Source organism: Pseudorca crassidens, chromosome 2, assembly GCF_039906515.1.
Source record: "Pseudorca crassidens isolate mPseCra1 chromosome 2, mPseCra1.hap1, whole genome shotgun sequence".
Classification (NCBI taxonomy): Eukaryota; Metazoa; Chordata; class Mammalia; order Artiodactyla; family Delphinidae; genus Pseudorca; species Pseudorca crassidens.
In genome coordinates this window covers 183,344,067-183,488,245 of record NC_090297.1, presented here as the reverse complement: position 1 = coordinate 183,488,245, position 144,179 = coordinate 183,344,067, and the positions used below count along the sequence as shown (strand labels likewise).

The 144,179-nt window shown below is 44.0% G+C and overlaps 1 protein-coding gene across 1 annotated transcript; it reads right to left on the bottom strand.

Moving 5' to 3' along the window:
* Positions 1-28,954: 28,954 nt before the first annotated feature.
* NR5A2 (nuclear receptor subfamily 5 group A member 2) lies at positions 28,955-141,353 on the bottom strand. The gene is made up of 6 exons (XM_067729839.1): positions 141,222-141,353; positions 139,558-139,699; positions 136,430-137,076; positions 82,675-82,794; positions 77,301-77,448; positions 28,955-32,022 (listed from the first exon to the last, which is right to left on the bottom strand). Exons 1-6 carry the CDS (start codon positions 141,324-141,326, stop codon positions 31,775-31,777), a joined length of 1,410 nt encoding a protein of 469 aa, XP_067585940.1. The 5' UTR covers positions 141,327-141,353; the 3' UTR covers positions 28,955-31,774.
* Positions 141,354-144,179: the final 2,826 nt, after the last annotated feature.

Here is a 144,179-nt window from a genome sequence, read left to right as displayed (position 1 = left end):
CCGTGTGGGGTCAGTGTCCGTCCTTGAAGCGATCGTGACCGTTCTGTGGTGCTGTGGCCAGGCCAGAGTCAAGGCTTACCCTTGGAACTGTAGGTGAAAGTCCAGCTCCCCAACCAGAAACATTCGATGGAGGGTGGAAGGAGCCTGGTGTCCAGAAGGAAAATAGGTCTCGTTACAAAGAGAAGGGGAAAGGGATGCCAGACAGGTGAAGAGAACAGGTGTGTGCCAGTGTGCTCGCGGCCGAGGAGGCTGTCATCTCCGCACCTACAGCTGATGTCCTGACTGGCCCCTGAGCACACCCCTGCCCCCCCATCAGACAACAACCCCCGGGCATCTGCTCCCCCATCAGACTGGCCCCCTGGCACTACATCCCCCGGCATCAGGCTACACACTGCTGTTCTGTGACATTCCTTCCCTACTATTTCCTAAGGCTGTTTCTTGTTTTAAGTAGTTCTTTATATATATAAACGTAAACAGTCACAGTAAAAAAATTCAAATAGAAAGTTATTATAAAATTCTCTAACCACCAGCCCCCAGTCCCTAAGGTGACCAAAATGGTAGAGGTCTGGAAAACGTCTCCATATATGCAAGTATCTACCATCTATCTATCCTTTTATGTTTTTTATTAACAAATTGTTTCATGTTATGTATATTGCTCTCCAACTTGCTTTTTCACTTAGTGATATTCGCAGCATCTTTTCCTGTTGGCGCACAAAGTTTCATTTAGTAGCTGCATAATATCCCGTTAAATGGAGGCACTGTAATTTACTTAACCATTTTCCTATTCATGGACGTTCATGTTCTATTCATGGTTGTATTTCACACAATTCCGTCATGATCATTGCTGTACACATAGTGTACTTTTCCAAGTATATCTGTAAGCTAATTCCCTAGAAGTGAACTTGTTCAAAGGCTATATGCGTTTTAACTTTGCGTAGATGTTAATAAGTTGACCTCCGAGAAGTCTGCATCAATTTCCATTCATACCCAGAGCACTTGAGAGTGTGTTTCCCGACACCCAGTCACCACTGGGGATCTAAATGTTTCATTTTAGTTAATCTGACCGGCAAAAAGGGTATATCCTTGTTTTTATTTGCAACTTAAAATTAGAAATGAAGTTGAGCATCTTTTAATATGTTTAGCCGTTCTCTATTTAACTTCTGTGAACTTAAATTCTGTTCTTTCTACCCTCATTAAGACGTTAACGGTTGGATTACTTCTGTTTTCCCCTTGAGAATTCATTTCTTCCTGGTTGTGGAATATGATATGTGTAGATTTATCACCCATTGAATCCCAGGATGTTAGAGCTGAAGAAACTCTTGAGCTGATGCCATGATCCATTTTCATTTCCAGATAAACAAACTGAGGTCTAGGGAAGCAAACAATTGTCTAAGATCTAAGACTGGGTCAGAATCACAACATGCGCTGTCTGAGATGTTACCTGGGTCTTTTATTCTGCTGTTGATGACAACGAGATGTCTATCTTGGACATTTAAACCACTCATTTTAATCTATGAGCATCCCAAAGAGTTTCTTTTGACTATTACCACAAACCAATGAGCCAGCTTCCCCATCCAGTGTTTCACGTAATGGTGTATTTTATCACAGTCCAGCGGTCCTGCAGGCTGGATGTCTGCGTGTTAAACTCCCCTGAGCGCAGCAGTAAAACGCCCTGCATGTCAGGGGCTGTAGCTCAGGGAGAGAGAGCTTCTAATGCTCGGTCAACACCAATGCAGGACAAATCAAGTGAGAAAAATCAATAGTCTCACTCCTGCCATTACTTACGGTTTTCACGGATTGTTTAATATAATGAAATAGCTACAGGAAAAAAAAAAGTCTAAAACTCCATATTATATTCTCATCTTCGTAGAGCTACCCCGAATTCCTCATGAAATTATCCTCATTTAATTTCAGTCTTGAAATTGGAATTTTATCTTCCTTACATTCCTTAGGGGACCCTTAGATAATTACTAAAATCTGAGTTTATCATTAGGGGAATTTAAAAATGAGAACTGACCTGTCACAGACTTTAATCCAAGACACCCTAAGTACATAGATGCTAGACTTCACTGTTTCCACTATATCACCTTGTTTTTTTCCCCCTACTAAGGGAAGACTTTTTTTTTTTTTTTTGCGGTATGCGGGCTTCCCACTGTTGTGGCTTCTCCCGTTGCGGAGCACAGGCTCCGGACGCGCAGGCTCAGCGGCCATGGCTCCCGGGCCCAGTCGCTCTGCGGCATGTGGGATCTTCCCGGACCGGGGCACGAACCCGTGTCCCCTGCCTCGGCAGGCGGACTCTCAACCACTGCGCCACCAGGGAAGCCCTAAGGGAAGACTTTTTATCATTTAGATACATCTAGGTCTTCTTTTCTTAAACTAAGATCTTTTTAAAAAATTAAAGAACTCATAAGTATGTTATAAAGTTATTGATATAATTTTCCAATTGATAGAAAAAACATAAGATTTTGAGGAAAATAATTGAACAAAGCAAAAATAATTGGCCATGTAATGCTTAAGTTGCATGTTACCAAGTAATCCACATTAGAAAGCAAAATAAAAGTGAGGTTCAAATATGGAAGAAAAAGTGTATATTTGGATTTTAAATACCGTAATTAATTGAAAATGCTTAATATGTGATCTCAGATTTTTTTCTTTTCCAGCCAAATGTGTACAGCTCAACTGCAGCTCAGCTGGGGACCTGTGCTGAGGGGCTGAGGGGTCTAAAGGCACTATTTCTGTTTTCTGAGTGAGTTGTTTTATTTTTTTCCCCTTTTCATTTCCAGGTTCTGGTCAGCTAGTTATTGGAACGCTGAACATTCTGTCCTGATACTTGAAAGTTCTTGACTTCTGTGTGGGCCAAGAGAGGCATAATGGGTACAGGGAAATTCTCCCAGCCCTGTTTTACTGACCTTCTCTCCAAGTACCTTCTTAAGAAATTGTGTTTAAATCAATGGAATTGTACCCTTGGTTTCAGCTAAATGCAATTGGGAACTAGTGTATTAATACTAATAAAAATGTTCTTGCTTTCAGAAGCTGACTTTCTGTGAAAGTCATGGCAAAAGTCAGATATTTTGTATACATATTCAAGGGAACGGATTTCTGATGAAAAAGCAGAAGCAGGGTTGGGTGAGGCAAGGGGACAGCAGCCCTCTCCTAGGATTCTTTCTGGACAGAGCAGCAGAGACGAAAGAGCTGGCCTGGGAACGGCAGTAATGAAGGATGCTTCCACCTAAGGAAGTACTTAAGAAAAGATTGTAGAAATGTTCCTCTTAGCTGTCCGCCCCCCCCCCCCAACAAAACCCAACACCCAGTGGCCAGGCTTATGGGAATACTGACAATTGAAACCTAACACTGACTGAAGACAATGGAGATACCCACAAATATCAGAAGCTCTGAACTTCAGATAATGAACAGTGGTAGATTCAGAGGGGAATTATTTACTGTCAGGTAAGTCAAGATAGAAGAGCTGTTTAGGTAGGAGGTCGGGGGAGCCTAAAAGGGGCTAATGGATGTGTGCTCCTCTCACTTCGACAAGCCTTTTTTTCCATCATTAAAGATGGAAGTACAGCAGAAGACTATCACTATTTAACTGGAAGTGTACACAAAAGTTTGTTCTAAAAAGATTTTTTAAAATTAATTAATTGGCTGCATTGGGTCTCCATTGCTGTGCTCTGGCTTTCTCTAGTTGCAGCGAGCGGGGGCTACTCTTCTTTGTGGTGCACAGGCTTCTCATTGTGGTGGCTTCTCTTGTTGTGCAGCATGGGCTGTAGGTGCATGGGCTTCAGTAGTTGTGGCACGTGGGCTCAGTAGTTGGGGTGCACGGGCTTATTTGCTCTGCGGCATGTGGGATCTTCCCGGACCAGGGCTTGAACCCGTGTCCCCTGCATTGGCCAGCGGATTCTTAACCACTGCACCATCAGGGAAGCCCTAAAAATATTTTTTGATCAATAATTACCCATTTAAAAAGTGCACCATTGACAGAGATTGGTTCAAGATGGCAGAGTAGAAGGACGTGCGCTCCCTCCCTCTTGAGAAAGCACCAGAATCACAACTAACAGCTGAACAGTCATTGACAGGAAGACACTGGAACTCACCAAAAAAGTTACCCCACATCCAAAGACAATGGAGAAGCCACAAGGAGGGGCGCAATCACAATAAAATCAAATCCCATAACCACTGGGTGGGTGACTCACAGACTGGAGAACACTTATACCACAGAAGTCCACCCACTGGAGTGAAGGTTCTGAGCCCCACGTCAGGCTTCCCAACCTGGGGGTCCGGCAACAGGAGGAGGAATTCCCATAGAATCAGACTTTGAAGGCTAGCAGGATTTGATTGCAGGACTTTGGCAGGATTGGGGGAAACAGAGACTACACTCTTGGAGGGCACACACAAAGTAGTGTGCACATCAAGACCCGGGGGGAGGAGCAGTGGCCCCATAGGAGACTGAGCCAGACCTACCTGCTAGTGTTGGAGGGTCTCCTGCAGAGGCAGGGGGTGGTTGTGGCTCATCAGGGGGAAAAAGACACCGGCAGCAGAAGTTCTGGGAAGTACTTCTTGGTGTGAGCCCTCCTGGAGTCCGCCATTAGCCCCACTAAAGGGGCTGTAGTTGCTGGGTTGCCTCAGGCCAAACAACCAGCAGGGAGGGAACCCAGCCCCACCCATCAGAAGACAAGTAGGTTAAAGTTTTACTGAGCTCCGCCCACCAGAGCAACACCCAGCTCTACCCACCACCAGTCCCTCCCATCAGGAAACTTGCACAGGCCTCTTAGATAGCCTCATCCACCAGAGGGCAGACAGCAGAAGCAAGAAGAACTATAATCCTGCAGCCTGTGGAACGAAAACCACATTCACAGAAAGACAGACAAAATGAAAAGGCAGAGGACTACATACCAGATGAAGGAACAAGATAAAACCCCAGAAAAACAGCTAAATGAAGTGGAGATAGGAAACCTTCCAGAAAAAGAATTCAGAATAATGATAGTGAAGATGACCCAGGACCTCAGAAAAAGAATGGAGGCAAAGATCAAGAAGTTGCAAGAAATGTTTAACAAAGATCTAGAAGAATTAAAGAATAAACACTTAGAAAAATTAAAGGACAAACAGAGATGAACAATACAATAACTGAAATGAAAAATGCACCAGAAAGAATCAATAACAGAATAACTGAGGCAGAAGAATGGATAAGTGACCTGGAAGACAGAATGGTGGAATTCACTGCTGCGGAAAAGAATAAAGAAAAAAGAATGAAAAGAAATGAAGACAGCCTAAGAGACCTCTTGGAAAACATTAAATGCATCAACATTTGCATTATAGGGGTCCCAGAAGGAGAAGAGAGAGAGAAAGACTCGAGAAAATATTTGAAGAGGTTATATTCGAAAATTTCCCTAACATGGGAAAGGAAATAGCCACCCAAGTCCAGGAAGCACAGAGAGTGTGAGGCAGGATAAACCCAAGGAGAAACACACCGAGACACATAGTAATCAAAGAGACAAGAATTAAAGACAAAGAAAAATTATTAAAAGCAACAAGGGAAAAATGACAAATAGCATACAAGGGAACTCCCATAAGGTTAATAGCTGATTTCTCAGCAGAAACACTACAAGCCAGAAGGGAGTGGTGCTATATATTTAAAGTAATGAAAGGGAAGAACCTGCAACGAAGATTACTTTACCTGGCAAGGATCTCATTCAGATTCAATGGAGAAATCAAAAGGTTTACCGACAAGCAAAAGCTAAGAGAACTCAGCACGACCAAGCCAGCTCTACAACAGATGCTAAAGGAACTTCTCTCGGTGGGAAACACAAGAGAAGAAAAGGACCTACCAAAACAAACCCAAAACAATTAAGAAAATGGTAATAGGAACATACATATCAATAATTACCTTAAACATGAATGGATTAGATGCTCCAACCAAAAGACAGAGGTTTACTGAATGGATACAAAAAGAAGACCCATATATATGCTGTCTACAAGAGACCTACTTCAGACTTAGGGACACACACAGAATGAAAGTGAGGGGGTGGAAAAAGATATTCCATGCAAATGGAAATCAAAAGAAAGCTAGAGTAGCAATACTCATATCAGATAAAATCACTTTAAAATAAAGAATGTTACAGGAGACAAGGAAGGACACTACATAATAATCAAGGGATCAATCCAAGAAGAAGATAGAACAATTATATATGCACCCAACATAGGAGCACCTCAATACATAAGGCAAATACTAACAGCTATAAGAGAGGAAATTGACAGTAACACAAAAATAGTGGGGAACTTTAACACCTCACTTACACCAAAGGACAGATCATCCAGACAGAAAATTAAAATTAATCCAGACAGAAAATTAACAGATCATCCAGACAAAAAATTAAACAGATCATCCAGACAGAAAATTTAAAACACAAGCTTTAAATGACACAATAGACCAGATAGATTTAATTGATATTTATAGGACATTCCATCCAAAAACAGCAGATTATACTTTCTTCTCAAGTGCACACGGAACAGTCTCCAGGAGAGATCATATCTTTGGTCACAAATCAAGGCTTGGTAAATTGAAGAAAGTTGAAATCGTACAAGCATCTTTTCTGACCACTACGCTATGAGATTAGAAATAAATTCCAGGGGAAATAACGTAAAAAACACAAACATATCGAGGCTAAACAGTACCCTACTAAATAACCAAGAGATCACTGAAGAAATCTAAGAGGAAATCAAAAAATACCTAGAGACAAATGACAATGAAAACATGAGGATCCAAAACCTATGGGATGCAGCAAAGCAGTTCTAAGAGGGAAGTTTATAGCAATACAAGCCTACCTCAAGAAACAAGAAAAATCTCAAATAAACAATCTAACCTTACACCTAAAGGAACTAGAGAAAGAAGAATAAACAAAACCCAAAGTCAGTAGAAGGAAAGAAATCATAAAGATCAGAGCAGAAATAAATGAAATAGAGACAAAGAAAACAACAGCAAAGATCAATAAAAAAAAAGCTGGCTCTTTAAGAAGATAAACAAAATTGATAAACCTTTAGTCAGACTCATCAAGAAAAAGAGGGAGAGAGCTCAAATCAATAAAATTAGAAATGAAAAAGGAGAAGTTACAACGGACACCGCAGAAATACAAAGCATCATAAGAGATTACTACAAACAACTCTATTCCAATAAAATGGACAACCTGGAAGAAATGGACAAATTCTTAGAAAGGTATAACCTTCCAAGGCTGAACCAGGAAGAAACAGAAAATATGAACAGACCAATCACAAGTAATGAAATTGAAACTGTGATTAAAAATCTTCCAACAAACAAAAGTCTAGGACCAGATGGCTTCACAGGTAAATTCCTTTTTTTAAAATTAATTAATTATTTATTTATTTTTGGCTCAGATCCCAGACCAGGGATTGAACCTGTGTCCCCTGCATTGGCAGGCAGATTCTTTTTTTTTTTTCCCCCCCGCCCCGGTACGCAGGTCCCTCACTGTTGTGACCTCTCCCGTTGCAGAGCGCAGGCTCAGCGGCCATGGCTCATGGGCCCAGCCGCTCTGCGGCATGTGGGATCCTCCCGGACCGGGGCACGAACCCGTGTCGCCTGCATTAGCAGGCGGACGCTCAACCACTGCGCCACCAGGGAAGCCCGGCAGGCAGATTCTTAACCACTGCACCACCAGGGAAGTCCCTTCACAGGTGAATTCTATCAAACATTTAGAGAAGAGCTGACACCCCTTCTTCTCAAACTCTTCCCAAAAACTGCAGAGGAAGGAACACTCCCAAACTCATTCTACGAGGCCACCATCACCCTGATACCAAAACCAGACAAAGATACTACAAAAAAAGAAAATTACAGACCAATATCACCAATTGATATAGATGCAAAAATCCTCAACAAAATACGAGTAAACAGAATCCAACAACACATTAAAAGGATCACACACACACACACACACACAAAAAGGATCACACACCATGATCAAGTGGGATTTATCCTAGGGATGCAAGGATTCTTCAATATATGCAAATCAATCAATGTGATACACCATATTAACAAATTGAAGAATAAAAACCATATGATCGGGCTTCCCTGGTGGCACAGTGGTTGAGAGTCTGCCTGCCAATGCAGGGGACACGGGTTCGTGCCCCGGTCTGGGAAGACCCCACATGCCGTGGGGTGGCTGGGCCCGTGAGCCATGGCTGCTGAGCCTGCGTGTCCAGAGCCTGTGCTCCGTAACGGAAGAGGCCACAACAGTGAGAGGCCCATGTACCGCAAAAATAAATCAATAAAAATAAATAAATAAATTAAAAACCCCATATGATCATCTCAATTGATGCAGAAAAAGCTTTTGCCAAATTTCAACACCATTTATGATAAAAACTCTCCAGAAAGTGGGCATAGAGGGAACCTACCTCAACATAATAAAAGCCATATATGACAAACCCACAGCAAACATCATTCTCAATGGTGAAAAACTAAAAGCATTTCCTGTAAGATCAGGAACAAGACAAGGATGTCCATTCTCACCACTATTATTCAATATAGTTTTGGAAGTCCTAGCCATGGCAATCAGAGAAGAAAAAGAAATAAAAGGAATACAAATTGGAAAAGAAGTAAAACGGTCACTATTTGCTGATGACAAGATACTATACATAGATAATCCTAAAGATGCCACTGGAAAACTACTAGAGCTCATCAATGAATTTGGTAATTTACATGATGCAAAATTAACACACAGAAATCTCTTGCATTCCTATACACTAACGACGAAAAATCTGAAAGAGATATTAAGGAAAAACTCCAATTCACCATAGCAACAAAAAGAAGAAAATACCTAGGAATAAACTTACCTAAGGAAGTAAAAGACCTGTACTCAGAAAACTATAAGACACTGATGAAAGAAATCAAAGATGACACAAACAGATGGAGAGATATACCATGTTCTTGGATTGGAAGGATCAATATTGTGAAAATGACTATTCTATCCAAAGCAATCTACAGATGCAATGCAATCCCTATCAAATTACCAATGGCATTTTTTACAGAACTAGAACAAAAAATCTTTAAATTTGTATGGAGACACAAAAGACCCCAAATAGCCAAAACAATCTTGAGAGAAATAAAAAGAAGCTGGTGGAATCAGCCTCCCTGACTTCAGACTATACTGCAGAGCTACAGTAATCACAACAATATGGTACTGGCACAAAAACAGAAATATAGATCAATGGAACAGGATACAAAACCCAGAGATAAACCCACACACCTATGGTCAACTAATCTATGACAAATGAGGCAAGGATATACAATGGAGAAAAGATAGTCTCTTCAATAAATGGTGCTGGGAAAACTGGACAGCTACATGTAAAAGAATGAAATTAGAACACTCCCTAACACCATACTCAAAAATAAACTCAAAATGGATTAAAGACCTAAATGTAAGACCAGGCACTATAAAACTCTCAGAGGAAAACATAGGAAGAAGACTCTTTCACATAAATCACAGCAAGATCTTTTTTGATCCACCTCCTAGAGTAATGGAAACAAAACCAAAAATAAACAAATGGTACCTAATGAAACTTAAAAGCTTTTGCACAGCAAAGGAAACTATAAACAAGATGAAAAGACAACCCTCATAATGGGAGAAAATATTTGCAAACGAATCAACGGACAAAGGATTAATCTCCAAAAACATATAAACAGCTCATGCATCTCAATATTTTAAAAAAAAAACGAACCCAGTTAATAAATGGGCAGAAGACCTAAATAGACATTTCTCCAAAGAAGACATGCAGATGGCCAAGAAGCACATGAAAAGCTGCTCAACATCACTAATTATTAGAGAAATGCAAATCAAAACTGCAGTGAGGTATCACCTCACACCAGTTAGAATGGGCATCATCAGAAAATCTACAAACAACAAAATGCTGGAGAGAGTGTGGAGAAAAGGGAACCCTCTTGCTCTCTCGGTGGGAATGTAAATTGATACAGCCACTATGGAGAACAGTATGCAGGTTCTTTAAAAAACTAAAAATAGAACTACCATATGACCCAGCAATCCCACTACTGGGCATATACCCAGAGAAAAACATAATTCAAAAAGACACATGCACCCCAATGCTCACTGCAGCACTGTTTACAGTAGCCAGGACATGGAAGCAACCTAAATGCCCATCGACAGATGAATGGATAAGGAAGATGTGGTACATACATATAATGGAATACTACTCAGCCATAAAAAGGAATGAAATTGGGTTATTTGTAGAGACATGGTTGGGCCTAGAGACTGTCATACAGAGTGAAGGAAGTCAGAAAGAGAAAAACAAATATCGTGTATTAACACGTATATGTGGAATCTAGAAAAATGGTACCGATGAACCGGTTTGCAGGGCAGAAATAGAGACACAGATGTGGAGAACAAACGTATGGACACCAAGGGGGGAAAGCTGGGGGTGGGGTGGGCGTGGTGGGATGAATTGGGAGGTTGGGATTGACATGTATACACTAATATGTATAAAATAGATAACTAATGAGAACCTGTTGTATAAAAAAATAAATAAAATAAAATTCAAAAAAAAAAAGTGCAGCATGGTAAAGTAAAAAAATCAGTGTGCTGCTGTGTGTTGCAAAGTGGAGATGGTGAGATCAGCCAGGCTGGGACTGACCAGTGGATGGCTCTGTGCAGCCCCAACCAGCATGGTGCGCACTGGTGGGAACGGTCAGGGACGGATCAAACAGGACAGTCAACAGTGATTTTGCATATTGTGTTTCTGATTTCAAAACTTATGCTCTTGACCACATGACTCTGTCTGTGTGCATGCGTGTGTGTCTGTGTGCACGTGTGTGTGTGTGTGTGTGTGTGTGTGTGTGAAGCTACTTTCAACTTTCACAGGAAGTTGAAAGAAGGGGAGTTTGTACACACCTTTCATCATCAAGAGAGTTAAAGAGGTTACATGTGAGAAGAGCCTTGAAGATGGATAGGCATTTAAAAAATTCTAAATTCTCATTATTGGTATAAAACAGTATTTTTTTCTTATAAAAATAATACATGCTCTCTGCAGAAAAAGTAGAGAATTCAATAATAAAAGGAAAGAAAGAAGGAAAAAAAAAACCCACCCAGGATTGTGCTACCAAGAGAGATGTCCTTTTAGCAACTCGGTGTATATCTTCTTTTTTAAATTGAGGCATAGTTGATTTACAAGGTAGCAACTTGGTGTATATCTTCTAAAACCTAATTTCCTTTTTCTAGGTAGACTGGTGGGTAGATGGATGGAGAAAGAGAGAAGAATAAGCATGTTTATTGGGGGGTACTAATGTATTGTTTTCACTTGTTGATTTTGTTTTTTTAGTCAATGTTATCTTAAGGAAGTAGGTCACAGATTTTGATGGGTGGAGAGGGCAGAGGTATCTTAGGCAGAGGAAAGCTTTAACAGGACCATGGCTCCAGAAAGGATTGTAGGGTGTGATTCAAGAGTAGATGGGAGATTTGAGGTGGTGTTTGGGCTGAGGGGAAGTTTAGAGCCAGATTGGTAACACATTAGACTATCAGACAAAAGAGTCGGGAATTTATTTGGTAGAAAAGGTGAAACCATTAAACTATTTTTGAATTTTCTAAAGCTTTGCTTTAGAAAGGTTAATTTAGGAATCAGAAACTGGATGGAGAGGAACACGACGAGATTAGAGAGTTAAGAGCTTGTTAGAGGACTGTACTCCAGGTGAGAGGAACCAGGGACAAAAATGAGGTGGGGACAGCAGGCAGAGAAACGAAGAGCTCCACAGAAGAGGAAGAATTAATAGAGTAACTGGGCATCTGACTCGTGTGTGTGGCGGGGAAGGGAAAAATCAAAGATGGATGAGGGCTACAAGTGATGGGCCATAAACCGTCCTGGGGAGGCTGAAGGAAGAGCTAACCCAGGAGTAAGATGATGAGATGTTGACTCTGGGGAATCAGTGAGACACCCAAGGTGGGGGCGTCTGTCGGGCCATCAGAGATGTGAGTGTATGTTGAAACAGCACACGACTCTCAGTTACTCATAAGAAGCTTCTGGAAGCCAAAGGTGGGCACCCTATTAAAACCTTTAGTCTGCATCTTCCATTTGTGTTGAGCTCCCTAAGAGGCTGCCTCTTGCAGAGGGTCAGTGCCGTCCACACAGTCCACTTGCCCCTAGTGAGCGTTGGTCATGCTTCCCTGAGCTCTGCATCCACACATGGTTCTGGACCATAAATGCTGGATCATCGTTTCATTCTGAGATCCTTTTCTTGGTTGATTAATTTTGATCTTCTTGAAAATAGTGGAGTGGCTGTATCCCAAGCGTGTATCTAAATGAGAAGGAAATGGCGTGTTTTCACCAAAAAGGGAGTTAGAAGAGTCACTCTGTCTGCTTCGAGAGCCAGGTGGTCCACATGTGGGGATGTTCAGGTCCACCTCTTCCTCCTCCTACTGTAACACACCTCAGCTGTTTATAGAGATGGTGTGAATCTTACCCAAGTCATTAAAAAGGTTTCATACTCTGAACCCGAGGCTCAGGGAACCATGTGAGATTTGAGAATGTATTGGTGCCAAGCCAGAAGATTATGTTAACTCTTTGAAGCCCTTTGAATCTGAATGAGCAGATGCCAGGCTGTAAAGTGGTTCCATGGGATCTTGGAGAGATGATTCTCAAGGCCTTGTTCTCAGGGATGCTGGCTGTGTGCAGTCCAGCTCAGGTTGGAGCCGTGAGTCTAGAGACCAGACTTAGACCTTCTACTGCTTCCTAAGACCCAGGCTTAGATCCCAAAGCTTGCTTGATTCTGTCCATTTCTAATTTCCTCATCGCCACTACTCTCTGATTCAACTCCATCCTCTTGACTATCCCAACAGCTTCACTGGCCTCATCCCAGTCAGCCCCTCCTCCACGCTGCCACCGGCATGGTCTTTCTAAAACGCTCCGAATATGACACTTACCTACGTAAAAACCTTTCAACACCTGCCCTGTTTATAGAGGTGAAAGCAAATTCCTCAGCTTACCGGAGCAAACCCTTGCACGCCCTGTCCTTAGTTACCTTTGCAGTCCTCTGCCACTGCCCACACTTGGGACTTCCACACTTTAACATGTACCCATTTCTCTGTTGGTAACGCCTTCTTCTTGGCCAGTCCATCTTCGTTCTCCAAAGACCAGTGTGTACGTCACTTCTGTGAATTATTCTGCTTCCTCGTTCCCTCGCTCTCTGCATGTTGGCTCAAAAACTGCCTCTCTCATCTGTGTCCCATTAGCTCTCTGTTCTCTTTATCATAAAGCACACTGTGGTGTGGTAGATGGTTAACTATTTACACGTCTTTTTCTCTGGCTGGGATATGGTTCCCCAAGGGCAGGACTGTATTATATGTGTCTCTTCACCTTCTCAGGAAACATAAAATAAGTATTGTTAAAAAAAATGGGGGGAGGGGTGTATTCTAAACCATAGCCTGATCCAACCTCAATCTTTAGTTTGGGGTTTGTTATTTATAAGGAAAATTGAATGGAAAGCGTAAGAGTTCTAACTGTTTAGCAGCAAACACACATATTTATCGCTCTCATCTTTTTATAATAAAACTGAGATTTTGTAGAATATTTAGAAAAGGGAATGTAATCGAATTTCCTTTTTCTCAACTTGCTAAGTCCAAAGCTTCCCCCTACCATTCCTTTTAACTTTATTCTTCAAAATATTATAAAATGTATCGGTATGCTTGCATATCTTATAAAACACAGTGTAGCAAAAGTGATTTCGTCTTTTCTCAGGGATTGAGAATGCTAGTGACATATGTCAAGAGCCTTTGAAATGTTTCTATATCTTGCTCTGGTAATCTCTAAAATCTAAGGAATCGACAGTAAATATAGGGAAAAGGTTTTTGTGGAAAAATGCCCTGTTTGAGCTGAGATCTCGTGGCCATCCCGGAGGTGTGCCCCACGGCTCTCCCTTCGAGAGAAAGGCTGCCGAGAGGAGGGTGGGTGGTCAGCGCACAGCCTCCAGCCGCTGGCCCTTCGGACGCAGCGTCACGTACACCCAGGGTTGCTTTCACCCCAGATGGCCACGACGTCCTCAGAGCTACACTGGGGTATAAGGCTCTTCTTCTTCTTTTTTTTTTTTTAAATTGAAGTATAGTTATTTTACAATGTTGTGTTAGTTTCTGCTGTACAGTAAAGTGATTCAGTTATACATATATACATTCTTTTTCATATTCTTTTCCATTATGGTTTATTACAGGATATTGAATGTAGTTCCCTGTGCTATACAGTAGGACCTTGTTATTTATCCATTCTCTAAAAGTTTGCATCTGCTAACCCCAAACTCCCAATCCATCCCTCTCCTGCCCCTCCCCCAACTCCTTGACAACCACAAGTCTGTTCTCTATGTCTGCGAGTCTGTTTCGTAGATAGGTTCATTTGTGTCACAGTTTAGATCCCACATTTAAGTGAGATCATATGATATTTGTCTTTCTCTTTCCGGCTTGCTTCACTCAGTATGACAATCTCTAGGTCCATCCATGTTGCTGCAAATGGCATTATTTCATTCTTTTTTATGGCTGAGTAATATTCCATTGTATATATGTACCACAGCTTCTTTATCCATTCATCTGTTGATGGACATGTAGGTTGCTTCCATGTCTTGGCTATTGTGAACAGTGCTGCAATGAACATTGGGGTGCGTGTATCTTTTTGAATTATAGTTTTGTCTGGATATATGCCCAGGAATGGGATTGCTGGATCATATGGTAATTCTATTTTTAGTTTTTTAAGGAACCTGCATACTGTTCTCTATAGTGTCTGAACCAGTTTACATTCCCACCTACAGTGTAGGAGGGTTCACTTTTCCCTTTTTGGTTTGATGATCTTCTTGTCCAACCCTTTCTTCCTCTGTCCTTTCACAAGTGTCAGAACTTTCTTTTACTCTGAAGGCTCCCTGCCCCTTCTCCCTTTATCCTTCACAGGAGTTTCCTGGCAAATCTCCTGCACTTCTGTTTCCATCTCGGTACCTGCTTCCGAGAGGGTCTGACCTTACTGAGTTGTAGAATGAGTAGGAGGGGTGCTTGGGGCAGAGGGGCAGAAGGGGCACATAATGTGAAATGAACTGGGAGGGGAGGCAGTGCTACACGTTCAAGGAAGGGTTTTGTGTGTTTGTTTACTTAATCCTCAAATCTTTATCTGTGCAACGATTTTTTTAAAATAAATTTATTTATTTATTATTGGCTGTGTTGGGTCTTCATTGCTGCATGTGGGCTTTCTCTAGTTGCTGCGAGTGGTGGCCCCTCTTCTTTGGAGTGTGCGGGCTTCTCATTGTGGTGGCTTCTCTTGTTGCAGAGCATGGGCTCTAGGCACGTGGGCTTCAGTAGTTGTGGTGCACGGGCTCAGTAGTTGTGGCTCGTGGGCTCTTGGCGCACGGACTTCAGTAGTTGCGGCACATGGGCTTCGTTGCTCCGCCGCATATGGGATCTTCCCGGACCAGGGATTGAACCCGTGTCCCCTGCATTGGCAGGTGGATTCTTAACCACTGCGCCACCAAGGACGTCCCTGTGCAAAGATTTGAATCAGAGAGGATGATCAAATTTGCATCTGAAAAGATTATTCTGGCGCCATGGTAACAAGGGGGCCGGTTCAGGAGGCTACTCCAATAACCTAAATGAGAGTTAGGGGTGGTCTGAGCTAGGGTGGTGATGAGATGAAGACAGAGGTGTATTTGAGGGATATTTAAGAAATAAGGAGACAAAGAAGAGGGAGGCATAAAAGCTACTGCGTTTGGGCTCATGTAACTCAAGGGATGGATGAGCCACACGTTGAACTTGGGACCCTTGCAGAACTGAGCGTAGAGGGAAGATCGAAGCCATCGGATTCGCATGGACTGGATGTGAGATGCTGAGGAAGACAGTCAAGTGAACGTTTGAGATTAGGGCCGGGACAGGTGAGAAAAATGTGTGCATGGGTGTGAGTGGTGCTGTGGGCGGGGATGCAGAAACTGGCAACCCTGGGACCAGAGTCTCTTCAGTGAAGGACGGGAGTGGCCGGGCTGTCAGTGGGGGACGGCAGCCCCCCTGCAAGGGGCGTGGGGCCGAGCTGGAGGATGGGTCATTTATGGTTTGACAGAAGCACAGATGAGCTATGAAGTGGAGGGGCAGGGGGACGTCCATCCTTTCTGCCAACACGGGTGTGCCTGGAAGTGTGGGAACCACACACACACACACAACCACATATGCGTGCGCGCGCGCACACACACACACACACACACACACACACATCAATACATTTATTTTAAGGGAGCCAGCAAGCCTGAAGTTAGTAGGGCAGGCTGGCATCTCAGGCAGGAGTTGATGTTAGAGCCTTGAGGCAGAATTTCTTCTTTTTCTGAGAAACCTCAGTTTTTGCTCTTTTAGGGCCTTTCAACTGATGGGATGAAGCCCACCCACATTTACTGAACATTTTCTCTTTACTTAAAACCAATGCTTGTAGCATGAACCCCATCTACAAAATAACTTCCCAGCAACACCTAGATCAGTGTTTGACTCAGTGACTGGGCTGTGTGGCCAAGGCAGGCTGACACATAAAACTACCCTCACAGGGACTGGGGATGTGGGAGGAGTGGGTCATGGCACCTCGAGGTTGCAACGCAGACCCGTGGGGGGAGGGAAGTACCTGCTGTGTTTGAAGACTCGGGGAGGGGGCTGGGTATGGACTGGCTACTCCAGAAGGCCTGGTGGCAGGTGTGAGATCGGTGGAGCCGCCAGGATGAAAGGGGCTGTACCAGAGGCTCCCGCGGCTCTGCAGGGACAAGTGTGACCAGCTCCGCTCCATCTTCACCCCTGCGGGTGAGCCCGGAGCCAGGCTGGCTCCTCTGGGATCCGGTCCGCCTTTGGGGAGCCTCCTCTGGAGGTAGGGAAGCAGCACGTCGGAGATGGGGGGGCGGTCACGTGATGCCCTGTCCCCGCCTCCGCCACGCCCACCTTGCTGGTCGCGCCGTTAGGCTGCACTCTTGTAACTCCGCGTTACTTATTTCCTGGAGCAGATGGCTGTGTCTTCCAGTGGCTTTCTAAGTTGTTTATTAACTATTGCCAGCTATGCTCTGACTCGGAAAGGACGCGTCTTTCGGGGGTGTGAGAGCAGGAGCTTCCACCTGTGGGAAAACAGGAGTAAAATCTGCCCATATTTTTGGTGGAATGAATATGTTTGGACTTACCTGGTGGCCCAGTGGGTGAGACTCTGTGCTCCCAATGCAGGGGGCCCGGGTTCCATCCCTGGTCGGGGAGCTAGATCCCACAGGCCGCAACTAAGAGTCCGCACGCCGCAACTAAAGATCCCACATGCCGCAATGAAGATTCCGTGTGCCGCAACTAAGACCCGGCGCAGCCAAAACGCATAAATAAATAATAAATGGAAAGAAAAGAATATGTGTATACTTTGCAAGCACCAACTTGCTTGGAAAGAGTGGCCATTTGCCCTGTCACTGCCCAAGAACTAAGTGTCACGGAGCCATGGAGAAGACATAGAAAAGCACTCCCCCGGAGCGATCTGTGCCTTCAGTTTTCCGCTCTGTAAAACGGGTGGAGAATAACTCCTGCCTGGATTTTTCCAGATGGTTATAAGAAGCGGATCTAGTCAACGGATAAAATTAATTCCCGAGGAGAGCTGTTGTTATTGCTGTAAGTGTGGCTACTTTTATTCTTATTCTCCTCATTTGCATAGACTGTAAATGCAATTTGGAATTTTAATGTGGCCTCAACACCAGGGAAAACGGTACATGTGGGACCCTGCTGGGTCTTTCCCAGTAAAAATTGCTTATCATTGATCTGCTCATGTCTGATTTCTTAATCAGCATGATGTTTAGTTAGACTCTCTCTCCTTGTGTGAGTCTCACCCTGCTGGGTTAAACCCCAGTGTGGCCAGGCTTTTTGACGGCAGGACCACACTGTGGTTTCTGAAGAAGCCTCCGGCCTCCTTGTCCTGAGGCTGCTTTGATGTTGCAGACAAATTGCCTCAGGGTATCCACAGCTTACCTGGCTTCTTTCCTCTGTTTATGAGGTGGGATTTGTCTCTCTTTCTTTTCCTGTGTGGGAGACAGATCTCAGTCTTGGAAATCAGAATTATTCACCCTCCTATACATACGTGCATCAGGCTGAAATTTCACAGGAATCCAAGTTATAACCAAGGCGCTAATGCGGTTTCATGGGGCACAGTTGTTCAGAGCTGCTGTTCAGAGCTCAGCGCTGATGGCAAACCCGGCGTGGCCATGGCCGTGGCCGTGGCCGCACTCACTCACACGCAGGGTAGCCACAGAGCAGAACGAAGGCAGGAGAAGAAGCTGGTGGTTGACGTCACTCTGGTTTTAATTTATCCATTTGGAAGTTGTGATTCTTAGATTATTTTGAATTTTACCCTCAGCCTTAGCGAGCAGATTAAAGTGTTTATCCTTCTTTAGAATAAACTTTTTTTCAAGCACTGGGTAGATGACTATCTTGCAGATCATTGTTGTGTTAATTATATCCCATCGCCTTTACTGTGTATACTACTCACGTTATCAAGTACACATAAACGGATTAAATATGTATGCATTTCATGTCCCAATAGAAAGAAGCTGCCTGGGTGTCAGTGATGCTCAGAGCACGTGCCCCGTCCTCCCCCGCATCCCATGGTCTCTTCAAGATGCGGACCCGGGTCTCCCCGCACAGTCTCCGCGAACACTCTTCAGCCCTTCTGGTTCCTTGGCCTGCCCTCCATCCTCCCTGTCTCCCTCCCCTGGGCACTCGAGTCCCATCACGCCGAACAACTTGCAAGTACACAGGGACTTAGGAGCTACCAGGGCTGTACCAGGGGGTCTCCACCAGCAACGTCGCTCCCCGCTGTGTCCTCTTCCTTATCTGTGTTTCAGGCGACCACTCACGGTTCTCATCACCCCCTTGTCCTGCCCCATTCACTCTTCCTCTGGCCTCCACAGAGCCTGGCCATCGGGGCACCCAGGGCAGCTGTCACTGCTTATTCAGGTGGTTTCTCCCTCATCAGACTGAGCGAGCCCTCACACCAGGGACCGGCTTCCACCTCTGAACCCCAGCATCTAATACACTTCCTGGCCCTTAGAGGGCACTCAGTAAATATTTCTTGAATAAGCGCTTTGTACCTGTTTCCTAAACTGGTTCTACAAAAGGCCATCTCCTAGTCAGTTTACTCTTAGCCTAGTTTCTTAGCTTGTAGGTCTTTGCTCCTTGAACTGTGGTCCAAGGACCAGGGTCACCTGGGAACTTGTTAGAAATGCAGAGTGTCAGCCCCTCCCCAGAACCACTAATCAAAATCTGCATTTTCATAAGATCTCCAGGTGATTGTGGGACCTTCACACTGCTTCAGATAGCTGCAAGTAAAGCGATCGCGTTTCTTTAAAAATAATTCTGTAATTCAGATTTTTAAACGCTTTTTTGAAATACAATTGTATTATTCTAAGCTAATTTGTAAAAAAAGTTTTTCCTAAAACCCTAGTATGCTAATTTCAGGAGTGATTTTTAATACAAAATAAAATTTCATTTACCTTTGATGTTATTGCAGATACAGGAAATTTCTTTTTTCATTTCTTTTTCTTTAACATCTTTACTGGAGTATAATTGCTTTACAATGGTGTGTTAGTTTCTGCTTCATAACAAAGTGAATCCGCTCTACATACACATATATCCCCATATCTCCTCCCTCCTGCGTCTCCTCCCATATTTTTAAATTTCTTTTAGAATTTTTATTTTATATTGGAGTATAGTTGATGTACAATGTTGTGTTAGTTTCAGGTGTACAGCGAAGTGATTCAGTTACACATACACATCTATCTATTCTTTTTCAGATTAGTTTCCCATTTAGGAAATTTCTGCTTGTCAAAAGGACCCCACGGATGAGTGAAGTGTAACTAACAAGCTATGCGTTTCTTCCTAGGAGGGGTTTTGGGCAGCCCTCTGGCTGGAAGAGGGGCCAATTTGTCTTGAAGTTGCATCTGTGTGACAACCCACCATGGCTTGGATTACATGTGACCAAGTTCACATTTGATTTTTCTAGAGAGGCATTTGTCCACATTTCATATAGGGCTGAGGAAATGTCAGTTGTCCATTACAGGGAATGGGTTAACTTCCTTGCCTCCTTTTCTGTGAACGTCCACAGCCAACCCATCAGCAGACCCTGCAGGCATCACCTTTGGAAGGTGCCCAGACCGCCCGCTGCGCCCTACATATCCCTCTGTCTCCCTTATCCTAGAACCCTCGTTATCGCAGCAGCCCCCAACTGTCCCCCCCCTTCTCTCCCACCACCCAGCCCCTGGTCTCCACCCAGTGCCGGATTGCGCCCCTCCGCCCACCGCCTCCGGGGGCTTCCCCTCCTGCCTCCCCCTGGCGGACCCTGCGTCCTCGCCCAGCCCTGCACCCTGCACCCTCTCGGGCTTTCTCCCCTCTGGCTTCCCAGCTCCCTTGTGCGCCACCCCTCCACACATGCCTGCGATGCTCCCGCCTCAGGGCAGGACACCCTTCCCGCCCTGGAAACCGGTCCAGACGGCTTGTTCCTTCTGTCCAAGGCGGCAGAGCCCTTCCCAGCCCATGTCTCCTGCCCCCTGCTGCCCCTTTCCATCTCCTGATGCGGTTTGATTGCATCTTGGCAACTGTCACCATCGCCCAATATGTACAGGTTTATGACCCTGCCTACTTTTGTCTCTTCCCACTATAGTTCAAACTCCATCAGTAGAATGTGTGTCCTGTTGTCCCCTGTGTCACCCTAGTGCCCAGAAGAGCCTGGCACAGAGCAATTGCTTCATCGGTATCGGGTGACTGGAGGGCTGAATGCAGTATGAAGGGCAGGCTCTGAGGGCGTCCCTGGTAAGGATTATGGGGGCCACGGCTCAAGTCCACTGTCGTTAATAAGATGTCACCTACAACGGACTGAACCCCAGACTTGCTAGTGAGCTGCCGTACTGTCGGATTAGAGATTTCTTTCCTCATCCGTGTTGGTGTAATTCTCGGAACGCCACAGTTAGCAGCCACGGAGGAGACAGAGCAGGAAGTTCTTAAATAATCACTACTGTTTATTCTCTATTAGGGTTACATCCTCTTTATTTATTCCCCTTCCCTCCCAATTTCCCTTCCTTTAAAAGAATTATTGATTGATTGATTGATTGATTGATTTTTTGCAGTACGCGGGCCTCTCACTGCTGTGGCCTCTCCCGTTGCGGAGCACAGGCTCCGGACGCGCAGGCTCAGCGGCCATGGCTCACGGGCCCAGCCGCTCCGCGGCATGGGATCTTCCCGGACCGGGGCATGAACCTGTGTCCCCTGCATCGGCAGGCGGACTCTCAACCACTGCGCCACCAGGGAAGCCCCAAAGTCATATATTTCTAGACTGTGAGTCCTGGCGGGCAGGAACGGTGTCTAACGCGTATATTAGGCATAAAGGAATATCTTCTGAATAAGGAAACATATATACATACATAAACCCTAAGACAAGCCCATGGGTCATTTTATATTGGATGTAACTAGTCAGAGGTACAATGCTTGAGGCGTGGCCCTTCCGTGGCTCGAGGATTTGGGGTTCTGGAACTTGACGGTGAGGAATGTGTAGCCAAGGAAGACTTTATATCATCACTTCTAAGACATACGTTTTCCCAACGAAACGTATTCCAAGTCAGGGTATGTCTTACAATGCCAGAAGCATGTTTCCTTTTCAGTGGTGTGTACAATCATGGCATCATCTCACAACTGACATGAAATGAATTGCTCTTAGATTTGAAGAAATAAGGTCTTTCTCACTTGGATTTTCAGATCAAAGAGTGGCCAAACAAAACATTCATCTAAGTAAGAACTCTGTTGTCTATGATGCAATGACTGCAAGGACTGATGAAGCTCAGAGCATCTGTATCTTAGGTGCTAAAGGTACGGATTGCTTTAACTTTCAAACAATATGAACATTCATGGTGAGTCAACTGACAATGAAAAGTCAAGCAGGTTTTCATGTTTGGACCATAATGGCTTTAAGAATTATTTTCTAAGTCATATCTCCTCTATCCTAGATAATCAAGAATCTATTGACATAGGGCTTCCCTGGTGGCGCAGTGGTTAAGAATCCGCCTGCCAATGCAGGGGATACGGGTTCAAGCCCTGGTCCGGGAAGATCTCCCATGCTGTGGAGCAACTAGGCCCGTGAGCCACAACTACTGAGCCTGCGCGTCTGGAGCCTGTGCTCCGCAACAAGAGAGGCCGCGATAGTGAGAGGCCCGCGCACCGCGATGAAGAGTGGCCCCCGCTCGCCGCAACTAGAGAAAGCCCTCGCACAGAAACGAAGACCCAACACAGCCATAAATAAATAAATAAATAAATATTTTTAAAAAAGAAAAAACTTCAAGAAAAAATAAAAAGAATCTATTGACATAGAAATTATCGGTGAAAGTACAATTTTAGATTATTAGGTTCTCTTTGAAAGCAGTTATAAGAAAGGTGAAGAGGAAGATTTTCATACAAATCAGGATCTTTCAAGGTGAAAGATCTGTTAACACTGCTTTTCAAATTATCTGTGTTTTCAAATATATGTTAAATTCCCAGAAAAGCCATTAAATATTTGATTCAATCCAAGAAGCATTTATCAAGCACCTATTCTGGGTAGGTGTGGAGTTGCGAGCAGCTCAGGCTGGGAACAGGAATGGGTCCCTGGCAGAGGGTCTGACCACTCACAGCTTCCTGGTGGAAGACACAGGGTGCGTTCAGCAGACTTTAATTCCTTTTTAATTCTTTAGCCCCATGTGATGGCACAGTACCCAACTGGGACATGCGTCTTTTGGGCTGGGAGGTTGTATTTTGCAGGCAATTCGTCAGAAAGGAAGTAGGGAGGGAGGAAGGGAAGGACAGGTCGTCGCCTTTGGGCATCTGGACCTGGACCGGGACCACCGCTGTCTTGAGCTCCTGACCACAGATGGGTAAACAGCCTATTCACATTCCTCTGATCAAGAAAAGTACGGGACCGAAATTGCCCACACAAGATGTAGAGCAAGGTCCAGCGAGCTGGGGACAAGGTCTTAGCCTGTGTGGGGAGCACAGTTACCCGATTTAAAGGTAGTTGGTGACACAGCGGGAAGGTGCGGCGGGCAGGGAGATGAACCCCTTCCCCGCTACCCTTCCCCCCACTTCCCTCCATCTCTGGGAGCCTGACGCTTTCTCTGGGGTGTCCCCAGATACACAAGTGGCAGGTGTGCAGCCCCATGTTTGCAAAGCCACTGCCATCGACACTTCTAACCAGGGGCTGAAGGGAGCCGGGACCCCCTTGTAGGCACCGAGGGGGTGACAGGAGCGACTTTCCATTCCTGCCCTCCTGAGAGACAGAAGGGAGGTCCCAGGCTTTCATTCGGCTCGGAGGGCTCGGAAGCAAACATAGATGATTAGCGACAAGTGTTTCACCAATGGATTACAAAATAAGCAGGCTTCGGGTTTCCCTATTCCTCCTAATGATCACGAATTGTGTTCACAATATAAAAACACTCGTGGCCCCGAGGTCCCCCGCAGTCCCCTCCCGTCCCCAAATCTGCTAGGTGGCTCTGTTGCACATCAGATTGTATTTGGGAAAGTTTCCCGCAGAGCTTGAAAAACAGGAACTTGGCACCTCTGTGGGTCGTAAATCAGAGCTGGATGGAAACCCCCTGCTTCGGACGCTCAGTGCCATGGAAGCTCTTACTGCCCTGCATGAAAATAAACGCAGGAAGTTCTGAGGGTGCTTCAGTGGAGCTAAAATAATTACACATGGGTAAGATCATTTGATGTCATTCCTTATTTGGCCACAGTTTTTCACAGAATGAGGTCATACAGTGACAGTTTTAATATCAGGAGAACAATGACACTTCTCATTGTTACCTGGCTGATCCCAGATTACAGGCTTTTTCTTTTGCAGGGGGGCGGCCACATCCCGTCTGCCCCCCACCCCCCTTTCATCCCTCTACGTTCTGAACTCGTCCTTCTGTCCTTCTGGGCTCTCATGTCTGTGACTCTCCCTTGGCACCTGGTTCCTACTTCTTGTTCCTCAGTACTCACCCGAGTTTCAGCCCTTCACGCCTTTGTGGATAGCACCCACATCTAAATATTGCACCTTCCACCAGCTTCTCTTTGGCCAGTAACATTCTAGGCACCAATGTAGCTGGAGAAGGTGGCTGCATTTTAGGGTTGAAAACAACCCAGCTCCTCGTTTGAGTTCCTTTACATTAAAACAAAACAAAGCAAAAGTGAACAAAGAGAAAATGAGCTTTTTCTCAAAAGCTGAAACCGCGGAGGCGTGCTGTTACTTTTGGGCTTTGTTATGCCACAGTGGTTTTTACAGATGTGAGATTATCACATGACCGGGGTGTGTGTTCTTGCCTTTTCTTGAGATGTATATAGATCTCAACTGAAGCTGGGCAAAGGGAGGGTTCGTCCCAAACAGTCAGGCAGCATGATGATGAAACAAGAAAAGCAGCTGCGGAGCGTAGCATCCACCTCTTCCTGTGTTGTTTTGCAGTTTCTGTACTGATCCGAGTGAAACACACGGCTCCGTGGGGAAATGGAGGTGGGTTAGCGTCCCGGCCTTGCCACCCAGCGGCTGGGCAACCTTAGGAAACCGCAGTGATTCAGCCGCGGTTTCCTCATCTGTGATGCGACAGGGATAAATAATGCCCACCTCCGAGGCTTGTGAGAATCAAAGGAGATGATCTGATTAAATGACGGCTCAGAATGGCGCAGGGCACAATTATGGTTCTCCGTCCTCGTCCTTTTCTCATCAGTGACACTGGGAGTGGGTGCGTGGGTGGGTGTAGGAGATGTGAGGCCTCCCCTGGGTACTTGCACACTTTCTTCTCCTTTAAGGGAGGTAGGAGGCTGGGTGAGCACCGGCTGGGCATCGCCCCGGGAACTTGGCCGCAATCCAGGCCACACAATAGTTGTAGGAACATTTGACACTGGAATAACACAAGGCCACACGGCAGGAACAGAGGGGAAGTAAAAACTGCTACGGCCACACCAGGGGCAGCGCGACACGTGTTTCCACGCTTATTTATAGAAGCCGCTCCACCTCAGTGGCAGAGAGCTTTTGACAGTCTTAATTTATTTCTGGGGAAAATCCTTGGGACAAGATCTTTTTCTTTTCTTTTTTTTACGTAGTGAGTACTTTAGTAAGTGGGTCGATGGCAAAGGTAGGTGAGCCGAAATGACAGGCACAAAATGTCTTTTCTTCGTAAACATTATTGCCTTGGATTCGTAGATAGGATGTTATGAAGAGTGAATGCAGATACGATGTTTCTTGAATGACTTTGTGATTAAATAAATAGGGAAACTACTAGTCGGACTGAAGTATGAGAAAATTAGGGGAGCTCTTAAAGTTACAACACGGTCAGGACCAACATTTGGGTGGTGATGATGGTGATACTTCCTGTCGAGAAGGTGTACAAATAAAGGTTTACAGCCCCTGATTCTTGTGTATGTAAGACTCAAAGAATTTGTATGTTGTGGATGTCGCCGAGGTCCCGGGCAATCGACACCTGTTTTAGACGCCAGTGGTTATAACCGATCACTCCCACGCTTGTTGGGACAAAGAATGTTTTTGTGTTTTGGGTGCCACTATTTAAAAAACTGTCTGTCACCGTTGCTTCTTTTGAGTCCTGAAGAAAAGGCTCAGTAATGAACACAGGTCCTGCAGGATGCCCGGTCTGTGCCTGCAGGGGGTTCAAAGCACGGGGTTTAGAATCAAACAGAATCATGTGAACCCTGCCCTACTACTTACTGACTATAAGACCCGGGCAAGTTACTTAACTTCGGTAAATGTCAGTCTCCTTGTCGTAAGATGGGGTTGGCTCGAGGATTCAATAGTATCATTTTTGTATATTACGGGAAATGCTAAGCTTTTGAAACAAAGAGACTCCAAAATACAGTGGCCTAAATAAGAGCAGTTAATTTCTCTCTCACCTGAGTCCACACCTTGGGTCCAGGCAGGGAAGGAGGTAAGAGCCAAAGTCCAAGGAAAGTGGCAAGTCTCTGACGCTGGAAAAGGGTGAGAAGTGGGATGATCGTTTCCGCCCACGTTCCACCACCATTGGCGCATCTTTGGCACATGATCACACCAGCTGCAAAGAAAGCTGGGAAATGTAGTCTTTCACTGGGGAGCCATGTGTCCAGGAAACCAGGAAGGATGGATTTTGGGGAGACAACTACCAAGTCTGTCACAGTATGTAGCTCACAATGCCTAGCACATAATAAATGCTTAAAGAGAGATGCTGTTATTTTCTTGAATCATTTCTAATATGTGTTCTTTGGATGCATTTCCTCAATGAGATCATTTCCTGGAACGTAGTAGACGCTCAGTATTTTTCAGGTGAGAAATACTGGATTAGTAAGCAAACTGTTTTTCTTTCAGTTAAGACGTTGCTGTGGATGGCGTGGGTTTCTCCAGTGCAACCTCTTTCCTTTTCTCTTTTTTTTTTAATAAATTTATTTATTTATTTTTGGCTGCGTTGGGTCTTTGTTGCTGCGCGCGGGCTTTCTCTAGTTGTAGCGAGTGGGGGCTACTCTTCGTTGCAGTGCACGGGCTTCTCATTGCGGTGGCTTCTCTTGTTGCAGAGCAGGGGCTCTAGGCACGCGGGCTTCAGTAGCTGTGGCACGTGGGCTCAGTAGTTGTGGTGCATGGGCTTCGTTGCTCCGCTGCATGTGGGATCTTCCCGGACCAGGGCTCTAACCCGTGTCCTCTGCATTGGCAGGTGGATTCTTAACCACTGCGCCACCAGGGAAGCCCCCAGTGCAACCTCTTTCATTTGCTCTCTGTTGTCAGCTGGCAGGGCGCGCTCTGAGGAAGGGCTGGGAAAGCAACCTTCCTGGGTCACCTCATCTGACCTCAGGGCATTGTGGCCCACAGAGGAGGTGTATGTGGGGAACCAGCACCTCCACCACCACAAGTTGCCTCTACTCTATGGCAGATGCTGGAGAAGCAGTTTTGAATGAATGAATAGAATTTTTCAAAAAGTCACCCTTGGAAGGATGCCTCCTGTCTCCCCTTGGCTTTGTCTCAGAGAAGTGGTCCTGGGGACAGTCTCAGCCCAGTGTCCCAGGGAGGCTGGGCTGGGGTCCACAAGACCTCTTGGGGCACCCAGGGTCCGCCCCATTCTGGCCTCAGCTCAGGAGGGGAGCGTGAAGGGCCCAGCAATCACCAGTCTACTGGCTTCTTGACCGTTTAGTGTCAAACTCACATCAGGGATACTCAGCGATTAGTCTAATTACACCCCTTCTGCCTCTTCCCCTCTTTCCTAGCAACAATTAAATATGCGACGTTTCACAGACTGGTTCTAAGCTTTTCTACAAACAAAACCACCATCACAGCCTGATCTCAGTCACTGAATTATTAATTCCTCACTTAACATAAAACAAATGCCTATGTGAAACAGTTAAAGTACTGCAGGAATATTTATTTTGAGTGACTAAACCATACACTTCCTGTTCAGCCTTAAGGAAAATTGGTCTTTATTATTCCAGGGAAATGTCAAGATCACTGAGTGTCGTAGCATTTTGACCTGTGTTATGGAGAACAAACTCTCCACATGGTTCTCATAAAAATATACATCAGAGATGGCTTCAAACCGAACGTCAAACTTAGTTAAAGGTACAAACCTCTTCAAAGTTTCTGTGAATATCGAATATAACAATCAAATGCACATCAGCGAGAACCTTTTTTTTTTTTTTTCTTCCCCCCCTCAGGGGCTGCTTCATGCTGATGGATTCAACAACTTTGTGAGAGTTAGAAATTCCAAGTTATGTGAGTGAGGTGTCTGCTCTTCAGAATCACCTCTGCTGGCTGTCGGGCTGGGCTTCAGAAAGACTCCCCCTCCACCAATTTTTTAACAAATGTATATAACCACTTATAAAAACATTAAAAAAAATTATGTTCTATGTCTTCCTTGACCTGTGTGATGATTACCTGGGTGTATACATATGTAAAAGTTTATCAAACTGTACACGTTTCTATATGTGAAGTTAGTTTCCAACTAAGTATGAATATATACATATTTTTTCATATGCCATTTTTTCATAAGTATGAATATATACATATTTTTTCATATGTCAGCAAGAATTTTTTTTTTAAAGTTCTTCCTAGTAAGAGGTTGACAAGGGAGATGTGTTTTGTGGGCCACTATTTAGTTGACTAAAAATCTTAACTCTGCAATCTACTAGACTCTAGGTATGGCATTTTGGATCTGATTCCTCGGTATCCTTTGTTGGGACCATAAGAAGAATCAGTGTCTGCCTGGCAAAGGCATGACACCTACTGCTGGTCTTGGCAGGGGGATCTCACATAACGTGTGGCCATAAATAAATAAATAGCTAAATAAATAAATAGAGAAGGCTAATGTCTAGAACAAAAAGATGTTAAATTTTAGGGTTAAACTCCAAAAAAATTTAAAGGCTTTTATCAATAATATCATTGATAACACTGATATCAAATATCAATAACTTAGTACCTGATGCCTGATTTTCCTTTCCTTTTGAAGCAAACCCCTCGTTTCGCGACAGCATATTGTCACGTTTAAGGCCGTGGGTCTTAGAGCCACACTTCCCACTGACTAGTGTATCACTTTGAACAAGAAGCTGTAAGAGCTGGATGATACCTCATGGAGCTGATCTGAGGATTAAGTGAGTTAACGAAACACCTGGCCACGTGACTAGGGCACAGTGAGCTCTACAAAGACAGATATCGTAAGAGATTTCTGCCAACAATTGTAACAGTTAATGATACAAATTGCTTTGTTTCATGTATGGAGAGGTGATGCACAGACTGAGTTCAATGCTTCAAGTATCCAACTAAGGACAGTGGACCACCTGAGAAAGCATCTAGAGAAGGAAAAGTATCTCTTCATGTGTAATTCTTTGGACTCCACTCCTAGTCGAGGATCTCAGTTACGTAGAAGCTTTAGAACCCAACAGAATGAGGACACCATAAAAACTTCTAAAAATGATCAGGCTGGGCATATCAACATTTATTGAAATACTGAAAAAAAATTCCATTTTGTTGAGAAATTCCTGGCAAGAACCAACAGGACAATTTGATTTCACTGATACAGTAAGTAATGTCAACAAGGAACCAACTTCACACTCTAAACATTGCATGGGTTCAGATCCAAGGGAGCAGCAGAAGATCTGTAAGACAAATATTCAGACATGACAGACTTTCTGTTTATAAACATAGACTAACGATAATAAACCAGGCCAAGCCCCAAACCTTCATATTTGAGCCTGCTTTTACTAATAAATCCTGTAGTTGATGAAGCAGTTGCTAAGTCAATGTCTGGTTGTAAGCCACTTAACGATGAACACTAGAGAAAATCTGCTCGCGCGCTTCGCATGGGCCACGGACGCCAAGCGGCTGGCATTCTAAAACCTGGACTTTTGGCATCAATGTATTTGTTTTTTACAATTTTTTTTGCAATGTTAAGGACCCTCCGAATAACCATGCCCCAAATCTCGAAATTGCTTCCACCCATGTTCTGTACCCATTGATGGAACCATTTCATTAAGTGTTGACACTCTTCCCCTCCAACCTGGTTTTTAACTGGGGAGAGCAAAGATGCCGCTGTTTTATTTACTGCTTTGGGTATGGACTCTATTTTCCCATTGTCCTCTGAGCCACGGAGATGACACGGGTGACCGAGCTTTGCACGCGGGGCTGTGGACGCCCGGCTTAGCTGATGGGTACCCTTCGCATGGACGCGTATTAGAGGTGATTAATAAAAATAATAAAATAATCCTCTTTGTACACACGGAAGTGATAACTAATATCTTTGGTATACAACTTACAACGCTTGGAAAGAAAAACCAGGTAAGACTCCACCCTTGTTAAATTTACTTGAAAACAGAGGAGGTTACAAGTCACATAATTTACAATAGATATTAAATAAACTACAGTAAGAATTATGAAGATTTACAGACATTTAATCAAGTGAATGATTTTAATTCATCAAGACCCCTCTCTGTCTCTGAACTATGTTCCGCTAACTTGACATGCTACAATGAACACATATATTTGGTTTCTTCAGTCTTGGCTATCTCAGACAAAGGCGAAACCAAGGAACAATAAATTAGCATCATAATTGTCTACAGTTGAAACTATGATATACAATATAAATAAACTATTCAAAAGCCAGAAACATTTATGAAAAAAATTAAGGGACTAGGAGATAACTTTCATTTTTTTTTTACAGTTTCTACAAGTGATTGTGCCGCCGATAATCTCAAAAAAAAATTAAAGTCTAAATGAGATTCCCGTTTTTGATTTTAGTGTCTCACGACATATAATAACTAAGTACTGTTAAAAATAATTACCAATCAGAAAAATAACATTAAGGTAATTACTGCTTTAGCTCTTTTGTCATATCACACGTTCCCCCCTCCCCCTAGAGGACCTAAAGAATGTAAACACTCTATTTTATTTGACTTTAAAGTATTAATACTTTATTTTAAACAAATGTTGATCCACATCTGCACAGCTACCTTTGAGAATTGTGAAGTAAGGCAAGACTACTGTATCTGTGGCATCGCCTGTGAATAATACTGACAGCATCGTTTGGAGAGTTTGTTTCGCAATTCTCTGTCCTCCAATTTGTTCAACAGCAGACTTTTAGACTTAGAAAGGTCAGTATCACTCTCTTCCCTTCCCTTTTGGGGAAGATCTGAATCACTTTACTATCTTTCCAGGCCATACGTAAAGATCACCGTTTCCTATCTGCGCTTAGGGGATGATCGATTGCAACGAGTCAATTTATCTGCGCATCCCTTCCTTTATTTCGCGTGGCTTAACATGCTTCCGTTTTGTTTTAAACTAGTTAGAACTGTGACTACTTGACATCCCAGCAAAATACATTTCATGGTGTATTTTTTAATGAGCTACAAACCTGGATGGTTAAAAAGGCTGATGTAGTCTAACAAGCCTTTCTGCTGGAAATTTTTATGAAATCCTACAATGCGAGAGCTAAAGCTTTCGAAGTTTGTACTCGTTGCCCTTAATATTAATTAATGCTTTAGGTAAGATCAGAAGAGGGATACTGCCTGCTTTTTTTCTTTTTTTTAACATGAACACATGACAAAACAAACCAGAACATAGTCAAAATGGCAAGCTAACATATTCATAGACTGTTCTTATTAGCTGTTTGCAGGTCTAAGACACAGACATTGAAGATTAGGCTTTTCATCATTTGGTGGAGCTACTAGTGGGTGTGGCTGAGCGCTAGTCCTTAGTACAGATTCCTCGATCACGGGACAGAGGATGCTACGTCCTGGATAGGAAGAGGGAAGGGGCTATGATCGGTGCAGCTGACGAACTCTTGAGAACGGTTTCAGTTCCGCTTTACCACGGAGGAATTCTGGAAGCTCAAATCCCCCGCTGCAAAAGCCTAATGGCTAACACAGATCGGTTCCTAGATTCCTTCACAGCGGAGATCAGTTTCACTATACAAGAACTGTTCTGTCCATTTTCATCCTGATGTGGTGTTGGGATCCACCCGTGAGTTCAATTCACTCCGTTCCAACGTCTTTTATGCGGAATTCTTTGGGGATGTGACGCCTTTGATTCACAGTCTGCAATACAAATACCCTGATTCATCACTTATTGGCTATGAAGTATTTATTATGCTTTATTAAATTCAATATCTTTAAACCAAGTGTTTCATTCGTGTTGCTTGGAGCCATTCAGAGTATTTTATTTTATTTTTTTCCCTTTCTTCCTGTTCTTCTTTCCCCCCACCAATCTCTTTGTGTTTTGGAAGCCGCGCTCCTAGGGGCTGTAACTAAGCCCGTTTTGCATGCAACATTTCAATCAGCAGGTTGTTGTAGGGGACGTCCCCGTTCAGGTGCTTGTAGTAGAGGTATTCCTCGGCCTGCACGCTCATGGCCCGGATCTCAGGTAGTCGGAGTAGCAGCTGCCCGAATTTCTCTGTTTGCTGCGGGTAGTTGCACATCGTATAGTCCAGCAGGGCAGCGTTAACTTGCTCCTGGACACCTTCGACCAGCTGGAAGTTCTCCAGGTTTTTGACATCTGGATTTAAAAAAAAAAAACAAAAAACCCCACAATAATTCGATGATGTTTTAATTCCTGTTCACCCCAGCAGCGTGTTCAGTTAAAGGAGGTATTTTCCTCCCGACATAAAGCAGACTTGCTACAATGCTCGATATTCAGTCAGCCCCACTCACCAAGCTTCCCGGGAAAACGATCACAAAAGAGCTTTAGAAGAATGTCTTGTTGAAATTCTGCCTACACCTCCAAATCAATTAGACACCAATGGATTCTGAGCAAGGTCAATTCTTTTCATATCTCACAAAAGGAAAGGTTTAAGGATTCCTAAAGCAGAGAGATCATAATATATTGCCAGCAAATGAGTCCCTCTAGGAAGACCTATCTTAACCCAGTATATGACACAATTCATAGAATTCTGTATTAATTTTTCTGACCCAAGGTGAAATCTGTGTCCAGGGTATGATGTAGTTAATTCTAATAAAAAGTGACAGGGTTCTTGTTTCTGTTTGACATTTTCTAAATGATTCTGAAAGCCTTTGACTTGTCTAGCCTATGCTAATGAACCATCTGTACACTCCAGTGACTGCCAGAGGAACAGTCGCTGCTGGGAACTCTCTAAAATATATGTCTCGCTGACTAATGATCTTTATCAAATGAAAGCCTTGTCCTTTAGGCAGAATTCAAGCCAGGATGGCCGGCACCCTCTAACCTGAATGTGGTTTCTAAAGTCTGATACTTCACTTTTTTTTTTCCTTCTGGACATGAGTCGCTCACACAGAGGAGACAGACGCAGGCAATCCACCCAGCCTAACTCCTGGAGATGCTCTGCCTTATAGGTCCTCATAAATGCTGGATAGGGGGAAACAGAGTCAAAAGACAGACCGACACCCACACACACACAGACAGTGAGCAAGGGAAAACGGTGGTGGTGGAATTTCTCTTGTGGAGTTCATTTATGTTAACTGTACAACTTTTACACAATGTGTATATAGAAACCTCTGGAAGAAAGGCATGGATATGTGTGTGTGTTTACAGACATCCATGCTAAGAAGGTACACAGATGCATCCACCCCTCCCCCCGCTTTATTTTCTAACTGGAGAAAAATAAATAAGAACGATTCTATAGAAAACCACATAATACTATGACTAAAAGGTTAAGTGTGCTAAACTCAGTTAAGAGTTCCCAAAATAACTCTTATCCGATATTTTCGTCTCTATGTGTTGTTAACCTTAGCCTGTATGTATGTGCGGGTCCACTTTGGTATCTCTAAATGCTGTTACAATAGGCTGCCTTACATTTGCTGTTGAAATGTGTCCAGGATGATTTCAGTGTTTACATTTTGAGCCGTAACTTTGCATGACACATGCTTCCCCCTTTCCGTCCCCAAATCTCTGGCCCAAATTAAAAACAGTGGGGAATTAGTACCGACATAGTGTGAGCATTCGGGATCACATCTATGTCAAAGTACGATGGGAGAATCAGAAATATTTGATTATTTATTAATGAGATGTACAAACAGACAAATGCTACGCTACGAGCTCACGCCTTCCCGTGGCATTGAAACTGACATTTAAATTGTTACCCACTGGACGGTGTACCCAGGTGGTACTTGACAGTTAATAAAGCAGTTTCCATCTATCTCATCTAAAATGTCTTAAAAGTTATTTTAAGTTATTTCAAATACTTAGAAATATTAGTTATATTTGGTTCAAAATTACAAAATGTAAACTGGAAGTACCTTGACTACGCTATACCTGGCCAGATGACGGAAAAATGCCATGCTCTTATACTTTCAGACGCTCACCCTCTGCTTACAGACATCAGTCCTTCCTAAAGCTTCCCAGCAGAGAACGGGTAATGCAAAAACAGTTCATCTGAATTCTGACCAACTTCTTAGCGTTGTTTCCCTTTACCCTCCACTCAACCTAAAGAAAACATTTAAACTTAAACATGAAACGTAAGGAAAAATTTAGTTTTCTCTTTTATTTACCATTAAGAAGTTGAAAAAAAAAAAAAACCCCAAACAAGCAACTTCCAGTGTTACAGTGATTTTAACACAGTCATAGGAAAACAATCGAAATGGAGCACACTATTTTATGCTACAATGAAAGATATTCTCACAGCAAGAAAAGCTAGCAATAGTCACAGAAGTTTATAGGGGAGGAATTTGCACGGAATGAAATGCAAGATAAACGAATAATAGTCTTTTCAGAAAGTTGTTTTTGAGACCTTCTTTTTTTGATAAATGTATTTTTTGAGAATGAGGTTCAACCTTCTGTGATAAACTATGGGATTCTGTTAAGAAAAACAAAAACAAAAACAGACAACTGCTAACAAACATAAAACAAAGGATGGATCACAAGTTCTGGTTTATTCACTTACTATTAGTACATATAATCATTAAAATCTTCAGATCAGCATTTGCTGGATAATTTCTGTGAATACTGGTCCAAACCGCCACCTTTCCCCCCAAAGTTTAAAAATACATGCAATTTTCCTTCTGAAAGAAAAGACTGTTTTTAATGTGTTTACCATTAAACACAAAAAAAGTTATGCTGCTAGCTGCCCCAAAGGCACTTACTAACTGAATGTCTATTTTGTTTTCCATGTCTGTAAAGGCAATTTGTAATTTAGTGGCAATGATTCTGATATGTAAGCTACAGGGTCCAAAAAAGAAAGAAACAGGGATTTCCCCGGTGGTGCAGTGGTTAAGACTCCGCCCTTCCACGGTAGGGGGCGTGGGTTCAATCCTTGGTCGGGGGCTAAGATCCCAGAAGCCACGCAGCACGGGCCCCCAGAAAAAGGAAGGAAAGAAAGAAAAAGATTTTGATTGAATTACTCTCATTCACCGACCAAGAAGTTCCTGGATCATTGCTCTGGCTTATCTCTTTCAGCTCCTGTCTCTCTCACTGCATCTTGCCCTCCTTTATTAATCGTCCATTTCCCTATGTACACTGCCAGCATCTTCGGGTGACATGTTATATATTATATGTTTTAGTCAAGGCTTCCCCAGGGATTTCTCCAATTAATGTTTGCTTTATATTAGTGGTGTATTTGTCCAAGGTTGATTGGTTATAAAATGACCTATTACATTAGCTGTTATGTATCTTACAGCTGTTACGTATCTTATAAGTCTATCTCCTCTCTTTTTCTAATTTGAGAGCAGCTTTCAAAAAGTGATTTATACAATAGACCTCTCCCTGAAATATTTTAAATGTAATAGTGTGTTCTGTTCAAAGAATCCTGTGGTGAATTCTTTTGTGAGCCCCTGGGTTCCTGAGTGTCTTTCATTTTCGGTCTGACAGGCAGACCTTGGTTTTTCCACTACGGGGAATGTAAATTGGTGTGGCCACTGTGGAAAACAGGATGGAGATTTCTCAAAAAACTAAAACTAGAACTATACTGCATGACCCAGAAATTCCACTCCTGGGTATATATTTGAAAAAAATGAAAACAATAATTTGAAAAGATACATACACCTCAATGTTCATAGCACATTATTTACAATGGCCAAAATATGGAAGCAACCTAAGCGCCCATCAATAGATGAATGGATAAAGAAAATGTGGTACATATATACAATGGAATATTACTCAGCCATAAAAAAGAATAAAATTCTGCTATTTGCAACAACGTGGATGGACGTGAAGGGTATTATGCTAAGTGAAACATGTCAGGCAGAGAAACACAAATACTGTAATGATATCACTTATATGTGGAATCTAAAAACTACAACAAACTAGTGAATATTAATATAACAAAAAAGAAACAGACTCACAGATACAGAGAACAAACTAGTGGTTTACTAGTGGGGAGAGGGAAGGGGGAGGGGCAGGATCGGGGCTGGGAATTAAGAGGTACAAACTCCTACGTACAAAATAAATAAGCTACAAGGATACATCGTACAACAGAAGGAATATAGCCAATATCTTATAATAACTATAAATGGAATATAACCTTTAAAAATTGTGAATTAAGGGCTTCCCTGGTGGCGCAGTGGTTGAGAGTCCGCCTGCCGATGCAGGGGACACGGGTTCATGCCCCGGTCCGGGAAGATCCCACATGCCGCGGAGCGGCTGGGCCCGTGAGCCATGGCCGCTGAGCCTGCGCGTCCGGCGCCTGTGCTCCGCACCGGGAGAGGCCACAACAGTGAAAGGCCCGCGTAACGCAAAAACAAAACAAAAACAAACAACAACCAAAAAAATTGTGAATTAAAAAAAAAAAAAAGCCAATGGAGAAGTTCCAAAACACAGATGCCACCACCTCTCGGAAGCCTTGGAATTTTCTCTTTCACGTAGCTCACTTGTATGTACTTTTTAGGAAGAGTCCAGAAATTTAAATGTGCTCCCACAATGCTCATAGAATTCCTTTTGATGCTACTCAATGCCCTTTCCTGAAAAACTAAACATAAAATACATTGAAAACCTTCACCATTTCCTCTGGGGTGCTCCCCTACCAACCAAGCCCTCCTCTAATGAATGGGTGCTGGCACGCTTGGGAGTCTTAGCTCATCCCTACCAGGAGTCCGTAACACAGGAAATTCGTGAATGAACTATTTCCACCCAGTTCTTCTGTGGTGCTTCATCCCAAAGTCTCCCGCGTTCGGCACACTGCGTTTTTCTTTGACGTTTATGTAAACTTCATCTTAATACAATTTAGAAACGCAAGTTAATGAACCCTATCATTACAGATTCTGAGTTGGAAACAGTATGTAAACAGACAGAGGCATCCAACCCTTTCTCCAGCGCCTTTAAATTTTGATGACTGGCAAAATCATTTTGAGCTTCTCCTCTAAGTATCAATCTCTTATCATCCATTCTACTTTATTCACTCAGGGACTAATTACCAACTTTTTATGTGAGGCAGCATTATGATAAGCTCACAGTGGGGTACTCAGATTTTTTTTCCATCCTTAGTGGAAAGTAAACCCTTAGGTCTTCTTGAATATATTACAGCTGGCTTTTCGGTCATTACGTGGCATTCAGGCTCTTTCTGAAGATGAAGATACTGATTTCTATCTCCCTGGTACCTGCCATGCGGCATGGGCTGTAAATCCTCCCGGTCAGCACACTCTTTTCAGAGACTGGTCCTTTGCTGAGCAAGGAGGCTGGGGGGCCGGGAGACTCAAATGGCCCAATAATATAATTATCTTTGTTCACTTTCCACACGTGGGGAAAAAAACCTCATCCTGTCCTTTCAAAGATACAAAAGTGGGGAAAAGAGGTACCATTCTGCACCCGGAGGACACTTCTTTCCCCTGTGGCTTTTGGAGGGGTGACATCTGTAAACTGGCTCACAATTTGTCCTCAGAAGACCCTTTCCTTTGATAGGACAGCAAAGGAGAAAGGAAATGAATTTTCTCTAAGGAATTCATTTTAAAATTATTTTTAAAGGGCTATATTTAAATAATTTGTATAAATCACTTTTCTTTTCTTTTTTTTTTTTTTGCGGTACGCGGGCCTCTCACTGTTGTGGCCTCTCCCGCTGCGGAGCACAGGCTCTGGACGCGCAGGCTCAGCGGCCATGGCTCATGGGCCCAGCTGCTCCGCGGCATGTGGGATCCTCCCGGACCGGGGCACGAACCCGTGTCCCCTGCATCGGCAGGCGGACTCTCGACCACTGCGCCACCAGGGAAGCCCTGTATAAATAATTTTGTAGGAACTTCCGGATAGCAACATGCTGGCTCTTTTCATATGAACCAAGTTCGCTTAATAGTGAGGGCTCTTTAGGGGTTGGAGATGGGCAGACAGGACACTTTTATGCAGATGCCTGAGATTAGATTCTACTCTGCTTCCAGTAAAACTTAAACTCAAGATTTTAAATTAATTACTGGTAAGTCCTTTACACAAATGTGTGTGTGTGTACATGTGTGCACACGTGTATGATTATGAGCCAAGAGCTGTGTTTAGCGACCAGAACATACAATTCAATGTCTTCATATATAAATTACTAACAAGAAAATGCAACTCTTCGACAGGAACTGTGTGTAAAAATGTGGACATACAGCATACGTAGTATTTCTGTATGTAGAAAGAAGCCCTTCCGACTGGCTGGTGCTTCCTAAGTTACAAAACATGCTACTCTGCTTCACTTATTCTTTCATACCTTATGTATACACCGTCTATGAATTCATTCATTCATTCGTTCATTCATTCATTCAAAGAGCCCTGTGCCAGGTGTGGAAGATAGAGGAATAAAAGACACAATCTCTGTGTCCAGTGCTTCAGAGACAAGAAGTGGGTGCCCTTGACACACACAGGATGGGCACCTAACCCAGAGCCTGGGGGCAAGAAGGGTTCTTGGGGGAAGTGACACCTGAGAGGTTTTGAGAAACGGGTGAGCTGAGCAACACGGGGAGGAAAAGGTGGCAGGAGACGGCGACCCCCACACCAAGCCTCTGTGACAGAAAACGGGGTCCTTGGAGCCCCGCAAAGCGGCTTACCTTCCATGGAGGAGAGCAGGGTGTGAAGTAAGGATGGACCCTAAGGTTTAGGACTGTGAAGGGCGAGAGTCTGCATTTTGTTCTGGAAGCCGTGCAGAGGCATTGCAACATCTTAAGAAGGAAGGATGCGGTCAGCTCTCTGAGTCAGAAAGAGCAGGTGTGTGGAGAGGCTCTCCCAGGAATACAGGTGACAAGCGCGGTGGCCATGGGGGTGGGGATGGACTCGAAAGGCAGCAAGATGGGTGACTCAACAGAGCTTGCTGGCCCTGGATTAATCGCGAGCAAAGGTCCTGGATGACACCAGGCAGGTGGTGGCCATCCCTCCAGCAGGAGTTGGAGCAGATTGGAGGGGCAGCCGTGGTTGAGTTTAAGGAGCATGTGGGACATTCCCTAGGGAGGTAGGGGAGACGGCTGGAGATACAGGTCTAGACGCAGCAGACAGGCAGGCCTGGTGTCCAGATCTGGGAGCCGTCAGCGGACAGGTGATAGATGAAACCCCCGGAGTCGGTGGGATCGTGTGGACAGAGAAGGGGTCAGTGGTGGGATTCTGGACACAGCCAACTCACCAAGGATTCTTTCTTGAGAAGGCATTACAGGTGTTATGACATTTAGACTCAGAGAGATTAAACAGCTTTTCCATGATCTCTAAGGTAAGGACACACCCAGAGAATGGGGGAGCGGCTGACATTTAGCAAGTGCTTGTCAACGTGCACAGGATTCTTTTTACGTATCTCATTTAATACTGTTAGAATCTTACAGGGAAGGTATGATTCTCATTTTCCAGGGAAAGAAACAGGCTGAGAGGGGTTCAGTGAGTCACACACGTCCTGAGCTGGAATTGGTGTCTCCCTCGAAACCCCTGGGCTCTGCCCCACGAGATCACAGAGGTGGGACCTGAGCCCCAAAGGGCTCGGGACATCCCAGTCCCAGAGCTTTCTCCCCACGTCACAGCCCACAAGTTCCTGCCACCTGCGGGGGTTGGAGAAAGGGGTGTGCTGGTTGGTCCAATAGTTCAGTTTCTAAAGGGTCTCATAATCCCTGAATGAAATTTTCAGAGAATTTGAATGAAATAACATACTCCTGACACTTACATTGACGTATTACACACCGTAATCGTCTTAATGCCACAGATCATGGTTAAAAATAGTCACAGCTGACACTGAGTAGAGTCCAGCGTCATAGGCGCCCTCCAGGGGGCCTTTTCTGGGCACGCCCGAGCCCAGCCCTTGCCACCGGGGCTGTGGAGGTGCTGGGACTACGAAGTAACTTTCTCCATTCTAACCTGCTTTATATTTAGAAAAGAGGGTTTCATCAATTTAAAAAGTCTGAAAGCCACTTGATTTTTGACAGGAATGGTGGTCTAATCTAGTTTCAAGCAAGTCACTCAGTCCCCTCTGAGCCAGTTTTTCCATCTGCAAAATGGGGAAATAATTCTTAGGATCGCTGAAGAGTAAAATGATACCTTAAATATGAATAAACTTTAAAAAGTGTACAAGCATTGTATACTCACGGGGCCTTATGTTTCTTATAATTTTACTGATAAAATTTGAAGATTTTGTTTGCTTCCAATACACACCTGGAAGGTAACCTTTCTACACAGCAATGTGATCGTTTTCCTGCCATAAAGTTGCATGGACAAAACAGAATCTCTGATGTTGCAGTTTTCCAAAATTAATGGAAGGTAGAGGGATTACTTGCAAGTTTATCCTATCCTCCATCACAAGGGGTATTCAGGAAAACATGGCCAAGGCTTAAGTTTCAGTTAAAGATATTCCACCGTGTTTTCTTAATTTTGAAGCCCAATTTCCCCAAACACATATGACACTCTGGACAAAAGGCTACTAATGCAGTGCCTCACATGGTTGCTGAAAAGTACAGGCTCAGGAAATACCATTGCATAAAGAATGTCACCCGCAGTGGGCCTGCCCTTTTGTCAGTTTTGCGTTCATAATATGTCACCCCCAAGGGGCAGTGGTTTTTCTCCCAAAGGAGAAGAACATTCCTCACTAATCAAATGTCGTGATTTCTAGTCCTGATTCTGTCTCCAACTGTGAGATCACGAGCATGTCACTCTTTGGGGCCTCAAGTTTCCTGGCCTGTGAAGGGCAAGGGCTGGACTTGACGATCTCTTGTCACCCAGCTCTGAGTCTACAACTGTGTGATTATGAGCCCAAATTTTGGAAGGAAGGTGCTGGATTGGTGTCGCCAACAAACAAGTAGGGACAAGCATCGCCCTGCACCCATCCCATCACCTGCGTTTTCACTCAACAGTCCGGATAGGACTTCAATTCTCCAAGATGGTTTTTGGCCTGAATTACAAATTATTTCAAACTGTTTAGTATGCAGCCATGATTTGACACACCGTGCCACAGGTAAATGGTACCTGAATTCATTTACGTCCTAGCAGCGCCCCCCTTTACAAGGATGGGTGTAGCTCTTGCATGGACTTGAGGACGAAGCTTGCAGAAGTTGCAAAGCTGCCTCTGGGTGCTGACACAGGTCAGGCACCCTTTCCGGAAGTCTACAGATTATAGATTGGATACAAACGGCGTCACTTAAATGCGTCGAACAAAACACTGTTCCGTGAGTTTACAGACATGTCCTTCTCAGGATAAGTCGGACATCCTTGCCCCAGTCTAACCCTGAGACCACATCTCTGCCGGGCTCCTCTCTGGACACAGCGGTCCTCTTGCTTGTTTCTGCCTCGGGACCTCACACTTGCTGTTCCTGCATTCGGGATGGTTCTTCCCGATCGTGTGGGGCTCTCTCCCTCACGTCACCCGAAACTCCGCTCACACATCAGCCCCTTGGAGAAGCCTCTGTGGAGAACCATTTCTAAAACAGCGCTGCCCCACTATCTGATCACTCTGGCTCCTGACTCTGCCTTAAAAATATATGCCACGTGTGCAAGACCTATGCGTGCCCCGTGTCTGTTCACAGACACACAGTTCACGGCAGCCAAAAGGTGGAAGCCACCCAAGTGCCCATTACTGGGTAAAGAGATAAACAAAATGTGGTCGCTACATACAATGGAATAGTGAGCAGCCTTGAGAAGGAGGGACGTTCTGATACAACGTGGACAACAAGGCTGACGTCGTGGATGAACCTTTAGGACATTATGTCAGGTGAAATACGCCAGTCACAACAAGACACACACTGTATGATTTCACTTATCTAAGGTACCCAGAGCAGTCAAATTCATGGAGACAGAAGCAGAAGGGCGCCTGCCAGGGCCTGGGGGGAGCGGGAAATGGGGGTAGTTTAATGGGTACAGAGTTTCAGTTTTGCAAAATGGAAAGAGTTTGGGAGATTGGTTGGACAACAACGTCAATGGACTTAATACCTCTGAACTGTACCCTTAAAAGCGGCGAAGGCGAGAAATTTTATGTTCTGTAGAGAACAGACTGGTGGTTGCCAGGGGGGAGGGGGTTGGGGGAGGGGTGGAGCGGGAGGTTGGGGTCAGCACATTGTAAGCTATTATATACAGGATGGATAAACAACAAGGTCCTACCATAGCACAGGGAACTACAGTCAGTGTCCTGGGATAAACCATAATGGACAAGAGTATGAAAAAGAATGTGTATATACATATAACTGTGTCGCTTTGCTGTACAGCAGAAACTAACACATCGTAGATCGACTATACTTCGATTAAAAAAAAAAGAAATTTTATGTTCAATTAAACATTGAATAATGTACTGTACGTGTAGGTTATTAAACATAATGTAACAGACACCTGAGAATCCACTGCTCTGCAGAACCAGATGGCCACCGACACCCTCCAGGTTACCTGTGTATTCCTTCCATGGACCAATTCCTGATGCTGTAGAGTGACCTCTATTCATTTTGTGTTTCCTCTTCCCTCTCATCCCTAAACTGTACGTTCTTACTGATGCTTGACTGACTTTACAGTATACGGTTATTTGTCTAATTGTTATACTTGCCTGTCATCCTCACAAGAAGGAAAGCTGTGGGACTTCTCTGGTGGTCCAGTGGGAAAGAATAATCCACCTTGCAATGCAGGGGACGCAGGTTCGATCCCTGGTCAGGGAACTAAGATCCCACATGCTGCGGGGTAACTAAGCCCACGTGCCACAACTACTGAGCACACGAGCCACAACTACTGAGCTCGTGTGTCTCAACTAGAGCCCGCATGCCACAACTACAGAGCCCACTTGCCCTGGAGCCTGCCCGCCACAACTAGAGAAGAGAAAACCCATGCGCCGCAACTAGAGAGAAGCCCGTGCGCTGCAGCGAAGGGCCCTCGTGCCTCAACGAAGATCCCACGTGCTGCAACTAAAATCCGACGCAGCCAAATAAATAAATAAAAATGAAGAAGGAAAGCTGTGAAGGTCGGGACTTGGTCTAATTTGCAGCTGAGCCCCAGCATCTAGGCCAGTGCACAGCACAGAGAAAACCCTCACTAAATATGTGAGGGATGAATGAAAGAACACACTTCTTGGTTAAATACTGCTTGGCCCTAAACCAAAATCTTTCTTTCCTTTTTCTTCTTCTTTTTTCTGGGGGCCTTTGACATGCCGTTATGCTTCCATATCAAATTCACGGCAGACTTTGTTTCCTGCAGAACTGTTTCATAATCGTAAACAAAAAGCACCAACTCCACCCTGTGCTGTGCTTTCTAAGGACACTGTCTCAGTGGGGATCCTGGCTGGGTGCTTTGCCCGCAGCGCCAAGGCAGCCGGCGTTTCTTGCCTCCTTTGCACCTTCTGCCTGTAGAACGTTTATTTCCTCCGCTGCGCCGTCCCCCCTCCCCGCGCACTCAAGGCCCCAGGCTCAAGGCTGCAGTTCTGCAGATCCAACCACTTCCTGGACACCCTGCCTGAATGGCTAGCGGGCATCACAAACCTGGGTGTGTAACACCACACGCTCCATTCCCTGGTTTCTGGGAGCCTGTCCCAGCTCCTAACTTTCCTGCACCGATTTTCAGACCAATGTCCCCCAGCCTTGGCACCGACATTCCGGCCTCCAGGAAGCCTCCCCCAAGCCCATCTCCGTTTGCCCATCACAGGGGGCGCTGGATGTCACCTGATTACCTGTCAACTGTGAAGACAGGGATCTCGACCTTGGGAACGGTCGCCCCTCCCCAGGCCTAGCACGGTGCCTGGACCAAGTCGAACCCCCTTCACGCTTGTTAAACGAGAATACATTTTCACATTAATTTACACACAACCATCTTCGCCTTGTTTGTGTCTGGAAGGCCTTCCTGAACCTACAGTCCCTGTTACCTGCCTCTCCTCCTAGACGGCATCCTCGTGGAAGCCCAGATGCCCAATATAGATCCTAGGAAACTTGCTACGTTGAATTTAGGTCCCATGAATATGAACCATATGCAGAGTAACTCCCTAGGAAGGACTGAACACCTTGCACGAGCCCAAGTCCCAGCTACTAGACCCTTAGGCAGTTTCAGAGTTCCTCACTTGGTTACATTCATAACCAATTTCAGCTATAACAGTAGAACACATTTTCTATCATTCCTCTCTAAACAATGAGGAATTTTTCACTCAAAATACTTTCACAATTCGATACAAAATTGAAGAAACTGAGTTCAATGTGTAGGAGAAGGAAGACCATCTGGTTTGTTTGATGTTGTGAAGTGGTAGGTAATCTGAAGATGTTGAGAAAAGTCTATCTGGGGGCTGTGTGCTATGTCAGGGACCAGCCGCTGACATACGACATTCATTATTTTCCTTCTCTCTATACATTTGCAATTTGTTTTGCAGAATTCCGAGGGATACAAATGAGGAAGGAAGGCTATACTACAGGGGTTTTAAGATCAAGAATCGAAACAGATTGTGAGTTTTATCAACCTCTACATGCCACTTGATACTGAAAGCCACATAAAAATGCATGGAGAATGAAAGGGAAAAAAAAAAAAAAAGGTCTCTGGCTGGGAATCGATGGAATATTTTGAACCAGGAAACAGAATTTAAAGGGGCACAGGATGAGACAATTTCCCGGTTTCCCCCTAAATTTCAAATAAAGCTGTCTGTCAAACAGACTTAATATGAAGGGCAAATACATACAATGTTTTGATAAAATAGGTAGCATTTCGAGTTGCAGCTGCCCTGGCCGGCCGGCCTTGGGAGCCTGGGTCCTTATCTTGTTATAAAGACCATCTGTCCCCTCAGAATAGGAAATGTCCACATGCATAAAAAGCTGTCCTTCTTCAGAGAAAAGCTCCGCACCACACTCTCGTCGTCACGTTCTAAAACAGTTTTTGAATCGTACGTTTGCATTTTTGATTTCCACTCAGGAAAAGTCTGCCGTCTTGACCAAGCTATCTTATTCTCTTCGAATAAGGTATGGGTTTCAGTTTGTTCGTAGGCAAGTCAGGCCTATGAATAAACCAACGTTATCATATGAAAGAGAATTAAACAGGCAGATGCAAGTGGGGATATATTAAGCCAAACTTAAGCTCCAGTTGTTGAATTTAGCCTGGCCTCCATGTCTGGTTTGCCTCAGGATAAATTCAGCTTTCCAGCTAATCGAATGAGGAAAACTGCCTCAGGTATGATAAAATTTACAAGAGAGGCTGTCCAACCGTTCTTGTTAAAAATATTAGCTTAAAGGCATTCTTATCGTCTTTGGGATGAAGACCGTATTTGCATTCAATGATTTGATTTCAAACTTTTACGAACTTGGATCCCATATTAGCTGAGCCAGTTAAAATATTATTCTGTGGCAGAGTGAGTGACAAACAGTCCAACTCAGTCCGACGTACTCAGCTTTGGTTAGTGTTGTACAACTTTCCTACGGACTCTGGGAGAGATTATTTCTAAGAGAAAAAAGAAAGGGTAACATTTGAGAATATAAATGTACATTTAGTAAACGAGGTATTGTATTTGCAATACACAGTGGACTTCAAACATCTTTCCACGTTAGAGCCATAGTCCGGAAGACAGAAGATGTACTCTTCTAGCTATTTCTACCCATACAATCAACACTCCTTCATAATTCAGCATTTGAAAGAAATCCTTTTTTTTTTTTTTTCCCTGCAGTACACGGGCCTCTCACTGTTGTGGCCTCTCCCGTTGCGGACCACAGGCTCTGGACGCGCAGGCTCAGCGGTCATGGCTCACGGGCCCAGCCGCACCGCGGCATGTGGGATCTTCCCGGACCGGGGCACGAACCCGCGTCCCCTGCATCAGCAGGCGGACTCTCAACCACTGCGCAACCAGGGAAGCCCAGAAATCCTTTTCTTTAAAGGGCTCTTGTTAGTCCACAGGCAGCAGCGCAACTGCATTGCCAGGGGCGGCTTGTTCTACACATAAGGCTGGTTCCAGCCCGTTTTCTCTGTCTTCCAGGCCTGGGAGGTGGCGAGGGATGGAAAGGGCCAGGGATGAGAAGGGCCGAGGGTCCGGGGGAGCGGGGGAGAGGGGGAGAAGAGGGAGAAGTTTCCTTCCAACTAAAGAGCGGGTGGAAATGTCAAAAAAAAAAAGGCATTCGACAATCTCCCCCAAATAACCAGTTTATACTGTATCGCTTGTATTACTCAGACCTCAGGGCCTGTAGCAGATTGGGCAGGAACCTCAAGGAATCTTCTCTGGTACCAAGGCCACCAGACGGTAGGACTGTCTGGTGCCAGAAAGACATAGATGTGTCTCCACCATCCAGCTGTGCTCCCGACCCGATTCCCTGGGTGATAGGGCCCCGGCGATATCACTGCTGTGACTTGGCTCTCTTACTTCCCCCGCCCAGTGGCAGCTGTGATTAGATATGAAAGAATCAAACACAACACCCGGTGCACCACTTCTCATCCCACTCATTTCAACAGAAACCAAGACGTGAATGTAACACAGGCATCATTTGAAACAGTAAGTCTTGGTTATTTTAAAAGAAGGAAACATATTACAGTTAAGTCGATACAAGAATGTGTAACAAGGTAAGGAATTTGGCCTCCCAAACGGCAAGAAATAGACTATGGGAAACTCCAGCACTGTCTGTGGTTGGTGCACGAATTAACACCCAGCTACTTGAGCTCTATGCAAGTTGCGTTTTATTTTTGATCCGAAGTTTAAAGAATGCCTTTCTGAGTCACAGTGTGAATATCTAACTCCGGGGAAATCAACTCTATCTGAAACCAGCAGCAGAATCAGAAATTCAAGGAATTAAAAGTACTGTTTATGTGTCATCTATTTTAAAATCCATTTTTTAACTGTTAAAGGCCTTTTGTAAGGGATTTTATGAAATATAGGCTTAGCGTGTCTTACAATTTCTGAGAATGAAACATGTGTTTAGTTCTTTGAACTTTTATCAAAGCCTTTTCATCTATTTTATCTCCCCTCCCCCAACACTCCTGGCACCAGCCTTCTGAGAAAGACACACCATGGATGAATGATAGGATTGGGTGGAAAACCTGTCAGAATTGGGAAGTTTTTAATGCTGCATCTGATGTTCCCAATCTTCTTTTCATTGTACCCCACTGTGATTAACTCTATTATTTTGGAAAAAGCATTGGGGTGAGATCACTAAAATTGCATTTCTTTAATTACATGTGAATTCGGCTTTCTGTTGCCAAGTTGAATTAGTGCGGTTTCTTATACGTCGCACGTTCTGTTTCCACTTGTACTAAAAAGTAACATCACAATCAGGAAAATGCTTGCAACTTCAGGCCCATACGAGAGCTGTTATTTGTATACGTCTGTTCTAAACATCCGAGGTTTTTTTGTTTGGCTTCTTCTTTTAGTTTGTAGTGTTAAAATAAAACTGCTCTTTAAGAGCTTGATACACTTGTTACTTATCGTTCCATCATTTTCCTCAGCTTATTAAAATTCCGCTCAATAAGATCAGAGGTTGAACGAAGGGGGGAAAAAAATCAAGACTTACTTTGCATCATTTGGCTGTAAAAAGAAAAGAGAGGTCTTTGGGGTGAGAACTAAGGGGGAAGGGAAACTGATTACCTAACAAGATCATTGAAACCAAATACTTGTCAATTTTTTGGACATAAGTGAATCATTCATCCAACTGCTTAGGGATATATATTTGTAGGTGAAAGACAGAAACTCCATCACCGATTGGTTTTGTATTTGTGTAACGATGTGGCAGAGAAAGTAACAGGAAAGATGAGACAGAACTTTTAAGAGCTCGAAACATTTTGCAAAGGAAGCTCTCCACACCCCACCTGCCTGCCTCGATGTGTCTGTGGGTTTTGCTAAGACAGGGATAGCGCTGATAATACAATACCTTATATTTGATCATATTTGTTCTGGAAAATATTGTGCTCAGTTCTAAGCCTGCAGAGCAAGGGAACGATGAATAGGTGGTGACCCTACCTTTCCGCACCCAGGTATCATGAATTTAAGAGTCGGCAGAGGTTGGCGCTCTTGGGGCTGTATTATGGCCACGCTTGACTATTTAGGGTAATTATTGATCCTTGCGTTTCCCCCGCTGGGAAAAGGGAAAAGAGGTGATTTTAAATCTCTGAACCTCTCACTGGCCAGCTGACCTTGGAACGAGGAACAGGTTCCAAGCCTCAGTTTCCTCATCTTTTAAATGTATTTTAACAGTCATTCCCACGAGGCAGGACGGTGCCCAGGCCGTAGAGTATCTTTAGTCATTTCATCCAGTGATATTTCCTTGGTGAGAAGTATCTCCAGCGCAGAGAAGGTTCTTCCTGACCCGAGGCATCCCCCAGAGCGGCTCTGGTAAGGGTCAGGGTCAGCGGTGGAGATGCTGAGCTGCCGACCTGCTCACTGTGCTAATTCCCACAGTCAGGGCGTCGCTCCCGTGGCCCCGAGGAGGAGCCCTGCGTGGTGTCTGCCGTGTCTCATGGACATTTCCTTAAGTATTCAGTACATGAGACAAAACACCAGATACTCTTCCCCTGTGCCTCGTGGGGGCCCAGTGAGTGGACCCACATCGAGTTCAAGGGCAGCTCCACACCACTCAGCGCCTCCGAGGTACAGCTGGTATTCATAACAGCTCTCATCTTGTGAAGCAGAGGATTGAAATAGCTGTTTAAGATTTGATTTTTGGATAATCTCCCGATTATCTGTTGTCCTTCAGCCTTCATTAACAGAGAAAATCGGGGATAATTTTTAAAATTCCAGAGTGACATTAGATCACAAACAGCAATCTGGGGGCTGATCTGACTGTGACCAAAGGCAACAATGACTCCAGAACCGGTGAGATTCTTCCAAGAGTGAACTGTGCTGTGGTTATTCTTTGGTTGTGAAGAAATAAGGAAGCTTCCCTTTCCTAAACTTTAAAGAAACACTTCTTCAAAGCATTAAACACATCTCAAAACAAACAAACAAACAAAAGATTCTTGAGATGCTGTCTTTCTCCCAGTCTATTGTGTAATAGTGAAAAAAGCAAAATCTTTTTCTGAGCTTTATTTTAAACTCTATGAATATGACATCTGTGGATAGAGATGTCTCTTTTTAAAAAGATATACAACTTAGATTGTATGAGGTGACCAGACCAACTGTTTACCGTCACTATTTCAAAGAAAACAAATCCCTCATCATCTAATCAAGAACAGTTCTTATTTCTCCGATTAAAACAAAAGTCATGGTGGAAAGGAAATCAGTTGGATGAATGGAAATACATATTATCCTGTAAGAGCCATCTGAGCATTTTCAGCTTGTAAGGTATGGACCTTGTATATTTATGGTGAATGGCCTATTAACTAATAATATCACCAAGAAACATTTCTGAGGTCTCTATCTATGCTCCCATTATCTCACTTAAAGCTAAGACAACCCAGTAGGTTGACGCTATTGTTGTTGTTTTTATTATTCCACTTTGGTGCTGGCTGGTGGCAGAACTGGGAACTGGATTAGAATCCGGGTCCATTGGATTTTCCAGTTTTGCCCTCCGTGCCTTTAATCATGCCCTGCGTTTGTTACCGGGAGACAAGGTCTTTGGTGGGAGTGGAGGTGAGGGAGAAAAAGTTCCTTCCACCCTCCTGAAGTACGGTTGAATGTTGGTCCCAGAGTTGCAGCATGGATATTGCTAAAGCCCCGTCTACAAAGGGGGTCCCCCTGGGAGGCTGGAAGTGCAGAACTGATGTGTCAGTGAAATGAAATCTTTTGAAACTTCTGAAAGAGCTTTCCAGCCGCTCAGGCAGGTGCCAGAAGAGTGGAGATGTGAGACTGGAGTCAACAGAAACCAGGCATCAGTGAAAAAACAAGGCAGCTTCCTGAGCACAGGTCCATCACTGTCTCTGGTAAGACGCTTCCAGAACGTTTGGTTGGGGTTCCCATAATCCCTTTATGATCACTTCCGAGTGGTGGGTTGCTGTGGGACCACCAGGAGAGGGTTCCCTCTGTCTCTTGAGTGTCACTCATTGTTCTGTGGACACTCATGGGGCCTGTGACCATTGCGATCAGTTGAACCAATGAAAGGTCAGCAGGTATCTCCCCTGTGGATGGACTAGAGGCGGTGAAGAGAGGTGCGTGGCCTCTGCCTTGGGACAAGCCTGTCCCTTCCCAAATATGTCAAGTGTGAGGACGGCCACTGGCGAGGGGGGAGTCTAGCTCAGGAAATCACACCATCTGTGAGGCCGGTCCTAGAACATTCCTGCACAAGCACTCCTGACCACGCTCACATGTTTGGCTTCTGGACGCTGAGACAGATTGCAAGGGTCCTACACTGAGGAGCTGGAAGAAGCAGGGCAGATGGGGACCCCTGTGATGGGAAGACCTCGTAATGGGGTGCAAATGGAAAAAATACTTGTGAAACATATAAAAATATCCAAATTATTTTTCTTAACCAATTTGCATAAAGGATGCACCAATTTAAGAATTCAACTGGATCACAGGATGATATTTATGCCAGTGCAATTCCAGAGAACTTTTTTCTTTTGCGGTACGCGGGCCTCTCACTGTTGTGGCCTCTCCCGTTGCAGAGCACAGGCTCCGGACGCGCAGGCTCAGCGGCCATGGCTCACGGGCCCAGCCGCTCCGCGGCATGTGGGATCTTCCCGGACCAGGTCACGAACCCGTGTCCCCTGCATCGGCAGGCGGACTCTCAACCACTGCACCCCCAGGGAAGCCCCCAGAGTACTTTTTTTGATATATGAACTTCCTTTATTTTTTCTTGATTAGAAAGAAAATTCAAATCGTATATGATTAGGGAATGAAATAAGTATAATCGTCCCTCTGCTTTAGTGTATATTTGGTTTTCTACTACTAATTGATCCATCCTCCCTCCCTCCCTTCCCTCCTTTTTCTTTCCCTCCTCTCTCGTCCTCACCTTGTTTATTTTCTCATACATTATCACCTCATTTTTACTGCATTCTCAATTCTTGCTTAAAATGTATTCTCTTTCACTGCACCTATTTTAAAAAAATTCAACACCCACCGCACATGTGGATGTCGGACCAGCAACGTCTCTGGCGGGGAGCCAGATGAGTTGATGGCTAATCTGCTGTCGTTCTGGATTTCCCCATTAATCTGACCCCACAGGGCTGAGGAAGCTGGGCTGGGAAGCCCCTCCCAGGCCCAATATCCTGCTCCGGGGTTTCCTGCCAGGGCCTATGCCTTCTGTCTGCGGCCGCCAGCAGCTCAGGGGCAGCCCCAGCATGTTTGGTGTTAGGGTTCATTCAGCGTGTCATGGAAAGGGTTCTTTTTAACTACGCGAAATACAGTACGTGGGAAGAGTGCATTTTGGCCACCAGACGACAGAATTATTAAAACAGAGCACGGATGTGACATGGAGAAAAGTGTTAGCTAAGTTCACAGGGTTTTGTAATGATGCCTGGTTGAAAACCGTCCACATGATATTCCATTTGACTGAGATCTCCAATTACAGTCAGGACAACCACCTCTAAAGCAGGTTAACAAACATACTGCACATAACTAACACGCAAAACCAAGAAAATAGCAAAAGAAATAAATGAGAGCAATAATATAAATAGAGATTGGCCGTGTATGAATTATCTGTACAGGTTTAATTGTTGGGGACATTGGCAAATAAAAAGGGTAACTTCGTGGATGTCACAGCCACCCGACTAGCCAGGGAAAGGAGCATCTATCTCTGAGGCCATCGTGCAGAAGGGGAGAGCCTGTCCGTTCTGTTGTCAGAATTTCAAAGGGAAAATTAAAACATTCTCACACAAAATCTGGTAGCATATAAACACAGAAGGAAAAAAAAAAAAAACCAAAAAACCCAGAAGTTGGGAATAATATGAAAGAAAATGGAATATTTGAAAACTTCATCATTGAGATATTCCTCCCTCCCTTCCCTGCCCCCCACTCCCAAACAAACAAACCCAGAGAAGTCAAACCACTTGTTCAGATTCATCCTTAAATGCTCCTTTGGGGAGGTTGATCTCCTGCTCAAGGTTTTTGCTTGTTGTTTGTTTAATGTTGAGTGACACTTCCAAAAGATATTTTTGTAGTTCCTTAAGACTCTTATACAAATGAAAAAATTATCCAGGTGCAAGTTTCTACCTTCTCGATAAATATATTATCTCTAAAGATAATTTTTATAATGGGGGTTTGGAGTTGGAGAATAGTAGTGAAATATGAAAAACCATTATACGGCAAGTCCTCCACATACAAACAAGTTCTGTTCTGAGAGCACGTTCGGAAGTCCGATTTGTTTGTAAGTCCAACAAAGTTAGCTTAGGTTCCCAACTAACACAGCTGGCTATATACTGCTGCTTTTACGTTTGCTTCTGGACATTCTAGGCTTGGAATAAAGATACCGTACTACTGCACTCTATACAGTACTGTACAGTAAAGTACACAAAAGCACAATCACTTGTAGAGGATGCACACACATGACAACGTACGTCAGACACGTGAACTAACTTACGTGACTGGACATGCGAACACACGTTCTCACCTTTGAAAGCTCACAACTTGAAGGTTCGTATGCAGGGGACTTACCGTATAGATCATTACTATCGGAAAGTAGTGAATGTGTGTGTGTCTGTGTGTGTGTGCATATTTCATTGTACATATATTTTGAGTTTGGGAATTTAGTAGGACTTATGATTGCACACAGCTCAGATGTGAGACTTCTTAGGAACTGCTTTGTAGATCTCCTCTTTCTTTTACCCAAATTGATGCCGAAATGCTAGAGAAGATCTGAGGCTTTGCCCGTCTCCCAGGCATGGACTGGTAGCCAAGATGCTCTCAAGGCAAATAAAGGTACTTGTTGCTCTGAAGTCCCAAGTCTCCCCCCACTCCCCAGTGTGCTCTGTAAGAGAGTTCAACTCATCCACGTGTCTGTCGGGCTTCCCGAGCTGATTAGACTCTGGCGATATCACTTTACAGGGACACGGTTTGCATCGTCCTCAGCCAGGTGGATGTGTAACTTTTGTACCTTTCACCTCAGCAGTGCTCACTTCCTGCTCAGAGAGTCAGTCTGGGGACACAGTAACCTGGAACGTCCTCCCGCTGCCCAGAGGACCTGAAGGGGACAGTTGCAAAACAGAACCCACAGGAGAAGCATCTTTATGTCCATCTGGGCAACAGCCCGCTTTTGTTTTGAAAGATGCTTAAGCTCTCCGTGCCTTCTGAGTGGCTTTCCCGGGCTCTCTCTACTCTTCTGTTTCAAATACAGCAGCATTTCTAAAATTCCCTACAACGGATGTGCCGAATCCCACCATTTTCCATTCAGCCTGGAAGAAACGGGTCACGTGGGCGCACCTTCCGCGGCTGGTACGCTGGGTCTCGCCGCGGCTCTTCGCTTGATGTACACGGTAATGAAAGCTCGCTATTGATTTTTCTGTAGCTGCTTGTAACTATTATAGTTGATACATCAATAGAAAAGGAAAGCACAATGTTTCATGGGAGGCAGAAAATCAGAGAATACATGATGCTCTGACAGTAAATCACGGCATAATCTTAGGAATTGATAGATTGTTCCTGCTAACTCGAAACCCATGGCTTTCCTGAAAAAGACCGTCCTATAATCGCCCAATACGTTCTAACAGACTAACTGCACAGGAAGGTGCTAAACGACACCAGGCCGTGTTTCATCTTCTCAAGAGGCCCTTCTTCCTCTGCAGGGCGAGTGAGTGGGGGTCACTTCAGCTGGGTGGTGCGCCGTCAGGAGGACCATTTTCCTTTCCCCCCTCCTCTTTCTAGAGCTGAAATGTCATAACCTTTGGGACACCATTAAACGCACCAACATTTGCATTATAGGGGTCCCAGAAGGAGAAGAGAGAGAGGAAGGGTCTGATAAAATATTTGAAGAGATTATAGTTGAAAACTTCCCTAACATGGGAAAGGAAACACTCACTCAAGTCCAGGAAGCGCAGAGAGTCCCATACAGCAGAAACCCAAGGAGGAACACGCTGAGACACATATTAATCAAACAAACAAAAATTAAAGACAAAGAAAAAATATTAAAAGCAACAAGGGAAAAGCAACAAATAACATACAAGGGAATCCCCATAAGGTTATCAGCTGATTTTTCAGCAGAAACTCTCTATATAGGCCAGAAGGGAATGGCACAATATATTTTAAGTGAGGAAAGGGAAAAACCTACAGCCAAGATTACTCTACCCAGCAAGGCTCTCATTCAGATTCGACAGAGAAATCAAAAGCTTTACAGACAAGCAAAAGCTAAGAGAATTCAGCACCACCAAACCAGCTTTACAACAAATGCTAAAGGAACTTCTCTAGGTGGAAAAGAGCTGAAATGTCAGAGACCCTAAGAAAGCTCAGAGGGTAGGTCATTTCTGAGGGCAGCAAACGACAGAGAGAAAATCACTAAGTACCACTATCTTCTTAACACCCAACAGTGTGAGAGCTGGGCACTGGTAATAAGAGTATTTTAGTTATTGGGTCAGAAAAGGTGCCTAAGCTGAAAGGACCTAAACTGTGGCAGTTTCTGCCTTCAAAAGGTACATGGGACTTCCTTGGTGGTGCAGTGGCTAAGAATCCACCTGCCAATGCAGGAGACACGAGTTCGAGCCCTGGTCCAGGAAGATCCCACATGCCACGGAGCAACTAAGCTTGTGAGCCACGACTACTGAGCCTGCGAGCCACAACTACTGAGCCCACGTGCCACAACTACTGAAGCCCGCATGCCACAACTAGTGAAGCCCGCACACCTAGAGGCTGTGCTCCACAATGAGAGGCCACTGCAAAGAAAAGTCCACACACTGCCAACTAGAGAAAGTCCGTGGGCACAACAACGAAGACATAACGCAGCCAAAAATAAATTAATTAATTAATAAAAATTTAAAACCACAAAAAGGTACATGGTATCCTGTGACTCATGGTGATGCTCTTATGTCATTAGAATCATGCTCAAAAAACGTTTGGGGCATCAACAATGCCTGCATTCTGTCTTTATCGAACCTTAAAAAAATCTTAATTACTAAGACCCCTATATTAACGTGCTATCTTACGACTTTTCTTTCCTCTTTGTCTCCAACCTCCCACCAGCTTCACTGAACATTATCCCACATTTAAATACACAGGGTTAACTCTACAACAATTACACCTATTCTGTACTCTTCCTGTTTAAGCCATTTTACAAGCATCTTGTAATTAGTCCATTAATTACTGGATCTCTGAGCACTGTTTGAAGCTCTCCACATTACATTATTAATGATTTAACAAGGAGCCATATATATATATATTTTTTTGCCGTACGCGGGCCTCTCACTGTTGTGGCCTCTCCTGTTGCAGAGCACAGGCTCCGGAGCGCAGGCTCAGCGGCCATGGCTCACAGGCCCAGCCGCTCCGCGGCATGTGGGATCTTCCCGGACCGGGGCACGAACCCGTGTCCCCTGCATCGGCAGGTGGACTCCCAACCACTGCACCTCCAGGGAAGCCCGGGAGCCATATTTTTAAGTGGTGCCGACTTACTGCTATAAACGCAGAGGCATGAAATATAAATGACACTAACATCCAGGATTGTTTTTGCCTCTCCATCAGATTGATGCTATAAAAACAAGCTAGTGATGGATAAACTGGTTTACTTATTAATTCTTTGAACGAGTAGCACACTTTCACATTAGCCCCACTAAGTATGTACCAAGGATGACAAAATACGGGTTAGGTTCTTAGCTTTTGCATTTGATTTTGGTCCCCTTTTATGTGTCTTTCTGGGGATAGAATGAATTGGGATAGAAAGAAAGAAAGCGTATGAGAGAGTCCTGCTTCAAATTGCTTGACATGTTTTTAATCAATGAATGTTTCATCCCTCCATCCAGCCATCCATTCATCCTTCCATCCCTCCATCCATCCCTCCACCCATTCCAGGCTGCTTGAACACCTATTATTTGCCAAGACTGGGGACTTCAGCAAGTGGTGCAAACCTTAGTACAAACAGATCATTGCAATTACTATGTGGAAGTCAGTAGGAAAATGTCGTGGGGAGTCAAGCAAGGATCTTGGAAGAAGATGGGCCCTAGGGGACGGACAGGAGTCGACAGGTGGAAGCAGAAGCTAAGTCACACAGACGGGGACCATCTCCTGCACGGTCGGCGCTGCACTATGCACCCTTGGGATGTAAAGCACCGCGGGACGGGCTCCCTACAGGTGAGGAGCTCATGGTGCGTGTGCTCCCAGCTCTGTGATGCACACACATGGCTGGCACATGGGGCTTTCTGAGTTTGCACCACGTCCTTGCTACAGTCAGCCTCAGGTGCCAGGGCCCTCTGCCCGCAAGCCCCTCCCTGGTAGAAAGGCCCCTCCTCCCTAATCTTATCCCCTCGAGTGCGCTCGCAGTGTGTTGAGGGGGATACGGGTGGATGTGAAAACACAGCTGAGGTGGCTGGGAAACAGCAGTGACTCAGTGGCTGATGGACTGACCTGACAGATCAGGATCAGAAGCAAGGAGGCTCTTGGCCTCGGCACCGGAAGTGTAATCCCTAGAGCGGGGTGTAGCCGTTGCCACGCAGGGTGGGAAGCAGCCTTGGTCGCACACCAGTTACCCAAACCCACTGTCATCCGTCGTGGTCACCCTTTTGAATACAGGGTGTGAATTTACAGCTCTAAGAAGTACGAACAAATAGACCCTGTCTACCAGCGTGCTGTGTACCAAGGATTGAACCAAGAGCTGGACACGAAACGATGAAGGAATCATCTCCACCCTTATGAGGCCAGAACATGCCCACAGGGTCCCCTTCACCTTTCCTTGTGCCTGGAGATCCATTTTTATTTTATTTTTATAGATAATTTGTTCAGCTAATGAAATGCATAAAAGGAAAGAGAAAATCACTCATGTAGAAATGGTAATTTTAATACATTTGAAGCTTATCAGGGAGGTTTTTATTTTCAAAACTTGTTTTTTGCTCAGACTTACAGTCTATGTATATCTTATTTTTTGCTTTTTTAAAATTTTACTTTTTTATTGAAGTATAGTTGATTTACAACGTGTTAGTTTCAGGTGTGTACGTATCTTATTTTTGATTCAGACCTCTTCTCTTCTGTATCAGTGTTTTCTCACTTTTTTCACTGTATTGTACTGTTTTCTCTCCCCATTTTCTAAAGTTTTTTTTTTTACGAACATGTGGTTATTAACTAATAATTACCAAACGTCTACTTTTTATAACCGATGAAAAACATAATACTGCCAGTCAGACACCCTACTCAGCATGAGATAACTCTTGGTATACTGACTCGCTATCATTAAGTAAAAACGAAAGAAATGTTGTGTTATTTAGCCTCGGCGATCTTCTTGTAGGTAAATGTACAATTTCTAAATGGAGGCTTAGAAGTACTGAAAATTCCTGGGGTGGTTTGGGTGGTCTGGGAGCCATGATTCTCAGAGATGGACAGGATGGGCATTGCTGCGTGCTTCTCCTGACAACAGGCACAGGACAGTTCTTTAATAAATCGTTCTCATTTGATGTTATTTAAGATATTTTTATTAGTAGAAAATGAGATCTTAACTATATCATAAGTTGCCTTAGATGTGCTCCAGTACCCAGAGATAAAGGATGACAGAAGGTTTCCGTGGTGCCTACAGATGGCCATTCCCACAGGCTGTTAAAATCACGGCTGTATTGTGTTAACACAAACAAGCAAACCCCACTGTCCTGTGTCTTCCTCCACAGAAGATTTCCTACGGTAGCCTCGGCTAAGCAATCCACAGCAACGGGATCCACTGAGGGAGACAGAACGCAAACCTACGCTTTTTCCGTATCTATATGTGGAGGGCTGTAGACGGCTCACATTCCCCTCAAAGAATTCTCCACATAACACTGCAGACCTCGTAGATGCAGTTCCTCGACTAAATTAGCAACTCAAGACATACTGTCAATACGTAGCAACCTTATTAATATTTAGAAATCTTGTATTTGGATTTCGAAGTCTTTAATATTTGGTCATCTTATAATTTTAATTTTATCTGTAGTTTTATTTCGCTTTTCCAATCTTTTTGTTTTGGCCGCATCGTGCGGCACGTGGGATCTTAGTTCCTGGACCAGGGATCGAACCTGTGCCCCCTGCAGTGGCAGTGTGGAGTCTTAACCACTGGACCGCCAGGCAAGTCTCCAGTTTTATTTTGTTTTTTATCACAGTGAGAGGTTATAGGTGTATAACTCTATATATGTCCATTTTTGAAGAAGACAGTCATATTTGGTAATATTTAGTAAAGTTTACAATCATTTATCCAGTATATTTGTCCCAAATATTTATTTATTTTGAAATCTCAGATCTCCAGGGCTCACATCTCCATCTGTATGGTAAACAGCATTCTTCTAGTACGTGAATTCTTCTTTGATGCTCAGGCCCTTCTTAGGGTCTCTTTCTTTACTTGTGGCATCAAGGCACCCAAGAACCTGCGAGGTGAGGACCTGGTGTGGTCAGACCTTCTAATTTTTCAGAAGGAACCTGACAGCTACATTTTATGTTGGTTCTCTTACTTAAAAAGTTGGATCATCTTCTTAAAAAAAAGGGTCCAAATTTTACTAATGGGCCACCAGTTTAAGACGTTGCCTAGGTTAATATTTTTCAGACCAGGGTTAGTGGACCATCTGCTTCAGACTTGCCTGAGAAGTTGTTAAGACACTGACATCACTCTGGAAATTCTGATTCGGTAGTTCTGGGCATACTAACCTATGCCCGAAGTGGTTCTAATGAGCAACAAAATTCAGCAATTACTGTTAAGGCCTAGAGTGCTTGAGGGGATTACATGCACACTCCTGGGCCCTGTCCTTGGGTTTTCCTATTTAGTAGGTCTGAGAAACCTGTGCTTTTCATAAGGACCCTGTGATGCTGACACGGGGGGGTCCACAGACAGTGGCCCAAGAGGCTCACGTCTGAACAACACAAACAGCAATTACACAAGTCCTGGGTATGGACACGTGTGAAACAGAGTGGGGCGTGGGGCGTGGGCCTGGGGTGAGCCGGGCTGGACGGTACCTTCCTCACCACGTGCTCGCTGATCCTACGGAACGTACTCAAGCTCAGTTTTCCTGTCTGTAGAATGAGCACATTTCACACTAGATCATAATTGTTGAAAGCATTACATGACATACCAATGTCTTGGGTAGCTCATGGCACATAGGAGTTTCTTAATAAATATTACTTGAATTACCATCTTCAGTGTAAGACTATTTTTAAAAAAATTTTATTGAAGTAGAGTTGATTTACAGTGTTGTGTTCATTTCTGCTGTACAGCAAAGTGATTCAGTTATACGTATACATAATTTATCTATGTATGGTCAGACAGTATAAGATTATTTTAAGTCATTGAGCCTGGGTACCATGTTTTATAATGCTATTTCAGATTACTGCAAATGCTACAGTAGAGACTGAAAAACACATTGATTAGTAGGAGACAGACATTTTTTCCCAAAGAGGAGGGTTGGGAAAGTCTGTCTCTCAGTGAGGGAGGAGGGGGTTTGTCTGAGCTTGAAAGACTGAGGGGACCTATAAATGGTATTTCAAGAAGTTGAGCAGAACAAGACAGTAAGATGCCCCACAGGGTCTAGGAACATCCAATTGTCCGGTTTGCTGGGAAACACGTGAGGAGGGAATAGAAAAGAGTGGGACGTAAACTGGGAAAGGCAGACTGGAGTCCCACTCCACAGGGCTTTACTACGAAATCCCGGCTGGACGTGTTATTCTGTGTGTGTGCGTGGCGGTAGCGGTGTAGGGATCGAAGGATGCCGGGCTCTTTGGAAAGAGAAGGGACCTGCTGGACTTCAGTTCAGAGTGCCCGTGAGTTCACACTTGGATACACCCTTCCTGCTTCAAACTCATCAACAACAGAAAAATATTCAGGGAGAGAAAAACGACACAGCTAGGCTCAAACACAATACCAATATCTCTGTCGGCAACAGAACAGAAATGCAGGGCAGTGGCCAAGGCTGAAAACGGTAGCTGGAGTCCAGCTTCTGGAGGGTGGTGAGGGCTGAAGTGCTGTGGTCAGGCCCAGAGGTCAGGGTGTGGCATGGGGCCAGGTGAGGGACTCCAAAAAAGAGAGACAGAGAAAGAAGAGAAACTAACTATTCCTGCTTTACTGCCTGAGCGGCGTATTCTGGAAAGCTGTGGGACTAGGAAAGGTAGCGGGGAAAACCTATCCCTGGGTGAACTGAGGCAGCTCATCCCCTGTCTCTGTGCCTGGATCTGACCCGCCTTCAGTGTTGCCACAGTACAGAGGCCCGATCACCGTTGTAAAACCTGGCTCCAAACTCGGGCTCTTGAAACTCTAGATGGAAGGAAATGGGGAAATGCCGAGTAAAGACCAGCACAAAGTGGGATAGAGACCAAGAGCCAGAGAAGAGAAAGAGGCAGAAACAATAACCACCAAAACTCTCACTCGAGACCAGTCTGCAAATCATACCGTGAAAAACCAAGAAGACACATATCGCTAAGGATGAAGCCAACAACAACAATGAAAACATCAATTCACTCCAGGAAGAACCGTTTCTGTGGAAGATCTGGATGAGAGTTTTAAAATTAGTTTGCATAGAGTGTTCAAGAGGTAAATAAAGGGATACTATTCATTAAAAAAATATGAAACCAACTGGCAAAAATTAAACACTAGTAGACACATACGAAAAATTCTTTAGAAATCTTTAAAATCAAAAATAATTATTCAAATAAAAATTAATTGATGGGATACTTGCTAGACTAGATATGGTTGAAGAGATAATGAAATGTTATTAATGCAAAAAAGCAGCACATTGAGACAATGGGGGGAAAAGGCATGAAAAAGAGAGACATAGGGACTTCCCTGGTGGCACAGTGGTTAAGAATCCGCCTGCCAATGCAGGGGACACGGATTTGATCCCTGGTCTGGGAAGATCCCACATGCTGCAGAGCAATTAAGCCCGTGTGCCACAACTACTGAGCCTGTGCTCTAGAGCCTGTGAGCCACAACTACTGAGCCCATGTGCCACAACTCCTGAAGCCTGCACGCTTACAGGCCGTGCTCCGCAACAAGAGAAACCACCGCAACGAGAAGCCCGCGTACCACAACGAAGAGTAGCCCCTGCACGCCGCAACTAGAGAAAGCCCGCGTGCGGCAACGAAGACCCAACACAACCAAGATAAATAAATAAATAAAATAAATAAGTTTTTTTAAAAAGAGAGAGAGACATAAAAGATAGAGTAATAGGAGTTAACAGAGAGATTTACAAAGAAGTAACATGTGAAAAGAGAATAATTTTCTTTCATCCAGTATCCTCTAGCTGGATACTGTACAAGTCGCTCCTCGGTATCTACAGGGATTGGTTCCATGCGCCCCACCCTCCGCCACGGATACCAAAATCCACAGATGCTCAAGTCCCATAATTGGCCCTCCACATCCACAGTTCTGCATCCACAGGTCCAACCAGCTGTGTATCATGCAGTACTGTATGTATTTATGGAAACAAATCCACGTGTATGTAAACCCACGTGGTTCAATCCCACGTTGTTCAAGGGTCAACTGTACTTAGACATCTTGGGGTGTAAGTGTAAGATGTCAGCAATAAAGAGAAAACCTTAAAAGTTCCCAGGGAGAAAAGGCAGCAGACCTCCAAAAGCCTTCTCCAGTGTTGAGAGATCTTGCCAACCTAAAGTTTTATATCCAACTAAACTATTCAAATGAGGCAAAATCTGAAACATTTTCATGCCTACAAAGACTAGGATGGTTTACCAGTAAACAGATCGAACTCCTGTATCACGATTGTGCTAGCGGTTATATCAATCTGCACATGTGATACAATTGCAGGGACCACACACAAACGGGTGTTTAGCTGGTGGAATAAGCGAACTGAATAACTGAATAAGCTCTACTTGGTCTGCACCAATGTCATTTCCTGGTTTCTACACTGAGTGTAGTTATGCAAGATACTGGCATTGGGTAAAGCAGATGTAGGGTATGTGGAATGCAGCATCCCGTAAAGCTATAATGTTCTCAAAATTAAATTTCAAAAGAGATGACAGACTGGATGGAAACAAAACATCAAAGTCTTACAACATGCTGCTTACAAGTTAGCCACCTAAACCCCAGTAACACAAGAAATCCTACCAAATCAACGGAACAGTCGACAGTAAAGAGATAGGGAAGAATATGTCAAGATTAATTTGTAAAAGCTAATAAAACACTCAACATCAGACAAAGCTGATTTTAAGACGAAAGCATTAAAAAAACGAGGAACATTATAGTAATATAAGAAATAACCCACCAAGAAGATACAACAAAGGTAACAAGAATAATATAAACAAATAGAACTTGGCACCTAACGGACCTGTATTTTTTTTAGTACCTGTGCCACATTTAGATAAATTAACTAATATCAAATTATAAAGGACGTCCTAACGTATTTCAGTGAATCAACAACAACATGCATAACCTCATCACGCAATCAGTTAGAATCCAAAAATGAAAAGCTAGTCAAAATGTACCCCTTTCTTTGGAAATTTCAAAACCCACTATTAAATAAATCACGGATTAAAAAAAACAGATCAGAATGGAGATCATGAAACACTTATAGCTCATAGGATTGTCCAGGTTGTGCACCACCCTAAGGGACACACTGACATAGACAATGGTGAGAACTGCGCCCCCTAGAGGTCGGCAGAGTCACCGCTGAGGCAGGACTGCATGTCCCAGAAAAGCTTGCCCCATCAGACCTGCTGCAGATTCAGCTATGGCCATGTCAAGCAGCAACTTTCTAACACTGAGTGCACTCATGCAGAATAACTGAAAGGCACGGCTGAAAACAGATTCACAGAATATTCAACTCAAGAAGCTAGAATGAGAAGAACAAACCTGAAACCCCACGTGGCAGTCCTGAGTCCCAGTAAAGAAAAGAAGACAAAATAAAAGAAAAACTAGATCCCTACCTCATACTATACGCAAAAATTAATTCTGGGTGTATTCAAAGATCTAAATGTGAAAATCAAGGTCTTAATATATTTGGAAAAATGCTAAAGGAGAATGAATTTTATGACCTCAAAGGTAGGGAAGGATTTCTTAAAAGAAGCTACAAAAAGCAAAAACCTTGTAGGAAAATATGAATGAACGTGGCTACTTCTGTGAAAGAAAAGATACATTAAAAGAGTGAAAGGAAAAGCCAAACTTATCTATGTATCTATGCATTTGTGTATATATCTATATCTATATCTACATCTATATCTAAGAGTGCCCTTCAAATCAGTAAGGAAAGGCATACATCCCAATAGGCAAAGGACACGAACAGGTACCTTCAGAGAGACATGTAAAAAGATTCCTAATCTCACTTGTAATCAGAACGACAGAAATTCAATCATAGTGTTGATGACGTGGAGAAATGGGAACTCTCAGTTTCTGTGGCTGGGAATGCAATTTGGTCCAGACGTTCTGAGGAACAATGTGGCAGTTTCTAGAACTGAAAAGGATTCCCAGCCGTATACGTCCAGGAAGACATGTAGAAAACTGTTCCCTTAGCGTGGTTTGTAAGAAATAGCCACCACCTGGAGAATGAATCAATAGATTGTGGTACATTAAATAACGAAATCTACGGCCCAGTGAAAATGATGATCCAGGCTCTGGATTTATTAAGGACTCCTGATCTGCAAGAATCAAAATAGGAATCTGGGAAACAACATGGAGTGAAAAGGGAAAATGAAGATGTTTCTTCATCCTGAAAGCCTCAATTCTTTTGAAAGATAAGTTTCTGCAGCTACCCCCTTGAGTGAGGAAGTTTCTTGAAGTTATAAATAGAAACGATACTGTTACAGTATTCATGCCACCAATCCTTTTTGATATGGGCTCTTCTGGACAAATGCCAGAACATGTGGCTATCCAATCTGCCCTGTAATTTCTTGCGGCAAGCAATAACGACAACTTTTTTTTTTAATTTTAAAAGAGACGGATAATTACTAAAACTCTATCCTGACTATGAGTATGAAGAAGGTACTAAAGATTTTTATGATGAAGACTTTAATTTCGGTTATTCTTAAAATACTTTAAAACCTGCACACATTCGTCTTTTCATCTCTATTTCCTACTCTCCCACGCTACTCAGCTCAGTCCTTTGATTCTGAAGCTAGCCGTGGTAGGAAAGGGAGAATCTGTTATGATCCAGGCTTAGAATATCCGATAAATTATAAGATTCTGTTTACCTTAAAGATTTGGAGGATAGGGATTTGGACACCAGATGCTTCTTCATATTAGAAAGAAAAGTCTGCGTAGAATCAGCAAGTCAGCATGTACCCTAAGTGCCCTGAAATTTCAGCAGTGCTTCTGACTTTGCATTGAGAAAACTCGCCATCCCATTCCTAAAACTGGTCAGTAGAAAGCAGCCCTGGGTGAAACCCCACGTGGCAGTCTTGAGCGGGTTGTTGGGGAGAGGGCTTGCTAGCCACGAAGATGGTAGGGCGGGTACTCCACCCTTTTTGTCGCAAGAAAGATGTGGAAGGATCAGATATCCTCCAGATTCCCGACTGGTCTATTTAGACAGGGTTATCACTATCCTAAATGACATTGGTATAGTGCCTTACGGTTTCCACACTTAATCACTGAGCACACTCGCTAAGTGAGTATTTTTTCTAACATGAAGTATATTTTCCAGGCTAAGTGCTAGAAACGCAGAAGGAAAAGAGGCCTGGCGTTCTATGCGCGGCATACAACACAATGACAACATACTGTGGTAGGTGGAGATTTCTGAAAGAAGCAACAGGAATTCAGAGGAAGAACTGTGGATCTGTCCGTGAAGTGAGAGAAAGAAGACTTGGCAGAGAAGGTGATTTTGATCCGAGATGTGAAGGGTGACCCACACACAAATACCCGACACCCCCTGATGTCCGTGTTTTACAGTCGAGGGAGCAGAAGCTCCAGGGGGACTCACATCGTGAGGGATGCTGCAGCCATCAGCTAGGGCTCCCCCCCACCCCTGCCCCAACCCATCCTGCTTCCAGGTGGGAGAACCCAGGACTCTGAACCAAAAATATTTTAAAACATGCGCAAGTTCATGTTTTCATTTTTCCCACTCCACTGAGTGTCTTGATTTCGAAGCCAGCAATACTCGGGGTGGGGGGGTATCTGATAATATTAGAATAACTATTAGTAATTGTTATTAATAAAGCATCCTATTATTTTAAAATATGGTCATTAAAGAACAAAGTTAATTTCTCTCAAAGGTTTTAGTTCTCAAATTTCAACACTTCCCTTGGAAGGAAGAAGTTACCCAGGATTTTCATTCCAAAAGAAATAGCTTTCTTTCTCAAAGTGAAATCTTCCATTTTGTATACTGGAAGCTGTGATTTCTATTTAGCCATTAGAATTAGAGATTAAGTGTTAATAAGTTTGAAAGAAGAATTTACAACCTTTTTAGGTAAAGTTAACTACAGAACACTGATAATTCTAGAAAATGGGAGGGAAACACTGAAGAATTTCCTGGGGAAAACATTCTCCAGGGAGCAGGTGGCAACCCAGCTATTCCACATTGCTACAATGTCATCATTATCGGGGCCCCAGCAGCCTACAAAGGGGACCGGCTGTTTACTGTGTGACTTTGGTCTGATTTGGGATGTACGGTAGATGAACTAAAAGGAACTGGCTTCAGCTCGCTTCCTCTGACATATTTCAAAATATCAAAGGTGATAATGGTACCTTGGGTTAGCAGATCAAAGATTTCAAACTATGTCTCGGTGCTGAATTAAGAGAGCAGTTTCCGCTGTCACACGGAAGATCTTTTTCATAGAATCTGTACACCAGAGGTTATATTCGGGGAAGAGGAATTTCCCAATAAGGGGCCTTCACTTATATGACTTTTGCTGAATGTCAATAGAGAGGCTTTGGATAATAATTATTGGTACCATGGGCCAGGTGTTGTGCTAAGTTCATAATAATGACTGCATTTAACCCCCACAATAGTGCTTTTAGGGAGAACGTTACTATTTCGATTTTACCGATGGGGAAACAGGAGAGCTAAGGTGCCTAGGTATCTGGATTCAAGCCTGCAGCCTTTCCCACCTTGGCAGTAATAAACTGGTTATGAACGCCTCCCCCTTCCCCTCTTCCAACGTCAGGACCCAAATCCTAAGACTTCCTTCCCAGTGGGTGTAGATGGAGAACAACAGGTCTGGGATTAGAAAACCTAGCTGGGGTCATAGGCTCTCAGACTCTGAGCTGTGTGGCCTTGGGTACGTCAGCCACAGTCTCTGAACCTAGCCACGTTCTAAAATGACTCTAACTTGTTATGTTATATGTAAATAGTACTTTCTAAATAAAAAAGTTCTACACGGTAGTAGCAAGCATTGGAGGGAAGAGGGAGGGGGAGTTGTTTAATGCGGCGGTCCCCAACCTTTCTGGCCCCGGGGACGGGTTTCGTGGAAGACAGTTTTTCCACGGATGCGGCGGGGTGGGTAGTTGGTGGTCCAGGCGGTAATGTGAGCGATGGGAAGGGCAGGTTAAGCTTCACTCGCTCGCGGCCGCTCACCTCCTGCTGTGTGTGTGGCCCGGTTCCTAAGAGGTTTGGTCCTCAGCCCAGGGGTTGAGGACCCTTGGTTCAATGGGAACAGAGTTTCAATTTAGGAAATGAAAGATATTCTAGAGACGGACGGCGGTGATGGTTACAAAACAACGCGAATGTACTTCATGCCGCTGAACCGAACACTCAAAAATGGTTCAAATGGTAGGTTTCATGTTACGTCTATTTTACCACAATTTAAAAAAAATTTAAAATGAGAAAAAAAAATCTGTACCTTAAAAAAAATCCTGCAGAGATGATAGTGATACTAATATAATCACTATTTTCTCTTAGGACAAAGAGTAGAGAGAAAGGGTTATTTCAGGTGTGCTATCGGTGCTTATATGTTACTGAGACAGGACAAAACTACAGACACCTTGAATGTGCTCATTCCCCTCTAGGGACTAGGCAGAACTGTCCAATTTGAGGTCAGTGTTGCCACTCTGGCCACACTCCTGCCTTTATGGATGGCTCCCCCACCCCCCACCCCACTGCCCCCGACCCCGGGGCAAAGCTGGGGGAATCTAAGTGTGATGAATGTGCCGGGTGCCTTCTTCCAAAGCCGGGACACCCAGGACCTGGCATGCGCTGCAGAGCCCCCCAGAATGTAATAAAAGGCAACGAGCATTCCTTGCTTTCCTGAGAAATTACTTGTATGCATTACAATGCTGACATTTTTAGATTTAGTGAAGAAATTTGGCCAAGAAATAGCTTGATCTAATTTTGAAATAATGCAACAGCGGTAATTCAGTCAGTATTGAAATCCACGGCTGTGCTCTTTTCCTGTGTGTGGAGTCCAAAACTTTCAGTTCAGACCTTGACCCTGTGGGACTACGCACGAGTCACTTGACCTCTGTTCAGCTCAATTTCCTCATCCAGGAGGGAGAAGTGGTTGGACTTGGCCACAGTGCGGGTTCTTTTCAGGGCTTGGGCCGAAGTTTCTGTGAAAAGTCCAGGTAGCTCAGGGTGTGGGGTGTGTGGGAGCAGTCCCGGAGGGGGCCCCCCAGCCGGCTTCCCAATTCCTCCTGCCTCTGATGGAGGTCAGATTCGGGCCATGGGAAGGTTGAGAAAGGCCTTTTCATTGACAAGACAGGACTGGTGAGACGGGCATGTGTGTGGCATATGCAGTGATTCAGAGGTGCATCAGGCAGTGCAGTCCTGCATGTGCCTTTTCTGGAAGGGTGTCTGCAGCGTCCAGGTGAAGTTCTGTACCACGTGGGGCGCTTCCTTCTCTTTGGAAAGACTGTGCTGCCCGCTCAGATACCACCGAGTGCAATGGTTTTGCATATAGTAGGCACTCAGTATGTTTTGTCATTGAATGCTTCAAAGCAATGAAAGGCCTTTATCTTTTATATTTGCTCTTGGTTCCTGGCTTGAATTGGTCTGTCTTAACCAAATATTACCCAGAACTCAAGACTGGATTTTATCAGTCAACTAGAAAGAAGGCATACGAATGACTTGGCCGTGAGTCACGGATTGGCTCCATTCTAGAATGACCCTGAGGCCTGGGGGGTCCGGAGCTAACTCGTATGCAGGACCTGAACTGACCACGTTAACCAGCTAACCTCTTCTGAGTCAAGGCTAGGACAGCCGCTTTACGTTATTATTATTCTTTTTTCTTTTTTCTTTTTGCGGTACGCGGGCCTCTCACTGCTGTGGCCTCTCACTGCTGTGGCCTCTCCCGTTGTGGAGCACAGGCTCCAGACACGCAGGCTCAGCGGCCATGGCTCACGGGCCCAGCCGCTCCGCGGCATGTGGGATCCTCCCGGACCAGGGCACGAACCCGCGTCCCCTGCATCGGCAGGCGGACTCTCAACCACTGCACCACCAGGGCAGCCCCCGCTTTACTTTCTGCTTTTGGCCGCGCGGCATGTGGGATCTTAGTTCCCTGACCAGGGATTGAACCCGCGCCCCCTGCATCGGAAGGGCAGAGTCTTAACCACTGGACCACTAGAGAAGTCCCTAAGACAGCCACTTTATTCTGGGATTTTAACAGAGCAGCTGGCAGTACTGAGGCAGGAAAAACATCAGGTAGTACATTCAGCATTCTCATTCACTCTCCTCGTAGGTTATTCCCAGTTTTCTAGGCCAATACAGCTCTGAAAAATCATCTCACTAAATAGCAGTAGTTAGCAAAATGACGATATTAGTATGAACAACTGAAAAATAATAAATATCTTCAGGTATAAGCTATTCAGAAATATGCCTAAATAAATGCTATTTGGGCAATTATATTCTTGTGCCAGCAGATAACAAATGATAATCACTTCTTCCATGGCTGTAAATACGTATCGATTCACTTCAAACTTAGAACTCCAAAATGAATGATATCTGGTCATTGCTAAACTGCTTTGCTCACTGAAAGAAAAAAAAAATCCACACAACACCTATTACACTGCATTTAATTAAGACAAGCATTAACTTTATGTGCCATTATTTGCTTCTGTGAAATCTCTATGGTGTAAATATTGAACGGCGGTATCCCTTGAATGCTAATCAATCCTTTCTGAATTTCAAATGATTACATAAATTTTAGGAAATGCTTATCTGCCAGCATTACCCTCTGCTACATATATATCAGCCAGGCATTAATATGGAGATCAGTGTGGTTATTTGACAAGTGTCTAGTGAGTGGCTTTCTAAATTAGAGTATCATATACGGAAAGGGAAAAACCGAGATTGAATGCTAATTCTAAGAAGAACCCAGGGAGCTCTCTTTCGCTTATCTGTTTCATGAGGAACAATTTAACCAATGCACCTGGGTAAAGATGTGAGGGGAATGTATCCATCACTAGACTTTGCAGGCCAGTTGGTGACAGCGTGTGTGCGTGTGTGCGTGCACGTGTGAGGGTTTGCACGGTGAAGTATAGAAAGGCTACAATAGAGCAAATCTTGTGACCAGCCTCAGGAAGGACAATTACCACATCACGGGAAGGTTGGTTTTTGCTGTTTTCATCTTTTATGCAGATACTTTGTAAGCAGCGTTTTATGACACGCGGACGGTTGTGCTTGTTTCAGAATGGAATTAATACAGTATTCAGATATACATGGTGATGCACAAATACAAATGTTTGCTAGCGTTCCAGCCTCAGAAGCTTTTCCAGCGCTTCTGGAGGGAGGCTGTGAGCTGAGGATGGGAATGGGCCCTCAAACGCGTCCTGGCTTGGCCGTGGATTTGCTCCACAGCGGTCCATACACTTTTCTGATTGACAAAGTGATCAGTTCATTTTGCTTTAGACACTGCAAACATAGTGTTTAATCACTGTGATCCAATCTGTCTGTTGGATTTGGAAACCTCTTTCATGAACTGGATTTAACATTGCAAAAAAGCAAAGGGGCATTCCAGTTTCCCTTTGCTCCTGTTTTCTTAGATTTGTGTTTTCTTCCCCCCACTGCCCCCGTCCACCACCCCTTCCAACTCAACAGGGGCACACAGTTCGATGGCAAAAAAACCCTCAGACCCAGCAAGTTGCTGGGCCTCTTCTGGAGAGGTGGGCAAAACCAGCAGCCTCTTCCGTAACCCCTGGCACTCCCTTCTCCAAAAGCGCTCGTCGCTATTTCCAGGCTAGTCTAGAGGTGCCAGGGGACGGAGCACGGTGTCTCTACTGTGTCCACGTGTGCACCCCTGCCAGGGATGCCCAGCTAGGGGAGGGCGGCTAGGGGAGGGCGGGACGCCCGGGCACAGCCAGGGCAGAACAACCAGACCACCCCACAACTCGCCAATCGTCAGGGGAGACTGAGAAAACTGCTTCCTCCCCCCAGGAGGCGGGGACTTACACTGATGCTGTGCTGACCTCTGGACTGGGATTGGCAATTGGAATGCAGTTTAGCAAAGAGGTTACACCCTCCTCTGCCGCCCTCCTCAGGGCTGCAAACACCCAGGGGCAAGGGAGGAAGCGGGTGTGCAAGGTGGGTGAAGTCTTCTCTTATTATAGGAGAGCACGCGCCATCTGTGCTGGTAGCTTCAAGGTGGCCTTTCTCATCCAGCAGCAAAAGAACCGAGTCCGCCCTTAAGGGGGCCAGGATTGAACTGCTATGGTCTCCAGGCCGGTAACACAGGAGCCTTTTGTGTGCGTACTTAAGGACGGAATGTTTGCTATTCCTGCAAGCCCTGTGGCCTCTGGTTAATGAGATGTGAGGGCAATAGCTGCTCTGCAATTCTTGGCCCGTTAGAAAGCCTTCACGTTTCAACTGAAATCTACAGGTATAAGTAATCTGGTCCTGACAGTGATGAGAGTTCGCTTATGTGACGGAAATTCTAAGCTCTGCACAGAGGCCCTGACTACATGCGGGTCACCTCCCTACTGGCATTTTGCTTGGCCTTCTGCTCTGTGGGGAGCTCTTTTAATGCGTCTTGGCCACGTTCTGACCTTGAAAGCCAGGAGGAGAAATGACATATGTAGGAAAAGAAAACAAAGATAGACCTATATTTAAAGCCCCAAGCAGAAGAATTACTGGACAAAATTCAAACAAGAAAAAAATACCTATCCTATCAAAAACTAAGCCCTTTGGAAAACCAATGACTGAAAATACATTTCCTTAACCCCAAAGACTACGAACTTACCATCCACATTCTCCAGCTAGAAAACACGGTGCACTTTTATTTACTATTAACAATGTCAACATCATATTGCAAGAGTCAGGGTGGACCCTTTAGCAAAGCGGAAGGTTGTACCTGAAGATAGAATTTACTAATTCTTCCCCTCCCCACCAAGGAGCTGCATGCCCTGAACCTCCCAGACACCTATGGTTCCTCTTTTTTCTATCTTAGGGTTTTTAATGCCGAAGACCACCAAAAGGGGAAGCAGACAATGACCGTGAAGTTATTTACTTTGGCTAATTTTCTCCTTTGAACATCAGAGTTCAAATAGATAGAAAGTAGACATACAAGTAATGAAAGCTTATGGTCATGCCGCTTTCCTAACGCCATAGTGAGTGGTCCAAAGAAAACGACGAACCTAAGAGGCGACAACAAAATCACAAGGAGGGACTCTCTGAGAGGGAGGTACCAAGACTCTAAGGCAAATGCTTTCAACAAGCTTGCTGAAATCCTGAACCCAGAGTTCATACAGACATACAAACACACACATGCAAACAACTCACATTTAGAAACCAAGGGAAGTAAAAAGCTTCACAATTATTTAGTATATTCAGTAAAAATTGGAAATTCATGTAAAGCAGTTCCCTGCTTTTACCCAGCAGAGGCTGGTTTTCTTTTTGGTCCATATTCCTCAGATGATGGTCCCAATTCCCTACATCATTCTGTCTGTAGAGATGGTGCCGTAGGATGTAGGGAGCTTTTTAAAAATATTGATTGATGAGCTCATATGTCCCTGAAGAGGACAGTGTGCTGTAGCAGAGAAAACACGGACTGGAATTTGGGGTTGTTAGTTCCAGACCTGGCTCTGAGCCTAAAATGTTGGGGGTAAATCACCTAGTTTTTTTTATTTCAAATGCAAAATGGAAGGGAGAGAGTAAATGATTTACCCACTTGAAGTATTTTATTATTAACACTACAGAAGAAAAGCCTTCCTGCTCCCTCCTTCTGCAGCTCACTTTGATATCTGACCTGCTGAGTGTCACAATTCCAACAGAATCTAAATACTGATCATCGGTCCTTAATTCCATTAATTATTTTATTCGCAAAGGGGAAGATTCTGTTTAGTCTCTACTTTCCTTATAAGAATTCCCTTCACAATGTGAACGCATATCCTTATTTTCTAAAATTAAAAGATGTCAAATTGTCTAATACGTTTTATAGCATCTATTTTCTAGTCTCCCTTTCTTCAAATTTTGTGCATTTTTTTAAATTAATTTTTCCAGTTCCCATTACTTTTTTTTTTTAACCTAGAAGTTGGAAGGAAAAGCTTTCTTTCACTTATGAATGCAATAAATACTTCTTAAAAACCTACTATGTGTCAGAGGGTAGGCCAGGAGCAGAATGCAAACTGGTAATAGAAATAATGTAATTTTGCAACATGGATGGACCTAGAGATTATCCTACTAAGTGAAGTTAAATCAGACAGAGAAAGACAAATATCATATGATATCACTTATATGTGGAATCTAAAAAAAAATGATACAAATGAACTTACTTAAAAAACAGAAAAAGACTCACGGACAGAGAAAACAAACTTATGGCTACCAACGGGGAAAGGGGTGGGGAGGGATAAATTAGGAGTTTGGGATTAACATATAAGCACTACTATATATAAAATAGGTAACCAGGAAGGACCTACTGTATAGCACAGGGAACTATACTCAATATCTTGTAATAACCTATAATGGACAAAAATCTAAAAAAGCATACACACACACACACACACACACACACACACACACACACACACACGAAACTGAATCACTTTGCTGTATACCTGAAACACTGTCAACCAACTATACTTCAATTAAAAAAAAAAGAAAACAGCTGTTAGAGAGTTCTTTGGAAAAACTAGTCTCCGAAACTAACCTGCACTTGGATAGGACTTTGCAGTTTAACCACTTCCCATTACACATCACAGCTACTTTGGTAAAGGCTTTGCTTTGAGTTTAAAACTAAGTAAATCTAACCGAATCACTCCGCTGTACACCTGAAACTAACACAACCCTGGAAATCAACTAACTATATTCCAATATAAAATAAACATTAAATAAAGTATCTGCTTAAAAAAAAAACTAAGGGCTTCCCTGGTGGCGCAGTGGTTGAGAGTCCGCCTGCCAATGCAGGGGACGCGGGTTCGTGCCCCGGTCCGGGAAGATCCCACATGCCGCGGAGCAGCTGGGCCCGTGAGCCATGGCCGCTGAGCCTGCGCGTCCGGAGCCTGTGCTCCACGATGGGAGAGGCCACAGCAGTGAGAGGCCCGCGTATCGCAAAAAAAAAAAAAAAAAAAAAAAAAACTAAGTAACTCTACTGATGCCTCTATTTTATCAGCAACATTTCCTACGTCCCTCCGGTGTACTGAGCAATGTGCTAGAAATCTGGGATGTAGAGAAACATAAAGGACAATTTCTAACCCCAATCTACATTTTACGCTGGGGAAATCCTCTCAAAGAGAATCCACAATCTCTTTAACTCAGCTGAGTATGAAAAAGTGCTTTCAGAAATACTGGCTGACCAGAGAAGAGAATAACTCACCACGAGTCAAGGGCACTCATCAGGGGAAACAGGATGCAATAGGCCTCTACTTTCTCCTGCCACCTGGGATCGAACAAGAGTCCGGCAGCGTCTAGCCACGGAGCCTCAAGGCTGAGAAAATCCCAAGCCGGAGTAACCTCTTAGCCGGCACATTCTGGTCACTTGCTGCCCTGAGCACTTAGGCCACATGCGTATTCCTGATGGGCTTGACCATGGAATGACATCATTCAGGAAGCTGCAGTTAAAGACCAGGTGACTGCTTCCCAGCTCTGCATTTGTTTTCAGGAGATACAGTGAATGGGAATTCTACTGGTCTTTGGAATGCATGCAATATTGACAGTATTTGGGGATCACCCACACACCTCTTCCTCTATGAGATTTATTTCTGCCCTGGTTGGTGACAGCATAGTTCATCAGTCACTTTGATTCCTTTTTAAAAGGTGGGAGTACAAACCAATAAATAAACAAAAATTTTATTTTGGCCTCTCTTGGGTCATCAATATTAACTGGCCAACTTAGAATTATCTCCACGGATGCAAAGTATCTCACAGTTAGGTGAGAAGAAGGGTCAGGGGGAGGGGGGAGTAATAGGATTTTAAGAAAACATTCCAACCAACAAAGACTGGGCCTCCAGAGTCTGCTATATCACACACAGAGGAATATCCTGGGAGATGGGCATTTTTCACTTTTTTCCCTTTTTTTTCAACCAGCTTACCCAATTGATGTCTGCTCACGGATACTATTTGAGGAGGAAAAAAATCAGGCAGCAGAGTGGAAGAATTTTGGTCAACTGTACTTTTTACTTTAGTCCTGTCATTAAGCTTTTCATGAAATCAGGACCCAGCTTCAGTGAAGGATGAATTTTGGAAGGAAGGTGGTTGGACCTCAACTAATCAGCTGCCGTTCCTATAGAGTTTCCTATTCTGGTTGAAGCACCCAGGACCCTGAGACGCATCCCAGCTGTTTCCTCCGAACCCCATCACATCCCATGGTCTGCACCCTGTAACGTGTCCACACCCCATCTCACTCCTGTCTCCAAGGGCGTTAAAGCCACTCGGAACACAGTTTCTAGTCCCTTTCCCACACGACTACCAGGAAGGCAAATCAACTTCAGCGACGCACTTCATCCCCCTTTAAAGAATCCTGCCGTCTGGCTAGATTTTTTGCAGGATGAAGACCGTGGTACCCAGTTTTGGTCACAGCCGTATCTCGGTGGCTGTTCACAGGAAGTGCTCAGTAACTGCGGAGTGTCTGTCACCTGCCTCTCCAGCACATCTGCCGTTTCCCTCAAGCCATACTGGTCTCCCAAGAGTCCCGAGACCTTGAACTCATCTTGACCTCTTGCCTCCGTGCTTTTGCCCCAGGCATCCATGAGGCTTAGGAGACTGTACCTGCACGCACTCACACCTACTGTCTCACCACGTCCATCAGGAAACCCTGCTTCACCTTTCACCAAGAGCACACGGTCTCTCCCCACACAGCCCCTGGCCTTGGATCAGTCCACAGAAGCCTCGTTTTCCTCCAGGATCCCAGAGGCTCAAGGCTGGGCTGGGATCAGAACACAGCAGGTTTCAGACTCAGGGGCACAGGCTCAGCTCTCGAGGGAGGTCCTGGTATGATTTCACTCCCATCACAGGTAAAACAGGCTTTTGGAGGCTGGCCTGGGTACCCAAAGGTTAATTATCCACATCCCTCAATGAAGTTCTTGTCCCCCAAAGATTGATTATTCATTGTTTCTATGGGGGAGAAAAGCTTTCCATTCACAAATTGGAAACTACCTGAACTTTACTGCCAGTTACTTTATTCTTGCTTCTTTAAAAATAAACTCTTTGGGCTTCCCTGGTGGCGAAGTGGTTGAGAGTCCGCCTGCCGATGCAGGGGACACGGGTTCGTGCCCCGGTCCGGGAAGATCCCACATGCTGCGGAGCGGCTGGGCCCGTGAGCCATGGCCGCTGGGCCTGCGCGTCCGGAGCCTGTGCTCCGCAACGGTAGAGGCCGCAACAGTGAGAGGCCCGCGTACCGCGAAAAAATAATAATAAAAAATAAACTCTTGGCCAAACCTGATTTACCTCTGATCGATCGGAAAGCCATGCTGTCCTTTCCTCCTTAAACAACAAACAGACATAGTTTTAAGGGACATTCAACTAGTTATTCCCTGGTGCCCAGGATCCTGAAACAGTTAACACCCTTATTAAACCAGAGAGTTCTGTGTGGTTGAGGTTCTGGTAAACACACGACCCAACTGTTCAGGAAGATGATCTGTGAGGTTCGAGTGCTCAGAGCACTTCAGGAACACCCCAACCCCATCCTGACTACCCATCCCTAGTGTTTGGCAGAGATATAATAATTTTGAAAAATAATGAAGGAACGATAAAAGGGGTGAAAGCTAAACACGGCTGATGGTTAATCTCTACATCTTCCAATGTCATGCAGTTCTTCAACTAATTTAAAATACCACTGAAGTGAGATGAATCTCTTTAAATATTTTATCAACAAGACGCTGTAAGATTTCTTACACACACATTACCACACTTTTCATTTAATTACTGATCAAATGTACGAGTTGAAAAGACGAAGATCTTGCCATAAACCAGAATAATTTGTGAGATGACAGCAAGCAGGCCTATGCTATCTTCCTCTTGATTTTTTAAAAAACTGTTCTTGAGTAAAACACGTAGACTTAGTTAAATCGAACTTTCCTATTTCTTGTGGTTAATACAGAAACCATACAGGACCCAGTGCTGGCATGGTAAACCTTTGAACACTACATCTATGAAATTCTGTTGTCTTTTTAAATTTTCAGTAACATTTCTTTTTGCTATATTTATCACATTTTCCAAAATATGAAAATGTTCCTTTCCTTTTAAATGTTGACTACATGTGAAAAATTAACTCTGGTTCTATTACTTCAAACTATCCCTTTATTAGCAACAGTTGTGCAGTGCTGTCAAGAGGCATTTTAAAATGAAAGTACCAAATTTGGAGTGTAGACACATCTGTTTTACTTTGCAGTATGTTTTATTGTTTTATTTCTAAGGATATGAATTCACAACTATCTTATAACTGAAGACTAAAGAAAAAACATATGTTGGTAAATCTGATTTCTGCATTTTTTTCATTCAGGGGGAGTTGCCCCCCTCAGCTGTCTGCCAATAAGTAATAAACGGACTTGGCAAAGAAGTTTATTTAAGTTGGCTTTATTAAGCCAACAAAATACAGAAATCAAGTATGGGACAGGCAGAAAACTCTGTTCCTTTGAAGTCGACAAAAATCCATCTCCTTAATCCTTTTTTTATTCCAAGCAGTGGTGATTTTTCTCAACTGACTCACTGGGAGCCTTGATTTAGCTAATCTGTCTTGCTTAGTTATCTTTTTTCTCCAAAGCTTTCCTAAAGAAGCATCCTTTCCCCCTGACAACCGTCATCTTTTATGCTTGCAGAGTGGTGCACCTGGTTATAAACATTCTCTAGTTAATCCTGATAGAGATTTAGGAAACAGGTTTTTAATGAGCAACCATATTTTACAAGAACAAAAACAGCAGTAGCTTGCACGCTGAAACAAAGGGTGCAGAGAAACGACCAACAGCAGAAAGGTGGCCAAAATGTGACACCTTGCGTCTTTCCTCACCCTCTGTCGTGGCGTCACCCACTCATCATACCCATCAGGGAAGAACACTCAGGACTCCAGTCACAACTCCTTCCCCGTACACCACACCACCCACTACAGGGCTACGACTCGGCCAGGAACACACACAGGAAAACATAACTGAGCTGGAAGATTTCACGATTAGAAAAGAAGGTCATTATCTTGCAAGAACAAAAACACGGATGGACCTCAAGACACTTGAAGGTCAGTATCATTTAGTCATTTTTATGAGGAAAGGATTCCTTACCTAAACTAAAGAGCACCAAGAATTTCAGACACACGAACTCTCGTTGGTCAAACTGTAGAGAACGAAGCTTTGCCACCAGCTCCTGTGCGTGACTCATGAGGTTGTTGAGTGTGGCCCCCGCTTGTGAGGCTATGATGGAATAGTCCACCTGCAACACAGGATCAGTTTAGGGGGTTTTCAGAACCGGAAATTCTATATTTATTTATTATTTACGTTAAAATGGATATATGTCTATACACATATATTAAAAATATGTATACATGTATATTTCCCTTGAGACTTTTAAGCACTGTGGGTAAAATCAGGTTGCAGTATAGATTCATAACACAGGGGACTTTCCCCACGAAAACAGTTTGAGACACATTCTATTATTATAAACTGTATCATAACCATCCTGATCCATCTAATCATTTTGATAAGCCTTGTAGGAAGCAGGTCTTGACTGCCCCAATGGTACACGCAGATACCTTTATCTTTTTTCCTACTGCGAAGTGGCGTCATCACCTAAGATGAAAATTGTTAGCTCATGAGTAAGTTTAGAGAAAAATATACTGTCCATAAGAAGTGAATCCAGGGTGGCATTCTATATGCACATGAAGTTGATTAACGAGGCAAGTGAAGGCAGAGATATGTTTCTAATTTTATTAAGAGACTTCATTTTAAAGTAATCATTGCTCAAGACTGCATGCTTACGGAGGATGAGAGAATCACATTTAGATTACTCTTTGATTTGCTGTTTCCTCAAAAGCTACAAAGACTAGCTACTTGCCTATGATTGTCAATACATTTCTCTCTAATGACAGCAGTGATCTTATTTATGAGAAGAATAATTTCTTGATTCAGACAACAAAAAAGGTGTATTTTCCTCTTCATTGAAACAAACAAACAAAAAAAGGGGCTGCAATGCATCCGTCTCAGATTATTCACGGGGACACTGAAAGTTCAATTTACAATAATAAGTTAAAATGTAGGGGTGGCTATCAATGGCAGAACTGGCTCTGCGGCTGCAATTACAGCATAATGGGAAAGCCCAGTTGGTACCTGACGCTCCCATCCTTTTTTTTTCTTTTTTTTCTTTTACTGGCGAGCTCTCAGGCAACCAGATACTCTTTTAGGTGCATTTAATATTTGCAGCGGCAGCAAATTTGTCTGGGAGGCAAGCCCTCATCTGCCACTCACCCGGAGCAGACTGTATTAAATTTTTATATTTATTGACATTTCATTACCATAATTGACTGCACTTGCTTCTCTAGGAGAAGGCACAGGGCTGCCTCCTAAGCAGGAGAATGAGTCCCTTGAGGAGAATTTGCAATTAAAAACAAGGAAGGATGGATTTTTTTTTTATTGTGTAAATATGATGAGTTGAATTTTCAGCTTTAACTTGAGAATACTGAGTGTACAGAAACCTTTTTTTGAGAGTGAGAAAAATTATGAGTCAGTGGAAAGACGGCCCCCCCAGAGGTGTCAATCAGTTTATAGAGCATCAACTGCACGTGAAAAAGCTCCAGTCTGTACGTGTCCTGGGGAGGCCCCCGCATCACCACCGCACTGTCCTACTCGCCTGGTCCAGGTGCCCGCATCTCCCCACTAAATTCAAACATCAACTGTCCTAAGTGCGCCTGTGGTTTCTGTTGCAGATTGTGTGAAAGGAAGGGCCAGCACACAGGCAGCCTGAACCATGAGCCGGAAGCAGAGGATGTCACGGACCACGTGAGGGTCACCTGCCTGGCACTCCCAGGGATGTCCCAACCATCACTGTACCAGCTCTCTTACAGGAGAACTTTCTACTCCAAGGATGTTCTTCTTACTTAACAGAGGTGGCTGAGCTCTGAGTCCCTTAGAAACCGTACACGGTCTAACTACTCCACATGATAGTAATATGAATCCTATAGGGGCAACTGGGGTAGAATTGGGAATGGCAGACAGGGCCAGAGGTAGAGGAAACCTGGGACAAGACAGGAGAGGGTGTGGGCCGGTGAAGCCACTGACGAAGCAAGAGCCTTGGGTAGTCACAAGAAGGGTCCATCTTTCATGCCCCCATCTCTCAGTGAGGCACTTGAGATGGATAACAGTAAGGTGACACCCACTTCCATTGTTATCAAGAAATGAGAGTAGTTGGGACAACACTGCCAACTTAAGCTTGGAATCAATTGCTGAGAGCATCGTTGGTGTAGCTTAGAATGTACATAACATTTTTTTTTTTTTTTTTTTTTTTTTGGCTGCAGCGTGTGGCACGCGGGATCTCAGTTCCCGGACCAGGGATCAAACCTGCACCCCCTGTCGTGGAAGCGTGGAGTCCTAACCACTGGACCGCCAGGTAAGTCCATGTACGTAACACATTTTCATAAAAATCACTAGTGGATCCCTAAACCAGGAAGGTGTACTACTAAAATAAGCCAGAAATATGTTGGTGTTAATTGATTTTTTATTATTAACATGGGGTTCATTCAATTTTGCTATGTCTGTGGTTCTAACAGGTAGGCAGTAAGTTCAAATACTAGACCTTCACAGTTGCAAATGTAGTACATTGTAACTGAAAGGACTCTAAATTATTAATTTTTTAAAAAATATGGGTTAATTAAAATTTGCTATGTGTGTAACTTGAACAGGTACGAAATAAGTTCAACTATTAGAACTGCATACTTGGAAAATAACACGCTCTAATGGAAAGGGACTGAAATGGTTTCACAGGATTCTGTACTTAGTGAGGAGGACTTCAGGAAATCAATTGTGACGCCAACAACTTCATTGCTATACATTTATTTACACGCTAATTTGAAAGCCCAAACATGCTTATGAAATGGGGGCTCTGATGACATTTCTTTCAAGGATAATTTATCAAATTGCGTGGCTCTGAAGGAGGGGCAGTGTTCTATTCCTGAAACAGCGCCCAGATCGGCAACTTCCTGACATTTTATTACAAACATAATTATATTTTCATTGTCGAATGCGGAGTTTGCCCTCATTTCAGGAGCAGCTGGCCTTGTCTTTTATGTACTTAGTAAAATTAATTTATCGCTCTCTTACGTGGAATCTTTGTGCCATTCAATTCAACAGAGATATTGAAGAAATACTATAAGCGGATATCCCCTTCGGATAAATTTCGCTCATCATGAAGGTAGCAACAGTTGTAGCTAAATTACTTTTAGTTCTAATAGCTGCAATTTTTGATGACTTGTATGTTGTAAGATGCCTGTCTTTTTAATACGATACACAATAATAGAAGGTAATGAATAAGGTGCCGGGAGTCCTTTCCCTTAGGAAAATCTTACAGCGGCTGTTAATTAGCTACAATATGCAAATACTGAAATGTGATGGCACACCAAAATCCTCCACTGTTGTTTTATATGTACACATACAGCCATATGTCTTGTGTGCGTGTATTTTTAAAATACTGGATAGAAACGAATTCTCGTCATAGTGATAAAATGCTCAATATTTGGAATTGATTTGGCAGTGCTTAACGTCACTGATAATCATGACTTCCTTTTGGCTCAACGAGGTTATTTAATGTACACTTATAGAAGCCAGACTGAAAGACAGAACTAACATAGCTAACTTAAGGGTTAAGTAAGAAATTCCGTGGTGTTGGCAAAACGCAAAGTCGCAATAATTGATACTAACGACCAGAAATGCCATCTACTCCTTGACTGTTCTTGGTTTGGAAAACCAGAGAAAGAAATGCACTTTCTCTACTTTTTCCATGGTAATTACCTTTTACCCAGGGGCAGCACTTAAGGCAAAATGAAACACGAAATAAGGAGCATCTCCAAAGAGCAGGAACGGAAGTGCTCTGCGAAATAATGACACAAACCCATTTGATTTCTGGAACTCGGAGGATGAAATCAAATTAATTTGTGGGCTGAGTCTTGTTCTTCTAATGCAGCTCCCAGTCGGGTTCCGGAGGGAGGGGGTTGGGAGTCAGACCCGTGATTCAAACTCTGAAAATGGGTACACTTCTCCCAAAGACCTGAGCCACGGGATGAGAAGACTCAACAAAAATTCCCGAGATCAGGAAGTCAGCCCACTGAGGCTTGATTCTGGAAAGCCTCTCTCATGAATAGTGCAGAAAGCACAGACCAGACAGTGATGAGACCGATCCAATCCGCAAAAACTCCGAAAGAATGCTTTCCTTGAATTTGTTTGGGAACATGTGGTTTATTTATAATTCAGCAAATGATGTGGAGACAGCCTTTCATTTTCAAATATGCACTGCTGGGGTTTCACAGCACATAAACATTTATGGCCGATGTAGAAGATCACAGTGCCCGAGTCCCGAGTCCCGAAGCACCGTTCAACGCATGCCTGGAACAGCCCAATGGAGTAAACAGATCTCTGCCTTCCTTGCATCCATTTTAATAACACACCAGTTATAAAACGGGGGCTAAGAAATGGGAGGGACAGGGCTTCCCTGGTGGCGCAGTGGTTGAGAGTCCGCCTGCCGATGCAGGGGACGCGGGTTCGTGCCCCGGTCCGGGAAGATCCCCGATGCCGCGGAGCGGCTGGGCCCGTGAGCCATGGCCACTGAGCCTGCGCGTCCGGAGCCTGAGCTCCTTTGCTCAAATCTCACCTTCTCAATAAGGCTCAACCAACCAGTCCTATTAACACTGCAACCCAAGGGTCACTCAGCAACACAACCACAGATGTACGTTGATTCTCCTTTACACAACAGTTCCTTTTTAAAAAAAATTCAATAGCACTTTGACCTCTAACATTTATTAGGATTATTGATTATTGTCAGTTTCTCCTGTGACAGTGTTAAGCTCCGTAATGGCTGGACCCTGTAGGATGTTCAGTAAATATTTGTTGACTGAACAAATATCTATTCCGAAAGGAGCACAGGACCTCGCTGTCATTTCCTCTTTCCACCTTCCTTTTCAATAATGACTGGTTCTTACTAACTAACACTAACACTCCCTTCCCTTCTCACTTGCTTGCCGTTAGGCCAAATATTTAGATGATTGATCTATGAATCGGTCTCTTCCACCAACATGATTCCAAATTAGCGAGGATTCCACCATTTCTAAGGGTTTTTTTTAAAAGGCAGACAAACAAGTGTGGCAGATTCATGCAGAAGCTTGAGGAAAAAACCCTAGGTACTAACCATTAATTTTGATTTAGCAATTGTTCTGACCCTTCAAAGCACAACTTTCAATCCCAGAAGCCTGGAAGCGGCAGGCTGTGATCACGCCAGCTTTTACAAGTTTCACCGTAATCACCCAAGCAGGAACGGAGCACACCAAGTCAGCTTTTCTAAATTATTTGCAGCCAATGTCCCTTTCAAAGCACAAAAGTGCTCCTGACCTACTTAAATTCCTGCCATCTTGAACGTGCTTAATAAAAAGACACTTTTTTTTTTGGTGTCTACACTCACCTGTTGCCCAGTAACCAGAAAGATGGAGCCTTCCTTTCCGTGAACCACTTGTCGGTAAATGTGGTCGAGAATTAAGAGCTCACTCCAGCAGTTCTGAAGCAGCTTCATTTGGTCATCAACCTGTAAAAGAAATAGAAAAAAATGACACTGTAACTCAGTATTTTTTTTTTTTTTTGCATGATTTTTTACCTGGGAACCCACTATAAGCAAGGAAGGACCACCAAAGCACAGATGCTCAGAATTTCCATCCTTCCTCCTGAAAATCATTCTTTTCATTTGGACAAATACTTTTTAGGCCACATATAAATACTTCAACTAAATATTTATAATCAATGAGCTGCTAGGAAAAGGTACTCTATTAGATGGGTCTATCATTAGATCTATTAGCATTTGCTTGTGGGAGGTCCAGGCGCCTCAGACGGTCCTCAGTGGACCCCATTAGAATGACCCCAAATAGAGCTTCCCTGGTGGCGCAGTGGTTGGGAGTCCGCCTACCGATGCAGGGGACGCGGGTTCGTGCCCCAGTCCGGGAGGATCCCACGTGCCGCGGAGCGGCTGGGCCCGTGAGCCATGGCCGCTGGGCCTGCGCGTCCGGAGCCTGTGCTTCCGCAACGGGAGAGGCCACAGCAGTGAGAGGCCCCCCAAAAATAAAAAGAATGACCCCAAATAGCCCAGGCTTGTGTAGAGGTTAATACATTGAGCCCAAGCTGAAATAGGATATGGATATTAGCAACTGTGAGGATTTATACGAGAGGCAATCGGCAGGACAGCCCAAATGACTTGAATTTAGAGGCACACGGCCGTTGTTTGTCATCAGTGTTCACCCAAAGTCCAAGCTGTGTTAGACTTGGACTAGAACAATCACCACGCTTGGTCTCGATGTCCACCTGCACTTGCTTTATGATTTCGACAATTTTCCCACAAACCCCCTACACTTCAGTTTCCACATCTGAAAAATGGGCCGAGCACAGTACCCCCCTTACAGGATGGCAGTGGGGAGTAAAATGAAGAGGGCTGCATCACGGTGAGTATTTTATCCACATGGTGTCGCCCCCCCCCCCCCCCCCCCCCCGCCAGGGGACCGCATTCTTTAATGACAGTAACATACCCATTTCAGGTACAGGCCACGTATCCACGGTCAAACGTGGAGGGCATATTGGTCCATTTCCATGGCTATTTCTGACAGTTTCTTTTCATTTCGTAATACGTACCAGCCAAAGATCTTGGCGTGCCCCAATACATCACACATTGATACCAACAACACCTGACATTTAGATGTCAGGTAACAGTTTTGAAGAGTTTTGCATATTGTTTTAGATTTAATTCAGAGAACCTGCCTGTGGAGTTAGCAGAACCAGCATCATTTTCTTCAATTTACATTATGAGAAAATATGGTCTCAGAGACCTATTAACTGGTACACCTAGAGGATTCTCTTTCTCTCTCTCAAGCTCTAGGATGTCTCCAAATTACATGGAGAGGTGACAGACTCACAGACATAAGAAACAAACTTATGGTTACCAAAAGGGAAGCAGAGAGTTGTGGGGATAAATTAGGAGTACGGGACTAACAAATATACACTAAATAAAATAGACAGGCAACAAGGATTTACTGTAATAACACAGGGAACAATCAATATTCAGTATCTTGTAATAACCTATAATGGAAAGTAATCTGAAAAAAAATATATATATAACTGAATTACTTTGCTGTATACCTGAAACTAACACAATATTGTAAATCAACTATACCCATATTTTTTAAAAAAAGAAAAAGAGGTGTTAGAATTTTCTAAACTGAATTAACTTAACCCACTTATAACAAATTCATCTTTAAGCAGATATTTAATGAGATTCTGGACGGTTGGGTGATTCTTAGGAAGTTTCCACTCATATATTACCAGTGATAGGAGCTTAGGGATGACTATTTCCATGAGTCTAGAAAACAAGACAGTACTGAACTTAGACTAAAGCAAGGGTTCGAGGTACAATTGTGCACTTTCCAGCTCTGAGAGCTTGGCCAAGCCATTTAGTTCTCTAAGCCTCATCTTCCCACCTAAAAATACAAGAGATAGTTTTTGTCTTGAGGATGGAATGAATAAAGTGTGAAACAATACACTAATGAAGAAACAATGCCAAACACAAGGCTCCCAGTTGGAAGACCACATTGATCCTGTTGAGAAGGAAAAAAGGTAACTGCAGAGATTGAAGCTACAGTCAGGCTCTGTGATCAGGAAAAGACATCCCCAAACATCTCCGTCAGAAAGGATTTGTTCTGACCAAAAGAATTTCACTCATTAAGTGAATAGATGTTCAGAGCCATTTAATGTTGAGTCTAAGTGCTGGGTCTGGGGTATAATGGTGAACAAGGTAGAAGCAGTCCGTACCTTGTGGAAATTACTCTCCTGGGGAGAACGCTCACCAACACAGGTGAGTGGGTTGGTGACAGAGGGAGCTAGCTCATCCTTCTTCAGAGGAAAAGCTCCAGTGTTGTGTGTCCACGTCGGGCTGTGGCAGCAGCTGAAGGAGACCCACCTTGCTGCTCTCTGCACACAGCTCACACTAGAAGCTGCAGCTACATGTCCGAACAACATCGGTGTCCTCACGCCCAGCAGTTTTCAGGGACCGTCCCTCTCAGATGCTCGGGGCAACTTCAGAACCAACTGCACTTGGTTCTACTGGGATTACTACACTTCATTCCAGCTCATACCCTATCAGCGTCTTATTTCAAGTTTATCAGTCCACGGCGGCAATTCAGTTCCCCTGCATTTTCTTCTGTGATGTGAAGCTTTAGTTGTTAATTTAGCGCTCTTTCCAGGGAAGCTGAAAATAGTACACCTTGAGATCGTTTCCCCGGAAACAGTTATCATACCCAAAGGTTGCCAAGAATTGGGGAATAACCTCGAAGCGTGTTTCAAGACGTCTGCACGCGATTCCAGCTTAAGAACCTATTTACACGGCAGGAAGATTTATGATTCCCATCTTGCAGGTGGAAACATGAAAAAGCTAAGAGATGATCTTCTGGCCGTGTATGACAGGAGAAAAGGTGGGGTGACCATTAAAAGCAGCTTGTCTCCTGGAGCCATCACACTGAGGGGCTTTTCCTCCTCATGTGCATGTGGTGGTCCTTGTCCTTGGTATATAACACGAGAGGAATACTTATGGCAACAGTTTGCCAGCATCAAAGCCTGTTCAAGTTGTAAGATAAGAAACCTCACTCTCCCTGGCCTTCTTTTCTTTTGTGATCAGGATACACTTCCAAATAAGGATACATTTGTGTGTCACGCTCAGAAAAAGAGTGGAGTGTATCATTTTCAGACCTTATTCCTGTGTGTGTGTGTGTGTGTGTGTGTGTGTGTGTGTGTGTGTGTGTGAGAAGATGGACTGGCTTTGAAAATCTGTATTTCCTGGGTCCTCTGCTGCTTCCGAAGTTGCAGGAATAGATGAAATTGAGCATGTCTGTTTCCCATAACTAGCCCTTCATTTTTGGTTTTGTATTTTGTGCCGTTCATGTCATCATTTCTTCTGTTTCCACCGAGTACTGTTAAGTGCTTGTTTATCTATCTCACTCCATGAGGCCGGGGCAGCCTGGAAGCCGCAGCTCCCGGGGGGGGGGGGGGCGTCCAGTGCAGCCCCAGCTTGTGAAATAAATGAAGGAACACGTGACTGACCGTGGTGCCATCACTCCTGCAAGTGTCTGCTTTTGGCCGGTGTCTCTGGTACATGGACAACAACAGCAAAAGTGACTCCTTCAGGGCTCGTGGAGGGAAGGGTCGTCTTCACCCGGTGATGAACACACGGGTGACCCTCCCCACACAGGCCGGCAGGTCTGGACCCACCGCTGGCCCTCGGTAAAGACTTCTCGACTGATTGTAATTTTAACACCCCTCTCGGGTAATTGATTCCTTGTTTTAAGGCTCTCTGAGGAGGTTTTCCAGGCTGACATTCCATTTCAATATTTCCATAATTGATTATGTGATATTTTATGTTATCTTGAAATGGGAGAGTATGCAGTTTCACGGGGCTTTGGGTGACACAGTTTTTATGCAGCTCTATGAATGAAAGGACAAGGCAAATATGATGACCGACTTGTTCCTTATCTCCAGATAAGAGACGTTGGCAATTTTGAAGATAATTTCTCTTTAGGAAGGAGTGTTATAGGTGATATGGTGGAGGGGGTGGGGAGAAGAGGAGAAAAATAATCTACTACTTTTGAGTAAATTTCCGGGGATGAATGCTGTCAACAAACAACTTCAGGTGGCATTTGGGGAGCCCAGACAGGGGACTGAGGGAGTGTAATCTCCATGACATATCAAAACCTCTCACTAGTTGGTAATACCCCCTCGTACAATCCTGCGTTATCAGCTGTAATAAAAAGAAGGGCTTATCTCAGAACCCTAGTCACTCATCAGAAAAGACTCACGCTGGTATTACAGATGAGCGTGTGAGGGAACACAGGCCTCATATTGTTGCGAACACACCTTCCCACAACCCCGGACGTTAATCATTAGAAAGCTGTGCTTTCTCGTAAGAGGAGTGAATTTGGCAAACAATTAGAAGAAGAAAAATGTGCAGATCTTTCTCAAGCCCAGGTTGAACTTATCAGACCCTTTTTGTGGCCCCCTCAAATTTACCTCTGCACAGTCTGGCCACTGAACGGTTATTCCACTTTCCCTCTTGCAGGGGCATTTATTTGAAAATCGACATCGTGAATCACTGTGGTTAAGCTTTAAGAAAGATATGTTTAGCAAAACATTCAACTGACATGGTTTGGTAATTTAAAGTGGACACGAATCCATTCCTAATTTCGGATCATTAAATCTGGTGTGTGCCAGGCCTTGTGCTAGAAAGTTGGGGGAAAACAGAGGTGGCCAGGACACAATCCCTGCCTTTAAGAAAGGCACACTCCGGGCTTCCTTGGTGGCGCAGTGGTTGACAGTCCGCCTGCTGATGCAGGGGACGCCGGTTTGTGCCCCGGTCCGGGAGGATCCCACGTGCCGCGGAGCGGCTGGGTCCGTGAGCCATGGCCGTTGAGCCTGCGCGTCCGGAGCCTGTGCTCCGAAACGGTGGAGGCCACAACAGTGAGAGGCCCGCGTACCGCAAAAAAATAAATAAATAAAAATAAAATAAAGTAAGAGAAAGGCACACTCCAAGGAGAGGAGACAGGAGTGTACATCCATTATAAAAACCCCATGTGCACTAGAAGCTGGGGGTCACTTTACCCTGGTTCGTTTCTTGGGGAGACTTCCAGGGGGTCACAGAAGCTTCTGAGAAGGGTACGTTTAAGCAGGTCTTAATGTCGTAGAACCACTTAATAAACTTTTTTTTTTCTCAGTAGCTCCTGTGAAAACAATGCTTGGAACAAAGTATTTTAAAAAAACGTGAAGATTCTTCAGAACCATTACAAATAACATCCAGCTATTATTTCTGGACAAAAGGAAACAAATCCTTGCAGGTGGACCTCCACTTCCTTATACTTTCTTTTGTGACAATGATGACATTTATAAAGGTATAGTCAGAAGCAGGGAGAGAAAAATCAAAACCCAGACGAATCAGCATCAACTTAGCAACTCCTAATGAGAACCTACTTTGGTCAAGACAGACACACAACTGCTTGACTCCTTTACTGGCTTTATAAACAACACTGATGATTATCTGCAACCTCTGTAATAAACTGCTACAAAGTCCAAGAAAAAATGATTTCACACTAACAATGATTAAACAAGCACTAGGAACAATACTGTACAAGGGAAATAACAGCCTCACTCCCCTGTCAATTGTTGCAAAACCCAACAGATTTATGAGCAGTTCTTCCCCGCTCAGAGACAACTGAAGTGATTCCTGTGTATTTATTTGTTAATTGCGGGCTGTCGGTCCAGAGTACAAAGACCTGCCTGGCAACACTTAGCCAGGGACTCAGCTCTTCTCGCCCCTTCTCCGTTTCTCCAGTGGACCAACAAAGGATTTTTTTCTCCCTCTGGGATCGACACTCTCTTCCAGGTGAGGGAAGCAGGAGGCAGAGAGGTCTAACTGCAGGGTACCTGCGCTGTGTTTCCACTCCCACCAACTCCCTCCCATCTAGGTCACGACCAAGAGTCCATGGAAATTAGGACCCCGTGAGTCCATGGTCTTCTCCATCTAGTTGTAATTCATCACATACACCGTCACTAGAACGATCTATTTCGGTCAGGCTACTCCTCTGGACACAAACCTCATCCACATTCCCTAGATTTCCCTCTGAAGACCTCTCCCAAAGCAAACCTCCCTGACCAGTGTGTGGGGGTCAGACACCGATCAGTGTGCCCACTGGCCCATCATCCAGGAACTGAGGGGGTCGAGTGGCTGCCCTACAGCTGACAGCCTCGACCTCCGGGGACATGGGCCACCTCCACACCATCAGGGGTAAAGTGGTTGGGAAGTGAACACGGGAGCTGTCAGCTGAGGAAGGAGATAGAAGATAAAACAGACCAGCCCTCAATCTACTTCTTGAACATCTCAATCCAGGGGTAGCAGAGGTGTCAGGGGCACGAGACCTCAGGGAGCCCTAAGGGGACCACCCTGAAGCCAGGGTCCAAGAGCAGGCGCCCTGGACCATGATGAGTCAGTAGAACAGGCTCAAAAAAATCCTCGGGGGTCTTCCCTGGTGGAGCAGTGGTTGAGAGTCCGCCTGCTGGTGCAGGGGACACGGGTTCGTGCCCCAGTCCGGGAAGATCCCACATGCCGCGGAGCGGCTGGGCCCGTGAGCCATGGCCGCTGAGCCTGTGCGTCTGGAGCCTGTGCTCCGCGACGGGAGAGGCCACAACGGTGAGAGGCCTGTGTACCGCAAAAAAAAAAAAAAAAAAATCCTCGGTTAGGAAGCGAGGGAATCATGTGATTTGTGTTGGAGGCTTTCCATCAACAATCACTAAATTTCTTTTGAAGACAAAAGAATGTTTATCCAGAACATTCAGATGCCTGGTACGCCTTATTTCCCAGGGATGCTGAATCCAATTTTCTTTTATTTAAAGATGGGCTAATGCCAGATATTCAATGCCGACGTTTTTCATTTACATACATGTGAAGCTATTCCATCAGTGAGAGACACCTTTGAGGTCTGGAAGAAGAAGACTGCATAGTGTATGTAAACGTGAAATATCACTATTGAGATCTATGTCATCACCACACAACATGATGTAATTTAACCAATTTCTGTCAAACAGAATTGTAGCTACATTCTCAGAATTTGTCAAAGTGAAGGATAACTTTTGCCCGGATTTTCCCCTTCCGCTTATCCACATTTCAAACAGCTTCTTAGTGAAATATGAATTAATTATAAATTAACAGTATGTTCATCGTACTTGTGGGGTCAATTAAGAGTTTGCACCCAGTAGTACTGGTAGTGTCTTCTGTTCAGGTTTCTATGTCCGGCCACATAGAATTTACGTGATCTGACTAAGTTGAGCGCTAAGAGGTAAAGAGACCATTCTTCCTTGTGGTCTAAGGAACAGATCACATTCTGCTGTTTCAATGTCAAATCATGTTCATTCTTTTACACAGTTGTCCAGTTTTCCCAGCACCCATTATTGAAGAGACTGTCTTTTCTCCATTGTATATTCTTGCCTCCTTTGTTGAAGATTAATCAACCATAAGTACATGGGTTTATTTCTGGGTTTCTATCCTGTTCCATTGATCTATGTGCCTGCTTTTGTGTGAGTACCGTACTGTTTTGATTACTGTAGCTTTGTAGTATAGTCTGAAGCCAGGGAGCCTGATTCCTCCAGCTCCATTTTTCTTTCTCAAGATTGCTTTGGCTATTTGGGGTCTTTGTGTTTCCATACAAATTTTAAATATTTTGTGTATAGCACAAGGAACTCTACTCAACAGTCTGTAATAACCTAAATGGGAAAAGAATCTGAAAAAGAATATAGATATAGACATGTATAACTGAATCACTCTGCTCTACACCTGAAACTAACACAACATTGTAAATCAACTATACCCCAATATAAAATAAAAATTAAATTTAAAAATAATAATAAAATAAAATGCAACAGCCCTAAAATTTTTTTGGAGCAGTATGTACGTACGAATAATAAAAGATGAAATGACAGAAATGAGAAAATGGAGATAAAGGGAAAATAGAGATAGGAAAATAAGTCGAAGCCAAGAATAGCATCGGTTCCCAAAACAAGCTCGATATGGGCTGCTCCAGTGGCTGGCAAAGGGCCACAGTTTGGGTCCTCGTCACCAGAGCACCACTGCTAACATGATTTGCGGACACGTGCCGTTCGAAGCAGCTTCTCCTAGTACTGGACCCCGAGAGAAACTTCACGTGTGTTTTCACAGGAGGGTTCTAGATGGCACATAAACCAGGCCCTGACGACACCCCCTCCATAGCCAACACTGAGCTTCACAGCAAACGCTCCTGTAAAGCTGATCACAGTGTTAAGAGAAGCCAAGATAATCTGGTCCTAGAACACAATTTTCTGATGGTCTGTTTTCCAAAGATAAGCTGAGACACTCCAGAAATGGAGAAAAGGTATACATTTTAGGCCCCTTCATGTATAGCCTAGTTCAGGACCATTAGACACTACAAAGGAAACATACGGGCTTTACAGCTCAGAAACCTGGGTTTCTACCTCGACAGCCTCACCATGTAACTTTAGGCAAAGAGTTCAAACTCCTTAAACCTCAGCTGCTCTCCCAAGCCATTGTTTTTGTTAACGGGGATAAACACAAGTGTGCCCAGCTGGGTGGCTGGTACATAGCAGACACCCTATTAATGGTAAGGAAACCTGAATCTAAATAAACAAAGAAAGGCCAAATATAAGAGGTGCTGAATGAAGTACAGAGGAAAGAGATTTCAGGTGATGGCAAAGGTTGCCGAACAAGAAAATAAATAGTTTAGGGCAGATTAATGTGAAATATTTTCCAGTGCTTTCTCCTAGTAGGTATTGTTCCATTTATGACCACTGCCTGTTTCCTGTCCTCTAGTTTAGAAATCTCCTCTGTATAATTAAGGCAATGTTCCTCACATGTCTGACCAGGCGGATCTTCCAGCCATGAGGACAAAGCCCTTTAAGCCTGGTTGGAATGTCCAGAAAGCATCTGTGAATATGACTGTCGTTTTCGGAATAGGGTAGCGAGGTTAAGATTATAATCTTCATTTTCCAGACACTGCCTTAAAGACAATAATGACACCAGCCACAGAATTCCAGGTATGCAACAGCCTATTGTCTGGACAACAGTGATTAAGGCATAAATTAGGGAAGGTTTTGGCAGCCCTACATGCCATGAAATGGACCCACGGCTGGAGCCCTTGGGACACCAGATGGAGAAGAAAGGAAGATGCATGAGCTGTGACTCCCTTAAGGTCTGAATGCAGCTATCTCCTTGGTAGACTGCATTTCAAAGCCAGAAGAAAAAAAAAAAAAGTTTTCAAGAGGCTAAAATGTCCTTGGGTCCTTTTTGGCTGGCTGCTTCAATCAGGCTTTTGGCCAAAGAAAGGAGGAAAGAACCCAAGTGGCCTAAATATCACTCACCAAAACTACAACCCACATTAGGGCAGAGGCAAAGGAGAGGCCCCTCAGGACTGTTCAGTGAAGGGAATTCTCTGGGTACAAAGGCTCCTGGGAGAATCCCTCCACCCGGTTCCCCAGTGACACAGGAGGACATGCTCCCGTCACAGGATTCAACTTCCCCCTTCAGGTCGCAGTGCTGAGGATACATGAACCTGTGCCTTCAGAGGTGCCCAGAAATATGTTCACAGAAGTGGTGGCAACTAAAGAGAAAACTCCAGGAGTCGAAAGTGCAGGATGATTATTTCTAGGTAAACCAAACCATTTTCGCTTTGCCTAATTAATGTCTGCTTGGTCGGTGCTGAAAGGACCCAGTAACCACCTTTAGTTCAAAGACTTCATTTTACAGAGGAGGACATTCCGGTCAGGTGGGCTGTGGTGTAGAGCAGGTTAGTCGGGGGCCAGAAATGGGGTGGGAATCCAGGTGTTCTGAATCCTAGCCCAGAGCTCTGTCACTAAGGCTTTTTCATACAGGAATAAAGAACAATCTTTCTCTCTAAAATTTTTTTTAAAAGGTAACGTTGGGCTTCCCTGGTGGCACGGTGGTTGAGAGTCCGCCTGCCGATGCAGGGGACGCGGGTTCGTGCCCCGGTCCGGGAAGATCCCACATGCCGCGGAGCGGCTGGGCCCGTGAGCCATGGCCGCTGAGCCTGCGCGTCCGGAGCCTGTGCTCCGCAACGGGAGAGGCCACAACAGTGAGAGGCCCGCGTACCGGAAAACAAAAACAAAAACAAAAGGTAACACTGCCTCAATTTATTTCCTGCAAGGAAATATATTAATGGTAATTTAATATCTCTATTTCAAATGTGAAGAAGGTTGACTTGAGAAATAAAGTCCTTTGGAAATATACAACAAATATGGTTACCCAACGATAGAAGCTTGGACTTTTTTAACTGGACATAAAATCTAGATAGATGCTCTTTCCTATTTTGGGGGAAAGATTATGAAGGTAACTTGAATGGAGGGTGAGCTAAGACCTGGCATTTACTTAATCCCAAGGGGATCTGTTTTGTGCCCCAACTGAAATGGGCATAACGTTCTTCTGGGTAAACTTAGAATCAAGATGGAAAAAGGGCCTAGAGAAAAGAAAAAGAAAAAGGAGTATCCTCTCTTCCTATTTTTGAAAACTCACAAATTATGATTTGATATTACTGACTACATTTTTCTCTCAAGATACTTAGGCAAATATTAACTTAATTTGATCCTGGGGCCTTTTTCCTAAGAGCCCACATATAACCTCATAGGATGTGTCCATTCGGTCACGACAGAAAGAGTGGCACCTGGCCAGCCATCTGTGGGGACCACCTTTCCCCAGCTGTGTCCCTGGAGCAGCATCTGGGGTCACCTCCCTCAAACCTCTCGGCCCTGTACCTCCATAGCCATGCACCTGGTTTCCTAGTGCCCCTTGGGTCATCGCTGAAGGGCCAGGTAGCCCCTGCCTGGACTGGCCCTGGTCCCAGAAGACCCAGAGGCAAACTGAGTTGTCACATAACTCCTGGTTGCCGGCACCCTTTCGTAGAGCTCAGCAGGGAGGGATACAGCAGGGGTCCCCAACCCCCATTAGGAACTGGGCCGCCCAGCAGGTGAGTGATGGATGAGTGAGCAAAGCTTCATCTGCCGCTCCCCTTCACTTGCATCACCACCTGAAGCATCCCCCAGCCCCCGTCTGTGGAAAAACTGTCCTCCACGAATCCGGTCCCTGTTGCCAAAAAGGTTGGGGACCGCTGGGACACAGGACTCCTCAACCCCACTACAGGGCCCAGAGTGAAACATGAACTATGTCAGCAACGTGGAAACACTATTTTCCAATATTGCATCGGCACTCATTTCAAATCATGTTTTAGTTCCTCAGTTCTGGCCAGTTAAAAGGGGAAAGAAAACATCCTACAAAGCTGCAAGGTAGCGATATCTGGAATCAAAATCACACGAGCTAGATTTTTATCGACACCAGCCCTAGCTCTTTGCAGCTGTGTGACGAGGCTGGGCCTTACAATACATTTCCCGTTACTTGTTTCATGCTCTTTCTATTCCAGGTTCAGAGAGAACCGTGTGGGCTCTGCTGCTGCATTGCCCCATTGAAATCTTCCCCATGAGGCCAGTATCCTACAGATCAGTCCCAAGTCAATCCCTTTATGCCTTCCGGTACTTCTAGGTCGTGTTTCCTTTATTCACTCTAAGTAAACTGCACAACTACAGGGTTTATATCTGACTATAATGATGAAAGATCATTGTATTATTATCTATATTCTATATTATAGCAAATCAAGATCTAAGAGAATTATGCATAGCAGAGCTACCCTGATACACAGAAGTTCCTGCAAAGACGGCTGAGAAGTGAAAGGCAGACATTGAATTCCATTCTCCCAATTATTCTCATTGTAAAATGGGAGAACTACCCTTGGGATTGAAGGAACCCCTCTAAGCCGGGGGCGGGTTAAGCATCTTCAAGAAAGAAGAGGGAATGAGAGAACTGTGTCCTTTTCCACTGCCTCTGGGTTTCACACAATAGAAGTAATACTCAGTTTAAGTGATTAATTTTGCTTGCATTTTATTCTAAGTATGGATCACACAGAAAGTGGGCATACTATTAATAGGAACGAATTATTGACATTTTCTGCATGCAACCTGGTTCTTCGAGGGAAAGCATTCCTCAGAGAAAGAAGAGCCGTGTGGTTCTGGTTTTAGAGGCACATCCTTGTTCACACATCCCACATTCCTGAGTATTCCATGACAGTCTGTGTCTGCAGAGTGACCTGGCTGGCTTTATTTTTGGTGTAGGCTGGTCAATTCACATCCACCAGGAAGGTAGTTCAGCCAACTCATGAAGTCGATCAATTTTTTAAATTGGACTGATCAACAGTTTCTAGATTGTGTGGACGGATACAGGCCTAGAGATGAGTTATGACTACCCATCAATCACGCAATACTTCTGCTGTCACACAGCTGATCATACAATTAGCACGTGATTGCATTTGCGTGTTAAGAAAGCAGCATTGTGGTGTGAGCGGGGTTCTGATCGTTGCAATAAAAATGCAGCAACAGGAGCACAAGTCTTTAGAATTAGTCTGTCACATGTCCTGTCTTAATGATGTTGGCCATTGCACACGAGTTAGAAAGAAAAGGCCTTTCAGGTCCAACATGCAGTACTTTTCCTATTATTTCTTTATGACCAATTAGGACTTTTCCCTGCCCCCCAAAAAATATTTTAAAAATCTTACTTGACTGTGATTCAGACCCTAGAAGATACCAAATAATCATAACTCACTCCTAGGCTAGAGGACCTAAAAAAATCCACCAATGCAGGACCTATCCAGGCCGCAAGTTGAGCTGAATGGTGCAGCCGTGTCCCGTCCCAGTTCCCTGGGGCCCAAGTCAACGTGCTCTCAACTACTCGCCGCTGCTTCTCCAGCAGCCTCTGGAAAAGGAGCTCAGACACAGCAGATTGTCCCTTACTGTGACCTCCTGCCTTCAGAAAGGTGGCAGACGGGGGGACCTAAGAGGTAGAGCCTAAGATGTGGAATCTTACAAAGGTCTAGATAGGCAACTTTTCCTGTGAAAACTACTTTCAATGGGAAAAATAACTTCAAAGTGGTATTTTACAGATGCCAATGTCAGAAATCCCCATTCGGAGAATGAGGTGTTAATTCCAGGTTGCAAAAATTTGACTTAAGTCTACTTGCCTCCGACTCAAGCCTGACTCTCTCTCCCAAAGCAAAATTTGCTTTTGCTTTGGGAGAAAATTAGCAAAATGGAGTCTAGGAGGAGCCTATGGCGTCTCTAAAGAGATCGCTCACTACCGTGCACGGCACTGTGCTGGGGCTGGGAGGGGTCAAGGCTGAGCAGGAAACACTTCTCAAAGGGTCTGTCACCACATGGGATGGAAATAAGGAGGGCTGGGGGCTGCTGTTTGCCCAAGAGCCCTTGGAAACTATGCCTGAGAGTTAGAAGGGCTCTGAGTGTGCCCCTGTCCAGCTTGAACCTGGAATCTACACTTTTTTTTTTTTTTTTCTGATGGGAAATGTTGGCTTGTTTCCACCTCACCTCTAGAATTCCCATGGCCCATTACTTCCAGGAAGAAGTACACAAAGGTCACGTAAATGTTTTACGAGCTGGATTCACCCAGACACTGCTTCCTCAGTGCTCCGGCAATTAAAGGATGACTATACAGGAATGGCAGGGACTTTTGACAAAAAAGGAACACGGGAGTGACTCCTGGGCCCTAAAGACCACACCGAGCAGGTATCGTTTAATTAAGAAATGAGCTGTGGCTGAGTAATATTCCATTGTATATATGTGCCACCAGTAAAGATGTTAAAAAAATTAACATTAAAAAAAAGACGTTAAAAAAATTAAAATTAAAAAAAAAGAAAGAAAGAAATGAGCTGTGTTTTGGTAACATCCATGTTATACTTGAAAGCAAGCCGTCTGCCTATATTCAAATACATTTAATCCCTACGTCGAACAGACATGATTTATAGAAACTACAGAAGAAAAACAATACTCCTCAGAGTAGAAAAGCAACCTATGTGTTTTAAAATCTTTTTTTTCTGAGTAACTGATAAACAAATCACTTGGAACCGAAAGGAGGACCTAAACGAGGGTGTTAAAACAGCCACCTTTTGCCCTGGGTGGCAACCCTGCTGGAATCCTCAGCTCGCAGAGACCTCCATCCACACGTGAGCCCATCCGTGCAAGGAGGGGAGCGCCCATGAGCTCAGATCGATACGATGACGTATGGAGATGGATCTCGTCCCGGACTGAGCACTTTAACAAGCTCGTCTCCGTGACCTTTGCCCAGTGGCACAAATTAGACTCCACCACAAACCACATTCTCCAGTGCGGCCCTTCCGTCTTTGCTTGCTTGCACACTGCAGGCAGACCTCAAAGATGACTATGAGAAATGACAGTGCATCTTCTCTACAGACTAGGTCTTGAAGAATTTGTACGGTCTGTCTGAAATTATGGGCAAGATAGCATAAGTGCCTGCTTTACAGCATATTCTCTTAAGAAGCACCCTTTTCTTCTTCTTCTTTTAAAGCTAAAGGTGCTGGATGTCTCTCTAAGCAGGAAGCCTCATGACAGCTTCACTTCATCCTCCCTTAAGAGCTCAGGAGATGTAGCCGTGCTCATCCCCTGTGCTTCTCAAACTTCAAGGCACCTTCAGTTAACTGGGACCTTGTTAAAATGCATGTTCTGATGCAGCAGCTTCTGGGACTGGGGTCCTGCACATCTAACAAGCTGACCAGTGAGGCCGGCACTGATGGAATCACCACCCCTTGAATAAAAAGTTCTAGAAAATTCCAGCAAAAAGATGGGTATCTCCCCTCCACACGTGCATGTGTGTGCACACACGGCCTCACACATACACTCGCACACCATCGTTTTGGGCCCAGGAATATGGCACGAGAAAATACACAGAGATGGTAAAGGGTGAGAGCCTGGGAATCGGACAGGCCAGATGCAAAGCCAGACTCCACCCATGGCTGCCAGAGGAGGGTGACATTGGGTAAAGGACTTAACTCCTTGAGCCTTACTTTAGTCCAGCTTCCATCAAATTCTTTTTTTATTTTATTTTACTGGATTATAGTTGATTTATAATGTTGTGTTAGTGTTTCAGTTATACATATGCATGTATCTATTCTTTTTCAGATTCTTTTCTCATGTAGGTTATCACAGAATGTCGAGTAGAGTTCCCTGTGCTCTACAGCAGGTCCTTGTTGGTTATCTATTTTATGTATAGTAGTGTGTGTATTTAATCCCAGCTCCTGATTTATCCTCCTGCCCCAGCTCCCATCAAATTCTAATTAACACTGACACCCTGAATTTGGGAGGAGAGTTCACTGAGCTAGCGCATGCCTGGAATTTGGGCAAGGCTTGGGCTCAATAAATAATATTTGCCCTGTCTAGAGGCCACCCCTGTGCTTCCACAAAAGTCTGCCTCAGTCCGTCACCCTCAGCTCAACGGTTACTACCAGCCAAGAGTTCAACCCAAACAAAAACCAAAGCAACAACTCCAGGCTTTTGTTGGGACGTGGTCCCTCCAGTAACTTCGTTCCCTGTCCCCGGGGCTGACCAGACAGAAACTGTAGCTGCTGCGCGAACCCGGAGGATCTTGACCTCAGAACGATGAGGGCCATGGTACCCAGCTGTCCCTTTACCGGCCACTCCCAGTCAAGGCGCAGGCGGCACCGGGTGAGTGAGTGCGTGCACGCTGGTGCCTGTTTGTCAGTGACCTCCACAAACATCCGTCTGCCCCCATGGTTGCCCCGGCCTTGCTGGCATCCCTGCCCTGGCCCTGGAGAGCGACTTCTCGACCGCTGACAGCCAGAAGGGCTTTGTTCCCCTGGGTGTCTCCACTGACTTGCTGGTGTGAAAATTCTGGTTTGGGAACTGCATAGCTGGCATCAAGCTTTAATCCCTATGAGAGAGTGAATACCCACAGGAGCGATATTTAAACCACTGGTCTTACAAGCGCAGTCAGAGGGTCCAAGAGGTGAAAACTGTCTTCCCATGTGTGCTCAGATGCTATTTGCCCTTTGACCCTCTGCCTCTCAGGACATGCAGAGGCCCCAGGATGAAATGACATCACTCTTGTGGCAGATGGAACGTGTGCTGGTGAATTCCTGTGCTTTAACCATTTCTCAGTTTTAACTCCTAAGACGTTAATAGTGAGAGTTAAAACTCACATGAACTAAAGGTCTTGGGGTCCTCAGTCATTTTCAAGAGTGCAAAGGGTCTTGCAATCGAAAAGTCTGAGACCGCTGCTTTAAATCAGTATCAATCATTTTCATATTAACATGGGTGAATTTCTGACAAGTTAACAATTCTGTGCAGTGAGTTCAAAACCCTGCTAGGGTTTGTGGGAGGATCCTCCACAGTGACAAAGAAGGGGTGGGGACGAATTGGAGAGATAGACATAAGTAAATACCACCGGAGGAAAGAGGGTAAGATGATCAACACATGTCCCAGATTTTGTCAGACAGCCCCAATTCCAGAGAGTTCCGTGAGTACATTTACACTTGTCACATCAATGGCTTCGAGTTTGGTGGTGGTGTTGGTGGTGGAATATATGGACATATTAGCTAAAAAATAACAAGCAAAATACTATAGTCATATAGGGAGGAGGGAAATTAATTCCAGGTCAAGCCACTGAGGAAGGTTCCTGGAATTGGGGTTTAGCTCAGCCACGTCTGATAAATGCTGTGAAGGGGTCTCATTGCGAGCCAAGCATAGCAGTGGGAAGGCTGCAAAGGTGGGAAACACTTGGGTGTGTCTAGACCGGGGAGGGAGATGGAAAGGTGGAGATGCTGACATGCCTGCTGAGTGGTTGTTAACTTTTTCTGCACATGCAGCTCACAGCTGAGAGCAGTGTGATGAAATCAGAAAACCCAGCATAACCGCTGGAAGGAATGTGCTCTCTGAGAGTCAGGGAAGGAAAAATTGGGGGCGACTAAAGGAGACCTCTGAGCGGTGACATTGGTGACTGAGCAACTGTGTCCTGCAAGCAGTGCACACGCTCCTGTGGAGTCTGGAAGAGAAGGTTTACGGGCAGAACGTGTAGTGTGAGAAGGGAAGGAACCAATAACGGATCTTAGAGGAAAATATTGTTTTGGGGCTGGGTAGAGGGAGGGGAGCCAGGGAGGGAATAATCAAGAGTTGGTGCCCTGGAACCTCAGGGATGCAAAACGGAGAGGAGACGAGGCCGGAGAAGATGTGGTTAAGGTTACCGGGAATGTCTTGAGATTCGTGAGCCGTCTCCACTGAGAAGTGTGGGTACAGCCCCCGTGCTGGTCCAGCTCTAGACCTCCCGGCTGTGGAAACACCGGCAGCAGAGCCAAGGGCGCAGGTACCGTGATGGGAAAAGGCAGGATGATGACAGACAGACAGGAGGCCGGATCAGGGAGGTGGGCTTTGTTTTTTTTAGGAGTGGAGACTTGCACATCCCTGTGGACTGAGGGGACCCAGTGGGGGCGGAAGACTGAGCAGAGCTGACATGGAATGAAAAATCTGACAGAAGATGTGCTCTCGGAAAGTGGGATGAAGAGAACAGTGGGAAAGTGAGAAGAGAAGGGACCCTCAGACTTCAAGACAGGAAGAGGGGACATGGAGCTGAAAGCACACATGTGAGCCTTTCTGGAGGAGAGGTTTTGAGAAAGAGAGAGAGAGAGAGAGAGAGAGAGAGAGAGAGTGTGTGTGTGTGTGTGTGTGTGTGTGTGTGTTGATGGGCGGGCGTGTGCATTTGTGGAGTATACCTGTGGCTAAAACATGGCAGGTAGGTCAGAGCTAAAAGAAATCACCTGAACAAAGACCTCAGCTTCTTCAGAAACTACAATTTGCCTGCCCTTTGCTTCTTTGTCCCAGTTTTGTTTTTTGGGGGTTTTTTTTTTTCGCATTACGCGGGCCTCTCACTGTTGTGGCCCCTCCCGTTGCGGAGCACAGGCTCCGGACGCGCAGGCCCAGCGGCCATGGCTCACGGGCCCAGCCGCTCCGCGGCATGTGGGATCTTCCCGGACCGGGGCACGAACCCACATCCCCTGCATCGGCAGGCGGACTCTCAACCACTGCCCCACCAGGGAAGCCCCTTTGTCCCAGTTTTAACCCAGGTCAGGGTTGTAGAGAAAAAAAGGGACTCCCGTGTGTTGAGATTTACCTCTCCTCGGGGGATCTCTATTATTGCACTCATCATATCGTAATGCAATTATCTGAGGGTTGTTTTTTTTTTAAATTTCTAAAGAAGTTTCCGGAACTCATTCTCTCCCTACCCTCATACCCTTCCATTAATAATAGACATAATTATTTGGCATAAATAAGCCTGTCTGACATACTAATAAAAGGAAGCACAAAGTCACTTAGCAACAGTGAGTGAATCATATTGGACTCTTGTAGTTCTTTTCCTTCCCTTCAGCCTGAGTGCACGCAGCATTTGTCTCCTGACCACGGAGTTCGATAAACTGATGGTCTCACAGCCATCCTCCCCTCCCTCCATCCTTCAGTGGGGACGAGGGACTGAGCAGGTCTTACATCAGACCCAAGAGAAACGGGAGAGAGCGATACAGACTTAAGAGAATTGTCTCGTAAAATTCTGCTCAATACACAGCAGATACCAAATGCATACAAATAAAAACATCTGCTGGTTTGAACAATAAACTGTGTTGGTCTTTACCAGGTATCTCTCTATTTTAGAATTTCAGAAATGTAATTCTTGTTGGGGAACAGTGTTCTAGCCTCTCCCCCCAGCCCCCAAGCAGCAGTGGTGTTCATGTTTTACACACACGAGCCCTCCTCTTTGAAGATGGAGACAATGTCATCTCTGTGCGTCCAGATTCTCGCACGGCGCGCTCTGCAAATATTATTTTATTTAATTTAAAAATACCACGTCAGTAGTACATGATCCCCATTATATAGACAATGACACTAAAGTTAAGTCCGTTTCCTAAGAGCATATGACCAGAAAGCGGCAGAGCTAGGATCTGAGGCAAGTCTGACTCCAAAGCCCATGTAATCTCCGCATCAGGAGGCCTCTGCTGTGATCAGAGGGAAGTAACAAGTTACCCAGCGCCCTGCACCAAGCCCAGGTACTTGTATCAAATACAGCACCAGACTGTCAAGCATCAATTAAGGAAAGAAGAAATTGACATTTCCTGATCATAGACTACCAGGAACTTGATCTGTGTGAAGTCCTGTAATCCTCCATTATGCCTGTGAAAGAAGTAACCTTGTGTTCTGCAGAGGGGAGCCTGACTCTTACACAACATAGGGAGACCCAAGACTGGGAGAGGGGACACGTCCAGCTCTGACCACTACCCTCTCCATTCTCAAGAGGTGCAGATCCAGGGTAACTCATGCTGGAACCTCCTTGGGGCAGAGCCCGGATGTTTCTGCTGCCCGTGACTTTCAAGTCATTTGACCTGGTACAAAACTGCTTACAATATGACCCGACGACAGAATTCTTAATACATTGTTACCAAACCGAACTTGGGTCCGCTTGCCCACCATGCAGCAAAACCAATCTACTGACACCAGGTTGTGGTAAAGGAAAGTACAGCGTTTACTGCAAGATGCCAAGTAAAGAAAACGGGCATCTCGTGCTCAGAAGACCTGAAGAACTCCTGAATGGCTTTCAGGGAACAATTTTTATTTATTTATTTTTTATTTTTATTTTTTTTTGTGGTGTGTGGGCCTCCCACTGTTGTGGCCTCTCCCGTTGCGGGGCACAGGCTCCGGACGCGCAGGCTCAGCGGCCACGGCTCACGGGCCCAGCCGCTCCACGGCATGTGGGATCTTCCCGGACCAGAGCACGAACCCGTATCCCCTGCATCGGCAGGCGGACTCTCAACCACTGCGCCACCAGGGAAGCCCAAGGAACAATTTTTAAAGGTAACATTTAGGGTGAGGGCTGCAGGGTGTGCATCTTTCTTCTGATTGGTGGGTGCTGAGGTAATGGGGTGATGTTTGGGGAATTTTAATCATACTCTGTTTCATTGCTCAACTATTTTGTTTCCTGACTGCTTTTGCTTTGTTTCTGCATCTCCTGACTTCCCTAATCAGTAACTGCTTGAGTCTGCTCTTTGGAACTCAGGAAAGGCCCAGGAGGCTACAGCCTTTTTCTGCAAACATGAAACGGGGGACGCAGAGGGGCTTTTGTACCCAGGAGGGCACCAAAGGTTCCTGCTCGGTTTCAGTATTAGATTTTAGCACTGTCCAACCCAGCTTTATTTTGTAGCTAGAAAACATGATTCTCTTTTGGTAAGTATGTTCGCTTTCCTGTTACATTTTGTACTTATGGGTATAGTACACTTTAGTACTGCATTTTGTGATGCCAAAAATGTTTACTGTGCTTATATTATCAAATCGATGAATTAGACAAGGCACTCCAAAAGGATTAATGCATTTTTAATGAAACTGTGTAACTCATTACTCTCTAAGAATAATGGCAGCTCTGTGGAGGTTACAAATGAAAGTCTACAAATGGGTATCATTTAGCTGTCACATGGAAAAAAACTTTCTAGAGATTCCATCAGGCTTTAAAATCATTGTTTATTTGTATGATTTCCACCTTCTCTGATTAGTTCACCTAAAAAAGTTACCTTTAATTTATGACAAAAAAATTATTCTCCTTAACCATTACTGTTCCTTTTTACCTTGACTCTGAGCTTCAGAAAGGAACACTAACTATTAAAATAAACTTTGGGGGCTTCCCTGGTGGCGCAGTGGTTGAGAGTCCGCCTGCCCGATGTAGGGGACATGGGTTCGTGCCCCGGTCCGGGAAGATCCCACATGCCGCGGAGTGGCTGGGCCCGTGAGCCATGGCCGCTGGGCCTGCGCGTCCGGAGCCTGTGCTCCGCAATGGGAGAGGCTGCAACAGTGAGAGGCCCGCATACCGCCAAAAAAAAGAGGCTGTACAGGAATCCATAGAATCTATAAAAATTGCTATCATCTCACCATTTGAATTGATTTAAAAATCATGTATGCTCACATATTTAAATTACTTTTAAAGTTGATAAGAAAATTTAAAGGAAACCTCAAATAAGATTTGCATTGAGAATAATTTGGATAACAAAGAGAATATTTGTTACTCAAGAAGAGGCAGCTGGAATTAATGCCTTAGGATGAAATGAATTGATTTTATTTCAGAAATACAGTGAGTTGAACTACGGTACACGTTTCTTTAAAAATTCCTTCTTACTCTGCCCTACCCTATTAGTAGGTAAATCTAAATGGTTTATGGAACATCAAAATATAATGACAATAAGGTGACAATACTGTTTTATGTTGTTGATAGTCTGATATCTGTAACCCATTGTCTTGTTTAAAGTTACCATTAGAAATCTAAGTTCTGAAAAAGATCTTAACTGGTAGAAAAATTGTGACTTTTTACCTTTAAATGAAAAAAAATGCTATATGAAAAATCAGAATTTCTAGACTGGGGACTTCCCCGGTGGTTCAGTGGTAAAGAATCCGCCTTCCAATGTGAGGGACGCGGGTTCGATCCCTGGTTGATCGGGGAACTAAGATCTCACATGCTGCGGGGCAACTAAGCCTGTGCGCCACAAGTATGGAGCTCGCGTGCCACAAGTATGGAGCTCGTGCACCTCAACTAGAGAGAGAAAACCCGCACACCGAAACTAAGAGCCGACGCAGCCAAAAATAAATAAAATAAACTAAATAAATAATAAATAAATCTTAAAAAAAAAAGAAAAGAATTTCTAGACTGAAAAACTCAGAGACATTTGGTCTGAGTTTAGTTTCTTAGAGCTTATGTTAGATGGGCCATCCCAATTCCAGAAAAAAAAATAAATTCTTTTCAGGTAGCTTGCATACATTTTTAGATGAAAAACTGATTAATAAATGTAAAAGCTTTGGAGATTCACAGCAAGTGTTTTGGGGTTCTTTGTTGAAAAGCTGACAACTAATTATAAAAACCTGACTGGACTAATCAATTACTCAGATCAACATTAGGTGCCTATTATAGACATAAACATGGGAATTATATCTCCCTTAAGTAATGTACTAAAATCAGGAGTCTAAAACATTCTAATATGAAATGTGAAGGTATAAGCAGTCTAATTATTAAAAGTCCTTCCAAATAATGAGTTGACTTTTATGTGAACATTAGACACATAAAAGACATTTTTTTGTTTCAGTTTGATTCCTGATTTTGTAATTAGCTTTATATTTTTACAATGACAAATGTCAGTCAAATAATTAACTAATACAAAGTACCCTGGTGCAAGACATCTCATGTGATGGTCTCATAACGACCACAAAAAATCATTTTTTGTTCTTCAAGGAAATTCCAGAATTGTATACATGAATATGATTATGATTTCTAGAATGTAAACATGCTGATCTTTAAAAAAGTGCATCTGTGATATCCAAGTCTTTTTTCAGCATCTTTCCCCTAATTCAGAGATATCCTTAGACTAACGATAACAAAAATGTCCTCCTACAAACAAGCTTTCGGGCAGCAGTTGCCTGTCAAATATATACTGTTCCTTCCCTCCAGTGAGAACTCTCTCTCTGTGGCATTGAGGAAAAAAGCAAGCTCTTAAACAGATTCAAACCGGAGGAAAACCAGAAATAGAGGCAACCAGACACCTGCTGACAAACAGTGACAAATCCCACTGACACCGCAGTGACCCCCAGTTAGTCAAGATTTAATTAAGGGCATAATTAAGTCAGTGGAACAGAACACTAATGAGTGTTTTTTTTAATACGGGTAATTATACGTAAAAATACAAAGTGTGATGGAGACTTAAATATATCATTAAAATGAACAGTATAGAATAACAAACAGAGGGCAAAGTGTGCGTCTTCTATTGCTGTGGAAAAAAAGAAAAAGTTGAATCTGTCTCAGGCTGAGTAATACTCTAGCAAGTTTATGTTGGCTTCATGCTGGGAACATTTGTTATTCTAATTTTGCAACAATAAGCAACTATGGGTATTGAGATCCTGTTTTCAATGCAGATTCCATTGGCTTTGAAGCCTTTCTGTGGTTAGCATTTTGTCCAACTGCAAATGAGCAATTAAGAGACTGCAAGTGTTTGGCTTCCTCTGGCTTCCCTTCTGGAAGAGTCCATCTGAGCGGGAGACCTGACAGATGCAGAAGACTGGGGCTCCTCACTAATTCAGAGTGAGCCCCCATTATGTGAGAGCCTGCGACTTGATCATTGCTTTAGGCACGGACATCACCCACAGGATGATGGTCTACTGATGGGGAAATACTGCGGAGGAAGGGTGAATAGGGCAGAAATAAAGTTGGTAACTCTCCCAACGTGAAAATGAGGCGTTTAGGTCACAAGCAAAAAAAGTCTAAAACCACATTATATTCTGTGACTGAAAAGCATCCTGATGTGGTTTGGGAGATGCCCTTCTGCTGGGATTCTTTTATCTACCGTGTTCCCCGACTGGGGGCCTCATCTATCCACGCAACAAGTGGAAAAGCAGATTCCACTCACCATCCAACTGTCTCTTTACTTAGTGACTCTGAAGCTTTTCCTTTAAAAAATTCAGGCCATCTTCCTCCTGCAGGTACTAAACAGGTCCCCCAGTCTGGTCTAACCTGCGCTTTTGCAATATTCCAGAGGAAAAGAAACGAACATCTCTATAAGCCTATTATTAGCAGGGCCAGTGGTCAGACACTGCATCTTTCTACTGAGGGCTGGGTTTGATGTTGCCTGAATAAGGATTGGGACAAGGGTACCTTGTAAAGTATATGTGAATTATTTATAAATTGTGGCACAGCTGTGTCTCTCACTCAAAAATTAAATGCCTACTGGTACTTATATATTATCAGACGGTTTGCCCAGTATTAACTTCTTATAAATCCCCGTGTATCTAGGATGATAATGAATTTGCCTTTGACAAAGCTATTCAGTGTAATAAAAATGTCCACAAACAGAACTTTAACACTTCATACAGTGGTGTGAGTATTCAGCAAACACAAGGGCAGTGGGGACACAAAAGAAGTGGGAAGAGAACTCACCTTGGGTTTAGATAGTGAGTTTACAGAACTCATTTCTCCTGAATGCTTACCATAAAAATAAGCATTCTCTCTCTGACGAGGCTAGTGTAACAGTCATCAGGAATTATAGAGTCAAAGATTTTATATGTACACACACCCCCAGCCAGAGTTAATAATTAAGTTCAGGAGACTTCTAAGTTAAGGCATATTAGAATTCCTAATATTTTGGTGATCATTAAATCTATGAACACTCGGAGGCAGAGATAAGTCCCTTTTGCAGCTTTAGAATCTGGAGTACACCTTCTAAGAGGCCACACAAGGTTCATGCAAGACACTCGTTCCATTAATCTGATATCCAGTTCCATTCACTTGTACCATTGGAGCCATTAGACATATTTTTTGGTGGCGTCGACCAGTGGCTCTCGTTAGGCAAATCCGTCATCGGTCTGTGTGTCAAGCATCTTTCTGCAAAGGTCTTGTTCTCTCCCTTCCCCAAATCACTTCAAACTTTCTGAGCACAATAATAAAACAGACTAAGCCCTTTATTCAAAGCTTAGGGGGAGTGCAAAACTGAAAGTCCAAAGCTGTTTGGCGGCATCTGTCTTTTCATGCGAGCAACTTTTGAAACTCTAATGACCGAATAGCCCCCTGGGTCCACCTTACACGACCCACACACACGTCCGATACCCACCATCCCTTCCACCCTCATTTTTTTGGGCAAGGCCGCCCTTATCAAGTACTGTATGAATGAACAGAAGTCTCTTTCATCCCCCACTCGCCTCATGGCTCAAAAGGAACTACTAAAATAGCAACAGAAATCCAGCCGCAGCCTGGTAGGCGGCTTGCACACGTCCCATTCTTGTTCCTCAGGCCCGGGAGAGGCTGGAGAGCTCAGCAAAATTTTTATGTATGGGAGCAGACCCAAGGAAAACTCACACGCCATAACCAATTGTGGACAGGGGGTCATCTATCAGCAGACAAATGCAGGAACTCCAGAATGTCTCTCCCCAAATGAAATAATATATCTTTGAAAGCCAATGCCCGTTTTAGGCCCGAGGCCCATATATCAAGCCTGAGCGGCTTGTGGAATCGCTCCAAGGCCATTAACCTTCCACCTGTTTCCCCTTGTCCTTCAGGATGAGACCCTGCCCTTGATATTACTCCCTTCCCCTGTTCATCTTCCGACAGAGTGTAAATGTAAAGCAGCAGGCCTGTGAAATAATTCAAAGGCAATGGACCAGGGGCACGGTTACAAATCTCTACCACTGGCACTGTGACTTATGCAGGCAGCTTGTCACACACGAGCCAGGTGACCTCTGTGACATAACAGAGAAAAATATCGCCGGAGATCAAAGATGGGATTCGAGCGCTCTGAGGAACTCCGCTCCCACAGAGTGAGAGGGTTTTCTGGTACCCAAGGATGTCCCTAATACCGATCCCATTTGTTCCAGTGAAACAGGAAAAGTAAGGCCGGGGCGCGCTCGTTGAAATCATTTCTGTCAAGTGGTATCGGGGCTCTCCTGTAACATCAGGATTCGATTTCTGTTTTCTGGACAGTGCCTTTGACTTGCTGTGAATGCCAGAAGTAGGCAACATGAATCTATCAAATTGACCTTAAGACAGAGAAGGTAACAGAATTCGAAAAAGATAAAAGTGCGCGCACGAAGAATGTGTCCACTTAACTTAAAAGCTATAGTTATGATGGTAAACACAAAGTTTTACTGAAAATTATAAATTTGCTGGAGGAAAGAAATGGGTTAGTAAATTTTCTGAGGCTCACACTACTCATTAAAAGGAATCGTACACGTTTAGTTACGTATGTATCATGTGTAAAAAAAAAAAAAAGATAGTATCAAATGAGATCGCCTACGTGAAAGTACTTTTGAAAGTGCAGGGAATTCCCTGGCAGTCCGGTGGTTAGGACTCCAATCTTTTACTGCTGAGAGCATGGGTTCAATCCCTGGCCTGGGAACTAAGATCCCACAAGCCACGCAGCATGACAAAAAATAAATTAAAAAGCCAAAAAAGTCCAAACCTTTCTCCAAATGACATTAGAATTTAGGAAAATGTCGAATTACCCTTAGGTGGCTTAAAAACACAGAGATGTTTGCTGGAAGGAAATTAGCAGTTTAGATATTCTTTTTTTTTTTTTTTTTTTTTTTTTGCGGTACGCGGGCCTCTCACCACTGTGGCCTCTCCCGTTGCGGAGCACAGGCTCCAGACGCGCAAGCGCAGCGGCCATGGCTCACCGGCCCAGCCGCTCCGCGGCACGTGGGATCTTCCCGGACCGGGGCACGAACCCGCGTCCCCTTCATCGGCAGGCGGACTCTCAACCACTGTACCACCAGGGAAGCCCAGCAGTTTAGATATTCTTAAAACTGAATTAGAATTAATTCCTACTTAGTATTTATCACTTGAATTATGATTTTCTCCAGTCACTTTGTGCATTTGAATATTCTGTGTTGGGTACAGAAAATGAACAAGGCTGGAAACAGTCCTCCCTAGGCCCCTTGTCTCTTTGGTAGGAGCATTTAATTTTGAATTTTTCATACATTAAAAACAACAACAACATTCTTGATCCACTGATTGGGAGCTGCAAGCAGAACTCGGTTCATTCATTTCCTGCTCTAAAGCGAGGCCTCAGCTGGGAGGTGTGACACCCTTTTCACCCCCTCCTCTAGCTGTGTACACACAGGATCTCTTCCAAGTGTCATACATATTGGTCTTCAGTTGGCCAAGTAACGTGACTTTCCATTCTTCAAGCAGGTTGACACCAATGTCAAATGTCTACCATGTGGAAACGTTAGAAAATAAAAATAATTAACTTAAAGAAATAATTAGAAAGTTCTGCTGCTAAAGTCTTGAGCCATTTTTAAATGCCTGCCTTAATAGTCACAGAAACACGAAGCTACCCAGCCACAGGGTTCTTAACCAGGGGCTGCCCCTGGGCTCCAGGGGGTCTGTGAAGCCCCAGGACGGCATGCGAACTCCTGTTTATGCATTTTTCTGGGAAGAGTCATAATAGCTTTCATCAGATACTCAAAGGTGTTTGGGATCCAAAGAAGGTGAACAGTGATTGACAGAAACTAGAATTCGAAGCCCCGAAGTTTTTACCACCAAAGTAGAATCCAGAACTGTGAGAACTTGAAAGGCCCCTAAAGGTCACTCAGCCTGACCTGTCGACTTGCAGATGCGACATAATAGGCTGACGAAGGCAGCCACGTGGCCACGATTTTATAATAAAATCCTAGTTAGTGAAATGAGACCTCCGGACTCTTGCTTCCTAACCTAGGACTCCTCCCTTACACGTGATCCCAATCTTTCCATTGACTGTTGTTTAAAAGTCAGATTTGGGGGCTTTCCTGGTGGCGCAGTGGTTGAGAGTCCACATGCCGATGCAGGGGACGCGGGTTCGTGCCCCGGTCCGGGAAGATCCCACATGCCGTGGAGCGGCTGCGCCCGTGAGCCATGGCCGCTGAGCCTGCGCGTCCGGAGCCTGTGCTCCGCAACAGGAGAGGCCACAACAGTGAGAGGCCCGCGTACCGCAAAAAAAACAAAACAAAAAATAAAAATCAGATTTTGTTTCATGTCCCTTAAAATAATTTCTCTGTGATACAGAAGCCTAATTATGATACCTATGTATTTTAAAAAGCATAGAACATTTTATAATTATGGCCTTAGGCATCTGCTGTTATGAATAAACATTAAAAGACTTTCCTTTGCGGATTAGAGTTTGTTTTGACAAAAACGGCAGTAGAATGATGGATACGATGCCTTGAATTCTTGTTAGGTTTCCTTCCTGAAATAGATGGGGTGTGTGTGTGTGTGTATGTGTGTGTGTGTGTGTGTGTGTGTGTGTGTGTCGTAGGACAGGGTGGGCCTAAGTTTTAAGTAGCTTTGTTGTACCTATTTCATTGTAAGCACAGTTTAAGCTTCTCTATAAATTAATATTTAATTTGCACAGATAAATCCATTGTCTCTTACGGTAAGCATGGATGCGCCTTTGGAATATTCATGAAAATTTCAAATTACAAAGATCATGTAATGCTACCTATTACCAATAAATATGTTTCTACTTAATGTTTATTTTGAATTCTCTCTGCTTCCAAATTATGAACAAAAGTACAAAGCAAGGCATGCCATTCCGTTACCTGAATCCTCAGACTAAAGGAAGGCATTGAATACTTCCAGTAAACCACCTAAAATAGTCGCTCTTTTTAAAAGGAAATGCTGGACCCCCAAAATGGAAAAGATCTGCTAATAATAAGCTATCCTAAATTTTTTAATCCAGTAATGGTCTATGATTTTAAAACAAATAAAAATATGGTTAGCCTGCAGCCAAAAAAAAAAAAAAAAAAAGAAAAGAAAAAAGAATTCCTGGGCATGAATCACTGCTTACATTCTTTTCCATCCACAAACAATTTCGTTTGGGAAAGTTGCCACATAGTATCGACAGTGACAACAAATGGCATTGTCCCGTGAACATCTGTTTCCGACTCCTACACTGATACTGCAGGCTGAGGACTCAGGACCTGGTTGGTGTTCACAAGTTACCACAGAGGAACTGGAAGTCACTGGTACGTTGAGGTTTTATTATTGGAACACAGGAAAACTTTATCATCGTGCTGGGAAGTTCTGTATCTTTTGAAATATTGGAACCGGGGTTATGTTAGCACATTAAACCATGCGGAAGACTACTTCTGAAGAAAAGGGAGGAAAAACATGGTTTCTTGTCTATTATGTCCTTGGGTTGACGTTCCCACTCAATCTTCATATAACTTCCTCACCCACCCTCAACTGCAAACCGTTTTGTTTGCTAAGGTTGTGATTGAGTTTAGTTTCTTGGAAAAAATTGAGAGAACCGAGAAACCAAAGAAATTCTAAGGCGAACATGGTAAATAAACACCATTGTTTCTTAACAAAAAAATCAAATGAAACCAGAAGAGCTTTTATATACACTTTGGTATTTTTTTTTCCTAAATTCAAACTACCATGCTTACACTTTTTAGAAACCTGGCAACACAGGGCTCATAAAGGCTCCTGACTAGAGAATCCTCACCTCAGTCCAAGCTGTTAAAAGAAGGAAGGCGAAAAGCTTCCGGGAGAAAAGCCAGTGTGCATAAAACACAGGGAGGGGGGGACACAGGATGCAGACGTGGGGCTTGTGCCTTTGAACTTGAACCTGGCTGTACCAGCGATGGTTTATGCTAACCTATCAATAGCCGTGCAAGGGCACAGGAGAGATTTCTCCTCTGTTTTACACCTTTTCTCTGTTTCACGTCTACTTTTAAACAAAAACCATAACGGGAGTAAAAGTGATTCACAATGGTAATTCTAAATGGTAACTCATTGTCTGCTCAAATTATTTGCATACTCCAAATTAATTTGCATATTGCTGAAGCAAAGAGGCTTCCCTGTTTTTTCGGGGTCAAACACTGATTCACTTATATGCATGGAGGTGCTGAGGGGAAATGCAATCAATGCCTGAATTCCATGTATTTTTTAAAATGTTTCTTTCATTCTATCTACAAAAGAGTGCATATATGTATGTGTATAACTGATTCACTTTGCTGTTCAGCAGAAAGTAACACAACATTGTAAATCAACTCTACTCCAGTAAAAAATTAATTTAAAAAAATGTTTCCCTCTAAAAAGACGTGTTGGAACGTATTCTGTAAGATACTGTTTGCCCTGTCTGACACTGCACATAATAGGCACTCAAAAAATACTTGTTGAATAAATCACTAAATCACAGAGGCAGCTATCCAACTGAGGATAAGAAAATAATAAATTTCTACTGGAGAGAGATAAATCTCATACTTCATTTGCCTAAGAAAGATAACCTTTTTCACCAGAAAACACACAGTTTGTGCATAAGTAATTTATGTTTAAAAATAATAATCTACTAATACTAAATACCTCAAAGTCATAACTTCATATCCTGAAAATCACCACAAATATAACCGTTTTAAAAATAATTCCTATCATTACCACATATGGAAAAATATAGCTGTATTTGCGGAAGTTATCTTTTCTTCTTTTGATTCTGGGTCATACTGAACAAAAACAAAGTACTAGACATCTGTTTTTCTGTCACTTAACTACAGTTTTATAATCAGTTCTCAAATAATTGCACTCATCACTAGTTACAAAAAAAAAAAACGTAGCAGACAATGTATAATACTATTCATGCATGTGAATCCTTTGTTATAAAAAATAAGATAAAATAGAAATGTTTTATGTGTCATATGGGACAGTAGTAGCCTATGTTTATATTGTCTTTTATGTTTTTCAACTCACCTTTATCATGCCATTGGATCCTCACCAGAGCCTTGTAAGATAACCAAGCACAGCCATTTTCATCCCTTTTTATAATGAGGCATCCTTCAAGATGGAGTTGATTCAGATGGCCCCATTTCTACAAAGTTTTCCTGGGTGCCCTTTCCTTAGATAGAGTACAGTTCTGCCCTGTGTTCTTGCATAGGGATCATCTCTATGATACATTCTTTGTAAACTCCAGGTCTGCCCTCCCAGCCACAAATGGCCTGTGAGCAGGAACCAGGTACTTTTTTGTTGTTGTTGTTGTTGCGGTACGTGGGCCTCTCACTGTTGTGGCCTCTCCCGTTGCAGAGCACAGGCTCCGCGGCTATGGCTCACGGGCCCAGCCACTCCGCGGCATGTGGGATCTTCCCGGACCGGGGCACGAACCCGCGTCCCCTGCATCAGCAGGTGGACTCTCAACCACTGTGCCACCAGGGAAGCCCAGAACCAGGTACTTTTATTTACCTTGTAACCCCACTGCTTAGCGTTGGGCCTGGCGGCTCAATACATGTTTGCTACATGCGTCAATCAGGAAACTGGCACAGGGACACATCTGTAAGTGCTTTGACCCAGAGCTCACTGGTGGCTCAGGTGATGCTGAGACCTGACTCTCGGTCCAGGGCTGTCCACTGCCCCTTCCAACTTCAGCCACATCGACTAATCCTCTAGAGATATAATCTGATAATAACCAAAGAAGTTAACAAAAAGGCAAGCCCTCAGTGCCGATTTTAGTAAGGAGGTCAAGATAAAATTCTTCATCACACCTTTTGTCACCCAGAGGAAATATTAGCCGGCCAACTTTACAAACATGCCAGTGAAAAGAATTTCCTTGGCAAACAGATAGCATGGAAATGTCCTCTTTAAAAATCAATTAACCCCCTAAATTCTTGAGCTCGCTAGAAATATTTCCTATGCCATGGAATACAAGGCTCTCGGAGAAGCTCTTCCCCTTTCTATTTCTGGATTCTTCTTTTGTTCATCCATGCTAATAATAGTAGCAGACTTGGGGGGTTATTTATAGCAGTGTGAGTCTGTGAACACTTTATTCATTTATATTTCCCGTGTTTATTGTTACCTTACCATTCTGGTAATTAAAAGTGTCCCTCCAAGATTTTATTTAGTAACAAATCACCTGTAAATAGCATTTCTTTTAATATATGAAAGTCTATATTTAGACTCAATAAAATATTTTACTCCCATTTCCTATTAACTAAAAACAGATTTCAATGGTGGGGTGTGGGAGGGGTATACAACTGTGTGTTCTTTCCAAATTTTATATGAATTATTATTATTTGACCTTTAGATGTTTTGATTAAAAGAATCTCACTTTAGGTGGCAGCACATGTATCCTCAAGTCACTCAAATTTTGTCTTTTGATATTGAAGCAAAGTTGCTATTATAACTAACCCACAAGGAGTTTGTTAATCAACAGACTATCATTTAAAAACATATCTGACGGCTATATAATATGGTTAAAAATATAATATTAAAAAATGCCTTGGGACTTCCCTGGTGGCACAGTGGTTAAGAATCCACCTGCCAATGCAGGGGACACGGGTTCGAACCCTGGTCCGGGAAGATCCCACATGCCGCGGGGCAGCTAAGCCCGTGCGCCACAACTACTGACCCTGTGCTCTAGAGCCCGCGAGCCACAACTACTGAGCCCATGCGCTACAACTAACTGAAGCCTGCGCGCCTAGAGCCCATGCTCTGCAACAAGAGAAGCCACTGCAGTGAGAAGCCCGCACAGCGCAACGAAGAGTAGCCCCCGCTAACCACAACTAGAGAAAGCCTGCGCGCAGCAAGGAAGACCCAACACAGCCCCCACAAAAAAGCCTCATTTTCTCCCTGCCCTTGCCCCCCAAACTGCTTGCTCGAATACAGTCTCTGTAAATGGTCCCACCTAGGGATTCCCTTTGTAGCTAATGGGTATTCTGGTGTAAGAAGTATCTAAAATCAGGAAGATCAATTTTGCGAGATTTACTTCTGCTGTTTCTTTACCTTGATTTTTTTTAAATTTTATTTTATATTGGAGCATAGTTCGATTAACAATGTTGTGTTAGTTTCAGGTGTACAGCAAAGTGATTCAGTTATACACATACATGTATCTATTCTTTTTCAAATTCTTTTCCCATCTATTACCTTGATTTTGGATGAGTTAGAGCCTATCTGTTTACAAGTATTTCCTTGTGAAGACAGTCATAGCAAAGAGAAATCAATTTCTCCCTCATATCAGACAAGAGACAAGCACATTCTGTCAACCTGAAGCAGCGTCCCACGTCCCTGGATTCCTTCATAACACAACACAGACTGTTTTAATCACAAAATCAAATGCAAGATAGCCTGTGTACATCCGTTTTTAAATTGATCAACTTTTAAGACCTGCAGAAAAAAATATCTGCTAAATATTATGATTGGCTCTGTCTGGGAGGAGTGAGATGCTGAGTAACCCAGGTGTACCGGCCCCTGCGGTCTTCCTGAATATCAGCTCTGCTTTGCATCACAGCTTTAAATCCACTAGAATGGAGACAAGTGTATTTTTTTAAATTGAAAATAGTCTATTTCTCAAAAACTAAATATAGAACTACCATATGACCCAGAATTTCCACTCCTGGATATACATCCGAAAAAAAACCCCAACTAATCTGAAAAGATACATGCACCCCAATGTTCATAGCAGCATTATTTACAACAGCCAAGGCACAAAAACAACCTAAGTGCTCATCAACAGATAATGGATAAAGAAGATGTGGTACACATATACAATGGAATATTGCTCAGCCATAAAAAAGAATGAAATTTTGCCATTTGCGGCAACATGGATGGACTTGGAGGGCATTACACTAAGTGAGATAAGTCAGAGAAAAATAAACAAACACTGTATGATATCACTTATATATGGAGTCTGAAAAATATGACAAACTAGTGAATAAAACAAAAAAGAAGCAGACTCACAGATACAGAGAACAAACTAGTGGTTACCAGTTTGATGGGGGGGGTGGGGCAATATAGGGGTGAAGAGGGTTATTCTGCGATTATATGAAATCATGTGTGTGAAGCTTCTGAAAACTGTAAAGCACTATAGAATTTAATGAATCTTTCATACAATAAATAAGTGAACTAGTATTACAAGAAAGGGCTTCCCTGGTGGCGCAGTGGTTGAGAGTCCGCCTGCCGAGGCAGGGGACACGGGTTCGTGCCCCGGTCCAGGAAGATCCCACATGCCGCGGAGCGGCTGGGCCCGTGAGCCATGGCCGCTGAGCCTGCGCGTCCGGAGCCTGTGCTCCGCAACGGGAGAGGACGTAGCAGTGAGAGGCCCCCGTACAGCAAAAAAAAAAAAAAAAAAAAATTACAAGAAAAAAAGAAGATAGTCTATTTAGAGAAATAATCAGCAGTTAAGTAGAGGATAAGCTCTCTTTTAATATATATATATATTTTACTTCTCTGCTCTAAAACTGATTGAACTAAGAGTCAGGAAAAGTGGGAGCAATTAATAAACATTTATTTAACCAATTCTCAACGTGAGATAATTTAACAACTGGATTTGCCCGACCCTCAAATGGAACGGAATAGATTTGGGGCAGCTCTGCTGTTTCAAGTGCCCTTTCAATGTGTTTTTACCTAGTGTTCTATTTTGATAAAGTTAAAGCTAAACAAATACTCCTTACCTCAGAAACCTTTGTAAAGATATTACACCTTTGCAGCAAAGTGTTTTCAGATCTAAGCTAATCATTGATTTAGTGGGGTTTTTCCTTCCTCCTGAAGTGAAGCGGGTCAGGGCTCAAAGCTGTGGAAAAACCTACTGCAAAAGCATGTGAAATACTATTTTGTGGATATAAGCACCGTGATGTAGCCACTATTTTGTGGATATAACACTGTAAAAGCGTGTTCTGTGTGGCACATTTGATTTAGAAATCAAAGAACGTTAATCTAAATGGCTCTATATATAATGTGACTGGTCTCTAATTTCTCACTAGGTAGTCATCTGGGTAAATAATTCCTAACCAAAGAATAAAATGGCTCAAAAAAAAAAAAATCTCATAAAAGGACAGGAATCTGGAAAAGTGGGTAGTCTGTTCTCATTTCAAAAGATAAATTCCTTTTAATAAGGACCTACTGTATAGCACAGGGGACTCTACTCAATACTCTGTAATGGCTTATATGGGAAAAGAATCTTAAAAAGAGTGGATATAGGTATATGTATAACTGATTCCCTTTGATGTACAGCATAAACTAACACAACATTGTAAATGAACTATACTCCAATAAAAATTTTAAAAAATAAATTCATTTTCACTCTTTTGTTCCAAAGGATGTCAACGCGTTTCTCCTCTGCCCTACAAATTCTTCCAGAATTCTCTCAATTAATGACCGTTGCCATGACTCATGTTTATACGTCACGAGGTAGGGTATGCTCCCACGAAGAGTCAGCAACCTGAATCAGCTCTAATCCAGATTCATTGATACATTCCATTTTTAGAAGAGATTTTCTATTAAACGTTATTATGCAGGAACAGTCCATGAAACCTCTGACTATTTTATTTAAAGGAGATTCTTGACTTGTAGTTTATTTAGAAATAAAAACCACAAGACGCTCCAAAATATGACTTGGCTCACAGAATTTGCTAGACTGTCTTTCTTCTCTACCTTAACTACTCCTCAAAAGTCCATAGTTAATGCACAAAGGGACCCTGTTACCCGTCCATTCAACGAATACGTACTCCTTTGGTCCCCTGTACAATAAATAAATGAATTTATTTCAGTTTTATTGATGTATTTAGTTGACATATGAAATTGTAAGATATTTAAAGTGTACATTGTGATGATTTGATTATACATCTACTTTTAAAAAAAATTTTATTGAGTATAGTTGATTTACAATGCTGTGTTAATTTCTGCTGTACAGCAAAGTGAATCAGTTATACATATACACACATCCACTCTTTTTTAGATTCTTTTCCCATATAAGTCACTACAGAGTATCGAGTAGAGTTCCCTGTGCTATACAGTAGGTCCTTATTAGTTACCTATTTTATATATAGTAGTGTGTGTATGTCAGTCCCAATGTCCCAGTTTATCCCTCCCTGCTACATTTTGAAAGGATTCCCCCCATCTAGTTAATTAACACATCTACCACCTCATTTATTTATTTTTGTTTGGGCAAGAAACTTAAGTTCTTCTGCACACTTTATATAGTCATACCACCTCACAAATGAAAAACACTTGAGAAATTCAGTTCATGTTTTTAGCCATACTAGAAGCGAGTAAAATTCACTTTTTAAAAACCTCTCAAAACCTTTAAACTTTATTTTGAATGTTGAGCTCTCGAGACTAAACTCTTCATCAAAACATTCTGCAAGGTCCCATTTGAAAGCCGACAAGTCCAGCTTAGAGGTAACCACTCGTGGATGCATGCACAGTACTGAGACCCAGACAGAGACTCTATTTTCCAATGTTCTTTCTAACGAATCCCTTCAGAGTTCTGGTCTTTTTACTCAGATGTGTAAGTCAAGACTGGGTAAATAAAATCAAACAGGAAATGTATGATCACGTAATAGTTTACAATGTGATTCTAAGAGGAAGGAAAAAAACTGAAATTTTCCAATCTGAGGAGCCCCCAACCTTTATATCCTCTTTCATCGCATCATGGGAAACCCCTAACGTTTCTCATGAGATCACTGTGGCACCTGCATGTACACGAAGTACTACTGTTATCGGAGAGTCTGAATTCTCTGTGAATCCTTCATCAAAACTGAAATAGAACTTAACAGCACTTTCTGCATAAACTGGTTGGATATGTGTATGAGACATTTCTTAGGGCAAGGAGAGTGGGGTCGGATAGGATGAGGTGTCACAGCGGCCAGTCAGTGAGCCGAGGCGAGGAGAAGGTGGACCACCCAGAGAGCATCTAACGATGCTGTAGTTATGTCTTCAGTCTACAGGCAGGACTATCTCTTGTCCCATGACCAATGAGGAATTATTTTTAGAAAGAAAACTCGGTGAAGGTGTCTGGGCTTCATATCTGTGTTATTCAATCTGGGTGGTCTACACTTAAATCCTATTGGACCACCATGCAGATTCTTTATCCCCACCTTCCTCCTAGCCCCAGTGATAACCTATGCAAGAAATTCCTTAGCAGACAGCAAATCAGAGGCACTTACACCTGAAACGAATGAGCTTAAGCTTCAGGAACCTTCCCATGTATGAGCGCTCTCCAGGCTCTTGAGGGATTCCAAGCAATTCTATGCACAAGGACTAAAGTTTGTAAAATGTGCAAAAGAGAAGATATTTTTGTTTTTGTTTTCATCGAGTGCTTCCTAAATTGTTTAAGTTTCAGGGTCCACAAAGCTGAGGTCAGTCTGTGTTGCAAGTGACCACTGACTTGGGCTAATAAGTGAGTGGGTAAGAAGGTGTTTCAACTGCAAAGATACTGGACAAAATAGTATCAGGGTTTTTTCAGTGCCTAGAAGTAAATTAAGTAAGGTGCTCAACAGTGGGAAACAAAGTCCTTTCGGAGTTGATAAAACACTCATTGCTGCTGGCAGGGTTATTGATTCTGGTATGTCTGGCATATTCATGCCCATCTATAACTTTGTAGGAAAATCCCTAGATTTGTCCAAACACCAACCACTGCTCTGCGCTGGGGTGAGAGAAGCTTTGGAAAGACTACAGCTTAGATTATCTCTGATTTCTACTACAGAAAAGAAAGTGAAAGCTGTTAGAAAAGCAACAAAGATAATGAAAGGATTGGAGATAAAGTTTAGAAAGAATGTTTAAAATAACTAGCAATTTTCTCCTCATAAAAAGGACTGTGGAGGAAAACAAACTGGGTCCATGTCAAGGTGGTGACTCAAACTTTGGGGTCAAATTCTAGAGAATCCATATTGAAGTAAGAAAAATCCTTTTAGAGGTTCGATGGTCCAAATCTGGTTTACGTTCTTGGAAGGGGAAAGTCACGTGGGATCAAGCAGTGAACGTCCTACGTCCTCAGCCACTAATTTCCCTGAGGTGCCACTCCGATTGAATTTGCATCCTGGTCAGTTTGTGTCGGCAGAGGGGTCCAGTCTTAACCAGACTCCTGTGTCTTGATTACTGAAATCAGTTTGAATCCCTTAATGACAATATCTGTAGGTTTTCACGGAGCTGCAACTCAACAAGCTGTAACTCAGTAACAGGTTAGAATCAAGCCAAGGGTACCCTCCTGTCTTGACTTTATGACAGAGGGGGTGACACTTCTGCAGAAGGAAGGGTTTAAGTTGCAAATCAAAGAGCATACGGACTGCTGCTAAACTCTGAAGTAGACTGCAGGCGAGTGTGGAGAATCCTGGCCTCTAAGAAGAGCTTGGACTCTTATCTGCACGGGGTGGTTTAGTTGTGTTCTCCAGAATAATCCGTGGTTCCCAAAGCAGGCATCTAAGGACCAGCCCTGGCCTCTGCGTCTATCTGTCCCAGGAGCATTTTAGGAAGTTGGCAGCCCCTGCTCCCAGAGATGCTGGTTCCCCTTCCTTCTCAACAAACGGCTCTCAGCGGCTCAAGCCAAAAACCCAAGTTGTGCTTGTCTCATCTTTTTCTCCCAAAGCCCCTTTGAGCAAAATTGTGTCGGCTTTACCTCAACCTGTGTCCTGAGTCCATCCACTTCTCCCCATTCCCACCGTCATGCCCTGTCTAAGCCGCTGGGCTGCTGAATCTCCTACGCCCTTTCTTGCTTCCTCCTGACCCATTTCCCACCTACAGCCAGAGCAACATTTCCTATAATGAAACTCGATGAAGACACTCCATTGCCTAAAATCCTACGAGTTCCTATCCCAAACAGGAGAAAATCCAAGCCCTACGTGGGCTGCACGTTGCCAACTCTTTGACTTACGCACTTTGGCCTTCCTCATGTTTCTCGAAAATACCAAGCTGGTTTCCACCTCAGGGCTTTTGCACTTGCTGTTCCTGTGCCTGGACGGCTACATCTCTAGATTTAGCAAGGCTGGTTCTTTCCTGCTGTTTAGGTTTCAGTTCAAGCGTCCGCCCTTCACGTCTGTCTTCTCTGCAGCCCTCTAACTGCTCCCTCTCTTCCTATCTACACTCCTCACTCATTTATTCTAACTGTTCACAGGACCTTTCTTGTCAGTTTATCATCTGCTTCCCTCCCACTACAAAGCGAGTGTCCATAAAAACGGTACCCAGCTGGTCTTGTTCACAACAGCATCCTCTGGTTTAGAGGAGGGCTTGGCACTTAGTGGGTATTTAATTAACATGTATTGAATGAATAAATGAACGAATGATTCGAACAAATAATTTGAAAAGCTGGTATGTGATAGCTCTAGATCCCCCGGGCTAGATAGCACCCTCCCCCCAATAACGCGAATATAAACTGATTTGGTGCCACTAAATCCATGACTATGAAATAAACAGCAATAGATAAGTGTAAGGTTAGAAAGAAAAACCCTTCTGGTCAAAACACAAGTTATACTGAAGAAATTTTCAAATGTCACATCTGTTTAAATTAAACATGAAACAAAGACCAAGACCTCAAATATATCCATGTCACCAATTAACTGGAATTCACCTAGAAGGAAAAGGTCTATTGGAAAGAATAGCAGAAATAAACTATACAGAAAAGAGATCAACTATATGCCTTCTTTACAACAACAACAAGGTTTTAAGTGATACACAAAAAGAAATCATTGGAATGTATTTCAGCTAAATGCTGGGAAACGAGGGAAAACCACACCAAAGCTGAACTCAAAAAAGGAAACAGGGCTTCCCTGGTGGCGCAGTGGTTAAGAATCCGCCTGCCAATGCAGGGGACATGGGTTTGATCCCTGGTCCCAGAAGATCCCACATGCCGCGGAGCAACTAAGCCCGAGCGTCACACCTACGGAGCCTGCGCTCTAGAGCCCGCGAGCCACAACTACTGAGCCCGTGTGCCACAACTACTGAAGCCCGCGCACCTAGAGCCGGTGCTCCGCAAGAAGAGAAGACACCGCAGTGAAAAGCCTGTGCACCACAACTAGAGAAAGCCCATGCGCAGCAACGAAGACCCAGCGCAGCCAAAAATAAATAAATAAACAAAACAAAAAAGGAAACAGTAGGCATATATGTCCAACAGTCCCTGTGGTACATTTCCAATCCCTCTGGGTCACCCCTTCTCAACTTCCCATGGTAGCTTCCCTTTGCCTTGAATAAAATCCTTACTTAAGAGCCCACGTGAGTGACCTTGGTCCCCTGTCCAGCCACCTCCCATGTACATGCTCACCTTCCCACCGTAGGAATTATGCACTGGTCCCCAAAGTACAGTGCACAGGCCTTACGTTTTTGCACCAGCCGTTCTCTGCTGGGGACGCCTCCCTGACTCCCCTCACTTCCAGCTGCTCATCTGGTTGGCATCTCCCACTCATCCTCCAAGACTTCTCCCTCCCCTGCCCCAGGCTGGGTAGGCGCCCCCCAAGAGCTTACCCTACTTTCTGGACACACCTCAATCTCTCAGTTTTCGTCATTATTGGACTACTGCCATGTTTCTCAGAGGTCGGCTTGCTGTCTATGAGAAGTCAATCGTCTTTTCCAGTTCCAGTACATTTCACACATCAGTGGAAGCACAGTCAGCTGCACAAGCTCTCAGAGTCAGGGTTGGCTGTGGTGTTTGATGCTGCATTGACTTTAATTGAGAAAAGTGCCCAGGAGGATGTAACTTGTGTCCGTCCAGGCCCACTTGTCTCGTCTGCCATAATGTAGCAAGGGGACCGACACACAGTAGGAACTCATTACAGGTTTGATGAACGAGGGGGTGAACAAGTGAATTCATAAATGAATAAAAGCTGAAATCTGTCCTGATCCTAGGTCACAACTCATCATTTATGCCAGAAGTGTTTTACAGGTAGCTTGAGAGTGGGATTCAACCCTAAAGAAAAAAAAATGCTACATCCTGGTGAGTGAAATGCAGGTGTAATATGTTTTGATTCTTTTCAAAAGCCAACCCTCAGCTGGACCCATCCGAATACATGACTGGAATGAAGTTATGTTTTCAAGATTGTGACATGTCATTGATAAAACCATAAAAGGAATTCTCAATGGTCAAATAAAACTCCTTTGAAAACATTCATAACCACAAACCCCAATACATGAGTGCAAACTATTAATGCTTTTAAAGCAAGTTAGACCCCACAAAAGTGAGGGCTACCGTTTGTACTGCAAATATCTGGCATGATTTAAACCTAATATAAACAGTAATACTACTGTCCCCAAGCATCTTCCCTCCTTAATTTACTTGCCGCACAGATCCAGAGTTTTTTTTTCCTCCAAAACTGGAGCAAGAATCAATTAAAATGTATAATAATGTGTTAACTAGCTAATACAGCAATTAACATTAAGGGGCATTTCAAGCTCTGAGTTTTTAGCAACAGAACTGTTCTTTCTTCCCTCTGTAAGGTTCATAATTGAAGAGAGATGCCTTTCATCAGCTCCACGAGTTACATTTCCTGCTTTGATAACTGTACAAGGAAAATGTAAGGTACTTCAAGCTCCTCAATTATATTTGATTAGCTAGTCAAAATAATATAACAGCTTTCATCACTCGAAGGAAAACTTTTGAAGAATTCTGTTGCCAACACTTCTGCACAAACACTAATCTATATCATTATTTTACAAGGGGAAATGTAATATTTAGTAGGTTTCTTTTTTTTTTTAATTAGGCAATAAGCCAAGCCTCTTATCCATCACGACTACAGATCCAAAAAGCACAACCATGCTGCTGGGATGTGTGTGGTAAAGGAGGATTTGTGGTGATGTTAGACGAGGCAAGATACAGTGGTCAAAATAAAACAGGTCTTAGAATGAGCCAACATTTCAGGGAACACATCTGAAAACAGGATATGTACTCAAAACTCTGTGATATATACACACAAGATCTGCCCGGGGGAACCACGTGGGACCCAAAACCTATCCACGTGGGACCCAAAACCTATATGTGAGTGGAATTATTTTTTACCAAATGAATGTGAGTGTGTCTGTATCAATCACGTCAGGAACACTGCTTAAGAAGACATTGAAATCCTGAGAATCTTCCGATTACCAATTAGCAATTTGACGTCGCTTCAAAGTGAAGACAGAATGTTATCTCTGCTGCCTTACCCCCATCCCTCCCAACCCGTCCTCCTCCACACCTTGGGTGTATCCATTCAACACGGATCTGGTACCTTCTGTGTTTCACCCTCCCCCTAAAAAATATGTTTTTAATTTAAATGAAATAATTATCCTGCTCTCACAGGTAAAGTATTCTGTAAACAGGGTATTTAGAAATGTGACAGTCAATTCACCGGAGGTGGTCCCGCCGTAGACTTCAAAACTCAACTCTGTGAGCCACTGGATGAAAGGCCAGCTATCTCCGCGCTCCCCAAATGAAAGACAAGAGGCACCCACCTGGGGTTACCTTCTGCCTTTGCAACGCTCTTATTGTGCAATAAAAGACAGACTTTAGACCTATTGGCCAATGAGTCCACTTGTCATGTAAAGAAAAAGCATTCTTACGGAATTAGAAGTCGGATCAAGGTTGGTTGTAAAGTTAATCCCAAATGTTGTGTAATCCTGGTGACACTTCTAAATATTCGAGCTAACGTGGTGTTCTTTCAGTTTCTGGAGAGAAATGAACAGCAGCACGGCCCAGAGGTCCTGCGCACTTCAGATCTGTGCAATTTCACCTCCAAGTGTTTGGCTGTCCCTTCAGAGGACGCTGTACGTGAAGAACTCACACACTTGGTCCTGGGAGGTTGGAAACATAGCATTTGAAAATGATTTCCAGGGAGGAAGTTCAAAGGGAGGGACGCCTTGGCACCTTTGTGGGACTGTGTGGAGATGTCGCTACACAACGTACATAGGTAGCGGGGCCTTGCCACGCACCGCTGCTGAGAAACAAGGAGAATTTCGAAGCTGTCTTTGCACGGGCGTTACAGGGTACCCCCAACAGAAGACCCCGCTGCGTGGGGTCCCCTCACCCAGAGACAGGGCCACATAGACGTTCCATCTACGTGGAACGTCCTTGAGTGCAGCCCACTCCTAGGGTCTGTGTACTCAACTGTTTCCCATCCTCAGACCTACGGGGCTCGGGTGCTCTCCTGGTCCACCACATTCCACCTGCAGGGAAAACGCAGATGCAGCTGAGGACAGGGGTCCCAGGGACCACGATGCTGTACAAAGCAATGCCTGCAGGTGCTTCTAGGAAGCTGAGGCATCCCGAGGGAAGGAGGAGAAGCCATGTGAGTGAGAAGAGAAAGGGAGTCTGGGCAGATTGAAAAGGAGAGATGGAGGTGAAGGAAAATGGAGAAAATCAGGAAAACGATACAGAAGGTCCGATTGTCTCCAGAGAAGCTGGCTGGGGACCCATGAACAGGCGGCCTGAGCTTCGCCTGGTGCACGGAAAAGGCACAAGTGCAGAGAGAATTAGGTTTTAAGCATCAGTCATTTAAGAAAGACCCAGCTGCTGGCAGAGGTGATGCCGTGTACGTCTCTGTTCTCGAGTGTGGGTGATATTCTTGGGTTAGACATTAATGTCTTTAACGTGAACAATAGCACAAATGCCCAATTTCCATGCAGCCATTCTGCAAATGGATGTGGAGCCCTCAAAGACTTGTATGATCGACTTCCCAAGTCGTCGAAGAATAAGTAGGAGTACAGTCATCCTTCACTTACCCTGGAAAATAGGAAGACCTGTTTTACCTCACAGGTTCAGAGGGCAAAGTCCTTCAAATTGTGTTAAGGAGTGTCACACACGAGTCATGTTTTCGGCTTTGTCACCCACAACCTGACTCTGTATAACAGCAGACACCGTGGGCAGACAGGGTCCTGGGGCTCAGGGACTCAGGGAGCTCTCCCTCCCCCCACACTGAGGAATGAACGTCTCGGACTTTCTGTAAGATCTGTGAGCAGTTCGTGTGCCCTGCTGGGCAGACGCAGGTCTTGGAGTGAGCAGGGACCCTCGTTGTTCTCAGCAAACAAGTGTGTACCTGCTTCTAAGCAGACAGACTGATGCACCTGCCTCTACTGATCACGCGGTAGGAAGCGGTGCTGGGCACTGGCGGTGGGGCGGCGGGGACAGCCTGCCCAGTGTCCCCAAGTCGAGAAGACCACACCCCTGCTGCACCCAATGGCCTGGTTCTGCGGCCCCCCCAGTTACGGCCCCTTTTACGGATGAAGGTTTAGAAGCTCCAGAGTCTGCCACCAATGGCAAACTCATCTTCTCCAATGCAAACGGTTCCGGATTCCAGCCCTACAAGGTGGCCCTCCAATTAAAAAAAGAAAGAAAGAATTTACATGTTCTTGGGCCAATTTAAGAAACTGCTCTCTGTAGTTTAAGAGTCATAGAGGTCCTTTAAGACCTATTGTAAAGCGGTACTGAGATGGGCATAGTTTACAAAAGACCGCCATATACATTTTTTGTTTCGATGACATTGTTACCACTTATTAGCCATGGGACTTGGGGCAAATCGGTGAAAATCTTTAGGTCTTGGTAGCCTACTCTGTACACTGGGAGCAAACATGCCCGTTGCCCAGGGATTAATTAGTATTAAGTGAGATACAGTACTGGTAAAGCACTTAACAACGGTCTGACTCACAGTAAAAACAATAAATGGCGGGTATTATTCTCACCTATTATCCAAACTCTGCAGTCGAGGAAAAATGGAAGTATTTTCTGTTAACCTTGAGTCTTCCCTAAACCCTCGCCTATTAATGGAGCTCCAACCTCCGGGGCAGGTTACCTGCTGAGGTGTTTTTTCCCCACGTCTTTGTCTCTTTCTCCATCTTTCTCATTCCAGATCCCCACCCATCCCCCAACCGATTCAAGTGCCTCGGTTAATTTTGCTGGTACTAACAGATTATTTGACTAAAAAACTTGGTTGTTTAAAAACCAAGTTAGCTTTTTTTTTTTAATTGAGCTGCATGAGGGACTTATAAATTTTGGAGATTAATCCTTTGTCAGTTGCTTCATTTGCAAATATTTTCTCCCATTCTGAGGGTTGTCTTTTGGTCTTGCTTATGGTTTCCTTTGCTGTGCAAAAGCTTTGAAGTTTCATTAGGTCCCATTTGTTTATTTTTGTTTTTATTTCCACTTCTCTAGGAGGTGGCAAATACCGTATGCTAACACATATATATGGAATTTAAGAAAAAAAAATGTCATGAAGAACCTAGGGGTAAGACAGGAAAAAAGACACTGACCTACTGGAGAACGGACTTGAGGATATGGGGAGGGGGAAGGGTGAGCTGTGACAAAGCGAGAGACAGGCATGGACATATATACACTACCAAACGTAAGGTAGATAGCTAGTGGGAAGCAGCCGCATAGCACAGGGAGATCAGCTCGGTGCTTTGTGACCACCTAGAGGGGTGGGATAGGGAGGGTGGGAGGGAGGGAGACGCAAGAGGGAAGAGATACGGGAACGTATGTATATGTATAACTGATTCACTTTGTTATAAAGCAGAAACTAACACACCATTGTAAAGCAATTATACTCCAATAAAGGTGTAATAAAAAAATTAGGTCTTTAGAAGCATTTATTCTAATATGTAATTTTAAATGATTTTCTGTGCAGAATAGAGATTGACCGTAAGATTAATGGGTGAGCTAATAATAAATTGGAAAACCTTAATTTAAAGGAAAAAAAAAATCAAGTTAGCAAAAGTACAGTGAGGTAACACCTAACACCGGTCAGAATGGCCATCACTAAAAAGCCTACAATGATAAATGCTGGAGAGGGTGTGGAGAAAAGGGAACCCTCCTGCACTGTTGGTGGGAATGTAAATTGATACAGTCACTATGGAGAACAGTATGGAGGTTCCTTAAAGAACTAAAAATAGAGTTTCCTACAATCCCACTCCCAGGCATATATTCAAACAAAACTCTAATTCAAAAGGATGTACGCACCCCAGTGTTCATAGCAGCAATGTTTACAATAGCCGAGACATGGAAACAACCTAAATGTCCATCAACAGATGAATGGATAAAGAAGACGTGGTGTGTATGTATGTGTATGTATGTAATATATATATATATATACACACACACACACATATGTATATGTGTATATATGGTGGAATACTACTCAGTCATAAAAAAGAATGAAATAATACCTTTGCAGCAACATGGATGGACCTAGAGATTATTATCATACTAAGTGGAGTAAATCAGACAGAGAAAGACAAATGCCATATGATATCACTTATCTGTGGAATCTAAAATATGACACAAATGAACTTATCTATGAAACAGAAACAGACTCACAGACATAGAGAACAGACTTGTGGTTGCCAAGGGGGAGGGGGTTTGGGGGAAGGGTGGATTTGGAGTTTGGGATTAGCAGATGCAAACTATTATATATAGAATGGATAAACAACAAGGTCCTACTGTATAGCACAGGGAACTATAGTCAATATCCTGTGATAAACCATAATGGAAAAGAATATGGAAGTGAATATATATAACTGAGTCACTTTGCTGTACAGCAGAAATTAACACATTGTAAATCAACTATACTTGAATAAAATAAATTTTAAAAAATTAAAAAATAAAAACCTAGTTAACAAACTTTTATTAATCAATTAACTCCGTGTCTCTTTGGGCCCGTAAGGGAGGGATGGACGTGTCCTCTGGAAGGACCACGTTATGTGACAGCAGTGGTCCAGGGCTTTCCCTCTCCCTCTCTAAGACCAAAGGAGACCTTGTCCTGTCCTCATTTCCCGGAGCTGCCCTAAGGAGTGGACCAGAAAAGGGCCAGAGGCACCCAGTCCTAGAGCAGGCAAAGAGTGAGCACCCAGTAAAAGGGACCTCTCTTCCCTTCACCACCTGACCTTGAGCAGAGCAAGGAAGATGCCCATTTTCTTCCTACCCTCATTGTTCATTTCAGATGCCTGACAATGGCCCAGCCAGTTAAACACGGGTTCCTTGGGTACGGCTGGCTATTCCCATGCTCCCCACGATGCTGGTAGATAACAAATAGATTAACAGGGGGCTTCCCTGGTGGCGCAGTGGTTAAGAATCCACCTGCCAGTGCAGGGGACACAGGTTCAAGCCCTGGTCTGTGAAGATCCCACATGCCGCAGAGCAACTAAGGCCGTCCGCTACAGCTACTGAGCCTGCACTCTAGAGCCTGCGAGCCACAACTACTGAGCCCGCGTGCCACAACTACTGAAGCCTGCACACCTAGAGCCCATGCTCTGCAACAAGAGAAGCCACCGCAATGAGAAGCCCGTGCACCGCAACGAAGAGTAGCCCCCGCTCGCCGCAATTAGAGAAAGCCCGCGTGCGGCAACGAAGACCCAACACAGTCAAAGATCAAAAGGAACAGGAAGCATATCGGGCGTGTGAACAAGCAAACCCGGTATGAAGCCATCGTCATTGCTTCAACCAAATCTCCTGGCCTCCCAGGGAGGAAACGACTAGCGCCTGGCTACGCTGAAACCAAGCTTCGAGAAGTTAAGAGTCTAAACCGAGTCTGCAGTTTGCAGATGCATCCTCTCTAAATAAAGCAAATGTAATACTTTAAAAAGGAACACAGAAGGTGGAGAAGCCACGTCTCCGCAGTCAGGGGGCCATTTCCACCAAAGAACAACACCTACAGCACAAACAGGTATTGATGGGACAGTGACCAAGAAGACTTTAAAGTCTTAAGAATGGATTTCTCCATCAGTAACCGACATGGGTGCCGTAAGACCCATGCCTGTACAAGCAAGGGAGGCTACAATCATATACATTCATTCTCAGCACCATCAACCAGCCCAGAGGCTTCTGTGCCAGGTCTGCCTGGAGGGCATCACAGAGGCAGACGTCTGATGCCTGAAGAGCCCCGAGTCATGGAATCAGAACATGGAATGTTCCCTCCAACTTCAAAGGCAGAAGAAAACTTCCCAGCCCCAGTGGAAGAAAAGCCAGTTTTCTCATTTCCTTGTAAAGCTACGAAGGGTCCGTTTCTTTTCTTCTGATCTCTTTTTGATGAGTAGGTTGAATGGTCATAGATATTTTAATTTGCCTTCAGATAGAAACACTTCTCCCCTCTTGATGGGAAATCACTTCAATGCTCATCATTTGCTTCCAGGAGGAACTACTTTGCATCCAAAGAAATGAAAACACAGGTAAGTAAAGTGACAAACTATAACTCTGGGTATGTGACCCTGAACCCCAAAGCTCAGGGGGAATCAAAGGGGAGCAGGACGGCGGGTGAATGTGGGAAAACATGATGCACGCACTGCCCCCAACACACACACACTCACACACACACACACACACACACACTCACACACACACAAGAAGGGTTAAGCAAGTCCATTAAACATGGCTTAAAATTGGGGCAAATCCATAAAAAGGAATGAAATTGGGTCATTTGTAGGGATGTGGATGGACCTAGAGTCTGTCATCAGAGTGAAGTAAGTCAGAAAGAGAAAAACAAATATTGTATATTAACACATACATGTGGAATCTAGAAAAATGGTACAGATGAACCTATTTGCACGGCAGGAATAGAGATGCAGACGTAGAGAAGGGACATGTGGACACGGGGCGGGGGGAAGGGGAGGGTGGGACGAATTGGGAGATTAGGATTGACATAAATACACTACCATGTGTAAAGTAGATAGCTAGCGGGAACCTGCTATATAGAACAGGGAGTTCAGCTCAGTGCTCTGTGATGACCTACATGGGTGGGACGGGGCGGGGCGGGGGGGAGGGGGCGAGGTCCAAGAGGGAAGGGATATAGGTTTACATAGAGCTGATTCACTTCGTTGCACAGCAGAAACTAACACAACATTGTAAAGCAACTGTACTCCAATAAAAAGAAAAAAAAAAATTGGGGCAAATCCAGCGAAATCTCAAACCGCAGACCTACATGGGTTGGGAGAAGTGAACTAAGGCTTGGGAAAAGTGATCTAGGGTGTTAAAAATAAATAAATAAAACTCTGCTCAAAAAGCTTCCGCACCAGAGCAGAGAGAAAAGACTTGCTCCCACCCCCAGTCTCCTCACTTTCGAGAAAACTGGCTTCGGCTCGGCTGAATTGCTTTGGCACCAACTCCCTGAGCCTCTGAGCCCTATTTTCCACAGGAACACTAGTTATGTGTTTCACTCAGGATTAATTTAGAATTTTTTTTTTTTACTCCTCCATGTATCAGAATCATTCACGGAGGGGAAGTTCTTCTATACCCATTCCCAGAATCCTCTGAAGACATCTGGTCTCATTAGAAGATCAAATAGATCCTCCAGATTCATTAGTTGTTCAACAAAGTGGGAATTATTTTCTCACTGCTCTTGTGTTTATGAGATACTCAAGACGCAGATGAGAGAAAAATAACGGAAAGAAAAAAGCACAATCTTCTTGACTCACAAAGACAGTGCTTTCTATGATATGGCGGGGCGGGGGGGGGGGGGAAGGGGGGATTCTGGAATTCGCTCTTAATTTCCAAAAACACAAGGAAAAGTCAAAAGTATAGGCCACTGTAAGACAGATGGGGTTTAAAGATTTGAAGGGAGGGACTTCCCTGGTGACGCAGTGGTTAAGAATCCGCCTGCCAATACAGGGGACACGGGTTCGATCCCTGGTCCAGGAAGATCCCACATGCCACGGAGCAACTAAGCCCGTGAGCCACAACTACTGAGGCTGCGCTCTAGAGACCGCGTGCCACAACTACTGAGGCTGCGCTCTAGAGCCCGCGTGCCACAACTACTGAAGCCCGCGCACCTAGAGCCCGTGCTCCGCAACAAGAGAAGCCACCGCAATGAGAAGCCCGCGCTCCGCAACGAAGAGCGGCCCCCGCTCACCTCAACTAGAGAAAGCCCGCGTGCAGCAATGAAGACCCAACGCAGCCAAAAAAAAGAAAAAAGGATTTGAAGGTATAGCGAATGTACGATACTACCCCCAAAATATCGTCATACTTCAGTAATTCGTGGCCCATCTATCAACTGGTTGCAATCCTACATTCTCTTCTTTCCTATTTTTGCAAACATACATAAAAAGGAGCCCTTGCTGTTACACCCAGCATCAAGCAGGACCCGGGACATAACTTCCTTTAGCCATTTTCCTGCTGAGCAGAACTGCACGTGGTTGCCGCACCCGATTCTCCCCCAAGAAGGGCTGTGAGCAGAGGGAAAGGCACTCGGAGAGCTTTGGACACTCCTCCAGGGCTCAGAAGTGCCAGCTGGTAGATGCACTTCACTGAATGATGCCCCAGTGGCCTGCGAGAATTATAGTAGCTTTCTAAAGTGACTCACTCACTCCCAGGGGGTCGTCTGGGCTCAGAGAAAATCTATCTCCCTGATTATTTAGTGATTTAGTAATTGGGTGGTAGTGATGGACTTCTGATAACGTGGAGATTTGCTTTAGCTTCACTTGCAAAGGCGTGTATTTCTGGAGTCAAAGGTTACACGGCTTCTTTGTGTGTGTGCATTGGGGGGTGGGGGGCAGGACTGCGGAGAAGCACAGCTTCTTGGAAGCTGAATCTACCAGTCCCAGTTCTGCCCTTCGGTAGCTGTATAATCTGGTACAAGCCACAGGCCCCCTGCCTCAGCTTCTTCCTATGTAAATGGAGGGGGGAGAATCAAACGACCCCCACCGTCTCTTCCAGATCTGGAAAATCTGTGGTTTCTAGGCAAGGAGTATCATTGGACACACAAGTGCTCTTTGGAAATCTACTAGTTTCAGGGTGTTAATTTCAGCTTTTCCATGCCATGATTACGGATAGAGACCGGGATTGTTCCTTCCTTACAGGTATAGAGAAAAACGAAACCGCTCACTTACATGTATGCTCTGTCTGTTTCCCTGCTTGTCATCCAGCTCTGAGATTGCACGCTTTCTATGAGTATATTGCTTTTTTTTTTTTCTTTTTTTGCTGTTCATGTGCTATGTCTCAAGATACGTGTTTGGGAGTTATACTTTCCTCTTTCCCGTTCCAATATTTTGAATGGGAACCAGAATATCTCTTTTTGCACCTTGTAACTAAGTAGAAAAACAAAACAACCCACCAAATTTCCTCTGGCCCTTCTGATCCCTTAAATAGTAAACAAATGGAATCTGTATTCCCTCTTCTTATGCACGGAGAGAGTCTAACTTGTCCTGGGAGAGTGTGCAAGGGGTCATTTGCAAAATTGCCTTATTATCCTATTACTCTCCGGGAGCAAATATGTGCCTTTTCATCTTGGGGTTGTAGAGGTATAAGCAATCTGATCTGCCCTATAAGTGTATCGCTTGATGGGTAATTTGCAGTGAAGTTAACAAGAAAAAGACAAATGTGTGAAGGGGAGCATTCATCTTCCCACACGATATTTTAAAATCACAAGTTAAAAAAAAAAAAAAAAAAAATCACAAGTTTTGCAGGAAGGTAGGCAGGGACCGGGCTGCAGGTTTCGGGGATGTCTTGGAGGCCAGGCCGGGAGGGAGAGGTCTTGTCCAGGAGTCATTCTTAGTGGTGGCAGGTAGACAACGCCCAGCAGAAGGTCCATGACACCTTTCCAGGAGCAGCGTTTCTTGGACTGCTGGTCATGCCTCATTAGTGGGTCGTGAAATCAATTTAGTGGGTCATGACCAGAAATTTTTTAAAAGCATGAAATAAATTAGACTAAAGCAGAACAGAACAGAAAATATCAGAGTGCATGGCATGGACAAAATCATGTACTGTCTAGTGGAACTCTGGCTCAGTTGTACGCGTGTGTGCGTTGTGTGTGTGTGTGTGTGTGTGTGTGTGTGTGTGTGATGTGTTTGGTACACCAGGTTTCAGGGTAGAATATATTTCTTACTGCAGGTCTTAGTTCAGAAGTTTGAAACCCTCTGCCCTGGAGAAACACACGGCAACACACGTCTCCATGCTGGCTTCAAACGCCTTGGTCTGGTTTCCACAAAGTAAATTTATAAACAAAGGAAAAGGAATTCTTCTGAAGCAAATGGTCACCTCACAGCTCCATATTTAAATGACCCCTAAGTTATTCTGAAATTCGACTTCTCTTTCTCTGGAAAATACTTAAACAGAATCAGTGTAAGCCCAAGGCAAATGGTGAAGTGGGTCCAGTTTGTCTTTTTCTCCTGGGAGCACCTCCCACCCCTTACAGGTGTCACCCCCAGCGTTTATATCTGTTCCCTCTTTAAAGCATATTCTCATGAAAGACTGATAAATGCCTTAAACAACAGTATAAATGACTGATATTGCTTTAATATGTCCCGTTCTCAAAAGTGTTTACATTTTAGCCAAATATGAACTCTCATGCCCTAGAAAGGAATCTCATACAATTTAATTACAGGGAAAAGAAAAGAGAAATTTGGAGAGTTTTTTCCTAGCACTCTTAAAGTCCTACCTGGGGGGCTCTATATTCACTTGATAACCTTCCTTTCTTTTTTCACATGTAACTAATACACATGATTTCTTTCCCCACGCTTTTGTGAAACAAACTTCAACAGTCTTTTCTTTTGAATAGATATTTATGAAATTGTCTTTTATCATAAAATCTCTGAGAGCAAATATTTTGTCTTATTCCCCTTTGCATCCATCTTACACCAACTAACCGCCCGACAAATTTGAGGTCCTCAATTGGTAGCAGTTAATGACTATTATACAATTTTACTTTCTGCCACACATGTGGTAATATTGTTTTCCAATGTCAAACTAATCAGAGTACAAGTGCATGTTTTTTTCCTGAATATAAGAGTAATACCTCCACACACTTGTCATAAAACAATAAGAGCAATTTTAAAATAGCACCGATTTATTGAGTATATAATATAGGCTGGGTTCCCAGGACTAGAGGCTTTGCCCATATAGTCTCATTTATTACTCTAAAAACCTCAATACACGTATTGCTATTCCCATCATACCCTCCATCGCCCCCCAAACACCACACCTACAACTTTACCTACAAGAAAACTAAGGCTCAGAGATTGAGGACCTGCCCACAAAGACAGTTACTAAGTAGCAAAGATCTAACGCAAACTGGTTTCCTCTGACCTGGAAGGCTGTGCTTTCCCCACTTGTACATTTCCTAACATTTCGGCTGTATGTAAAATTATCATTTTCATTTTCATTTTCCAATTTCTTACCTGTTCTCTTAAGGGACAAAGTCGTGAACCTAAGAGCACCAGGAAGCTTTGGTTTGGTTTGGTTTTTAATGATAAACAACGCCCTGACTATCCCAGGGTGGTTCCACACTCAGAGGGTTTGGCCTGACAGCTAACAGTGCATTCTGCTTGCCCCCCTCCCCCGCCCCCGAGTGATCCCCACCATTAGCTGTCTGTACGCGCGGCATAGAGCCCTAGAGGGTAGGGCTGGACCGTCAGCATCCTAACAGCAGGCTGGGGGTAGCCTAGTAACTTACTCGGATCCACTCAGATTAATTTTTTTGTTGCAGATCACAGTGCCAGGTGAAGACGGCCACGGAAAGCGCCGTTTTCCGTTTGCACGTGGCTTCCACATTCCCCAGCCCATCCGCGCACACACAACTTTAAACAGAAACCTTTAAATTAAAAGTCTGCTTCGTACTGTCCTTCTCTCAGAGATTTTTAAATCTCCTCCCAAAGTCCTAGGTGTCTGAAGCAGCCACAGGAAGAGGAAGAAATTGATTTTGTGACAGACTAGAAATCAAACCCAGGATTCAGTTTTGTTTTCAACGCAGAGAACGAAATCACTGACCACCAAATACAGTTTGGTACTCTCAGATCCCAAACTTCCCTATAACTTTCCCATATTAATTCGGTCTTCAGTTTCAGGAAATAAAATAATTATGTAGTTAAACAGAGATCCTTAGACAAACAAGGGCTGTGTTTACAATGTACCAATCCATTAAAATCAACGACAGACATTGATTATGAGTAGCAAGGCCCAGCCAGGCAGGCTAGCACTTGCCATGGGCCCTTTCCCCAGCCGACAGCAGTAAACATCCTATTGGAATCTGCTCCGAAAACAAAGGCTCTACCAACCTAATGTCAAGGTAAACAGGTAGTAAATACCTACTTGCTAACTACTAACCAGTGGTACCACTTGCATTCTTTAGCGTCTAAACACAACTAAATGTTGGCCTTGTTTCCTTCTAACTTGGCACCATTATAACAGAGCTCTTTACTTGGTCATCTTTTAAAAGTTTACTAGGTTCTGTTTCACACTGGCTTCAGTTCTTTAGCCATAAACCATCTGAGGTTAAAGGGAGTAAGTAGAGACATTCTCCTCCTCAGAAAAAACAAACCAACCAACTTTCCCCTATTTGACATGAAATGCCATGCCCCCAGATGAAGAGCTACAGAGAAGAAAAGCCCCATAAAGTTAAGTTGCAAATACTTCTGAAGTCAAGGTCGAAAACATCATCTTACAAAGAAGAAAAGTAAGGAGAGCGTGTTTTCCGCACCAAGACCCTATTAAGCAGGGACAGAGCCGGGTCTCCCAGAAGGGGCGCTCTAAGCTCCGCGGGCTGGCACGTACCTTGAGCTCCCGGAAGAAGACGCTACTCCGGGCCCACTCCACGATGGAGAAGAGGGTCTGATCTGCCATCTTGCACATGAGCCCGAACGTACTCAGCCTCTCGTGTTTGCTGCGGTTCGCCTGCTCCTGCTGCAAATAGGCCATGATCTTGGCCTGGACCTGGGGCTCATCGGGCTCACACTTCAGCAGTTCCAGGATCAGGTGGGGCATGCTGGCGGGGGAGCTGGTCTGGTAACTGTCCATGTAGGAGTAGCCCATGATGGACTCCGGGGAGCTGGTGTAGGGGTCTGGGTACTCAGACTTGATGGCCCGGCTGGGAAAGTGGCTGTAGGGCTGGTACCCTTGCAGGCTGCCGGGAGGTGGCATCGTCATGCTGATGGGGGACGTTACAAAGGGACTGCGGTCGTAGTCTGTAGGAGGCAAGGCAGCATGGTTCAGAGGTAGGCCTTTGGAGACAGAATGGATGTTCTGAATTGCAGAGGAGATGCTCAGCTCGGAGGGCATGGCTTGGATCACCTGAGACATGGCTTCTAGCTTAAGTCCATTGGCTCGGATGAGGGCTTTTTTCTGCTGCTTCAGGGCCCTGTCCCTCTTGTACATGGGCCCAAACTTATTCCTCCCTCCACGCATTCGGTCCGCCCTTACCGCTGTTGGGGTGGGGGAAGAAAAAAAGAAAGTAAGGGTAAAAATAAGATGTAAATTATTAGCATTCTCCAGATCTCCAGATAGTTAGAAAGGCTGAAAATGGACCGGAAGTGGTCTGTGTGTGGTTGTTTTCACTACAATAGCCCACCAAGATTCCAAAAAAAAGCCATGTCCTCTTTATTTATGAATTCTTTCCTCCAAGTGTGTTTGTCATCAAAAAAATATTTCGGGGGGCTTCCCCGGTGGCGCAGTGGTTGAGAATCCGCCTGCCGATGCAGGGGACATGGGTTCGTGTCCCCATCCGGGAAGATCCCACATGCCGCGGAGCGGCTGGGCCCGTGAGCCATGGCCGCTGAGCCTGCGCATCCGGAGCCCGTGCTCTGCAACGGGAGAGGCCACAACAGTGAGAGGCCCGTGTACCGCAAAAAAAAAATAATAATAATAAAAAATTTCAGATATGTAGGGACATATTAACCCTTTGGTGACTGCAGAGATTTCCTAATTTTTGCTACACACAGGAGATGCTTCATGTTGCTAAAGAAGAGGCTCAGGTCCTATCATGCCAGTGACACTGTGATTCTCTTTATGGAAACCCAAACTGCTAAAAGGGAAAAAAAAAAATCAAAGGAGCCACTTCTGGATTAAATTGTGACTACTTTTCCTTAGAACATCTTCCTCTCTCAAAGTCTTTTGGTTAATTTGCTGCAAAAGTGTTAGGTACATGCTCTTCTTGGAAAATCATCCTCACCTGGACTTGATGGGCACCCATCAGGTAGCCACCGGTTATTGTTTTCCATTTAAGCAGAATTGGACATAATTAAAGCAAGTTCATTTCAGAAGCTGTCAAAACGGTCCACCGTCACGATGCTATGTGGCGTCTGGGGCCACGTCTAGTAATTTACTTACCGGGACTCTCCTAGCTCATGGTGGCCAGTGGCAATTAGATAGGACCCAGCAACCTCTGACAGCTTGTGACATGTTGAAATTGCTGGAGGTTAAGTTTTTGAGCTTTTTATCTTAGGATTAGTGTAGCATTAAAAATTTATTGTGAATGCTAGGTATCCAGAACACTGCACAAGATGATAAAGAGTTTTTCAACTGGATGATAATTTATTGAATGTTTAATTGTTTCATATCACTGTGAACAAAGCAGGAGCATGCATTGCAAGTGACTTACTGTTAAGAAAACACACTTTTTAAGGCAAAGAAATGTAACCTTTTCCCTTTGTTAAAAAAAAGCAATCAAATGACACCATATGCAATCGCAACATTTAATGTTTAACATTTTATCTTCTGAGTCTCATACTATAGTAAGCATCTACCACATTGTTTTGCTGTTTGGAAAATAATACAGGGCTTGGTAATGAAGAAATTAACAAGAATCAGTTACTTCTTTTTCTCAGCCTCCTCTTAAAAGCAACACTGACTTAACAGTCCCCCTGATAACCCAAGTGGCTACTTCTATTGCTATCAGCAATTCAGCAGACTTATCTGAAAATTTTTGAGTATTGCCATCAAGTCTGAGTGCCACAACAGAAAAGCCCCAAACACGGCTAGTCTGTGCCTCATTGATCAAATAAAATGCACTCCTGTATCTGGCACACCTCAGGGATCTGTATCGCTTCTTATTACTTTATTTACAATATATTTAATCTCTGGGAAGTCAGTAGGTCAGAGGCTGCAAAACAGCAACACACCGTAATAGTTCATGAACTACAAATTATTTACAGAAGTCATATATTAAACATTACTTCCTGCCAACCTGTACATCGTAAGTGCAGGTTCTACTTTTTCAACATAAAGTTTAACGTGGCTTTTGAGGAACCATTCTCTTGTTTTCGTCAAACCAATGCTACCGATGTAACGGTTCATTATTTTTCATGTTTCCTGCTTCTCAAAAAAATTTTTTTTACTTTGCAGACTCAGTCATCATCTTAAAAAAAAAAAAGAAACGTGCTTTCCCACACAATCAAAAATGATACTCTACATGAGAAAATCTTTTTATAATTAAAGGCTTTAACTCTTGTTCAAGAATCATGAAACTAATAGTAACAATTATGACAAGCATACCTGTTTAAAAAGATTAAAATCAAACTTTTTTACTGGGGCATCCTGATTTGAAAACTTAAAGGATTTTAAAAAATATTTTGGCAAATTATTTTTACCTGTTCTCAGCTGAATCATGTTAGTCTTGCTTTCATCTAACCTGACCTTTCATCTAACCTATGAAATGCATCTGCTCCTCTAACTAAGAAAAGAGGTGAGAAGGCGACACTCTGGTATTGGAATTTTTTTTCCTAGTAAATTTCACCAGCATTTAAATGAGACTCGGACCATTCTGCTGACAAAACATCAAAAGATCTTATCGTCAATAGTGTTAAAAGACTAGGAAAATACTGTTACCATGTTATAAGTACAATGTTGTTTTAAATCCTATGTCCTTGGAGAGTTTTAACAGGCAGTGGTCTTTAGAAAAAACTTACCTTCTAGCTTCATTCCAACACTTAGACATTTTTGAAATCGGCAGTAAGGACAGCGCTTTCTCTGTGTCTTGTCAATTTGGCAGTTCTGGTTTTCTATACACGTGTACCTTTTATTATTTTGGACTGTTCGCTTAAAAAAGCCCTATAAGAGAAAATAGTGAGACATATTATTAAGCTAACACCCGTCTCTTCCATTGTTTCATTTTAAGGAAATCACCAGTAAATCTTTTCATTGCACCGTTTGAGCCCTTATGTGGTTCTGTGGTTTGTTTTACATTTGAACAAGATCAACCCTCCCAAACCAGGCTATGGTAGAGACTTTCCTGGCATCCAAGTTGTATTTCAAGAATCGCATCAAATCTTGGGGACCTTTAGCTCCATACCATCTTATCTCAACATTCAGGGAAAAATACATACATATGAACCAGTAATTTTTTGAAGAAAATCTGTTTTCCTATTAACCCTCATATTCCAGATAAGGCACTTATAGAGAGAGTGGCATTGTTTTTAAGTAGCCTGATACAATTTCAGTGGCAAACTACTGTATAATAGCAATGGAAAAATGGAATAGCAAAACACCTCAGATTTTTTACAAATGTCAGCACTAGATAGTTAAAAGCAAAAGGATTTAGAGAATAAAATGGGAAAATGTTCATAATTCCATTGGAATACATTCAAGTTGGGGAACTGTGTAAAGACAAAGGTGAAACTCATGAGGGAAAAAAGCATATATAGCAAAGAGCTGAATTTTAGCAGAGTGTATGCCTTCCTTATATTTCACTCACAAGAATTAATCAAAAATAAAATTTGTAGCTTTGTAACATAATAACAGCTTGGATGGTATATTCTGTTTGTCCTACTAGCCACAAAGTGAAACCATCTTACTTTGTTATAAGGAAAGAAGGGATTTTCTTGGCAGTGGTTTAAGTAATTGTACTGAGTTTTCTACTTTTAAAAATGTTGAAAAATAGGGGGTATCAAATTTACTGGGAATATATAAAAAAGGTCTGAGATAAATCCTTAACGTACAGTTGACATCGTTAGTAATAATACAGTACATCTTACATATTAAAATTTCTTGCATTTAAATAGGTCATATAATATATTTATGAAAACTACTCTTATTATAAACTTAAGATCTGGTTTCTAATTCTTTATGATATAGATTTCAAAAAAATCTTAAAGGTTATTTTTGGAATAAATCAGGATGAAATCATGCAGTTGGGAATTTAGACTTTTATATGTCTGTGGGTAAAAAATGTTTGGATGTGTAGCACAGAACACCCTGAAGTTAAAATGTATTGGGGAAATACTTTGTCATGTTCGCTCTCAAGAACAACGATGCTTTAAATATATATAAGTCAAGCAAAATCAATACTTTGGACCGTTAGAAATAGAAGTCTTTCTACAGCTCTATCACCTTCCTACCATAAACTATTTTAAAGCCATGAGACTGGCAAAGTTTTCTAAACAGCATAAATCTCTTTGCCTTTTGAATTAAATTGGACACATATTGCTAAGAATCATCTAAGACTCACTCATTCCCTCTCTCATTTTTAATTGGGTCCAAAAAAGACAGCCTATAGTTAGCTTTAAGAAGTAATCCAATGGTTTATTTTGGGTTTGAGCATTATATTTCTCAGATAGCAACGTAGAAGGCAAACCTTGCAGCTTTCACAGGTGAGGAGCCCATAATGGTACCCAGACACTTTATCTCCACAAACGGGACAGAGTTCCTCAAGATCTTCATCATAGGAGTAATTCACCATTTTAAACTGAGACACTGAAACAAGAGAAATGCATGCACACATCCAATTAATTTACTAGGTAGGTTTTAATCCTGCAATAAAAACCATTTTGGTGACTGGTGGGCAAACATCACCAGGTAAAATAGAAAATAAAAATGTTTTACCCAGATGTACTGCAGAGAGCTATTTTCATACAGTGGAAGTAAAACATCTTTTGGCATGCGCTTTGCATTATTTTAATTTAAAAATAATTCTAATATCTTGCGTTAAAAATTCTTAAGCTGACCACTGTTGAACACGAGTCCCCCTAACTCTGCAAAGCAACAGATCAGAATAGAAACACGAATTGCATAAAGTAACAACTTCGAATTTCTTTTAAACCTCCTTGAGGTTAAGTTCCAAAATGTCACCTTTGCCTAAGGGAGAGAAAGGAGCACACGGCATTATCCTCCCACTGGAATGAGTTTGCTTAAAGTCCACCGAACTACAAGGGTGTTTAGGGAAAGCAACACCAATATGCAAACAGTTGGCGGGGGAACGGATGCCCCAGAAACCTTCTCAGCAGCCCCATTTTAACCACAGCCTGCTGCTCCCAGCGTTCAGATCTGTTAGATTAATCCAAACATTCAGTTACGTAGTGATAGGGCTTTCCCCTCCACACTTTTCAAAAATCTCCTGTAAAAATAAAAAGGCAAAAGGCAGGACGCCCGGACCAAAAAAAAAAGAAGAAGAAAGAAGAAGAAAAAGAAGGAAGGGAAAAGATACACACGAGGGTTTGGTTTCGTCGCAAAGTACTGAAGTCATTTAATGAACTTCACATGTTTCCGATCATCACCGCAAAATATAAACACCTCGAGTTCGCCCTGTTAAACAGAAATCAGGCCGCGGCTCTGAGCGGCTCCCTGCAGGGATCGGGTAACCGGCCTTCCTTCCGACGCAGCACCGCGAAGGCGTCTTCACAGCTCCAAGATGGATAAACTGCATAGCGGAGGCAGTGGCCAGGAGACCCCAGATAATACCTGATCCGGTCCCTCCCGGAGACTCGGTCCTCGCCGATCGAGCCTCGCAGCGCGCGCCGCAGGGGACGGACGGCGAGGGCAGGTCCGCGCAGCCCGGCCGCCGCCCGCAGCCTCCCGGCACCTCCGGTGAAACCCCGGGCGCATTCGCCTCTCGCCCCTTGCTCAACTTTCGGCTACACACAGGCGCACAAACGCCCCAGTCAAGTTTGTTTTAAGTTAATCAGTGGCATTTGCAGGGGGCGGGGCGGGGCGGGAGGGGGTGGATGGGGAACCGAGGGCCGGGCAGAAGCTTCCTCTGATTTGTTTACCAAATAGGAAAGGGAGAAATAGCCCCCCAGCCCACCCCCAAAGTACTCGGCCGCTCTATCACCATAGTGGCCTCCTTGCCAATGATTACTGATTTTTTTTTTCTCTTTAAAATAAAGTTCTATTTTCTTTACGGATCCTAGGGGCCTCCGGAAAGGGTCGTCGGGGTGAGGGTCCCTGCAGCGCTTCTCGGCTGAGCCGCGACCAGCAGAGTGGGGCCGGCTCTCTCCCAGGGACTCAGAGCCCTGGGCTGGGGCATAAACCTAGGTGAGTTAGCCGGAGTTTGGGCGGGTGGGGGCGGGGGGGCTGTCCCGGGAAGAGATGTTCCAGTCGAGGCAGACGTGTGGGCTCCGAGAAACAGAAATAAAGAGAAGCAGAACGCAGTCCTCCCGGCGGTGCCCTGAGAGGGCCGCGCTCGCGTTTGGGGAACCTGGGGGTTTGGCCGAGGCTGAGAGTTCCAGAAGTTTGTTAATAGCCCCATCCTTCCTAAAGCTCGTGACTACTGTCTTGAGGCACGTTTTAGGGACGGAAAAAGGTGTGCTTTACCAAGTGTGTTCTCTTCTCCCTCCCCCTTTCCCCAACAAAGTAAACTTTAACTTCGCCTCTGAGAGGCTCGGAGAGGCAACCGTTTCCAGGGGACCCGGTGCGCGCCTCGGGGATCCGACACCCAAAAGACCGGGGCTGGGGGTGGGACCCTCTTGTAAAATTCAAAGGCAGAGGCCGTGTGGGGAGACCGACGGTGCGGTGCGAGACCGGGGCACCTTTCAGAGGCGCCCAGGTGCTGTTAACCCAAGATAGCGTTTGGAGCACGGAGTGCATCCGAGCAAATAAGTCCCGGTCTTGAGAAAGTAGAGGGAGCGGTGGGGCCTTGGACAGCGAAGGCCTCAGAAGCACGCGGACAAGTTCCCCGAACTGTCCCGGGACCCGGTAGCGGGTCCTCTTTCTGCCCCCCGGCCCCCCGCCCCGCGGGTCGGACGGCGGTGCGTCCCCGGCCGAGACCAAAGCGAGCCCGGTCCTGGGGTGCCTGTCCGCCGGGGCTCCCCTCCGGCGGCAGGCCGCGTGGCCTGGATGGAGGAAGCCTCGCCCGGGCGCTGCCCACCCGCTTTCGACCCCGGGGCTGAGCCAGCGGCCGGAGGCTTCCCGGAGCCCTAGGCACCAGGGAAAGCCAGCTTTCTGCTCTGGGGCAGTAGGTCGGGTCGAGAACGCCCCTCTCGAATTCTACAAAGAAAATATTGCAATGGCATCTCCCTCCCACCTGCCCCCAAACCCAGATTCTTGCCTCCCCGGCTTCCTGTTCCAGCTTCTCCCTCCGCTGCTTTTCCCGAGTCACCCAGAAACGCGCGCGGTAAGGAGAAGCAGAAACTTCCCCTTGACCCAAAAATCTCGCCGGCCCCAAAGACGCCCAAAGGATAGTCCTTCGCGGCAGCTGGCGGCGGAGGGTCTCGGAGGCAGCTCCCCGGCGCCGCTTCCCCCGACCCCCCTTCGCGGAATCCCAGGTGCCAGAGGGAAAGCCTCTTTGGGCCAACCGGGTCCCCTCGGCAGCCAACCT

Bases quoted from the DNA above. Each gene is read 5' to 3' on its own strand.
- NR5A2 (XM_067729839.1), bottom strand. From the start codon at position 141,326: ATGGTGAATTACTCCTATGATGAAGATCTTGAGGAACTCTGTCCCGTT. The intron at 139,700-141,221 runs GTTTGCCTTCTA...TTTCTCTTATAG, and splicing joins TCACCTGTGAAAGCTGCAAG to GGCTTTTTTAAGCGAACAGT. The intron at 32,023-77,300 runs GTAAGGAATCCT...TTTTAAATCCAG, and splicing joins CTTGGTGCTCTTTAGTTTAG to ATGTCAAAAACCTGGAGAAC.